This window comes from Schistocerca americana, chromosome 8 (assembly GCF_021461395.2).
Source record: "Schistocerca americana isolate TAMUIC-IGC-003095 chromosome 8, iqSchAmer2.1, whole genome shotgun sequence".
Taxonomy (NCBI): Eukaryota; Metazoa; Arthropoda; class Insecta; order Orthoptera; family Acrididae; genus Schistocerca; species Schistocerca americana.
This window is the reverse complement of record NC_060126.1, coordinates 259,515,138-259,653,767: the sequence shown is the minus strand read 5'-3', so window position 1 is coordinate 259,653,767 and position 138,630 is coordinate 259,515,138. Positions and strand designations below refer to the sequence as shown.

Here is a 138,630-nt window from a genome sequence, read left to right as displayed (position 1 = left end):
GACACTACCACCACCACCACCACCACCACCACCACCACCTGAGGGATCTGGTGCAACTGGTGGACACCAACTGGAGGTAGAGGATCAGGAACCACTGGACATCAGAGTCCTTTATGAGGGGTACCAACACAGACAGTGATGGCAACGGACTGAAGAGGAAGGGCACTGGCGATGGAGACTCTGCTTCTGACCCCGCTGTTCAGTGCAATGGGAGGCATCAACACCTGCACCAAGAGGCAAATCTGTCGTCCGTGCTGACTTAGTTCCAACCGCCAGGGTAGGTCAGCACAACTAGGCCTGCTCAAGCCCCAGGGTAGCCAGGGCCAACAAAGAATGTAACTGGTTCCAGTGGCGTGCCACGAGTCAATCTTCGGTGCAAACCATGAAGACGTGACAATTGTGCTGGCTGTAGACAATGGCTGAGTCTGACAAAGGTACTGTCTAAAATGTGCTGACCAAGACTGATACGCCAGGCATGAATGTGTCTATGACTACCTGTGCATTAATAGTGACCTTGAAGTCACCATAGAGTCAAAGTTAACTGAATGACTCCAGGCACACTGTGATTGTTTCATATTTAGTCAGATTAAGAGGTCATATCTGTCACATGTAAAATGCAAAACCACTCATTAAATGAGAGGAAAGCATAAATTTTTACAGATAAAATAAGAGATTAGAAAATCTGAGTTGTGATTACTCGTCAGTAAGTCTGCCATTCCTTGGCAAGAGGATTCTGAACAGATTCAAGTTTTTATTGGTTGTTTGTTTCGCTTTTGTTTCAATATCATTAACAATTAGTTCATACCAATTACATTTGAGAAATGGATCATCCTTTGTTTTTTAAATAGTATCTCAAATTCTACCACAAAAATCTTGCAAGACAGTGCCACATTGCTAGTGTTGGATGTTATTCTTTGAAGTAATCCTAGTACGCGTGATATATATATATTAGAAATCGATAAGTCAGGACTTGAAGTATGTTGTTTGAGAGTATGATCTGGAGTAGCAGCTGCTACAAGCAGGGAGCATGCAAATGAGATTTCTTACAAAGTTTTTGCAGCTACCAGGAATAAGATGAAGATTATATCTGCTTTGGTGTCAAACACATCACTACGAGTCATATTTTTCACAATAACTCTCACTTTCTTGAAAATTAAACTCACTGAATCTAGAACAATTGTTTTACATGTTTTGACAACAGGCGAGCACTTTAGGGAGAAATATATTATAAATAATTGCCTTTGACTGTGAGTTTGATTATGTTGCCTTAACCTTTCCCATTAATGTCCATCGATGTTACTGTCTCTCTCTCTCTCCTCTCCTCTTCAGTGACACCTAAGTAACATTTTTTCCCCTGCAGTTAAGAGATTGTTTCAAGCTTCTGCTATTGGAACCTTTACTTTCAGTAATTATTATGCTTTCCTTGAGATGACTGCTATTTCCTTACATAAAGAAAGGGGGGGGGGGTCCCAATTAGAAGGCTGTCTTTTTTCATTTGCTTGCCACATTCTCTTTTACTTTCTCCCTCCCTCAACTACTCCAACTGGTGTTTACAACAGAAGTGGTACCAATACCATTGTCACTTTCCAATAATATTTATTATACAGACAAATCATATGATAATGCTTGAAGTGCCTATATTGGTATTACTGCATGAAGCTCCTTTTATCAGAAAGCTTGCATTCACATTGGTCCCTCCTAAGACTATCTTTGAACTTAAGCTTTTTCATGACACTGGCTCTTGCAAAGCACCTGTCTTCATACAATATGACATAGACAGAGGTCATTTGAGAATTTAAGCACAATTTTGTTGAAAATATTTGTATTATGTCTTCCACTGCTGTAGAGAATGTTTCAAAATTCCTCTGCTGTATAGAATGTTTCAAGTACCAGTATTGACTAATGAATCTTGATATGTTCTATTCCCCTATATATCACTCCTGTAGGTACTGCAAAGACAAGATTAGACTAATCACAACAGCACATGCTGAGGTGTTTAAGAGAGGCATTCATTCCACTCTACATATGCAATTGTAATGGGAAAAATGCAAACATGTGATACAATGCTAATGACCTTCTGCTACATTGCTTTGCAAAGTACATATGTAGATATATAATCTATCTCCTGATTCACTTGTTTGTTTCCTGCTTATTTGCAACATGCATCTCAGTTCTTCGCCAAGAAACTTATTTTTTTCTATGGATTTTTGCTTTAATAATTAAAGTCTCACTGCCAAAAGTTAAAACTGGCAATAAGTATTCTTTGTGTTTTGAGTTTAAGGATCTGAAAATGCCTTCTATGATGATGAGAAAGGTAGTGATGACATCAAATCATCTTGACAGACTCTTCCTTCAATTTAATAATTTAATTTTGGATTTTTCATCATTCTGATGACATGTAATGGAAGCTTTAACATTTCCTTACACATTACTAAGTTACTGGCATGTTTTGTGGTCAATCATTCAACAATTTTTATGGCTGAATAACTCACTCCTTTCTGTGCCATATCAGGGCTGAGTGATGGATAGTGTAATCCTTTTCTCCTAATATCAAATCCTAGAAAAGCTAGGATAAGATAAAAATATTAATTAGGGCAGATTCCTGCTCACCACTTAGAGGTGGTGTGAGCTGCAGGCAGGCACACTTAAAAGAAGACTTAATTTCTAAATGTTTCTGCCTACCACTCAGTTTCTCCTAGTATTGTATTTATAAACATATAATAGTAAGAATCAGTTTCTTGTTTATCAACGATTATCAACACAGATTTGATTGGGACAGAATCAAGAGCTTTCTCAAAAGCTTTGAATCTCATAAAATGTGATAAATAATATTGTTCACAGCTTGCTAATGTTCCATTGTGCTCTATGCACTTGTAATAGTAATTTTACTGATTTGTGAATCACTTTCATGAGGGTACTGGATACATTGTCGTGTTACAGTACAAGGCAAAAAAAATTTATAAATACATACATTTAGAAGCTTGTAAGTCTAGTTAGACAATGTTAGGCTATGACTGTGGCTTTGTAATAGCAACATTCTGACTCCTGAATTCAGCTTGTTTCTTTGCCTGATAAAACTCCAAAGTTCTTTTATGCAGTTGGTGCTAATTTTATTTAATATATAGTTGAACATTATGGAAAGGAGAATTATATAGATACAGTTTTTTATCGTGCCAGTTTCCATTTTTGCAAAGCAGAATAACTGCAGTACAATTTAAATTTTTTATAACTGTCTTCCTCCATAGACATCCTGTAAGTGATTTTGGAAGTTTGTTTTTAAACAATAAATAAAATAACTTCCAATATCACTAGTAGTAGTAGTAGTAGTAGTAGTGGTAGTAGTTGGTGGTGGTGTTTTTGTTTTGCCTGTGTATCATGTTTAGAGGGATATTGGAAATGTTATGTTATTACAGATAAACAACAAAAATCAAAGTACACTGATTGTAGATTTTAAGTCCTCCATAGTATACAACACTGAGCACAGGTGGTGCCGCAAGAAGCAGGCTGAGATCTATCCATCCCCACTTTTTTAAAAAAGAAAGAAAGGAAGAAAATTACTCCACGCTGAGACTTTCACCTTTGGATATAACTTTTTCTCCTTATGAAATCAATACAGATTTGGAGAAATGATTTCCATGGTGTCCATCCTTCTTCCATGATACCATTTCTGGGTTCTAACATGACATATTTGCAGTCTTGTTTGCTGTGGTTCAGCTGCGAGCACCTCAGTTATCGTAAGTAACGTGAACATGCTTGCTGGTAGCGAATCACAAAATGAAATTAGGTGTTGTAGCTACAAAAGAAGAGACAAAAGGGAAAACTTCTCAATGAATATCAGGGGGAGTGTTTCCAGTGAGACAATGTAGCTCCTCCAGATGGTATGGTTCTTGAGCAGCCTGTAATAATGTAGCATGCCTCACTGAAAGATATATCCACTGCTTTTGCATGACAGGATCTGCACCACTCAGGGGGTACACATATTCAGCTGTGAGGTAGCAGAGAACAAGTTCAGAATTCCCCAGTTTCTGCTTCTTCTCCCCAGGTTGATCCTGATAATTTGTGCATATTTTTTCTGGCAGATACACTCAGCTTTATGTTCAGACAGTGTTGCGTAAAACACAAGGTGCAGTCCCACATAGCCTCTACGTAATGCTCAGTGATTTGATGTTTTCCTATCTCAGGAGATGACTTAAGGAAATACAAAAAGATTTTAACATAGTGTCCATTGGTGTATTAACAGCCTTCTTCAAATTACGATAAATGTAAGATATGCCCTTAACAATGTGATAGTATCTGATTACAAGACTAATGGTGAACTTCATGAGCACATCAGCTCATATAAGTTTTTAGCTGTAATACTAAGAAATAATCTGGAGTAGAATAACAATGCAAAATCTGTGTAAGGGAAGGTGAATGGAAGACTTAAATCTGTTGAAAGGGTTCTGGGAAATCTACGTCTATATCCACATCTACACTCTGCAAACCACCATGAGGTGCATGGCAAAGGATACGTTCCATTGTACCAGTTATTAAGATTGCTTCCTGTTCCACTCATGTATGGAGCACAGGAAGAATGATTGTTTGAATGTCTCTGCATGTGCAGTAATTAGTCTAATCTTACTCTCACAATCCCTAGGCGAGTGATATGTAGGGGGTTGTAGTATATTTCTAGAGTAACCACTTGAAGCTGGTTCTTGAAACTTTATTAGTAGACTTTCTCAGGACAGCTTACGTCTATCTTCAAGAGCCTTCCAGTTTAGTTCCTTCAGTATCTCTGTGACACACTCTCATGGATCAAACATACCTGTGACCACTCGTGCTGCCCTTCTCCATATACTTTAAATATCCCCTGCTTGTCCTATTTAGTACAGGTCCACACACTTGAGCGGTATTCTAGAACGAGTGGCACAAATGATTTGTAAGCAATCTCCCAGTATTCTACCAATAACAGAAGTCTATCACCTGCTTTACCCATGACTTAGCCTGTGTGATAATTTCATTCCATATACACCTATAAAGCATTAACACCCAGGTATTTGTATGAGTTGGCCAATTCCAAAACTGACTCATTGATATAGTATTATAGTCATAGAATACTAGATTTTTTTCATTTTGTGAAGTGCACATTGGACATTTCTGAACATTTAAAGCAAGTTGCTAATCTCCTTATCAAGATCTGAATGAATATTTATGCAGCTTCCTTCAGATAGTACTTCATTATAGATAACTGCATCCTCTCCAAAAAGCCTGATTTTACTATTAATATTGTCTGCAAGATCATTAATATGCAATATGAACAGCACCAACCCCAAACACACTGCCCTGGGGCACACCAGAAGTTACTTCTACATCTGATAGTGACTCTCCATCCAAGACAAGATGCTGTGTCCTCCCTGTCAAAAACTCCTCAATCCAGTCACAAATCTCATTTGATAGCCCATATGGTCATACTTATGACAATAAGCATAGGTGCTGTACAGCATCAAATGCTTTTTGGAAATTAAGAAATACTGCATCTACCTGGTTGCCTTGGTCCAAAGATTTCAGTATGTCATGCAAGAAAAGTGGGAGTTGTTTCAAATGAGCGATTTTTTTCGAAATCCATGCTGGTTGGCATTGAGGAGGTCATTCTGTTCAAAATACCTCATTATGTTTGAGCTCAGAATGTGTTCTAAGATTCTGCAACACTTTGATGTCAAGGATATTGAACAGTAGTTTCGTGGATCACTTCTAAAACTCTTCTTGTAGACGTGTGAGACCTGTCTCTTTTTCCAAGAATTGGACATGGCTTTTTGTTTGGGGGATCTACGATAGATTATAGTTAGAAGAGGGGCTACCTCGGCTGTAAATTCAGTATAGAATCTGACAGGGCCTGAAGATTTGTTCGATTTTAACAATTTCAGCTGTTCCTCAATACCAGATAACTATTGAATTCATCTTTTCAGTGGTATGAGGATTAAATTGGGCAATTCTCCTCTGTTTTCCTTTGTAAAGGTACATTTGAAAATGGAGTTATACATTTCAGCTTTTCTTTGATATGCTCAATTCCAGGTCCTGTCTCATTCACTAGGGACTGGATAATGACTTTGGTGCCACTAACAGCCTTTACATATGACCAAAATTTCGAGTTCTGTGAAACGTCTCTTGACAATATTCTCCTTTGGTAGTCATTGAAGGCATCGCACATTGCTCTCTTAACAGCTAAATGTTTCATTCAGTATCTCTCTCCATCTATAGTTCTACACTTTGTTTTACATCTATTATGCAGTAATCTCCTTTTCTTTACACTGACTGTAGACCATGGAGGTTCCCTACCATTATGAACTGTTCTACTGGATACATATCTATCCAGTGCATTGTCAACCATTCTTTTAAATTTGAGCCAGAGCTCCTCTACATGCTTCAGACCTGTGTGGAAAGTTTCAAGTTCCTCAATGAGATATGACAGTACCTGTTTCTTTTCTAGTTTATGGAACATATAATCTTTTTGCTTGTTTTAGTTGTCGTTTTTACTTAGGTAATCATTGTTGCCACAACCACTTCATGGTCACTGATACCAGTTTCGATGTGGACATGCTCAAAGAGGTCAGGTCTATTTGTTGCCATTAGATCCAATATATTTCCATCATGAGTGGGGTTCCTCTCTATCTGTTCTAGGTAGTTTTCAGAGAAGGCATTTAGTGAAGTTTCACAGAATGTCTTATCACGCTCACCACTAACAAAGCTGTAATTTTCCCAATTAATTGTTGGATGATAAAATTCTCCTCAGACGATAACAGTATGATTGGGGAACTTACGTACGAGTGAACTGAGGTTTGCTCTAAAGTTTTTGGTTACATTATGAGATGAATTTGGTGGGTGATAGAAGGATCCAACCAACATTTTAGGTCCACCCCTGATATTGAGTCTTGCCAAAACTATCTCACATGCATCTTCAATTTCTACCTCGGTGGATTTGAGTTCCTTGTCTACTACGACAAATACACCACCACCATTTCCCGTTTGCCTATTGTTTCGATGTATGCTTAAATTTCCCCCAAAAATCTCTCTGCTATCAACCTCAGGTTTCAGCCATCATTCTGCAGGTGTACAGGAAAATACATACAAGGCACTATAGTTAGTGAGAGCATTGTTCAACGTTGGAGTCCCCACGAAGTAGTTTGACAACAGGCATGAAATGAATTCAGAAATATGCTGCTAGGATTGTAACAGATTTGTATAGTCTATACAAAAGTATAACAGATATGCTCAAGGAACTTAAATCAGAATCTCTGGAAGAAATGTGACATGGTTCTTGTCAAACCCTGCTACATAAATCTGGTGAACCTATAACTGCAACCATTCTGCAGCCACCATCATACACTCAAACATGAATCATTACAATATGACACATTAGGATTCAGTATGCGAATGGGACAGCACAGAAAATTAATAGATGGGCACCAGGTACCTTCCTCATGCTCTGTACAGCAGTCTGAAGTATACGTCTAGACTGAGATGCAGAAACACTTTTTTGTCTCTCTGTTCTTCAGAAAAACACATGTTTTTAATGAGGCTGGTTCCTTTCATAGTATACAGAGACTGTGTCTAGGCCAGTCTAAGTTTCTGCTGTCTCCAATTTTTTGCCTTATGCAGTGGTAACTGAATTGTCTGCATAGATGAAACTTTAGGTCCCTTCAGGAAGGGGTGATCATTTATACATAATGTTAAACCTGGTGCTAACACAATTACTCACGGCAAGCCATTTCTCTGTTTCTTCTTTCTGCTTATCTGGCCTTGGAATTCTATGAAAGGACCTTTATCAGAATGTTTGTACAGGTCTTTTTAACAAGGCAGCTGTTTCAGGTGTTAATCTTCATAAGTAGTCTGTTTCGCATCCTCCTGAAGTACTGATCTTAAGCAGTATCTGAGTGTCTATGTTACCTACTTTTGTCAGGGTTTGGAGGAACTGCACTAATCTTTTCATCCTGCATAGAAGAAACTTTTTTTCGAACCAGTCTTTTTTAAGTTGTAGTTCCTTTATAAACAAATAAAATGGGCCTTACATCTGGTACATTATTGAGCCATGTTGACTTTCTAACACAGATGTAAACATAGAGTAAGCACTGCTACACTATGTCTTCACTTGCAACGAGTAAATCAGGGTTATAACCTCATAACTTTTCTACCATCATCTGCTGTTGCACATAAGGGAGATGTTTTGGGTTTCAGCCCAATGACAGAAGAGATTAACTGTTGCCATCCCTAGTACAGCTCCACATGGTTCTGCGGCAGTCAGAATTGGCCCTCACAATCTGTAGGTGGAGTTAAGCTGAATTCTTCATGTGGAGGTTTATACACAGATAAACAGTGCTGATATGATCTCGGTGTCATTTGTTTTGGTGTAATAGATACTTCTATACTGCCCACCAAGCCTTTCAGCTATCAGCACGATTTCTGAATGATTTTGCAGGCCATCTCTGTCTGTTTCTTTAATGCACAAAAGAGCACATTTGTTGTCTAACATATATTATGTGGCAGTTGTTCTTTAGCTGCTGATAAATCTGCATTATTTATTGATGAAGCACATATGATAGGCTTTAAAGAGGACTGTCTGTTTGAATTAATTTTCCATTTGTGCTATTGGAATGGAAATATTGGCCAGTAACTAATTGTTCCCACATTATCGTAATTTTAGTTCTCTTCAGGGAGGCTCCTTTCCTGTTTGCAAGTTTACAAGCACTCTCTGAAGTTCAAGACTTTGATTGTAGTACCAGTTATCTATCACCTAATTTCCACACCTGTTTGTTGCTCACTGGCTATTTGATGTGATGAATTATTGGCTTTCACAATGTCTTTCTGCTTCTATTCAAACCAAGATTTCCCTCTATCCTGTTAAAAAAAGAAGTTTAAAACACATTTACAGCATAAGCATATATGACAGATTCTGTGACTATTCTTAATTTACCACAACTGAAAAATGGGGAATACTGATTCCAACTTTTGAACTAAAAAAATAGCAATAAGACACATTAAACATCAAAAACAATTTTCAAAGAAGAAAAAACAGGATGAACAGAAAGATGTTGCAATAAACAATGTGTACTTTTTTCTATCAAAGATAATTCTGAACACTGTACTCCCAGTTGTAAAAAGACTGTACAAAATAACTGTATATCAAGTGGAGCAGCTGCATGGAATGTACAATTATTTCAGTTTTTCAAAATTTGGGCTGTTGCAGATTCAGATTGGAAAAGTCATTACGAACCCAGGATTAACTATTTACAAGACAAATACAGTTTTTTTCCAATACTGCATAACAAGACCTATAAGCAAAGCATCACATTCTGCACATCGCACATACTGTTATGAACTTCTTGCAGAGACTGAAGTAGAGTTAAGAGCATCGTTATAAAAAAGCACAATTAAACAGTCTGAAAAATATTTTTATTAAAAAACCAATGTACAACAAACCTTCTATTTTCTAAAGAAGGACTAATGTCCTGTTAAAGCTACAAATGGAAGAGAAGCTTTTTGTACTTTATCATTTTAAGGTTTAATATTCTTAAATAAATATTATTATAAAGAAAACAAAGTGCTATTATTATACAAAGACATAATATCAAAATAAGCAACAACATTAAAGGAACATTTCTATTACATACAGTTTTTGGAATTAGCAGCTTCCATCGTAATTTAGCAGACATGAAGATTTAAACAACTGTGTTAAGAGATTGTGGTTCTGTTTGCAAATGAAATGGCAATTTTTTTTATAAAGCAAATTACAAAAAATAACCAAAATTCTTGCTTCTGGCTTTGTCCGAAAGCATGCGTTATAGGCGAGAGCTACTAATTGCATACAGCAGGGATGCAACTCAGGTGGAGGAACAATTCATAAATACAAAATCCAGATGAGGGGGAAAAAGGGAAGATACATAGGCACCCATTAGTAAACCCATGAAGACAGTTATGGATAAAATGTCTCAAACTTTCTCCCACCCACCTTTATATAATACCTCTCCCCTGCCCCCCTCCCCCCCTCAAAAAGAGAGAGAGAGAGAGAGAGAGAGAGAGAGAGAGAGAGATATTTCACTTCTCCCTGTAAACAAAGAAACCTATAATCTACAAATTGAAACTTCCTGGCAGTTTACAATTTCTTTCTGGACTGGGATGCAAAGCCAGAACCTATGTTTCCTCTCATTGTTTCCAAACTTAACAGAATCTCTCCTGCACATCTTACTGGATGATAATGATGATGATGATGATGATGATGATGATTCATTTGTGGGGCGCTCAACTGCGCGGTCATCAGCACCTGTACAAATTCTCAGAATGTACACTGTCCAATCTAGCCACTTTCATGAATGATGATGGAATGGTAAGGACAACACAAACACGCAGTCCCTGAGCAGAGAAAATCCCCAACCCAGCCAGAAATCAAACCCGGAACCCCGACATCTTACTGGACTAGCACTCTTTCCTCCCAGGGGTGCAAGTGCAGAAAGATATGCTGCTGAGTGTTTTAAATGCACAAAAATGTTTCAACATTCGTACAAAAATCCCTTAGCATAACTTGTATGATATAAAACGTGCTTTCATTGTGTACCATTTCACAGGTGAGCACTGCTACCAATAAGGGATACCACAGTTGTTGCAATTTGTGGGTTAAGCAAATATAAACAACCATTTACAATCAGAGTAGTACAAGCAAATGACATATTAAGTAATATTATGTGGATGTGTTGAATATATGGAAGCTTACTAACGGGATGTAACCAGTCAGTGACAATAATGTATTACTTACATACAGGTATGAATTTCAAATAATGGGAACTCCAGGTTGGAATACCAACAATATTAGGAAAAGAACAGATTGTTATTCACCACAATGTGACCTTCTCAGTTTTAGACAGGCACAACAAAGAGACTGTTACTCATTATGGTTTTTGGCCAAAGCCTTCTTCAGCACACAAAACACACACACACACACACACACACACACACACACACACCTCATGAACACTTTACACTTACCACCAGCATCTCCAAATTGGCTTTGACTGAAAGCTGTAATGTGCAATGGTCTTTTTGTTGTGCCCATCTGCAACTTAAGAGGTCATCTTTACACTGAGAAGGAATCCATCCTTTTCCAGATATGAATTTCATATTTTGTACTTTAAGATGGCCAGTACACATTCATAATGGGAGTTTTCTTCCACCGATTTTACTGCTGAATGGAAATTTATTGCTGAATAGAAAGAGTTTTAGAATCCTCCTCCAAATTGGTAGCAGTGGCAGATGAATCAAAGTTTCCACAATATATCTCTGGTTATGGCAGCCTTGCAAACCATATACATGAATGAGACCATCAATAACACAAAATTTATCACTGAACAGTTAATGGGCAAACTCAACAACTGGCATAATTAAACCTGTGAAAATAGTTTGAGAGTCCTACTTGGATCACCCAATTGATAAGGCAGGATTCCATGTCTGAGCTCCTATATAGCTGACCGGTTTAGTCTGCCAGGAAGTTTCGCAATAGCACATATACTGCAGTGATATGAAAGATCCATTTTATAACCTACAGCTTTTTGTCTGTGGCTTAACAATGTAAAAGAACAAACCTACTCATGTTACACAAAAATAAACCATCCCTTAAATATACTCTTTGGTCAACATGTAAGTCTTCTGCACAGTGTGTATTATAAATTTTAAAAATAAGTTGTAGCAACAGCAATACCTGGTTATTCAGTTAAATACTCATCAGATATTATAAAACAATGCAGCTTTGTAGTTGCTGAGAAAGTGACGATTAATGATTAATACTGTACTTCCAGTTCTCATATCAATCAACTCTCTTAACATATTCTTACAAACTCTTTTACTTATTTAATGAACAACTGTAAAACTATTATTGTAAGATTAATGGAATTTTTTACGATTTAGTACATGGCAGGCATAAAATTTTCTGATACCGCATATTTTAATTAAAAAGCTTCCCCAATATAACATGTTGTTATGACAAATAATGCACACACACCATAATTTCAATGGTAACTTATGAAGAACAGGGGCATATACCCTGTAGCATATAACACAGCTTAGCACACAAATAACTTCTTTCTCTTTGGAATGCTGCAAATTTTAAGTCCTGTGCACAACTTTTTACTCCACATGTAGCAGTAACCAAGCACAGTGATCAGGAAATATATAAAATTTAACAAATTTCTCAACAGATAATATGTAGCCAAAATGCTAAACAGGTATGACCACTGTGTCCATACCCTTCTCTGTTTCACAGAGGCAGTCTAAGACTACATAAATTAATGGATACCAGTATTACAAATGTCTAAATCTCATCACAATATTAAAACATATAAATCAGTCCTTACAGTATCATAAGCTCACCTTCAAGTATTTGTGTGCAGTTCTCCTAACTATTTTCCACAAATGCATTTACGTTCTGAAAAATATATTAAGTTGAACAATAGAAGTTTTTGCCTTATGTAGAGCCAGTCACATTATATTCCTCTACTTTATTGATAACACTGGCTGTGATAAATTAAAGAGCAAAATGCTAAACTGCTTTACTGAGTACAGTTTCTCGTTTTGAATGTTACAGGAATATAGAAATTTCAGATAGGCAAGTCTTCATGAACAGATTATTGGGCTTCATGGAATACCTGTTAGGTTCTGTACACATTAAGCAAAACAAATGAGCACTCTTCTAGTAGCAGTCCGTCACAAATATCTGAATTAAAAAGAGCATCCTGCATGATTAGTAGAAGGCATAGTTTAAAGAAGGAAAGAGGGTTTCACAGTTTCACACAGATACATCACCGGCAGCAGTTTGTCGCAGGATTACAAAACATGACATGTCCATCACTCTGTAAGAGAACACCTCCAAGAATCAACATACATCCCACAAGCACTGTCCATGCAAAATCAATCTTATTCTTTTTGGTCTTTAGATCCAATTGGTTTCAGGTGGGGGAGCCTTGCTGATTCCACATTTTTTGTCTTACTGCAACTTCCGACACAGTTCCAGATTGTTATGCTGCATTTAAAATATATGCTTACTGAATATAAGACCACATATCCAATATTCATTATAGCTGTAAATGGAGTGCAGTCAAAATATGTCATCTAGTGCTGTCGTAATTAGATTAGGAAATCAGATATAGTAGTAGATGAGATATGCTGTTCACTTATCAAAGTAACTAATTATGCCAGGAGTAAAGAGAATATAAATTGTAGACAGGCAACGGCAGGAAAAATTTTCCTGGAAGAGAGAATTAATATTGATGGACTAAATTTAATCTTTAGTATTAGAAAGATTTTTATGAAAGTATTTATCGGTTGTGCATTCTTGTATGGAATCAATTCACACATCCTGAGGAATCAAGGCAGCGATCATACAACGAGGCTAGCATCAAGAAATTGTTAAATTGATGATGGATGGAGGTGCAGAAGCAAAAACTGTAGGGGGAGACCAATACTTTAATATAGTAAGCAGGTTCAATGGATGTATGCTGCAACAGTTTCAGAGAGATGAAGAGACTTACACAGGATAGGGAAGTGTGGAAAGCTGTATTAAAGCAACAGTCTTTGGAGTGAAGACAATAACAGCAGCAGCAATAGCAGCAGCAGCAGCAACAATAACAACAACAACAACAACAACCTGCACAGCAGTACAGATGTCTGTGTAAGCTAGAGAAGTTTTCAATCTCTCAGTGTGGCTGTTCATGACTCAAAGCTTCTACTATTCATTGAGATGTTATCTTTACTTCTAGGATGCCAAAACAGACTGATAATGTTGTCCCTCATGAACAAGCTGGCTTTAGAGCTAAAGAGAGTTGCTGTGAAAAAGTCATGCCTTTCAAATCAGACACTGAATCAGGAGTTCAGTAAGACCTAAAAACATCAGTTGCAACGCTGGGGCATGAGTGCTGTTGCAACCATGGACATGAGTGCTGCTGAAGATGCATTGTGGCTAGATAGAATTGTACTGAAGCCAAAGAAAGTGATTCCTTGCTAAAAGCTTAACAGGCTCGTCGAGAACACATAAGAGCCTGGTATGAACCACCATATAACAAATACTAGCTCACCTATTATTTAACCTTTATAATCCTGATATCTCAGTAATGACCTCACTGAAAGCATACTACAATTATGACATGGCAATAGCCAGTCAAGCTCCAACAAAATAGATGCTCATCTATACAAGTCAGCACATATTATAATTAGACTGCTGAAAACCACACCAACACCTTGGCTCCATGCCACAAATGAGATCAGCCAACAACTGAAAAACAAAAAGCTTCATACTGCGAAGAGTACTTCCAATCCACAGCACACTGGATAACTCTCTATGCTCCTGTCTGATGTCCCTCATATTCTGAAGGGAGATAATGTATCATTGCAGTGTAATCCTTTCTGCTGGAGGAAGTACGAAAAGAGAGATGGAAGTCTTTCAATCATACTGATATTAGGTTCCAAGCCATCAAGGAAGATTTGACGTCATCTAAACAAGATACAAAAAAGTCACATCAGAACTTGGGGCCACGCAACATAGATGGGGGAATCGTGAATAGTCCTGAATGTGACTGCAAAGCAGCAGAGCAGACCAAAGAGAACGCTGTCCAATAGTGCTCTATGAGAAGATAATGTGGGAAATGGAGTGATGTTACGCAAACTATGGCTGAAGCTGCAAATAGAACATCAAATACTCAAATAGACCTGTGAATGTGGACTGCTATGTCAAAGCATTATTTTTTGTTATATTTATTAAATTTGTTAATTAATTTGTGATTTTTGTTTGTAAAACTTTATTTTTGTATTTGTAATTTGGTACTTTTAGATTGCACTTAACTATATAACAAACAGAAACTGTCAATCGAGCACTGAGACCCAATCCAAATTTCATTTCTTGGTGGTATCCATCCAGAATTGTTTAAACTGAAAACATCCACATAAATATGGTTGTGGGCTAGTCAGATGGAAAAGAACATTACAGGAAAGACCTTTTGCATCACAAAAGGCTTTAAAGACTCTGTGAGTGAAGAAAGAAAGAAATAAAGAAAGACTGCATATAATGATCACAATTGAATTCAGACTTTTATGGAAGTGCATCAACAGTCACAATTCCTGACCACTGCAAAAGGAATAAATGAAGGAGAAAGCGATACTAGTATCTACATATCCTTCACCCACACAGTACACTGACTCATTCTGAATAGATGTAGATTGGCTACACACACACACACACACACACACACACACACACACACAGAGAGAGAGAGAGAGAGAGAGAGAGAGAGAGAGAGAGAGAGAGAGAGAGAGAGAGAGAGAGAGGGGGGGGGGGGGGCACTATCATGACTACTAACTGTTTTACTTTATTTCATTTCATAATATGTCTCAAAGCCTTGCTGCATCTGTAAGAATCACAAATCACAAAGACATAACCCTTATGGCAGAACACAAAACTCACTGGAACTACAATCATACAGGGCAAACCCTTGAGCTTATTTCTTTCCATTTCAGCAATGGCTGCAGTTATACAACTGTAAGATACACCTAATAAATGCAACTGTTTTACACTGAAATTATTTACATGAGAAACAACATGCACAAAATATATTTATACACAACATTAAATAAATCTATTTCAGACACTTTTTGAGAAATGACTCATCTCACTCCACACCCTGAGGTAAGAGCTCTGTATTGTTATTGTACAGCTAGTACACACAATTTCAACATTACCTATTATAATGCAACATTTGTTAAACTGAATGAATCAGTAAAGTATTCAGTTGTGTGCATGATGTAATACTCTAACACATAATACTGGAAAAATTCATGACTACATGACAAGGAGGACAGCTACCACATGTCACAATGATTAAAATTCAGAGAAATGGAAGTGAGATTACATTTGGGTGCAGCAGTACAGGTTATCTAGTAATACTTTTTGAAACATTTGTTATTAAACTGTTATCTATTACAACAACTTTCTGGCTTCCACAAAATGATTTTGATGTGTTACCGCCAATCTAGTTCTTCATGGATGGGTAAATATGTTTATTACATTCATAGTACTTTCACAGTCTGTTGAAACTGTGGAATAAGGACAGGTCATCCAGTCTTTGGTATGTGTACCTAACAAAATACAAAGTCTATGACTGTTTTAACTTTGTTAGGCATGTTAACAGGCAAGCTGACTTTCGGATTTCACCTTGTGAAAGTCATTTTTTCATCTGAACTCAAAGATGATATGCTTGTTTCTTTGCCGCCACATGCCCTTGACACATCCCATGGATGATTTAAGAAATTTTTTCAAGAAAATTGAAATGTGGTAAACATGAGTTGTTGGCACAGCATAATTATGAATCAATGAAATTGTAAAATAATACTTGGCAATTTTATATGAACTGTCTACATCTCTCATTTTCATCTTCAATGTAGTGTCCCAAAATATCTCTCCTAACACCACCTTAACCAAAACAAGAATAAGGAATCCTGCCAAAACAAGAATAAGGAATCCTACCAAAACTGTTGTGAACCCAAATGAGAAGGAGAGATGATTACAGTATCTTGCCACATCAAGATCTTTACACATAGATTTTAAAAAAGCATCATGTAATTCTGCAGTTTTAATGAGCTTTTCATTAATCGCAGAGTGTCAGGTGCTTCACAAAATTGTTAGCACCACTACGACAGAAGATTTTGCTCCTTTGTCCTATTTTACTGTTGTAAAATATTGTACGCCTGGTAATTTATGCTCTTTTTTGTCACTGACCAAGTCATGAAAAAATAAATGAGATAAACTCATAGTTCAGCACTGTTTCTGATACCAGTTTCTGGTCTATATGCACAAAATCTGAAGATATTAAAAAAAAATAGCTGCAATGAATTCTCATTCCAGTTTTAGCACTTCTGAACTCTAGTCTATAACAGGCACATCAATAAGTAATATATAATAATTTTCTCATGCTTAATCAACTATGCTGTCAAGCTCTTAATAATAAAGAAATGTTAATATCAAGTTTATGATCCACTGCTTCCCATTTTTGGTCTTTCTTGGCCACTACAGCAGCAACACAATAATTACTGTGTCACCCCATATAACATTTCTATGGGGCTCCCAATTCCCGGTATCACATGATCTTTGATGAGACTTGTAATTTCATCTACTTCTATAACTAACAAATTACTCTAAATTACTATGCAGCGTCAACGAGGAGAAGGATTTCGTCTGGATGCAACAGCATCCTTCATCTCCTTTCCTTGAGTTTCAACTGGCAGTAGAAAACAAGCAATGGCTGCCATTATGGCTGCCACTGCATACACTGCTGTAGCAAGTATCAGTGATGCCTGCATCAAGACCTAAAAAAAAAAAAAAAAAAAAATTATTTACAAAAAAAAGTAAATAAATAAAATAAAGACAAAGACACCAATTTATACCATTAAAATTGGCACATATCTAAAGTTAACACACATATCTAAAGTTAATGTTAACGTTAAATTCAGATTAGGAAACCCAAAATAGACACCTGACACAGTGAAATATAACATCAAAGCTTCATTGACTCCTGATACATATATTTAGTATGCACATCCTATATAACAGCACTACAGAAACCAGGACCAATCTGTAAATTCTCCTGAGTACTGCCTGAACCTTCAAACGCCCACTTCTACTGCTGGTAGAAATAGACACAACGCACATTACAGGATGCCCGAAGTAAAATGTTTACAAAAGTTCTTCTGCAATGAAAGTTACTATAGCCAAAGACTGATCCGAAATTACATTGGTTTATTGTTGCTCTTCGTCAGTTCAAAGACTGGATTGATGCAGCTCTCCATGTTAGTCTAACTTGCATAAATCTCATCATCTCTGCATAACTATTCCAACCTACATCCATTTAAACCTGCTTACTGTAGTCAAGACTTGATATCACATCATAATTTTTACCCTCCACACTTCTCTCCAGTACTGAATTACACAATAAATTTCCTTTCTCCCTATTACATTCAGCACTTTTTTATTAGTTACCCATCTACATCTATTCACTGCAAACCACTGAAGTTCATGGCGGAGGGTACATCACTTTGTACGAGTTATTAGAGTTTCCATGTATCTAATCTTCAGCATTCTCTTGTAATACCCATTTTTCAAAAGTTTCTACTCTCTTTTTGTTTATACTATTTATCATACAAAGCTACACACAAGACAAATACTACCAGAAAAAGTTTCCTAAAACTTAAATTCACTACATTATACACCAACATTTTTCTTTTTTTCATAAAAAGATTTTTTTGCCACTGCAAATCTGCAATTTATATTCTTTCCACTTCAGTTACTGTCAGTCATTTTGCTTCCCAAATAGCAAAACTCATTTCCTTCTTTAGTCACTCATTTCCTATGTTCTGATGACAACATCCTGAGTAGCGCCTGCCCAGAGATCTCAATGAAGGGTCTATTTTACCTCTGGAATATTTTATCCTGGGTGTTGTATACAGAACAAATATGATGAATAGAGATGTTATGCATCACCAATGGTGTTACATGTTGAAGAGTGTCAGAATAAATGTTCACAATAAAGGCAGAAGTGACTGTCTGTCTGAAGTCGGCATTTCACTGGAACAGGGAACTGTCTCACAATACTGTAACTGTCAATTCTTACACCATACACTGAAATAGTTCTTTGGGAGAAAGTACACCAGTTACCACATTATTTACATGTTCATTCATGGCTCTAGAGAAAATTGATCTTATATTTTCACACAAACATTCACTCACATGCATCCACTTGCAGCACATTTGGGCACCAGTGTCATCAGGTGTGATCGCTAATGTACTTACACAAAAAAATAACACTACCTCAAAAGCTAGTCCAGTCTCAGGCTCATTACATGTGCCTATGCACCACATATACATGAGTTGTTGCCGTTCTTCACCCCTTCACAATCTACAGCCCCACTTCATTGTCAATCTCATTGTGCATCGCACAAACTCAACAATTACAGGCAATGTAGATACAACTTGGAATTTTTCTTATTCTGAAATTTATATTTGAATCTATAAAACAAGCATGAGTAACAGACTTCAAAAAATCACTCCCATTTAGCCTGACCAGCCGTGGATGTTGTATCTGCAGTGTCGAGAATTCCATTGCCCAGTATGCTGAAGGCCTTCACAGACAGGCATCTGCCGACACCCCCCCCCCCCCCCCCCCAAAAAAAAAAAAACTAGTCAGCAAATACGTTTCCTGCACCACATCCTCATACACACTTAATCCTCCCACCATCCACAAAAACAAAAACCAGCCAAAAAGGACACTGCAGACTGGAAAAACTGAACTACATCCTTCAACACAACTTCAACTATCTGTTACGAATCCTGGAAAATGAGAGACGTTCTACCACCAATCCTTTCTATTACTCCTGAAATGATATCTCACTGCTCACTCAACCTATGCAACATCTAGGTCCTATGCCAGTCCCACTCCCAAACCCCTGCTGCAAAGGCCATATCCCTGAAGAAGACCTAAGTGCAAGACCTGTCCAATTCAATCTCCCCAGAATGTCCTACTCTAGTCCTATCACAGACTTATTTGATCCTGTCAGATGCAGGGCCACCTATGGAAGCACCCTTGTCATATACCGGCTTTGGTGCAATTTCTGCACAGCACTTTATGTAGACATGACCACCAATCAGCTGTCCACAAAACTGTGGCTGATAGTTAAGTTGACCTTCCAGTGGCAGAACATCCTGTTGAGTACAACACACTCAAGTTCCATGGCTACTCCATAACACTTGCTGCCTGGATCCTTCACTTCAGCATCACATTTTCTGAACTACACAGATGGGATCTATCCTTGCAACACATCCTTTATGCTTATAATCTTTCTGGCCTCAATCTCTGCTAACTTACTGCACAGTCCACACCGCCTACCCGACATACTCCCTTTCCTCTGTACTGTCACCCGTTCACAATCTACAGCCTCACTTCATTGTCAATCTCACTGTGCATCACACGAACTCAACAATTACAAACAATGTAAATACAATCATCCCCAAGAAAATATTGTAGGGAAGGTCAACCAAAGACTGTTTTACTGACAGACCAGTTGGAAGATGCAAGACACCTGCTACAGAGGCTGCCTCCACTGTGCTTGTCCACCTCTTCTGGAATATTTTTACATGGTACAGTATTCTTACCAATTAGAAAAGACTTGAGGACACTGAAAAACTTCAAAGGAGGACAACTCATTTCTTACTTTCACAAAATAGAGGAGAGTGTCATGAATATAACACACAAGTCGTGGTGACTATCACTGAAATGAGAGTGTTTTTCCATTGTAGAGAGATCTTTTCATGGAATTACAATCACCAACTTTTCCAACCTCTTCCGGAATATTTTTACATGGTACAGTATTCTTACCAATTAGAAAAGACTTGAGGACACTGAAAAACTTCAAAGAAGGACAACTCATTTCTTACTTTCACAAAATAGAGGAGAGTGTCATGAATATAACACACAAGTCGTGGTGACTATCACTGAAACGAGAGTGTTTTTCCATTGTAGAGAGATCTTTTCATGGAATTACAATCACCAACTTTTTCCTCCAAATGCCAAGCCATTTTTTTTTTTAAGCCCACCTACATAGGGAGAAAAGACAATTGTGATAAATAAGAGAAATCGGAGCTCTCATGGAACGATTTATGTGTTTGTTTTTCTCACAGGCTATTCAAGGATGAAACAAAAGAGAAACAGTCTCAAAGTGATTCTATGAACCTTCTGCCAAGCACTTACACATGAATTGCAGAGTAATCACGTAGATGTAGATTTAATACTGTGTCAGTGCTCTGTGCAGTGTTCTGACATCGTTTGTACAGACTGACCAATGTACCTGCTACCACATTCATAAGGAATTTTATAAATTCCAGAAACATAAAGACCAAGATTGTCTTTTACAGGACAAAGTATCTCTCTAATTTTCTTAGCTGTCAGCAAATCGACTGAATACCATGTCTGCCCAATACTCTGCCTATTTTATTTTTTGTAGGTCCAAAGAAAGAAAGCTATGAAAATAAACAGAAATATTAGTTTGAAATGAAGAAACTTTTCTCACAAATTATGGAAAATGCTGTAGATTGTCATAAACAATATAAAATAATCATTTTGCTAGTGGCAGAAAGTGGATTTGTGTACAATTACTGTATACTAGCTTAGTGCTCGTTGCTTCACTCGCATGGGCAGTATGGTCTGCGAAGTGTGTTTTTCTTTTTCTTTAACTGTATTTTTATGTTGTTCAATAATTGCAACACCACCTAAACTTTTCACACTAATTAAGGCCAAAAAGTGAGTCTGATATCTAAAATCCAAGGTTTTTGCTAATCAAGCTGACACTTCCATAGGTCTTTCACACCACAACACACATTTCTTTATATCTGACTGAGAAGTGAAATCTCAATATTTATAGATTTAGTTTTAAATCTTTTTAATATAATGAAATATTTTCTCATAACTTTTCAACCCCTGATTTGCTGCCTTAGAGGTTGTACTTCCAAAAACAGTGAAAAACATGTTTATTTTATTTCTAACAAAGAAGCCAAATACAAATTTTGATATATTTAGCTTTGAGAACGCTTTCATAATGAAGTAATTTCATAAAACTTTTCATCTCCTATTTCACTCCCTAAGGGGATGGAATTTTCAAAACAACTGAAACTTTTTTAATATTTATAACCGACAAATCAAATACCAATTTTCATAGGTGTAGCTTTAAAAATGCTTCAGTAGTTATTTAATAATGATTTAATTAAAAAAAATCACCCATCATTTTACTTCATTAGTGGTTGAATTTCTAAAATGCTGGGACATGTATTTTTTTATTTCTGGCTGAGAAACCAAACACCAATTTTCACAGTTCTAGCTTCAAAATTCCATTAACAGCATCATATTTTCAAAAAGCTTTTCATCCCATATTTCACATCCTTAGAGTGGAATTTTGAACAATCCCTTTTTAACCTATGTCTACAGTGTAAAATACACACCCAATCCAAATTTCAAGTTTCTATCCTTAACAGTTTGAGCTGAGCAATGATGAGTCAGTTAATCAGTCTGGTCATAATTTACCCCCTTACAGGTTGAATTTCAAAAAACAATGAACTGCAGTTTCTTTTTCATTTCTAACTGAGAGTCAAATCCAAATTTTCATAGATTTAGTGTTAAAAATGTTTTTGTAATGAAATATATTTTTTATTTGTGACCAAGAAGTCAAATATCAATGTTCATAGATGTAGCTTTAAAAATACTTTAGTAGTTCTTTAATAATGATTTACTTTTTTTTAAATAACTTTCACCCACTATTTCACCCCCATAGGGGTTAAATTTCCAAAAATACTAAAACAAGTATTTATTTCTCGAATTAAATTTTCACTCTACAGTGGAGTGTGCGCTGATATGAAACTTCCTGGCAGATTAAAACTGTGTGCTGGACCAAGACTCAAACTTGGGAGTTCTGAGTTCGAGTCTCGGTCCGGCACACAGTTTTAATCTGCCAGGAAGTTTCAAGTATTTATTTATTTCTGACCCACAAACCAAATACCTATTTTCATAGGTCCAGCTTCATAGTTACCTTAATAGTGACATTTTGAAAAAAACCTTCATCCCCTATTTTGTCCCCACAGAAGCAGAATTTCAAAACCCTTTTTAAATGACTCCTACAGTATACGATCTACACCTTTTCCAAATTTCAGGTTCCTATACTTAGCAATTTGGGTTTGGCAATGATGAGTGAGTGAATGAGTGACTCAGTCAGTCAATATACTACCTTCTATATATCCACAGATAAGAAGCACTAATACACAATTAACAATATGAAATGAGGTAGATTGCTACTATTGCAATCTACCCTATTGTTATTACATTCTGAATTTTTCACTGCCTAATACTTGCATAATTTATATATAGCTCTGGGCAAGTTCAGTAGGCAAAACTCTTAGGTGCAGAGAAGTTCTGCAGCAAGCCATTTATTACTGACCAGGGATGGCAAAGACCCTTTAATCATTAGTACTGGCATTATTCCACTTCTACAGTAATTACCATTAATGTAAGGATACAGAGGACTTGATATGGTTGAATCATCAATAGTCACAGTTCTAAACACTTTGAAATAATTACTGGTTCCACAAAAATTTCATTTTTTAAATAGAAAGTAGAAGTTATGCTGTGCTACATTGAACTACTTATTTTTATGAGTGATTCCCTTACACTCAGCAGTAGTAATGACACTGTAGAAGTCGTGTATGTTGATACAACTGCGTTTGCAGTTTTATGTTGATTCATAGTCCGAGTTAAGGGACAATATACCACAATAAAGCTGCATATTCATTCATTCATTCACTCACTCCATTCATTGTGTTAGTTAGATATAACATATTAAGTAAGAGTGGATACTACAAGATCAAAGAGAAAAATCTAACATCCTCATATTTTAAACACATCTGACTGCTGACAGATGAGTACAGGAACAGTTTCCCCAGTATAAGACAGTGCTTGCGCACTCTTCACCTAGCATGAAGTTTCACAATGTACACTCTATTGAGGAAAGAAATGTTAATTTGATAGAGTTACTTGCTTTAACATTGAATTACTGACCTGGGCTACATATGGTGTAACCATTGCCCCTAATCTTGCCATGGCACTGCAGGTACCTACACCAACAGCTCTGAGAGGGGTTGGATACACCTTTGAAAAGATATATATATATTGTTATAATTAACAATAGGAATGTACATAAAACATTTTTAATGACTATAGGAAGTTTACAAAATAAAATATTATTTTCATATGAAGTTAATGTATTTCCCAAGAGGGACAACTGATGCAGCTATCAGACAAACAAATTAAGCACTATTAAATTACCAGTGTCAGGGTGGAGGAGAGTGGGGTGAAAGGGAAGGAGAAAGACTGTTCATTCCCATTTATACTGCATTCTATAAAAACTGGTGAAAATCTAGCAAGCAATCCAATTCAACACAATGAGACCACAATGCAGATGCAGAACAAACAAAGTGCCCCCTACACACACACACACACACACACACACACACACACACACAAACCCGCGCATGCGTGCGAGGGGGTGGCGATGGAGACAGCGGGGCGAGGGAGAGAGAGCAGTTGGGAGAGTGGGAAGGGGAGAGGGTGGGAGTGGGAGGGGGCGGGAGGGGGAGAGGGCGGGAGTGGGAGGGGGCGGGAGGGGTAGGGGTAGGGGCCGGGAGGGGGAGGGGTAGGGGCCAGGAGGGGGAGGGGTACGGGCCGGGAGGGGGAGGGGTATGGGTCGGGAGGGGGAGGGGTAGGGGCTTGAGGGGGAGGGGCCGGGAGGGGGGGCCGGGAGAGGGAGGGGGCGGGAGGGGGAGAGCGGGAGGGGGTAGAGTGGGAGGGGGTAGAGTGGAAGGGGGGAGAGCGGGAGGGGGGAGAGAGGGAGGGGGGGAGAGAGGGAGGGGGGAGAGAGGGAGGGGGGAGAGAGGGAGGGGGGAGAGAGGGAGGGGGGAGAGAGGGAGGGGGGAGAGAGGGAGGGGGGAGAGGGAGGGGGGAGAGTGGGAGAGCGGGAGGGGGAGAGTGAGTTGGGGAGGGGGAAGGGGAGGGCGGAAGGGGAGGGGAGATGGGGTGGCGGATGCAGAGTGGAGCGGGGGAGGCGGGGAGGGGAGGGGGGAGGCGGCGAGGGGTGGGGAGGGGGAGGCGGGGAGGGGAGGGGGAGGCGGGGAGGGGAGGGGGGAGGCGGGGAGGGGAGAGCCGCGAGGGGAGGGGGAGGGGGGAGCCGCGAGGGGAGGGGGAGGGGGGAGCCGCGAGGGGAGGGGGAGGCGGGGAGTGGAGGGGGTAGGCGGGAGGGTGAGACGGGTTGGGGAGGGGGAGGCGGGTTGGGGAGGGGGAGGCGGGTTGGGGAGGGGGAGGCGGTTTGGGGAGGGGGAGGGGGAGGCGGGTTGGGGAGGGGGAGGAGGAGGCGGGTTGGGGAGGGGGAGGCAGGTTGGGGAGGGGGAGGCAGGTTGGGGAGACGGGGAGGGGTGGGGAGACGGGGAGGGGTGGGGAGACGGGGAGGGGTGGGGAGACGGGGAGGGGTTTGGAGACGGGGAGGGGTTTGGAGACGGGGAGGGGTGGGGAGACGGGGAGGGGTGGGGAGACGGGGAGGGGTGGGGAGACGGGGAGGGGTGCGGAGACGGGGTGGGGTGGGGAGACGGGGAGGGGGGGTGATGGGGAGGTGGAGAGGGGGAGATGGAGAGGGGGAGACAGGGAGTGGAGGGGGAGAGGGGAGCAGGAGTGGGGGAGAGAGAGGGAGGGGAGGGAGAGATAGAGGAGGTGAGAGGGGGTGGTGTGAGGGGGGAGATAGGGGGATAGAGGGAGGGGTGAGAAGGGGGGAGATAGGGGGGAGAGGGGGGAGATAGGGGGAGGGGGGAGATAGGGGGAGAGGGGGGAGTTAGGGGGAGGGGGAGAGGGGGGAGATAGGGGGAGAGAGGGGAGGGAAGGGGAGAGGGTGTGATTGAAAGGGGGAAGGAGAGGGGGTAGGATAGGGTATAGGACAGGAGAGGAGGGAGGGAGGGAGAGAGAGGGGGCGATGGAGACAAGAGGGGGTAGGGGAGGGGGATGGGAGGGGGTGGGGAGGGGAGAGGGGTGGGGAGAGAGGAAGAGAGGGGGGCGAGAGAGAGGGGGAGGGAGAGAGAGGGGGGAGCGAGAGAGAGGGGGGAGCGAGAGAGGGGGAAGTGAAAAAGAGAGAGGGTGGTTAGAAAGAGAGAGGGAGGCGAGAAAGAGAGAGGGGGGCGAGAAAGAGAGAGGGGGGCGAGAAAGAGAGAGGGGGGCGAGAAAGAGAGAGGGGGGCGAGAAAGAGAGAGGGGGGCGAGAAAGAGAGAGGGGGCGAGAGAGTGGAGGGGGCGAGAGAGTGGAGGGGAGAGTGGAGGTGAGAGAGGAGAGGGGGGAAGGAGGGAGGGGGGGGAAGCGAGAGAAAGAGAAAGAGAGAGAGAAAGAGAGAGAGAGAGAGAGAGAAATGAACATTATTCATGACATGTAGTAAATGCCTGTCAATATGTACATTTCTTTAATAAAAATCCAAGCACCATGTTGGAAAAATATTTGAAAATGTTATACTTTACAAGCAAAGGAAGGAAGGATATATGGAGTTAAACAACCTTTTACAATGAGGTCATCAGGGAGGAGCACAAGCTGGACACAGAAAGAATATTGGCTTTGTCCTTTGCAAAGGAATCAGCCCATCATTTGTCTTCCAGCTTGGTAAATCACAGAAAACTTAAATCTGGGTAGCTGGATGTGGATCTGAACTGGTGTTACTGTGCAGTCACATACAGTATCTTAGCCAATGTACCATATGGCTTAGTAGTTGCCAGCATGGAAGTAATTGATAGTTACCTGCATTACAGTATATCCTAATAACGTTTCTTCTAAATCATTAGCCACAATAACTGACAGCTCAGATATGCTTATGTCAACAACATAAACCAATTTTGATTATAAAAATTTAACTATTAAGTGCTGCTGCTTTATATAACATTTACATCCATAAACAATCAACAACATGAAATAATCAATATTGAGGTCTCCTCACATGTTTCTTACCTCTGGTGTATACACATATGCAGCTTGGAACACTCCTGCTATGATGCCTCTTGCCAAAAAGAGGACTGATGTCAGGAAACCTCGGCTGTAATTGGGATGTCACAAAATTTTATAGTCTGCAGGAAAATTTAAGAGACTGTGTACACCATTAATAAGGAAAAAAACATCAAATCTATTACAGAAGTCAAGGTTCAAACCAAAGGTTTCCTGATTTTTTTACATTCAGAGAATGAATTATCTGGACTACACTATGCGATCAGCCAGTAATGAATAAAATAGCAAAAGCATAATATTAGTGACGCTAAAAATATTACTCACTTGCTTGTACAAATAAAGAGGAAGCAAATACAGATGGTGAAAATCACGAACTGCACAGCCATTGTGTTCCTTCGACCAAACCTTTCAATAACAAATATAGTGGCAAATATACCTGAGAAGAAGATAAATGCATCTTTAGATAAAATTTCTAGCTCACATGTAAATCTACATAAGTGTGTGTGTGTGTGTGGGGGGGGGGGGGGGGGAAGGAGAGGGGAGGGTGCGCAAGTGTGGAGGAGGAGGGTGTTTGGAGACATGAGTGGATGCACAACAGAACAACTGAACCGCTATATACAATATTTGTCATAACTAAATGCAAAGACACATTTTGGAATAATATCCAAGTAATCCAAACCTTTGCTATTAAGTGAGTTATTCAATTAAAAACAGTTCTGAGTAATTCAAACCCATGCTATTATGAGAGTTATTCGATTAAAAATAGTCCTTATTACAAATATCTTTAAATGAGTCTTTTCTAAACAGAACACAATGTGTGAACATCCTACGTTAAAGAAAATTTTTTAAATAAATATTATCTTTTGGAACTGTAGCATTGTTAATATAGAGCAAGCACTCTGCATAAATAAAATAGCTGAGTAAGGACACACCAGATATAGCATTTTGTCAAAATTGTGCTGGGTACTGCCTGACCTCAGTTCCTGCTAGACAAGAGGATTTTTTCGATCAGTTTAGCACGGAAATAAGAGCTGTACATTTTGGCAAAGTTTTTTTTAATGCTATACCAGAATAGTTTGTGAATGCTTATAAGGCTTTTGTCTGAAAATGAATAAAATTATGTTTGTTAATATTTAATCAGTGTTAGCTGTTTGAAGAAACATTTTCCCCTTACTGAAGTAACAGGCACTGAGACTAAACTGGTAGGAGTCTTATAAGACAGTAAGGACAATCTTAACTGTGCAGAATTCTTGGCCAAACCTGAAATGAGATATCACACATAAATGGCAGTGAAGTTGAAATAATTTATTCTTTACCCTGTGCAGCCAAAATATTTTATGAAATGCAGCTTTTGGTGTGTTTCTCTCAGTATAACATGACCTAATGTTTCATTTAATTAATTTTTGTTTTGATAAATCTGACTAATCACACTATCAAAATAATGCTGATACTTTACACATAAAAATTCACATTCACAGACTGTGCAGCTAAATGCATATTGGCAGACAGCTGATATATCTAAAATATAAAAATTATCAAGGTCAACTTGTGTTTACAAGTCATATGAATGAAGTTTTTAACACTGAAGTGCCAAAGAAACTGGTATAGGCATGCATATTCAAATACAGAGATATGTAAACAGGCAGATTATGGCACTGCAGTCAGCAATGCCTATATAAGACGAACGTGTGGCACAGTCGTTAGATCAATTACTGCTGCTACAATGGCAGGGCATCAAGATTTAAGCGAGTCTGAACATGGTGTTATATTCAGTGCACGAGGGATTGGACACAGCATCTCTGAGATAGCAATAAAGTGGGGATTTCCCACATGAACATTTCACAAGTAAACTGTGAATATCAGGAATCCAGCAAAACATCAAATCTGCACCATTGGTGGAGCCGGAATAAGATCCCACAAGAACAGGACCAACAACAACTGAAGAGAATTGTTCAACGTGACAGAAGTACAATCCTTCCACAAATTGCTGTAGATTTCAATGTTGGACCACCAACAAGTGTCAGCATGCAAACCATTCAATGAAACATCATCGGTACGGACTTGCGGAGCTGAAAGCCCACTCTAGTACCCTTGATGACTGCATGACACAAAGCTTTACTCCTTGCCTGGCCTCATCAACACTGACATTGGAATGCTGACAACTGGAAACATGTTGCTTGGTTGGGCAAGTCTCGTTTCAAATTGCAGCGAGCGGATAGACATGTAGGGGTATAAAGACAACCTCATGAATCCATGGACCCTGGATGTCAGCAGGAGACTGTTCAAGCAGGTGGAGGCTCTGTAATGGCATGTGGCATGTGCAGTTGGAGTGATATTGGACCCCTGTTACTTCTAGATATGACTGACAGGTGACATGTACGTGAGCATCCTGTCTGATCACATGCTTCCATTCATGTCCATTGTGTGTTCCGATGGACTTGGGCAATTCAAGCAGGACAATGAGGCACACCACACATTCAGAATTGCTACAGGGTGGCTCCAGGAACACTCTTCTGAGTTTAAACACTTCTGCTGGCCACCAAAGTCCCCAGACATGAACATTACTGAGCATATATGTAATGCCTTGCAGTGTGCTGTTCAGAAGAGATCTCCAACTCCTCGTACTCTTACAGATTTATGGACAGCCCTGCAGGCCTCATGGTGTCAATTCCCTCCAACACTACTTCAGACATTAGTCAAGTCCATCCCATGTCATGTTGCAGGACTTCTGTGTGCTCGCAGGGTCCCTACACAGTATTAGGCAGGTGTACCAGTTTCTTTGGCTCTTCAGTGTAGTATGAACGATATCCAGAAAGTAAAGTTGTAAGGCCTACAGCTCTACCATGGAATTAAGTTTCCCACAGTTAGTACCATGTTTGTGTATGGTAGCAACACTGAAACAAATACTTATGCTGATGGTGATGCTTATTGTGGTGCCAGTTAAAGATAAGTGCTCTCATTCCGTATCCCACTAAGTGTGAAGTGTGTGCTGTGATACACTAGCTGAATGCCAAGGGTATAAACATGGCTTTGAATTATTGCAAAGTCATATCGTTGTATGAAGAGGTGGTTATGTGACAGCGTCATGTGACAAACGTGTATGGATTTTCACTTTCACAAGAACAGAAATTCATGATGAAGAGAGAAGTGAATGCCTGTATGTGGTGACTGATTAACTGGTGCAAAATCTTGAAGAGCATATTTCTTCTGATTGCCATGTAACCATTGATGACCTATACAAACTGTATCTGAAGTTTCTTGAACCATTGTTCATGAAAATTTGAGCGATCGACTAAGATATTGCAAGTTGTGTACAGTGGGTTCTGAAGATGCTTAATGCAGATCACAAAATCAACAGAGTCAAAGCTACAGGAGTTTCTTAATCATTTTGCGAGTGATGGGGAGATTTTTCTTGATTTCACAATGACAGAGGACGAGACATGAGTTTACCATTCACGCCCCACAAGACAAGTGACAACCAATGCAGTGGCGTCACACTCATTCCCCTTCATCAAAAAAATTCAAATCTCAGTAATCAGATCAAGAAGTTATGGCAACCATTTTCTGGGGCAGTAAAGGGGTTCTGCTTGTCGAATTCTTGCCTAGAGGAGAAACAACTGACTATGTACAATAATGTGAGGAACTCAAGAAACTCCTGTGAGGCCCTCAACATACATCACAGAACCATAAAGAACAAGCACTATGGAACGCTGACGAAGGGAGTCTTCCTCCTTAACGAAAGTGCTAGGCCACATTTCGCTTGAGTAATGCACGACTTGATGACCTCACTTTGTAGGAATCTTTTACAACAACCCCTCTTATCAAAGTACTGACTTTGTGCCTAGTGACCACCATTTATTTCCTAAATTGAAGGAATATGTATACGGAAAGAACATTTCTAATGATGGGGCAGTGAAAATCGAAGTAGAGAAGCAGTTCAAGGAGTTAGCAGGAGACATCTACAATGCAGGTATTAAAAAACTCATCCCATGACTGACAAAATGCACTGAAGTAAATAATGATTATGTGGCACAATGATTTAATATCTATGCCATTGTTCCTGAATGTTTCATTGAAATATTTGTGTTTGTACAGTGTCTGAACATGGCTACTTCATGTACCACATTCATTCCCACCTCTTCTTGCCCCATCTGTGTATACAGCACAGGAGAAATGATGTTGCTCTCACTTGTATCATCTCTACCTCCATTAATTCTAATTGGTAAAGGTCCCAGACTGACAAGTAGCAATCAAGATTGAACTGAATGAACACTAATAAATGAATTTTTTTTTTTTTTTACAATAAATTCAATCTGTGAAAACAACAAATTTAATTTATGGAAGTGTACTTTTAAAATATATGTGCACACAAGTCTAAGGTCAACGTGTTACTTGCTAACAGAGCAACCTATACTTTTGATTTTCCTCCCTATTTTAATGAGTAAACAAACCTGGGAACTCTGCAAGTGTAGTCCAGAGAAGATCCATGTAATCAGTGGCAGCAAGTTCACGACAGTCAGCACTACAAGTGTCAACTGGACGAAGGACAGTTGCTGCAAGTGAACAGGTACCATCTGCAGCTTCAAAAAGTTCTGTTGTCATGAGGACGACGCCATAGTAGCAGAAGGCACATGCAGTCCTGACAAAGAGAATAATATAAATGATCACACAGTGTTTCCCACACAGATTAAAATATGCCATTATTAGGACTCTCTGCAAGAAGCGTGACTTCACAGATGTCAATAACTGTCTGGTAGTCTATCCCCTTATGTCATTTTCAGAAAGTTTTTAAAAAGTCTTAGTTGTTAACAGAAGGGTTTGGAGGGAGCTGAGAAAGCAATCTACTTCCAGCATAATGACTGACAGAGAGAGAAAAGTCTGTGGGCAGAATAAGCTCCCCCTCCCTCATGCAATGGTAGTAATACACATGTGGTTTGCATTTTACACTGAGCATGAGCACTGAAGTAGAAGTGGCACATTGTACAAGCACTATTCTTAAATTAACCACTCACTTCTCTCCCCCCCCCCCCCCCAACCTTCTTTTTTTTTTTTTTTTTTTTTAGAAGAAGAAGAAGAAAATGTATATACAATCTGCACTTACATGTTGACATTACTTCTCCACAGTCACCACCACCTTATCCCAAACATCTGTTGTACTGTGGCACTGACTTAAACATCACTTGTGCTTTGGCCAGTTGCTGACGCTGTTGTTGAACTTATGGCTGGTCATGAGGTGCTGAGCAGACAGCCAGGCCTTTATTTTAGGGAAAAAGATGAAAGTTACTTGGTGCCAAGCCCAGACTATTGGGAAAATGTTTAAAAATCTCCTGGCAAAAAGTAGAGTTTTTCCTTCATTGTCCACCTAAGTAGCATAGCGGTAGCGTTACCGCCTACCACACAGAGGGCCTGGGTTTGATTCCTGGCAAGGGACTCGGTGTTGTGTGACTTTCACCATCATTTTCATCATCATTGACTTGCACGCCGTCAATGTGGCATCACGTAAAAAGGACTGGCAATACAGCGGCCAAACTCCCCCGAATGGGGCCTCCCGGCCAACAATGCCATATGATCATTTCATTTTTCCCTTCGTTCAGTTCACAGTATAGTGCTACACACTGTCATGAAGGAGTGTGTTCCTTTGATAATCATGCCATGTTTCTTTTGGAGTGCCATTTGAGACTGGAAAGAGTCTCACAATAAATGTACAAAGTCGCAGTATTCTCATGAGTTACTCTCATGAAATTGTTGTCAAAATTCCTCTGTGATCTCAAAAAACTGTAATCATCATTTTACAGTCTGACAGATCTGCATGAATTTTTGGGCTTATTGGGAAAATGAGTGTGACTCCACTATTTGGACCATTCCTTAGTTTCAGAATTTACATATTGCACCCATGACTTGTCCCCAGTCATGATACTGTTCAGGAATTCCTCTTCATCTTCAAGGTAGTGCAGAAGGAATGTCAAGAATGAACATATTCTCTCAGTTTTGTTCACATCAATTTGACTTTTTGGTACCAACAGTGCACAACTTACAGTAACCTAATTACTGTGTGACTGTGTTAAGGAGGGTTGACATTGAAATCTGAGGCATATCTTCCAGAAGACTGGAAACTGTAAACCGACATCTTTCACACATAACTTTGTCAATATGTTGAACAAGTCCATCAGTCACACTTTAATGTCTTCCTCAACCACTTTGCACATCTGTGCAACCGGCCTTGAATTTTCTGTAACACCATCACTCACATCACCACTCACATCACCACTCACATCACCATCCCAATACACACAACGGAATAAATGGTGACCCTCGGCAGAAATGACTCATTCTGCTTGCATACATACCTCATTACCGATGGATGATGCAGTCCATTTAAACTGCTTGCTGCTTACACATTAATGAACACAACAGAGCTGACAGATGCATTGTGATCTTCAAAGACTTCTTTTTCAAACAAAAAAGCACCATGACAAAGCATTTGCTTAATTTTAATAGCCAATCAGAGGTTAATTTATGAATAACCATCATAGTAAGCAAATCATCTCTTAGGAGTTGTCAAAGCAGTATTTCTGATTGACCCACAACAGCTTGGCACTAATTTTGAAATAAATTACAGTCATAGCACTGTGTTCATTGCATATGGTTGCTATAATGCTACACACACTATTGTTATGACAGTATCTGTGATACTGACAGTGGCTACAAACAAAATAATAGTGTCCTGAAGTCTTAAAAATTCTACCTGTTTAGAGACAGAGAGCCCAAAGAATTAAAAAAGAAGGCACAGCAAAATCTACTTAAAGTAACCTTGTATCTCTGGAATTACGGGACTTTAAGCCAATTTCAGTTTAAATTTCAGGGAGGCCTCAACTGTGACAGCTATGAGAGGTGGTAATAAAGTTTTAGTTATCATCTCAAAAAGAAAAGAAAGAAAAAAAGTTACATAACCATTCTTAATGTGTTTTCAAGTATACATCTGCGATCATGGTACAAACAGTTCCTTGAACAACAATATCACCATGCTGATACAGGAGCCAAAAGAAAATAGTGCCGCCCATCTCTACGTGATCACTTGGCTGTGTCATTTCCTTTTGCTTCCTATAAGGACACACTACTGTGCCACTGGGATTTCAGTTTGTACCATGACTGCAGACATACACCTGCAAACAAACAAAAATTACTAAGGTAACTTTATCTTTTCAGGATTTTAATTCAAACTTTATGATACATTCAATAAATAATTAATAAAATTTTTGAATGCTGAAATATCACCTGTTGGGATATTCCAGAAATTTTTGAAAAAATAAATTGTTCCATCAATCATAACATTGTATCAGACATGTTATAAATTTGGTAATAGAAAGTCATTGGTGAAATATAAATAATTTAAGAACACACCCTTTTAAGAGAGAGAGAGAGAGAGAGAGAGAGAGAGAGAGAGAGAGAGAGAGAGAGAGAGAGCACAACAAAGGATTTATCTGAATGGGAGGGAAATCTGTAGCTGTGATGTACATGTAAAGGCAAACAAATGATTACAGCTTCAGAACAATTGGATGATTTATTCAAGAGAATGGGTGTCACACATTGAGCAGGTCAATAATGCGTTGATCCTCCCCTGGCCCTTACCCAAGCAGTATTTGGATTGGAATTGATTGACAGAGTTATTTGATGTCCTCCTGTGGGATATCAAGACAAATTCTGTGCACTTGACATGTTAGATCATTAAGATCGCAGCTGGTTGGAGGGTCCTGCTCATAACATTCCAAATGTTCTCAACTGGCCCAAGGTATAATTTGGAAATCATGAAGACAAGCAGTATAAACTCTTGCCGTGTACAGGTGAGCACTACCTTATTGAAATGTAAGCCCAGGACAGCTTGCCATGAAGGGTAACAAAACGGGGCATAGAATGTCATCAACATATCACAGCGCTGCAATGGTGCCGCGGCTGACTACCAACAATGTCCCACTATGAAAGGAATCCAACTGGCTTCTTTGAGCGCGACTCCGCATTCTTTCTCAAATACTGCCATCTGTGTGTAATTGTTCCCATGCCTATCTGCGAGGCATAGTATCTGTCCAACTGAATACAGCTAATGAAATTCACAAGGTCTTCATGCCCTGGTACTGGTGTGTCGTGTCCCATTTACTATCCTTGGCAATCACATGGTGAAATTGCTCTACAGCTTCACACATTCATCCACTGGCAGCCAAAGTTTACAATTTTGCATTTCCTGTCCATGCCCATACCAATATCATATTTGTGAACAATTTGTGTAGCTCCTTTGTGGTGCATGTGCACACAGGATAGAAAGGTGAATTCATTCTGGACACAGAGAGGGAGAGTAGTGTATAGAGCAAAATGATGTGAAGGAGCAGTCAAAATGAACTCACTAGTGCCACAGTCCTCCCTCCCAGCTGTTAGAAACTCATCCCCGACTCTCACTCCTGTTCCTTTCTATTCTTGTCCACTCCACCTGAAACAGACCCCCCCCCCCCCCCCCCAACCCTAGTCTGGCCGCAGATACAAGTTTTGTTGTCAGTTTCAACAATAAATTCATACAGTACTGTTGCAGTCTGTAACTCTGAAAGACAGACTCATCTGAAAGTTAGCAACATTCTCAGTCTTGTTTAAACATCTATTGATAATTCAGTGTCTCAATTACTCCCCGAGTTGTTACCTTTATGATTTATATCAGAGAGTTTGCACTTTTACAGGATACACAGGTTATGTCTTGTTCGGTTCCCATTTAAAATATAGGATATCAGAAAGTTACACTATTCTCTTCAAATACTTCATCTAGAGCTTGCATGGGAATAAATTACAAAGGACTTTTAAGGTTTCATTACGGACTTGTAAACAGTCTTGCTCTGAGTTAATACAGTAGTCCACAATATTTTGCTTGAATCAGGCGGTAGACTCCTCCTCCGTCCCACTGACAGAGGGTGCAGGACAAGTAAGAAAGCACAAAAACAGCACATAAAATAGCAGATTATATTTATGGAAAATTATTTATTAGTTCTGCATAAAATTCAAACTCTAAAATAACACTGGACATTCAGTTTTACTGCAAAAATCACTCCATTTTTGAACAACCCTTGCAATACTAGAAGAGTGGGGAGGTTTATTTTATGCTCACCGTTTGAAAGTATCGTAATCTAGTTAAGTTTCTTTACATTTTACTATTTTGAAAAAAATATATATTTATTATTTTCAATGATTTCTTCTACCAGATTTCATATGTGTTTTAAATTTTTCAGTTGAACTTCACCCAAAAATTTAAGTCTCACTAGTAGATGTAACTTTCTTCACTGTATATATAAAAAACAAAGATGCTGTAACTTACCAAACAAGAGAGCGCTGGTATGTTGATAGACTCAATAAAAAAACACACAAACAAATTTCAAGCTTTCGCAACCCAAGGTTGCTTCATCAGGAAAGAGGGAAGGAGAGGGAAAGGCGAAAGAATGTGGATTTTAAGGGAGAGGGTAAGGAGCCATTCCAATCCCGGGAGCGGAAAGACTTACCTTAGGAGGAAAAAAGGACAGGTATACACTCGCACACACACACACACACACACACACACACACACACACACACACACATATCCATCCTCACACATACAGACACAGGCAGACATATGTAAATGCATAGAGGTTGGGCAGAGATGTCAGTTGAGGTGGAAGTACAGAGGCAAAGATGTTGCTGAATGACAGGTGTTGTACGAGGGGCGGCAACTTGAAATTAGCAGAGGTTGAGGCCTGGTGGGTAACGGGAAGAGAGAATATATTGAAGGGCAAGTTCCCATCTCCGGAGTTCTGATAGGTTGGTGTCATGGGAAGTATCCAGGTAACCCGGACGGTGTAACACTGTGCCAAGATGTGCTGGCCGTGTACCAAGGCATGTTTAGCCACAGGGTGATCCTCATTACCAACAAACACTGTCTGCCTGTGTCCATTCATGCGAATGGACAGTTCATTGCTGGTCATTCCCACATAGAAGGCTTCACAGTGCAGGCATGTCAGTTGGTAAATCACGTGGGTGCTTTCACACGTGGCTCTGCCTTTGATTGTGTACACCTTCCGGGTTACAGGACTGGAGTAGGTGGTGATGGGAGGGTGCATGGGACAGGTTTTACACCGGGGGTGGTTTCGAGGGTAGGAACCAGAGGGTAGGGAAGGTGGTTTGGGGATTTCATAGGGATGAACCAAGAGGTTACGAAGGTCAGATGGACGGTGGAAAGACACTGTTGGTAGAGTGGGGAGGATTTCATGAAGGGTGGATCTCATTTCAGGGCAGGATTTGAAGGAGTAGTATCCCTGCTGGAGAGCCACATTCAGAGTCTGATCCAGTCCCGGAAAGAGGTTGGGCAGAGATGTCAGTCAGGGCAGAAGAACAGAGGCAAAGATGATGTTGAATGGAGCACTTCCTTTCTCGCCGATCACCTGCTACCCTACCTAAAACCTCTTTCCTCATTACCTTCGCCAGCTTCACCCTAGCCCACAACTTCTTCACTTTTGAAGGTCAGACATACAAACAATTAAAGGGAACAGCTATGGGTACCAGGATGGCCCCCCTCGTATGCCAACCTATTTATGGGTTGCTTAGAGGAAGCCTTCTTGGTTACCCAAGCCTGCCAACCCAAAGTTTGGTACAGATTTATTGATGACATCTTCATGATCTGGACTCACAGTAAAGAAGAACTCCAGAATTTCCTCTCCAACCTCAACTCCTTTGGTTCCATCAGATTCACCTGGTCCTACTCCAAATCCCATGCCACTTTCCTCGACGTTGACCTCCATCTGTCCAATGGCCAGCTTCACGCAGCCGTCCACATCAAACCACTAACTACCTACATTATGACAGCTGCCACCCATTCCATATCAAACGGTCCCTTCCCTACAGCTTAGGTCTTCATGGCAAACAAATCTGCTCCAGTCCTGAATCCCTGAACCATTACACCAATAACCTGAATACAGCTTTCGCATCCCGCAACTACCCTCCCGACCTGGTACACTTCCTCATCCCCTCCAACCCAGAACTTCGCACAGAAGAATCCCAAAAGTGTCCCACTTGTGACAGGATACTTTCCGGGACTGGACCAGACTCTGAATATGGCTATTCAGCAGGGATACGACTTCCTCAAATCCTGCCCTGAAATGAGAGTTCACCCTTCATGAAATCCTCCCCACTCCACCAAGAGTTTCTTTCCGCCGTCCACCTAACCTTCGTAACCTCTTGGTTCATCCCTATGAAATCCCCAAACCACCTTCCCTACCCTCTGGCTCCTACTCCTGTAACCGACCCCGGTGCACCCTCCCACCACCACCTACTCCAGTCCTGTAACCCGGAACGTGTACACGATCAAAGGCAGAGCCACGTGTGAAAGCACCCACGTGATTTACCAACTGACATGCCTGCACTGTGAAGCCTTCTATGTGGGAATGACCAGCAACAAACTGTCCATTTGCATGAATGGACACAGGCAGACAGTGTTTGTTGGTAATGTGGATCACCTTGTGGCTAAACATGCCTTGGTGCACGGCCAGAACATCTTGGCACAGTGTTACACCATCCGGGTTATCTGGATACTTCCCACTGACACCAACCTATCAGAACTCCGGAGATGGGAACTTGCCCTTCAATATATTCTCTCTTCCCGTTACCCACCAGGCCTCAACCTCCGCTAATTTTAAGTTGCCGCCCCTCGTACCTCACCTGTCATTCAACAACATCTTTGCCTCTGTACTTCCGCCTCGACTGACATCTCTGCCCAACCTCTATGCATTTACTTGTGTGTGTGTGTGTGTGTGTGTGTGTGTGTGTGTGTGTGTGTGTGCGCGCGCGCGCGCAGCGCACGCGTATATATACCTGTCCTTTTCTCCTCCTAAGGTAAGTCTTTCCGCTCCCGTGATTGGAATGACTCCTTACCCTCTCCCTTAAAACCCACATCCTTTCGTCTTTCCCTCTTTCCTGATGAAGTAACCTTGGGTTGCTAAAGCTTGAAATTTGTTTGTGTGTTTTTATTGTGTCTATCAACATACCAGTGCTCTCTCGTTTGGTAAGTTACACCATTTTTGTTTTTTATATATATTTTTCCCACATGGACTGTTTCCCTCTATTATATTTCTTCACTGTATGTTGCATTCAATATTTCCAGGTCCAGGGATTAAACTTACACATTAATATTTCTTTAAAAAGTATGTTGAGAGTAGAAGTCAACAACAATGAATGAAATTTGCATTTTTAAATTTTTTGTGGTGGTTATAAAGTCAGTAGTCTACATGTACTCAAAGGTATTTTCAGGTTCTGGATGCTACTTACACATCAGTACCTCTTTAAAATGCATGTTAATATAATTCAGTAACAATTTATGAACTCTTCTTTCAGTGGACATGAAGTATAAAATACCCCCCCCCAGTAATGTGCATTAGGAAAAATGTCTAGGTATCGCAAATTTTCATGCAGAACACCAGTAAGAAGTAAGACACATCGCAGGAACTTCTAACTTCTTGGGTGAACATGCTGATAAAGAATTAAACTCATAAAGACACACAGGTTTCACCATAAGAAAAATTGTAAATTTTGGGACCAGTGAAATTAGGAAGTTAGTGGATTTTATACTTTCTCTCACTCATCTCCTACAGCGTATTATTTGAGTCTGGTTGTTCACTTCATCAAAAATATCCACTATGCCAAATAAAGAAATCATTTGCTTGTGATGTTCACACTGTGCTTCTGTGAGGTATGTGTTTAAGCAGTTGGCAAAATCAAATACAGCCTACATTTATTCCCAGACTGTACTCTCATGAATTAACTTTGCATAAAAAGCAGTGACATACACAGCCACAAAACTTTTCAATAACCAGCCTACAGAAATAAATATCCTACTAACAGAGAGCAGTAGAAGCATTTTCTTAAAGGTGGAATAAAGTTGTTTCTCAATTGAAGACAAAGTTTCCAAAAAATCACTCAATCATCTTTAACAGTATTTTATTTGTAATTTCCTGTCTAGATTGCATTATATATGACACAGTGACAATTTGTTTCTTCTCGACAACTCCTACTACTATATTGTACAAGACTTACTTAACAGAAACAGCTAACCAATTTTGAAACCTGCAAACTGCCAGCAAGTAGCCATAAATATAATTTCTAAAAAGTGTGTGTAAATTTTCATCATTTATTGTGAATTTTGTCTATAAAACTAAACACACAGTAATAATATACTCTTTTCTTTGAGGCATCTCTTCCTTAGAGCTAAATCTATTACAGAATACTCACCAGATCAGCCAAAGCAGCAATGATGTCCTCCTGAGCTCTGGCAACAGGAGATCAGTAACACGACCACGCTTGGTAGCCGACGACGCCGATTCCACCACCAGACGTCCTGGCAATTCGGGTCGACCATTTTCGTGTGCAATTTGCTGCAGTGTGGCCAGGGCCACTTCAGGTTTGCCACTTGCAACGTGATACCTGGCACTTTCTGGCAGCCACTTTAACAGAGAAATTTTAATGCTGCAGTGGCTCTGGTCGGGAGATGTGTTCAAAGTTTCAAGGAGAGTAGTTTGTTAGACATGTCAGAGCATTTGTTGGAGGTAATTCAAATCTAAAATTAGCAACAGGTTCCAAGTTTTACAGGTTCTGATAAGTACAGAAGTACAAGTACAGGAGTTGAAATTTTATTTAGCTTGCAAGTTAACATTCATATCAACATTTTTCCAGAATGAAACATGCATGCACATGCTTCTATGTCATTTCTCACCTCACAGGAGGAAACAAATTAATGCTTGACATCGTTCATCAACAGCCAAGATCACTATTTTTTATTTCATTATCAGCAAATCTAAGATGCCATCACCAGATCTGTACAGAATATAGATTGTAAATTACAATCATAATAACATCAGATACAAAACGGCGGGGTAAATATTTTCACACAATGGGTTTATGCAACATATTTTATGCATATGCATCTCAGTACATGTCCATCATAAGTATAATATATCACATCAAGTTGAGACATGTCATTCCAGTAACACGCAGAAAGTGATGCATCTGCAAGTCAATAAAAAAAACCAAGATTTACATAAAATATCATACATATTGCACCAAATACACAAGCCCGTCTTCATAAAAAAAATATTTTCCTAAAAATTTTTTATAAAAATGTTTAAAACTGAATTCCTTATAAGATTATAATAGAATTGATTGTATATCAACTGTACTACCGATTGTCTTTATAGTTAAATAATTATAAGACAAGTACAATGCATAAAGTACATCACAACTGAATAAACTTATAGAAGATCACTCTGAGTCTGTGTGGTACAAGCACAGACAATGCATGAAGTACATGTCCCACTTATTACCTACATTATGACATATTCTTCGTACATTGTGTCTGAACACTATCATCTAGACTTAAAGTGATCTCTAAACTTGTCCAATGGTGATATATTTTCCACACTATACTCGCCTTGTAACTATTTGACTACAAATGCAGTAGTAGTGCAGAAAATTTTAGGAAAAAATATTTAGAAAATAAGGAATTTTGCTACTGCAATAAACTCTGGTTTGGATTTCTTGTGTTATATTATTACATACTAAAAGTTACATACTGCATTTTTTAACTCCTTGAATGTATCTTCTTCCTTAGCTTTACAGTTTATGATCGATTTCTGTATATTTACTACTACAGTGCCACCTGCTGGTAGTTCATAACATTGTTGTTTTTACATAAATCTTGTTTCATTACTGACATGCCAATGCATTAATTCCTGCGTGTTACTGCAAAGACTTGTCACTACTTAACACGACATACTGTACATAAGATAGAGATGTACTGAGGATGTGGTTGCAGAAGGTATGTTCTGTAAAGCTAGTTCGTGAAAATATATACCCCGTCTTACTGTAGCCTATCTGTCCTGATTATAATTTAGTTTGCGATCTTTATGGTTTACAGATCTCATGATGGCAACTTAGATTTGCCAAAACTGCCTACCAATAAAATCATAGTTGGTGTTCTTCGCTATTGAAGTTTTTACTTCTATTTTTCACAAAAAATTAATGTTACTGAAACAGTTTTTCCAACGACATTAATACATCTAGCAGCATGTGATATCAATGTAATAGTCCCACAAGGGTTGAGTTGAATGGTCCATTAGCTGACTACATTTGATGAAGTATAAATATCTGAAAACAAGATAATGACAATGGCAGAAGGTGGTTTGATCAACATAATAGAACAATGGCACAAGTAGACATCTGAACTGAATAATTGTACAAATGACTTGATAAATACTGAAATCAATGGATTTTTCTTCTCTTTCTGTAGTTAAAGTGGAGCCTGGGCTAGCCTCAGTGCTTGGAAAGTGAGACAGATAAATCCACTACCTCCATGATCGTTGTCATGATTCCACAGTGAAGCTCAGATTGTCATTCACAAAAACAATGTTTTGTCTTCTGTTTCTGGCTATTTAGTGCCAGGTGTCCCACATGCCATTCTGTAGCAGACCCTAGCAGAGTCCATTGTTAAATATTCTTCTTGGGTTGCTGAGTGACCTTCCACAAGAACAAAATCAAGCAGATATAGAAAAATCTGCTTTTCAATGGTCACATGTTTCAGTTCTTTTGTATTTCACTGAATTCAGGACTGTAGCATATATAAATACTCTCTCCTAATGAAATGAAAATTTTTCTTGAAACTTTTCGGTAACATTCAAGGACATTAAGTAAGTCATTACCAAGTATTGCATGTCTTACATTTATACAGGATATTGATACAGTATCTATTGTTTGAGTAGCACCCCACACATCTAGACCCAATTTTTATTATTATTAATAATAATAATATTCATATGGTTTACATGGTCATTTTACATTCTTATATAAATGGTAAAATATATGTAAAATTACAAAGCAAGACTAATATAATATAAAAAATTAACACTCTAAAATTTCTAACTGAATAACTAGATTACTTAAATAGTAAACAGATCTTGGTGTCACCAAATGCAGTTCACTGAGCTCACCGGGAAATTTTTGTAATACTCTTCAATTTGATGTCATGTAGTTAGCAAAGTGACCCCACAGTCCCACAATAGGGGCTCCTAGATCCCCTGTATGGAATCAATTTAGAGATGTGTATAGGTTCCTGGGGATCCTGTAGGATCTGTAATAAGGTGAGAATTTGCTGGAGGAAACTTTTGCCAAACCTCTCTCTAGACTTGGCACACATCAAATATAAGAAGGTCATCTTGCATTGGCCAAGGTGATTTTATGGACTGAAGTCTTCTGGCACATATATTCTGTAGCTGGTTCTACAGAAGTGAGTTCTGATAAGTCATACACTTTTGGACCTCTCACTGTTGCTGCTCCTTGTCTCACTCATGGTGGTGCAATATTACATAATGTGGGAAACCACAGAAGCAGTTTCGATTTAGCAGTACCACTAAGTTGCTGTTGACTTTAATTGACATGACGTAGGGGGCAAATCACAGCTGCAAATGTTTGAAAATGTGTTCTGCCAATATTGAAAGAAAGGTCAAGAAAGCATTTGCACATGACATGATATGAATTTTAGGCACACTTTACAATTATTACATTTCATCTCTAAGTAATTTCATGTGCTGCATAAACTGAAACAAAAACAGTGTCAAAATATTTCAAGGCTGAAATGTGCAAAAAATGGAAACGATAATTTTGTCAGACCTATGAAAAATGGGCAGAAGTTGATTGCAGGCCAGAAGCCACAAGTTTTCATCCCAAAATTAAATGCAGTGGTTTGTATACATTTTAGTAAGCACAAACAAATTTACTGAAACAAAATTTGATGTGTAAAAAGCACTTAATAATATTACTTATTATATTCTTGTTCATTTTTTATTCTAATACACATTTAAACAACACAACGTTAGAGTTTGTTCATTCACCCCTCAGTAAATGAGTAGATAACTTCAAATGAAAATACTGTTCCCTCATTGACGAATACAAAAATGAACACAAAGGAGAGAGCGTTTACATCGAACTGGTACAAAAGTTAACTGGCAGCAATATATCAAGTATTCTGAACTAAAAATAACCTAATTACAGGCAGGTGTGCAACACACAAACCAGGATTCTATTACAGATTCTACTGTGTCAGAATAATGTCAAACAAAAAGAGTTATTGAAGTCAAATAATTTTATGAAAGAAGATTACAGTGCCTTGAGCACGAACTTATATAGTACAGTGTTGCATGGGGAACGCGAAACAAAAATGGTAATACCGAAAGTAGATAGAGAAATTAAAGAATTGGAACTAAAATATATAAAAAGAAATCCAGGCTCTCAAAATGTCACTTTGTAAATTTTTCAATTTTGAAACTGTTTTATGCATACACGATTAATAATACCGCTCTCACTGTTGCGTCATTTTCAGTTCGTGCTGAATGTGCTTCACACTCTTCTCCTAACGAATATTGTCATTTGCTTCAGGCCCCTCCTCATCTGATGCACTGACTGCTATATTGTACTGTGCAAGTCAAATACTGTAGCTATAGTACCTTCCATGCAATGTAGTTAGACTCTATATCTTAAAGAACTCAGCATTTGGCATATTAACAAACACTGCCAAAGCAAAAGAAGCGGCAAGAGGAAAAAAAATAACTATATACATGAACTGATGTGTGGTACTGAACCTGTTATCTTCTGGATTGTGATCCAGGACACATCCACTGAGCTACTGTCTGATAACTACAGTGCAACTTACATACGCATACTACTAGCCTTTTTCATCAAGGTGCCTGCAGATAGCATGGCACTTATTTTGTCATTAAAAATTTAATGCGAATTGAGTAGTTACTGCTATTTGAGCCTAGAGATCATTTTTGTAAGAGGTGTTCAAATGTTATTGGCTGCTTTCAAACTTCAAGCACTTGACTTTCCACTGCAAATATTTTGAATTTCCCACATTTAAACTGCCAGTAAGTATCTATATAATATTTTAATCGCATCAATTATGAGCCATCTCTCAGAAATGTTATGAGATCTGTTATCTGCATTCATTACTTGCATAACCATTAATTTCTTAACATAATCTTACATACCTAATGAAATATTTTGAGCTTCAGCAGTGTGAGGGTGGCATATTCAAATATTTACTCAATATTTTTTATGTTAATAAAAACTTCTTTATTGTTTACCTCTTTCTAACTTGTGCAAGGTCAAAACAAAAGCACTGTTTTGCATTGCCACTAGCTTGTGAATTGACAATTGAAGTTGAACCTTACTTGGTCCACGAAATTTCGCAAGTCAAAGCTAATCCTACTTCATGGCGACATAATTTGAGATTTACATTTATGCAATAGTGATTTCATGTTCTGCATGTAATTTTCTGTGTTAATCTAAGTCCAACTGTTGTATGCGGTCAGCCCTCAGATATTTATCTTCCAAGGAAGCTGTATATCTTAGATTTGCTTGTGAATCTCAGCTACCACGATGGGTTCTCTGTGAAAATAGTTTCCAGATAATTAAATTCTGCGATTCTTTTGTAGGATCCTTTCATCCTCTACCAGTGGCTGTACCCCTACCCATGCTTAATCCATGTCAATGATAAAATGCTCTATTTTTGGTTCATTTATAAAAAGATCAATCCTCCTTGCTGTTCTCTCCACAACCTCACTCATTTATTCCAATTCTTCCCCAGATTGGGCAAGAAAGCTGTCTTATTTACATATACTGGCTGAGAGTTTTTCTAATCTCCAACTTTAATTGCTTCATAGATCTCAAACTGGGGTATACCAAATAAAGAAGCAAACTAAATTAATTTTTCTGTCTTTTTCAATAACAAATTTATTACCAAAAATGCCAGTGTTAGGGTAAAAATTTAAAGCACTTTACAATGGCAAAATTGTAGTCCCAACATTTACTATGCAGAAAAGTTATGGATACATTCCTTATCACATTAATTATTTAAACTCTCACAAAGTACGCCAATGTTCTACAAACGGGAGAAGTGCAAGTACGACTTGCACTCTGAAGGTTCCACATAGACCTTAGTATTTCAACTTGATACGTCTACCCACTCCAGAGAAAAAGGGACAATGGACAGCAGCAGCAAAGTGATACTATAAGTGTTCTGTTTTTATCAATTGAGATACGGAGCCCCAAAAAAACAGCACACAAATGGTTTTGGCCAGATAGACACTTCGACAAAATTATTCCTGTAATACTTCCCTGGATCAATATGTTGCATTTATGTGTCTATTAGTTCAGAATGCCCAATTTCATTCTGGTTCACACATTATCTTCCATACGGGCTTCTAATGGCTTTTTTGCACTTCATTATGAACTTGGCTTTTTTGCGCTTCATTAGGAGCTTAAAACAGTTTTAATACCTTTTCTCACAGTAAATTTATGTTACTTTTGTCACGTTACTCCATGTACGTATCTTACCCAGGGCCACTGTCTTATATCTGCCTAGTTCCTTTTGGGAGGCATATTTTTTCTTTGACAACATAGATACCCAAGGCAACAAGTATGTTATAACAACAACAGTCTTCATAAACACACAATAATCTCACCTCTTATTTATTTCTTTATCCAGTCATAGGCAATCAATACTGTATGGATGTTGTCCAAATGCACATATAAATTTTATGTGAAATCATAAGAACCCCACCCTTTGCATGTATCTGTTTTTCCTGCTTCCACTCGTCTTTCAAAAGTGAAATTCTTAAACGACTACAAGCATACAAGTATTAACTTCTTAGGAACAATAAGGCTTTCCGTCACTAGTTCTTTATAGACCTACAGCTACAGTTGTTCAGTTGCCACAACTGTTGAGGGTAAAAAGCAGTCACTACATGAGGAAGACTTCATATTCATTCTTATGGTAAACTAAGTTAACATGGAATGACCTGAAGGGTGACTGACTTCCAGCAGCTGCACTGTCAACTGTTACCATATTTTTGATTCAAAGAGCTATGTCATTTACCATTACAGCTTCTGAATTTTTAATTCTGACAACTTCACAGCGTTTGGTGGATCTCTATTCATTACACATAGGTAATAAATGGGATGGATGAAAAATTATTACTGCTTGTAAAAACCAAGTGTAGAAAATAAAATGTGAGATTAATTTGTACATACTGGAGTCACACAGGCGAACACTATGACGGGAACTGCAGATAGAGCCAGCAGCCAACGCCAACCAAGTGTTGGCATCACCAGCAGGGCCAAGACAACCTCCAGGCAGGCACCTAATGCCCAGAAACACTGAAAGCATGGAATATAAGATATGTAACGGAAGAATGAAAAAGTTCCATAAAATCTCACAAAAGAAAAAGAAAGGCATGTGTTGATAATGAAAGCTTTATACATAAAATAGGGGTGGAAAAATGTCCAGATCAAACAGATTTAAAATCAAATATATTTGTGGCTTGTGGATTTTACAGACACTCACTCACAATTGTACCAGGACTTTCTAGTTGACAAAGTTATTTCTCACTCTTTCATTTTAAAAGTTTAAATTATTCAAATCTATTTTTGATGGTTCCATAAGGAATGCACATTAGGTCATCATTCATTGTGTCACTCGTGTTCCTTGAATCTCTTTATAGAGGAAAATTTTCAGGAATATGAAACAAGGAAATGCAGCTGTTAGTTAATTTAATGCAGTTTCTATCAATGAATGTCTAAGAACTACTTGTGCCTCCTCAAACTAAGAATGAAACATGAATGCTGCTATATTTAAATGGTCAAGTGTTTTAAATGTCTGCTGTGTACATCCTATTGCTAGCTTAATACTTACATGACCACACTGATATTTATCACAGAACAGTAGCTAGCACTGTATCACAAGAACAGGTAACTTAACAATGAACACTGCTACGTTTCATGCAGATAAATTTTCAGTCTTTAAATCTAAAAGTTGGGCTAATTTGCAGGAATGATCAATCAGGTATGTTTCAATTTTGTTTTTGTTTTGAATTTATATGTACTCTTTTTTCTTTGTGATTAATGGGAATGCCATATATTTGTCTGCTGTCTCAGCCACAGCTACCATTTATGTAGCAAGATGGCTTTGCTATTTCCTCCTACAGGTAGAGGAATGTGGCATGTGGCTGGTGCTTCACGATCCAGCCACACAACAGAGTGTTGCAGATTGCCACACTGTCTCACAAATGCAAGTACGTGCAGTCTGTGACAATCACTGCAGTACTGAGAGCGCCACATTCACTGTATGCAGCTAGTACTAGCTTCCATCTGCAAGCCACATGATGCAAGACACTTTCCCGGACAGTCTTTATAGCACACAACCCAGAAGCTTGCCAGCCAGTGCAAGTCGCAGCCTGGATATAGATGTTTGACATCAGAAGTGCCATGAGTATATTTCACTGAATGCAGCATGTGACTTCAGACCCTTGGACATCGTCAGCGCAGCCTAAACTGACTGCATCTACGGCTCAAGAACTGTATTGTATTAGTGATTTTCTCTCAGTAGATCACAATGACCACTATGTTGCCTTCACCAGAAAGCTGTTTCTGTTGCTCATATTATTGTGTACTTCTCCGTAGTAATAAAGTTCGGCTTTTATTGGCTACCTGAGCACCTTTCTCTGCTTAAGCTTGCATCTCCTACAATGAGATACTTTAGAGAGCTTGCTGAAGATCTTAGCAGTAGAATACAGAACCCTGCACCAAACTACACATGGATGCTAAGTATAGATAGAAATTAAATTTCTGTCACATGTTGTTCAATAAAACTGATTTTTACTGTCAGTAACAGGTACATGTTTACTAACAAGTAAGTGTGCTGTTTCCAAAATCTTTGGAAAGGCTTGCAAAGTGTGTAACTATTTACTTCCTACAAATTCATAGGTGCTCATTTTTTAGGAATCGATACTTTCCTGCATTGCCACACTTGTTATATAAGACAACACAGTGAAAGTAAGCAATGTAAGTCAGCACTAAACATTTATTTTCAAGTACAAAATTATGTCGAAATGCGCTTTGATTTTAGTTTATCTGTGTTTTGATTACATGTCTGTTACCAGTTACACCCAAAAATTTTCAAGGTGTATCGTTTAGCATAATGTCTACTTCTACTACCAGTATGTGACTTTTGTGGGTCTGAAATCACACATGAGTCTTTCTGCTGTGAACCAGATGTAGACACGGTCACCTGTCATCAGTTTTATGTTCACGGCAGAGTTTGCATCTTTTATTGTTATACTGTTGTTGGTAAATTAAAATGTGTAATGACAAATATACAGATATAGTGACAAAATACAACCCGGAAAAAAAAGTCATGTATATAATATCATAGATTTCACTATAACAACATAAAATATCATGTCTGGCAGAAGTCAGATGTACTACTTAACATGCAAAACTAAATGACAAACATAAATAGACAAGAACAAAAATGAATTTTCATACCTAATGCACAAATGACCACCATATGTGTATGAAGTGTGCATGCTTATATGAACGTGTGTGTGTGTGTGTGTGTGTGTGTGTGTGTGTGTGTATGTGTTTTCTGAAGAAGTTTTGGGCCAAAAGCTAAATATGTAACAGTCTTTTCGTTGTGCCTTATCTGCAACTCAAGATGTCATCTTTACATTGTTGAACTTCTAATGATTGATGCGTCTATGCTCAAAATGGTTCAGTTCTAAGATACAACTGCAAGTTCAAATATTTTTCATGTATGCTGTGTAGGGATCAGATTGAATTCTTATATTCTAGTGTAAAGGCACATAGGAGATTACCAGAGAAGATCCTATAATTCATCTGAACACTTTGACTCAGAGATTAAAAAGAATAAAATTTTACAAGTGGTACAGCCATTTTCATGAAGGACATGAAAACATTAAAGATAACAAGCTCTGAACACCTCAACACATCATCAATTGACGAAATCATGGAAAAAGTGAATAACAATTGTAGAAGTCACTGATTATGTTCACTTATCAATGGGCTTCAAAATGATATTTTTTCAGATGTTCTGGATATGAAACATGACAATTAAACTTGTTCCAAAATTGTTGAATTTCGAACAAAAACGGCATTGAATGTAAGTTGCTCACAAGTCTCTAGATGAAGTCAACAACAATGCTGAATAAATTAAACATGTTGTAACAGTTGATGAAACAGGAATTTATGGATCTGATGTTGAAATTGAGGCTCAGTCATCACAGTGGAAGCATTCTGGTTCACTAAGAGCAAATAAAGCTCAATAAGGCAGTCTAATGTGAAAGCTATGCGCAATGTGTTCTTAAATGTTACTAGCATAGTATACCATGAGTTCTTGCCACAAGGTTGATCAACCAACACACACACACACACACACACACACACACACACACACACACACACACCTAAAATTGTGGTGAAACAATTCATGGCTTTTGCACCATGATAATGTACCTGTTTGCTATTCACAAAAATAAAGAAAACCTTAACCTTATGTCAGGTGCAGTTGATCAAACATATATGTAAAAATTTTCTGTAATTATTTCTGAACAATAGAGAGCAAACACTTCTTTTCACTCTTAATTTCCCTTCTCTGACCCGTTTTGACTGTTGTGTTCTTCAGTATCAGGGTGAATGACATTTGTCGAGACATGTTGATTGTTCAATTTGTTACAATGTGTCCATTGTCATTTCATTTTAACAGAACATTTATTTGGTTAATGACATGACTTTGAAAGCAATATGAAGCTACTTCAGAATGTAAAATGCATTTTTTTTGGTATCATTTAACTGTTCCTTACAGCTGTCTGAATATCAAGTATCAAATTGATATACTGCATCTGATTGCATTATTTTAGGTGAGTTAACTTGATCATGGCAGGCTACAGTAAGACATATAGTCTCCTCAACACAAAACATGTTGAGCAAATCTGAAAGCTGTTTGAAGAGCATAATAATGAAGTTCACTAGGATTACGAAGACCTGAGTGGAAACAGGTTGTGATGATTAAGTTCAATTGGAAGATTCAGAAACAACTGAAGCCAAGAGTGAAGATGATGAAGTCACTGAGGAAGCCACCATAATTATATAGGAAGGAACGGTGAGACAAAATGAAATGAAGTTCCACTATCACAGAATGTACATTACTGGATCTACAATGTTATCTGAAATGTTCTATATGTACAGTGAAAGCAGCATGAATGCCTTTAAAATACTGGGCTTGCCTCACATATGACAAAATTTTGTCCACTACAATTCTGCTTACAGTACAGTATACTGGAAGCGTCAAAGCTTCAATTCAGTGTGTTAGACACAGAAAACCAGTCTCATGTTTTTAGCTGGTCTTAACAAAAGTAACAGAAACAGCTTGGAGGATCGGTCGGAAACTAATGGGGATGGTATTGAAAAACTTTGTCTCATAAGCAACCTACAACATTTCAAATTCATCATATGGTGAAGTATATTTGACAATTGTGCAATTTGCAATGATATGAGACAGACAAAACAACAGTAATTCATTTTTATATTTGTACAGAACTGTGAGAAACCCTGTACAAGGTTACTACAAATGACTGAAGCCATTTCACATATTTGCTGTTGCTATGTTATTTGATGTACTGACACATGTCTTTGCACACACAAAGAAAAACTGATTTTTTAACATATGTGCCCCTACTGATTCTGCAGATGATATGCTGATAACCAAATTCTCCCAACATATAGCACAGCATGGCCCTGTCAATCTGTTCAAAAGCTCTGCTGATACGAGCTCGCAGTTCTGGCAGTTTTGTTGGTACTGGAAATGAAAACACTATCATTCACATAACTCCAAACAATAACATAGGGTTAGTTTAGGAGGGTGTGGAGACCCTAACATGAGCTGCTGTTCAACAACTCCACCTTGACTGATCCATCAGTTTCTCGATTTCTTGTTTAAGAATTCACAAACATCATGATAGAAGTGGGGTGGAGCACCACCCTGTTGGTAGATGAAGTGTACGCTGTCAGTCTCCAGCTGTGCCACGACTCAATTTTCCACCATGTCCATACAATACACATATCCTGTAACAGTCTTTTCACAGAAGAAAAAGGTACCATAAACTTTAAACCCCACAATTGCACAGAAGACACTATTATTTTCTGCAATGTAGTGTGGAATTCTTTGTCCCTCACATTTACACATTGTGCATGTTCGTTGTGCCTTTCACAAAAAATGTGGCTTCATCACTGAAGATGAGTTTCACACAAAACCCATTCTCTTCCATAAGCTGTTGCAACTGTGCCAAAAATTCAAAGTGTCTGACTGTCTTTGGGAGTCAGGGCTTGCAGCAATTGCAAGTGGTAAGGCTTCAGCTTCAGCCATTTCATTAAGGTCTTTCAAATGGTCAGTTGTGGTATGTTCAGTTCTCTGTTTGCTCTTTTTGTTGATTTTGGTGGGCTACATACGAAACTCTCCTGCACGCAGTCAACAGTTTCTTCACACACTGCGGACATTTCATTCTGAATTGTTGCTGAAATGTTACGGCAGATTCATGTGAATTCATTTGAAGCACAACATACACTTTCTTGGCACCTGTCAACATTTTGCCAAACTGCTCACTATTGCACTCTTGTGGCAGAAATCTTAAGTACAGCTGCAGCAGTATAAAACGTTTTGAGTTTTTCTATATGAGTGTTAATGTGGTTGCAATGAATTTATGAAATCGCTTCAATCATTTATAACAACACTGTACTATTAGAGAAAACATTAGACTAGTTGAATAATGAAGAATTAAGTAGAAGGTGCAACTTTGTCACCAATATATACCTAGCAAATCAAACAAATATGGCATCAGAATACATGCCCTTGTGGGTTCCCAGGTGTTTCACCTACATAATTTGGAAATACACAGTAGATTGCAATCAGAGGGATTACACTACATAAGCAACAATCCTTTGGATGTTGTTCTGTGACTGTCAGACCTAATTATCAGTCAAATTGAAATGTGACAGCAGACAGTTCCTTTAACATTATTGGCATGAGCGAGAAAAAATCATTCTTTTGTTTGGACAAAGAAAAAAAAAAAAAACCATGAGATTTCTCTGGAATTTGCTAAGAGTGAAGGAAGAGTTGTCAACAATTAATTTGTTTGATTCAATAATGGCTAGTTTTCAATGGTCCAGAAAAGGAAGCTAGCCTGACATCAAGCTTGCATGAGAATAATTCAACAGAGGCTAACACAGGAGATAAACAGAAGTAAACTATCACAACATTTTATACAGTATCTAAAGTATAGGCAACATTACAGATAACTTCACTGATTTGTACAATGTTGTAAGAAATGTGTACTGTTGGCCCATGGCAATGATCAACAGGAGTGGAATCAATGCACAAGTAATTTATATTGGCAACAATGAAAAATGTATCAGAAGGAAAGTATTCCTGAAACAACTGTCTCATGTGTTAGTTTTGGCATATTTGGTTTGAAGAAGTCTGAACATCTCAGGGTTTCATACTGATCTCCAGCAAAGGCTCAAACATTACAAGTCTTTCTGTAAATATATCTATTATTTAGAATGTGTTGGATTATTGACATTTATCTTTAAAAAGCAAGTGAATAAGTGATATGATCTATTTGATACTCTGTGCCTGACAGGAGGTTACTGGTCCATTATTTCACAAGCTTAGACAAGATTCATATCACAATGTTGAGGGAGCTAAAAGTTATTCTGAAGACCAGAGTTTCAAAACATTTTGGGAATCGGAAAAAGTGCTGGCATTAAGAATATAATAAATAATGGGGTTATTTTGAACGTGATAACATTGAAGTAAGCAACCAAATAAAATAATTTAAAAAAAATACATTATTTTTTGATATACCTTGTACATACACAAACATGAAATGATATGAAGTAATACATACACAAATATGAAGTGATTCGCATGACTATTAGTGTGGTTAGATTAGCTCTAGTCATAATTTAATGTATAGTTTGACTCATTCTGAGTACTCAAAGGTTCAGGTTCATGATGGGATCTAAGCAGTATGACGTCCAAGTGGATGAGCGATGGCAGCACAGTCCATATCCACTCACATATAGGGGCTCAAAAGAAAGGTAAAACTACAATAAAAAATTACAAAGCAATTTTTGCACATAAGGAAAATATTCACTTATGAGCTGCAGTGCAGAAGGTGTCATCAATGAAACAAGGAAAGTGATATGAACAGAGAAAATACTATTTGCAGTACTGACAGTAATACTGAAATGGCACCACACACAGATCAGCAAGTGTTAAGATACAGAGACAAAATAAAATGCAATCTGAGAACAGTGTAATAGTCTAGCACCAATATTTACAGAACTCAACAAGTTTATGCCTACTGATTGTTTAGCACAGGATGCATTGCATCTGATTATGGTTTACAACATTTAGTACAATGTTTACTGATGTGTGAAAAATTGTAAGCAATAAGAGAAATTAAATATAATGTGAGTGAGAAGTGGTATAAATAAAAATTACCCCTAAGAAAAATACCTGAAAACTTTAAGTATAGCTTTATACATAAAACTATAGGTAGAGCCAAGAGCACATTTTTGATGCATGTACATACAAAACATGCGAATGGTACAGAGGTTAAAGTTAATGATCTGCAAACTTTTTTTGCCAGCAGAGAGAAATATTAGTTTCTGCCAAAACAATCACTGCATTAATAGCCCATCCTTAACAGAGTCATGAATTAAATTGTGGCAAGTAGATTTGCAGAAGTGAGAGAATTCATGTTGTTCCAAAATAATTTTTAAAAATTCTTTAACATACAAAATAAGAGATAATTTTAGTTTTGTGACTGATGAAGGCACATTTGAAAGTGGCTATATAACATTGGCAGAACAAAACTTCTCATATTTAGAATATACAGAATCTCAGATAAAGGCGTAACAGAAATATTCCTGTTTAAACTTCGGAGTATTTTACAGGAGCAAACAAATGCAAAAGTGGAGGATGTGTGCTCATGCCAACACCAAAACAGTAAAGCTTCTACATGTCTTAGATACTGTAGCTCTCAGAATTATTATAATACAGTCCTATAAAATTGTTTGTGGAAGCCAAATATGTTATTTGGAAACTATTAAAATCACACACCGACTTGAGCGTGTGTCTTTCACTGTAATTCAAATAAAGGTTGAATCATACAGTGGAGTAAATGGTCTCACCAAAATTTTCTTCACTAAATTGTGGCGTACAAAGTCAACCACAATGCCTCTAGCTCCAGTCTGCATTAAAAATTCTGTTATATGTAAGAAAGAACAAAATACCGTCAGCCAAGATTTTTTTAACAGTAATCTAGATCGCTTAATACGTTTATTTGAATATAATGACATTTTGGCTACTGCCATCATCAGGTCTGTACTTAAAATTGTTATAAATAAAGAAATATATCGGTGATCTTGATGACTTTACTCACAAAAATCCCCAATGACTGCAGACTCATTTAGGAAATTTATTTCTTTTATTAATAATGCATGCACTGGTTGAGACAGGTAGACACACTACATTTTTAGAAGTAAGAATCATGGCAAGCTTTGTTAATAAGTTACATAATCCATACAAGAAGCTATTATGCTTTACTGAAACTTTGCATTAGTTATTATTTACATTGTGCCCAGTTTCAGAAAGCATCATCATCTATGCAGCCTAGAAACTATGAAAGTTTTACACATAAGAAAATTGGTCATTGTTAAAATCAGAATACCTTCAACCAAGAGTTACTAGTTGACTGTAAGAAATATATTACAATTTGCTGCCAACACCCATTATGTACACAGAAAATGAGCAGAGCATGCTGTTAAGTTCAGCCTCCACCTGATGGCAGCTCCTGCAAGAAAACAGAAATGAATCTTTTTAGAGCCACATGTACTCTCTCATGAATAACAGCTGATAATGCAACAAACTCACGTCCATGATAATGACAATTTTTTTTTTTTTTTTTGGCTAAGCTAAAGAAAGACTGATTGTAGCACATGCAATAAGCACATAAAAACAAATATATAGACACATGCTTTATAACAAGAGTGACATGAAAAGTTCTTGCCCTGGTACAGGGACAACACACACACAAATAAAATTCTTATTGATCTTACAATTAAATTTTTTCTCAAGACATTTAAGTCTCTTCTTTATCTATGATAATGACCAAAGCAGAAGAAATGAATTAAAATTTGTGCTGCGGCCAGGACTCAATCCCGGGTCTTCTTGCTATAGAAATTCTAGGCAGAAATGCTAACCATTACAACACCACAGCACTATGGTCAGCATTGCTGCACGAACTCCTCAAGTTAAGTGCCCTCCCCAGACCCAAGAAGACCCGGGTTCGAATCCCGGCCACAGCACAAATTTCAATTCATTTCTTCTGTGACAATCATTATCGTAAATAAAATTCTGTCTTTTTTTAAAAACTGGTACATGTTAGGCAATAACGTAAGACAAGTGTCTACTTAATATGCAAAATATTTTTGTTTGTATGATTTTTTAAAAGTTATGACATGCGTCTTTTGTACATAAGGATAAACTGGATACTGTTACTATAGAAGTAATGTTTTTCAAGATTTGTACCCAATAAAAACTCACCCAAAGTTGGTGAATGTTTAAAAGAAGTCTACATTTCATTTTTCATAGATAAGAGACAATAGGCGGAATTCAAATACACTGAATTCCCTTGAGCATGTCTCACGTGATGAATGTCCCAAAGCCACAACCACAGATGAAAACATTGAGCCACTGCATGATATTGCATTGTGGATTAAATGTGTATGAAATATATTATGCCAAAGGCATATGAAGCAAAGAGTAGGGCACATTTTAACTGGAGAATTAATTGCAAGAAAACTTTGTACAAGAAAGGTGCTGCATGTTGAATGCTGACTAACAGCAAATGCAAATACAAATACAAATATCTGGACTGTTTTTACACAAATCCAACAGACTTTAAGCTTTTTTTCCCTGTGGATGATTTGTAAGTCTATTACTTCACACCACAAAAATGAAAAGATGAATAAAGCAGTGGGTGGAAGAAAAAAAAAGAAGAAGAAGAAGAAGAAGAAGAAGAAGAAGAAAAGGAAGGTGAAGTTGATTTCATTTGCCTGGAAGGTTGCAAGCAGTGTATTTTAAGATACAAATGGGATTCTTCTTACTGGTGTATCTTGCAAACAGTGAACACTACAAATCTACTGGTCCAACTGGACAACACATATGAGAAGCAGCTTATTTTGAAAAATGGGAAAATATCAAGGAAATGCACCTCCACAAAGCTGTTTTGAAAATCGAAAACTAATTTGGAGCACAAATTGTTGGAATACCCAATCTGTTCACCAAATTTTGCACCTCTAGATTTCCACTTAGTCCTTCACATGACCGTCTCCAGAAAATCATACTCCCAGTTACTCAGAAAGATTTTATAGGATGAAGGAAACTACAAGGAATGAGTGAAAAATAATGATTTTTAGATTTCAGCTCCATACGTTGGGGAGGAGACCATGAAAGTTTCAAGCTGTCTCTTAAATCATGTTACGCACTTATATGAAACCATGCCTTCAGTCATAATCTTATATTTACATACACAATTTAATGATAAATGATTTTTGGGAGTTATGTTTTAATATAATGTTAAATAAAGATGTACTATTATGAATTATTAAATATATTAAGGAACTGAAATGCATAAGGAAGCCATATACCAACCAGTAGACTATTCAACATATGTTTTTGAGCCATGCTTTACAATGGAGAGAGAGAAGCTTATTATACAGTTTGTAAATATTCCATATTCCCTACAATATTCAAGTAATTTATAATCATTACTTGTATTCACATTTTAATTGCAGAAGTGATTAAAGGATTACTGATGATAATCCAGAGAATACCGTAAACAGAATTATCTGGTTTACTTTTAGAGACTCCAGTACTGGCACGATTAGTCAGAAGGCCTTTATTCATCATTCGCATATATGGGAAGTTAGAAGTTTGGATCATCATGCTCTGCTATTTTAGATGGTATGTAAGCATACAGACAACTACTATTCCTATACGACGACTCACTGCTGATTGAAAATCATCTGAAGAATGCGAGAATGGATCTACCTGTACTACAATAAAAGCTGATGCAGTCTGCAAGGCAGACTACTTGAAAGTGACAGTAATGATATTTGTGTGCTTGATCCATCTCTAGAGACATCTGCGGCTGGCAATTGCAAAGCATGATAGCTGCATTTAGGCACCTGTGTGATGAAAGCAATTTACTTGATTACTACAAAAATAACTACAATCCTCTGAATCTTGGACACTGAATAAAGACAAATGCAAATTGGGTGTGAGGAAATATAATTCTTAGAATACTTTTTAGTAGAGGATGGATTCATCCTGATAAAGTAAGTGGCATTAATAAACTTAAAACTACTCAAAATAAAAAGCAGCTCTGATGAGTATTAGGGATTGCGAACTGAAAGACCCGTTGCAGTAGTTGCTAAGGAAAGAACCTTAATGGAAATAGGATTTGGCACAACAGCAAGCACTTCCCAAAATAAAAGAATGTCTCACAACATCTCCAGTGCTTTGTTATTATGATGCAGATGAAAATGTAAAAGTTGACAGTCAATGCCAGCCAATAATCTATAGGCACTGTCTTCTCGCAAGGTGAACAACCAGTTGCATATGCTACAAATTCCTTGTCACCAGCACAACAGTTTTATCCAGAAACAGGAAAGAAAGAGGCAATGGCAATTAAATGTTCAGGGCAAAACGTTCATGAATATATTTATTATTATTATTTTGAGCTCTTCCTCATTACAGAGGCTTATCTCCAAAATAATAATTTACTCGGAAATTACAATACAAAGAATAAATGTTCTTAAACTATATTTTCAAAATATTCCTCCAGGTGTTTCGATCTTGTGTGTCCTCTTCCTCTGCGCCCATTCTCCTCATTGTGTGCTGTACATTTTGGAGCCAGGTGGTCATAGGTCGTCGTCTTCTTCTTCTCCCCTCTAGTTCCCATTCCAGCATCAATTTTGGTATTCTGGTTTTCTCCATTCATCGTACATGCCCATACCACTGTAATTTCTTCCTATCTATTACATCATATATTCTTTCTTTTATTTCCATTCTCCTTGCTATTTTGGTGTTCCTTATCTTTTCTTTCCAGAAGATTCTTGCCGATCTTCTCCAGAAGTCCATCACTAGAGCTTGTAATTTTTTAATGTGCTTCATGTTAATTGTCCAGGTCTCCGTTCCATACAGAACCACACTCACTATTATGGATTTGTATATTAATTTTTTAGTTCTGTTCATTACATTCCTGCTCCATAAGACTGAGTTGAGCATCCCAATGACCTTCCGTCCACTACTAATTCTTTTATTGATTTCTGACTCTGATTTTCCCTCGATTTCTAAAATGGATCACAAATAACCGAAGGTGTTTATCTTTTTGCTTTTCTTTCCTTCAATGTAGAGCTCATCTGAATCATGATTCATGAATATATTTATGACAAAAAATTGATAATTGAAACTGACCACAAACTACTGGAGATAATTTTTTTAAAAAATCATTAGAAGGCCACACCTAGAAGGCAAATGCATATTTTTTTAAAAAAATTGCCATATTCTCGTAAAGTAATTTATACTAAAAGATTAAGTATACCCACAACTGATATTCTAAGTAGAGACAGCAAGAAACAAGAAGATTATGTAGAAATGGAAGAACTATAAGTACTGATTGCTTTACCTGTACATGAAGAATTCCTGACACGACTGAAGGGAGCTACATTTATGGATACAGAATTACAATTATGCAAGGATTTCCAGATCAAGGAAATGTCGCAATAATTGTCACACTTCTAGACCCTTAAAGAAATGCATAGCTACGTTGAAGGAATTTTCTTCGAAGGACAAAAGATAATTATACCAGCACAATTAAAAATCAATCCATGAAGGACACCTTGGCATAGAAAGTTGTTGCAAGAGAACTAGGGAATATGCCATCTGGAAAAATGTTACAAGACACCAAGAATCACATATCAAGATGTAACAAATCTCAACAGTGTTCAAGAAATGAGGTACCATTATAGTGAAATCCATACTAAGTTATCTGGGGCAATAATGTAGCAGATTTCTTTTTTGGGGGATAATAGGCAGTTATACCGGATTTTTTAAAAATGTTATGACATGCCAAACAGCACCACTGAAGAAGTTTTGAGAAAAAAAAAAAAAAAATAGGAACAGGATCAGCTTGTTTGTAATACTGAAGTACTAATAACAGGTAATGGACCACCCTTCAATTCTAAGTACTTTAAAGATCAGCTAATTGTTTATACCATTCAGCATCAGACTTCAAGTCCTGGATTTCCCAAAGGCGATGGCTTTGCTGGTGTTATATTCAAACAGTCAAAAGTTTACTCTCAAAGTGTTCAATGGATAAAACTCCTCAATTATTTAAATACATCGCAAAGTAAAGTGTTGGGTTCAGCTAATCAGTGAACATTTTGAAGGAAAACAAGAACTCTGCTACCCAATGCACTAGAAGATCTCATTCAAAGGCTATAAAACCACAAGTTAGCAAAGAATTTAAAAATTTGAGTTACCAGTAAAAAAGCTATGTAGTTAGACAAATAAAATCTACAATACTCCAGAAACAGGCGAAACAGTTAGAAGACAGTTTGGTTATAGAAACTGCATGGGAAAAGAAGTTTGAAGACTAGCAAATGTTCGGAGATCAGTAGTATTTGAAACATGTACTGGAAGCTGTACAGATAACACTCAGCATGTTCAATAAACAAAGATGTTCATCAAACTGGAATTGGTCATCATCGCTGAAGAGGTCCAATGGAATAAAAGTACCTCACAGTTGAGATGTAAGCCATAAGATTATTGTCTTCAAATATATCTCTGAACAGTTATGCCAAACAAGGGAGGGTAAAGTGATGATAACGAGGAAATGCATGAAAATTCCAGAACTGCTACTCAATCTAGATATGGCAGAGTTATTAAAAAACCAAACAGATAAAATCTTCAACAGTTAAGACAGTTTGACTGCCTCCCCCCCCCCCCTCCCCCCCAATCTTCTATCTCTCTCTCTCTCTCTCTCTCACACACACACACACACACACACACACACACACACACACCATAACAGGTAGCAGCTTTTTTTCTGTTCCCTTCACCCCACAAAAAAAAACGGGGGGGGGGGGGGGGGGGGGGGGAGATTTAATGAGATATACACACTTTGCCCCTGCATTCTATATTCCATGACCAATAAATCAGTCATGTTACAGGTCTTGTCATCCTTGGACAAATTCGTTTATTTTGTTTTATTTGTACTCAATTGTTTCTGCAAAAAAGAAGACACTGAAGATCAGACAACACTCTAGAACAGCCAACGTAGTAACAGGTAACCCAGCCTGCGAAACCACATACTTGTTTAAGCAAGAGATATCATCATTGTTATATGAGATGCTGAAAAATCTTTTCTCAAGGAAAGGTTGATGGCAATCAATACAATGATAATATGTTGTTTTTGTCAGTACAATAGAGTTGGTGTGATAAATAGTAATGTGCTTAAACTTCTGAAATTCATATAGTTTTTACACTCAAAATGCAGTTTTGTGTTTGAAATTTGACTGTAATACTAACAACTAATGAATAATGTGGAGGTAGCAGCAGCAGTAGCAGCAATAAATTAAAAGTAACAAGGGCTACATCAGCTATTTACAAACATTTGCAGTTTATTACAATGTATGACTTCATGATTAACTAATATGAAATTAGCCTGAAATATGTAACTCCTTACAGGTTTTCCCCTCTCATATTCCTACTTTGTGTGTAAGTGTATTTCTAATCTTCAGGTAAAAATATTGAAATGGTACATGAAAATAAAAAAATAATTTTCATTGTATTCCTATACACAAAGTCTTTAAATTCCGTTTAATATTAAACTATGCTGCTCTAACATTGTATTGAACTTCGCAATAACTTTTTTCGTATTTCAGTGAAATCAATCTTACAACTTTGAAAATTTACTTTTAAAGTTAAGAGATCTCCAAGTACTATCAGAACATGAAATAAAAGTAAACTGTATTTTTCCAGAATGAAATTTTCACTCTACAGCAGAGTGTGCACTGATATGAAACTTCCTGGCAGATTAAAACTGTGTGCCGGACCGAGACTCAAACTCGGGACCTTTGCCTTTCGGAGACAAGGTACTGGCGGAATTAAAGCTGTGAGGACGGGGCGTGAGTCATGCTTGGGTAGCTCAGTTGGTAGAGCACTTGCCCGCAAAAGGCAAAGGTCCCGAGTTCGAGTCTCGGTCCGGCACACAGTTTTAATCTGCCAGGATGTTTCATTTTGTATTTTTCCAGTTTGTGTTATTGCTTCCTGCAGACTGTCACACACAAAGAAATTTGTCTACCAAAATCTTTTTAAGTTGTATATGGAAGTTACGGAAGCCATGCACAAGTATTATGCAGATCTTCCACAATTCCACTTTAGGAACTGAATACACTGAACAACAAAAAATTCTGGAGAAAGTGCAGTGACTTAAAAAAAAAATAGTTGCATTTTTTACTTATAAATACAGTATTTCACTGCTAGGCTGATCACTTTTTACCTTGTCCTTGCACATTTTAGGCGAGTCAGTATTTCCATATGTGGCCCCAACTGAATTTACTTACACATATAATCAATGTACAACAAAAACATCTGGTTATTTTGATATCTGAGATGTATCACTTGGCCTTGTATAAACATTATAAACATACTGACTGGGGGAAAATTTTGACATCAGTATACTGTATAACACTAAACTTAGATCCACCATGACACTAAACTTGGGTCCACCAGAGAAGGTTTAGTGTTAAGTTAGCACAAAACATACAATGCAACACCGCTAAAATCTGCTATAACACGATTATCACACTTCGAACAGGGACATTAAGCATACATTACAGATAAGCAGTATTTATTATAGAAGCTGTCATGTTATAAAGATGAAGGAAACTAAACAGAGAAAGAAGAAATCTTCAACATCTCATACAATGAAAACTTGTTACTGGAAACTGTATTGGGCCAAAACAGAATGTGTAAAAACTGACAAAGTTTCTATTGTGAACAAGAAAAAGGCATAATTCTTTTTGTGTAAATACAATGTTAATAAATTCCACACTCGTTGCCTTGTGACTCCTGTTTGCTTCATTTGCAGTTGATACTGGAATTTTTTCATAGTTAGATTTCCATCCCGAATTTATACGTGATGCCTTGTACAGATTGCAATATACTCTAATGAAGCTTAGCATCTGAGGTTGCTTGTACGTTTAATGAAAACCATCCACAACAATTTCTAAATATCTCTGCACTTTTGCAAGTAGGAGATTTCATGGTGATACGGATACAGTCAATAGCGCCTACATCACCAGGTAAATGAGCGACTGATATTTGATAAAAATCACACTGGGTTTTCTCACATGATTTTTTTCCATAGGCGTTTTGGTGAATTCTTTCTTTCATAAGGCAATACAGGCTGATACCTTGTGGACAGCACTGCAAGCCGTTGATACATCTGTTCTAAACAAATCACCATCTTAAAGCTTCCTGCAGCAGAAAATCTTAATGTTAAAAGTGCCATGCACACCGGAGTCATTGGCTTGTTTCTTTCACTTGGTTTCATCAGATACTCTCTTGCGCTGTGTTCTCAACTTTAGTTCTAACTGCTGCATGGTATTTTTGTCCAAGTGAAACCTCAGCTTAAATGATTTTTCATAAAATTCCGAAAATGGGTTCATTGTTTTTGTTCTTAGTGGACACATTGGAATACACAGATATCTGTAAAATAAGCATAACATTTTTACCTTTGCATAAGCCAAAGGAAACAATATAATTCACATCACGTAAGCACAAACAATGCTGCTCACCACAGTGGCCCAGGATGCCCGGAAAACAGAATGTACAATATGGTTTCAAAACACAGTCTTGTTATAATTACTTTCATGGTCAGTATAATAGAGAAAGTAGTGTCAACTGGAAAAAAAATCCCCACAAACTGACCAATGTTCAAATTAAGATCCTCTGCACTGTGTGCCACACTGCAACCTCTCAGCTACAAAGACTATAAAACACACACCTCCTGAAACACATTATTTCACTCACTTATATTTGATCAAATTTCCTCGTAAATGTGCATCCAATTGTCACAGCACTTTATGCTCATGTTCGGTAGTTAAAAAAAGTTAATAAGCATTGTACAGTGCTTGCTACTCGAGCTGAGAGAGCGAAAGCGAATTTATCAGAGATGTTCAATCATTATTGGCTGCTACCAAACCCAGTATAATTATTCATGTCAAATATGTTGAAATTTCCTTTCTTACTATGTCACTGAGTGTCTTATATAATGCTTTTTAACTAATCACAAAATTTACAGGATGTTTCTAAGAATTATTATGAGATCAAATATTATTTGCACTCATTACACACATAGCTGATAATGTCCTTAACCTATCCTTGTTGTTGTTGTTGTGGTCTTCAGTCTGAAGACTGGGGTTTGATGCTGCTCTCCACACTACTCTATCCTGTGTGAGCCTCTTCATCTCCAAATAACTGCTGCAACCTACATCCTTCTGAATTTGCTTAATGTATTCATCTTTTGGTCTCCCTCAATTAGTTTAATTAGTTCCCCCCCCCCCCCCCCCCCCCCCGCCGCCACTTAGCTCCAATACTAAATTGGTGATCCCTTGATGTCTCAGAATGTGTCCTGTCAACTGATTCCTTCTTTTGGTAAAGTTGTGCTACAAGTTTCCTGTCTCCCCAATTCTATTCAATACCTCCTCATTAATTATCTGATTGACCCAACTGTAGCACCAAATTTCAGAAGCTTCTATTCTCTCCTTGTCTAAACTGTTTATCATCCATGTTTCGCTTCCATACATGGCTACCGTATTTACTCGAATCTAAGCCGCACTCGAATCCAAGCCGCACCTGAAAAATGAGACTTGAAATCAAGGAAAAAAAATTGTCCTGAATCTAAGCCGCACCTGAAATTTGAGACTCGAAATTCAAGGGAGAGAAAAGTTTTAGGCCGCACGTGCAAATCAAAACAAAGTTGGTCCATTGTAATATGAGACATAATTTAGGTCGAATGAATGATGATACAGCTACAGTAGTTTGGTTCGAGTCGTAAGCTTAGCAGTTAAGCTTTACCAGGTAGCCATTGCTATGCGTCAGGTGCTCCGTCCGTATTTATATGGGTACCCTTCCATTTTCACGTGCTTCGTCTGGTTTGAATCGATTGCTTATTTTTCTTTGATCTGATAAGTGCTGTTCTCTTTGTTACAGGTGTTTACGTCACTCTACGTTGAAAATGCGTTATTGTACTGTGTCATGCATTGTTTGTCGCATTCTGATAATGTGTGTTTACGACCTGTCGCCGCTCGCGGCATGGCTTGCTTTTGTGCGCGCTACCGCCGCTTACGATAAGAAAAAGAGAAGAATTGTCTCATTAGCGAAACAATGGCAAGAGACTGCTATTTGTTGTTACTTACACTGCTACTTTCTTTGATAATGATCAACAAGAACCAAATAATAGACTGCGTATGATAGAAAATGTTCTAAACGAGAGTTTAGCTAAAATTTTTCGCCATTTGAAAATCTTTGCAGACGCCTCTTTTGTGCATTACATTCTGCACAGAAATTAAGAGTCATCTTAGATTTAAAAATCTAGTCAATTGCCGTGCTTCATTTCTGACTGTATCACTATTAGGCATAAGAATAATACGAATATAAACATGACATGATATGCATATTCTTCCGCATTTGCTGTTGTCTCACACTAGTTTCGTAGTTTATTACGCAGACAGGATTTAAATGAGACAGCAGCAAACATGAAAGAATACAAGGCAAAATGTTTATATTCGTATTATTCTTATGGTGAATGTGATGTACAATTCATAAAAGTTCCTATTAGCAACCATCTCTTTTCACAGGTAGGAAAAAATTCAGAATGTTGAGTTGGTCATATTGACAAACATCCCAAACAGTCTTGCAAGTCGGATTTACATAGTACATTGAAATGCTGCTACATTCGAAGATGAACAATACAGAATTTGTATTTACTTCGTTGGATAATGTATGAAAATGCAGTGGTCAAAACTCGAGGTGGAGAAAAAAGCTCATCTTCCACCTTTTTTAAAATTTATTTACTGACTCAGAGGTTTTGGCGCCAGTATTTATCTTTGTGCCTGCATAGCATGCCTGGGTAGCGCTACATATATTCGACGGCAGAAGTTAGTTGTGGCGGCACCTACCAACATTTTTCAGAACTTCCGCTTACTTTGCACTCGATACCAAGCCGCAGGCAGTTTTTTGGATTACAAAAACTGGAAAAAAAGTGCGACTTAGATTCGAGTAAATACGGTACTCTCTTCACAAATATCTTCAGAAAAGACTTTATATTCAATGGTAGTAATTATCTTTTCTTCAGAAATGCTTTTCTTGCCATTATCAGTCTACGTTTTATATCCCCTCTATTTTGGCCATCATCAGTTATTTTGCTACCAAAATAGTAAAACTCATCTACTACTTTAAGTGTCTTGTCTCCTAATCTGATTCCCTTACAATCACCTGATTTAATTTGACTACAATCCATTATCCTTGTTTTGCTTTTGTGCTTTGCTGTCTCCAACAGAATTACAATGCCATTGGCAAACCATAAAAGTTTTTATTTCTTCTCCCTGAACTTTAATTCCTACTCCAAATTTTTCTTTGGTTTCTTTTACTCCTTGTTCAATGTACAGACTGAACAACATCAGGGCTAGACTACAACCTTATCTCAGTCCCTTTCATGCCCCCTCGACTCTGATTACTGCTGTCTGGTTTCTGTAAAAGTTGTAAATAGCCTTCCACTCCATGTATTTTACTACTGCTACCTTAGGGATTTCAAAGAGAGTATTCCAGTCAAAACAATCAAAAACTTTCTCTGAGTCTAGAAATACTATAAATGTAGGTTTGCCTTTATTTCACCTACCTTCTATGAGAAGTCTTAAGTCAGTATTGCCTCCCATGTTCCTACGTTTCTCCTGAATCTCACATGATCTTCCCCGAGGTTGGCTTCTACCAGCTTTTTCATTCTTCTGTAAGGAATGTGTGTTAGTATTTTGCAACCACGACTTATCAAGCTGACAGTTTGGTAATATTCACACCTGTCAGCAACTGCTTTCTTTGGAATTGGAATTATTATATTCTTCTTGAAGGCTGAGGGTATTTTGCCTGTCACATACATCTTGCTCACCAGATGGAAGAGTTTTGTCATGGTTGGCTCTACCAATGCTATCAGTAGTTTTAATGGGAAGTTGTCTACTCCTGGGGCCTTGTTTCAACTTAGGTCTTTCAGTGCTCTGTCGAATACTTCACACAGTATCACCTCTCCCATCTCACCTTCATCTACGTCCTCTTCCATTTCCATAATATTACCTTCAAGTACATCTCCGTTGTATACAGCCTATATATACTCCTTCCACCTTTCTGCTTTCCCTTCTTTGCTCAGGACTGGCTCTCCATCTGAACTCTCTGTATTCGTACAGGAGGTTCTTTTCTCTCCAAAAGCATCTAATTTCCATGTAGGCAGCATGTATCTTACCCATAGTGATATATCCTTCTACATCCTTACATTTGTCCTCTACCATTCCTGCACTTCCTGCCAATCTCATTTTTTTGACGACTGTATTCCCTTTTGCCTGCTTCATTTATTGCATTTTTATATTTTCTCCTTTCATCGATTAAATTCAATATCTACTAGTCCCCCCCCCCCTTTTTTTCCTACTAGCTCTTTTTTTTTACCTAATTGAACCTCTGCTGCCTTCACTATTTAATCTCTCGAAGCTATCCATTCTTCTTCTAGGGTACTCCTTTCCCCTGTTCTTGTCAATTGCTCCCTAATGGTTCCTCTGAAACTCTCTACAACCTCTGGTTCTTTCAGTTTATCCAGATCCCATCATCTTAAATTCCAGCCTTTTTGCAGCTCCTTCAATTTTCATCTGCAGTTCATAAACAATAAATTGTGGTCACAGTTGACTTCTGCCCCTGGAAATGTCTAACAATTTAAAACTGTGGTTCCACAGTCTCTGTCTTACCATTATGTAATCAATCTGAAACCTTCCAGTGTCTCCACATATACAACCTTCTTTCATGATCCTTGAACCATGTGTTAGCTATATTAAATTATGCTCTGTGAAAAATTGTACCGGGTGGTACCTCTTTCATTCCTTTCCCCCAGTCCATATTCACCTACTATTTTTCCTTCCCTTCCGTTTCCTACTATCGAATTCCATCCCCCATGACTATTGAATTTTTGTCTCCCTTAAGTATATGAGTAATTTCTTTTACCTTCCCATACATTTCCTCAATCTCCTCCTCATCTGCAGATCTAGTTGGCATATAAACTTGTACTACTGTGGTCGATGTGGGCTTTGTATCTATTTTGGCTACAATAATGCATTCACCATGCTGTTTGTAGCAGCTTATCTGCATTTCTATTTTTTTATATATATATATTATCAAACCTACTCCTGCATTACCCCTATTTGATTTTGTATTTATAACCCTGTATTCATGTGACCAGAAATCCTGTTTCTCCTGCCACCAAACTTCACTAATTCCCAGTGTATAGAACATTAACCTAACCATTTCCCTTTTTAAATTTTCTAACCTACCTGCCCGATTAAGGGATCTGACATTCCATGCTCCGATCTTTACAAAGCCAGTTTTGTTTCTTCTGATAATGATGTCCTCCTGATTAGTCCCTGTCCAGAGATCAGAATGGGGGACTATTTTATCTCCAGGATATTTTACCCAACAGGATGCTATCATCATTTAACTATACAGTAAAGCTGCATATCCTCAGGAAAAATCATAGTGCATAGCTAATGAAACAATACCATGTGGACAGATAAGATTTTTATAAAAACAGAGGGGAAAAATACTGCATAATCATAAAGATAGAGAAGCAGTCGGCAAAGCTTTGGAAAATTGATACGCAGAAAGCCCATGATTACATTAGCTTTTATCCTTCTTCCACTCTGCCATAGAGTCTGAAGCTATGCTCCAAAGATAAATGCAAAGCAAGAAAATAAATTTGAATTTCCAAGAAACCATTTTAAATATGAGTTGAGTTCATTGTTTTCTACCATTATGGCAAATTATATCCAGGCTTATGAAAAGGAAAGAAATATAATGAATGTGTGTGTGTGTGTGTGTGTGTGTGTGTGTGTGTGTGTGTGTGTGTGTGCACTGTCCATGCGGGTGGAGAGGCTTGCGTATCCGCATGAAGCTGAGGGCTGTGCCAAAGGTAGATGACCTACTGACGGAAAGGTCTCGGCTGGTGGAGCAGACTAAGAGTGTCTGTCCCACCCGTCCCATCTTCCCTATCCACTCCCAGTCCTTACCCAATTTCCTTTCCCAAATCAATGTGTGATGCGATCTTGTGCTGAGGGGTGCGTGGCACATGGGAAGATGTGTCGCTAACGGAGCCTAAGGGATACCGGGCAACCTGTCAGAGCAAGTAGCCTTACACCGCACGGGGTATTCGTGGTGTGGACTGTGTAGATCCCAAAATATCATGGGGCCAATATGGACACGACTAAAGAAAATAAATTACAACAAACTGAGGGGCAAACTGAGACCTCAGACACCCAAACATCAGGGTCAGGAGTGATGGAAGGCATTCCCACTATGGAATCAGGGTCTAGACCTGAGCCAAAAGTGGGAACTGTAACCGGGAAGTTGGACCAGATCAAGATTAAAGCCTTGTCTGGGGCCAAGAGGAGGAAACTACTCAGGGAAAGAAGTATTCTTAAAGACAAGTGGAGGGAATTAAAGGGGCTAGAACCTAAGACCCCCAAGAAAAAACAGTCTCAGGTTGAAGGGGATACGCAGACCCCCACGATGTCGAAGACAGACAGCAAGAGGATAAGGGAGGAATCTAAAACTCCCTCCTCCCTGGATAAGCGAGCCCAGATAAAACCGAGGCAAGAAATGGGAAACAGACCTATAGTACTGCAGTCTTGGTTTTTAAGATGGCAGTTATCCAGGAAGGCTATCCACTGGTAGCCATCACCTCACAGCAGGAGGAAATTGTACAGATGGCCCTCTTTGATAACGTGGGGGGCGGGAGGGGGGGGGGGGGGGGGGGGAGGACGCTGGTTCAGGACCCAACTTCAGGAGGGTCTACCTAAATCGTGGTGCCTTAATTTTTGTCTGTGAGGGGATGCACACGGTGGAATGGCTTAAGGACAAAGTGCCCATGATATCCCTGTGTGAAGAGGCGAAGCTGCTGGTCAAGACGGCAGCGGAGCTTTTTAAGACCGCAAAGGTATGAATATGGGTACCAAAGAACCTTTAGGATGTCTCCTGTAAGTTTCTGTTCCAGAAAATAGGGGCCCAGAGCCCAAATGTCTCGACAGACGACTGGAAAGTGATCAACCAGAAGGTTTTACCGGTAGGACGAACTCTGGTGGTGGAGGTAAGAGAGAAGTCCCCGAAGGCGATGTGAGAGCAAGACCTGAAATTGTTTTTAGGGTTCTCGCAGGTCACTGTCAGGATTATCAAAGACCTCAAAGGCAATGATGGCAGCAGGACGGAGACTGGAGGAGCTGCAGATTAAACTGCAGCACAGCATAGGGGCCTCTGCTGCCCTGAGCCACTGCCTGTGGAGGCAGGGAGTGGACATGGCCCTGATATAAGAACCCTACTTGTATAAAGAGGGCATAGTGGGCCTTGGTGGCACTGGAGGTAAGCTGATTTATGCTAGAAATCTAAGAAACTCCAAAGGGTGCATCTATGTAAGAAATGGAATTTCTTTCATGCAAATGGTGGATTTCTGCTCCAGGAACCCAGTGACCATTAGAATGCAGCAATGTGAGGAAGGTTATCACGAGGGAAATTGTTTTGGCCTCAGTATACCTTGCTTACGAAGACAGTCCCCCTCCTCCTTTGGAGGTGAGAAGACTGTTAGAAGCCATTGGCAAGGTGACCAACTGTTGGGGGGATGTGACGCCAATGCCCACAACCTAGTGTGAGGCAGCAAGGATACAAACTGTAGAGGTGAGTAACTTCTTGCATTTCTTTTAGCTAACAACTTGGAGGTCCTGAATAGGGGCAATGAACCTAGATTCAAGAATAGCAGAAGGGAAGAAGAAATTGCCATACCTTTGGTTCCATGATGACAGGCAGCTATGTCAAACAATGACATGTGCCATTAGAGCCATCCTCATCAGACCACATGTACATTAAATTCAAGATTGAAATGGGAATCAGACAGACCATGACCTATAGGAATCCCAGGAAAACAGACTGGGAGACATATAGGAGGGATCTTGACTTGGGCTTATCGGAAATTAAAACCTCAATAACGAATCCAGTAGAATTTGAGGAAGTAGCAGAGGCTGTTACCTCTGCCATAGTGACCTCATATCAGGACAACCGCACAATCACCAAGAAGTGCACAAATAGGAGTATGCCTTGGTAGAATAATAACTTGTAAATGCAAAGAAAGCAGGTACAAAGACTGTTTAATTGGGCAAGACATAAAGGACAATGGGAAATATATCGTGAGGCCCTTGTCAACTACAACCTTGCACTCGGACAAGCAAAGGAGCATCCTGCAAGACGTTCTGTGAGGAAGTGGAGAGCATGGCTGCTCAAGCCAGACTTCACAGAATCCTCACTAGTATAACAACAAATCCATGAGGTACACTGAGGAAGAGGATGGGGAATATACAAAGATAGCACATGAGACACTGGAACTGCTCCTCAAAACTCACATTCCTCAATATGCTCTGCCAGACAACACAGACCACAATGTGACCACAGAGAGACAATGGTCGTCAGGCACTCAAAGAGAGGACTGGGAATCAGCCAAGGAGTGTGTGGACTTTAATAAAATCCAATGGGCAGTGGGAAAATTCCAACTGTTCAAGTCAGCTGGCCCAGATGGAATCTTTCCAGCTCTCCTGCAACAGGCAGGACATAATCTCATAAGAGTACTAGGCAGGTTATTCAGGGTTAGCCTAGCAGTAGGAATCATTCCCAATGCTTGGAAGGCAGTGAAGGTTGCCTTCATTCCAAACCCAGGGAGAATTGATCATACCAAGGCCAAAGATATGAGACCAATCAGTCTGTCCTCCTCCATTCTCAAAACACTGGAAAACCTGGTTAACGTATATGTTGGGGAGAGGAGGCTAATTAGGGCCCCTCTACATTCAAAGCAACACACATATCAACCAGCTAAATCATGTGAGACAGCTCTCCATCAGCTCATTGGGAGGGTGGAGAAAGCACTACACTTCCAAGAAATAGCCCTCTGCATCTTCCTGGATTTCGAGGATGGCCTTCAGTAACACGACCGTTGATTCCATGGTAAGGGCAGCAGAGGTGCATGACCTGGGACCACTATATGCAGGTGGACTAGGGCCATGGGAAGGAAGGTAGAGGCTACCATGATGAATGAAAAGATGGTAATTAACACCACTAGAGGCTGCCCACAAGGAGGAGTTCTGTCCCCCTCCAGACAATGCTTCTGCCATGGATATGCAGATGACCTTGTCATATTAATACTTGGCAAATTTACTGACACAGTTAAAAATATGGCACAAGGAGGATTGGACATTGTGCAAGACTGGTGCATTAAACATCTAAAGGTTAATCTCAAGAAGATTGTTGTTGTGCCATTCACGAAGAGGCATATCCAACACTCAAGTTGGAATCTAAAGCTCTTCGATAAAACTCTACTTGTGAAGGGGATAGTTAAATATCTAGGGGTAACCTTAGATGAGAAACTAACGTGGACCCCTCACATTAAGAGCATCTGCTCCAAGGCAAAAAGTACTCTAGTGAATACCAGAAGGGCTTGGGGTAAAAACTGGGGCCTAAGCCCCAGAGGTATGCACTGGATATACGCCACAGTGGTTAGACCTAGGATTTCCTACTGGGCCATAAAGTAGTAGAAGAAGGTAGAACAGTGGGTTGCAGCTAAGGAGCTTGCTAAGTACTGAGGCTGGCCTGCTTAGCCATAACAGGCGGAATTAGCAGCACACCAACTGCTGGGATGGAAACCATGCTGGACATGCCTCCACTACACCTTTAGGTCAAGATGGAGGCAGCAGCTGGGGCATACAGTCTTAAAATGGGTAAAAACTGGATCTCATTCGCATATCCAGAATCATACACTAAGGTAGTGAGTGAGGTAAGTATAGGAATGGCCCGGGAAATGCCGGCCAACTGTATAATTACTCCTAACTGCTTCAACAAGCCTTACTTTTTTTTTTGTTCACCGATGGGTTGAAATCAGACCAAGGTGTTGGGGCAGGTGTGTAAGTGGGGCAGGTGTGTAAGGTGTTCAGCCAAGACTGGAGAGCATCATCTCTCTAGGAAAACTGGCCTCGGTATTCCAAGCTGAAATTACTGCAATCAGTTCATGTGTGAAGGAGAATATGTGTAGGTGCTACAAGGACTGTAGTATCTACATCTAATCAAACAGCCAGGCAGCCCTGAAATCACTGGCAGCTCCTGCAGTGAGATCTAAGATTGTTGCAGAATGCCACGGGGCTCTGGCAGAGCTAGGCGAAGCAACAGGGTACACCTAATGTGGGTCCCTGGCCACTCAGGGATCTGTGGCAATGAACAAGCCAACAGAATGGCCAGGACGGGGGGCAATGACTCAATTTATTGGACCAGAACCTGTCCTGACAATCACCAAGGCTATGATCAATCTAGAACTACGCAACTGTCTCCTAAGACACGTAGACAGCACGTATAATATTGGACCAAGGTCCATAAACAAAAACATGGTAAGGTAAAGATGCCCAAGCCAGGCTTTAAAAGATGCTCCGTAATCCCAGGATCTAACAGGAAAGAGATCAAACTCATGACTGGGCTGATGACCGGCCATGGGAATTTAAAGAACACCTACACACAATGGGTATAACAGAAGAAGACCCTAAATGTAGGATCTGTGATGAGGGTGAAGAAACTGCATTGCACCTAATCTTTAAATGCATGGCATTGGAGAGCAAAAGATACAGAATCTTTGGGACAACTAGACCTGAAGAAATAGTGTCTAACAAAAAACTAGTGAAGGGACTCCTTGCACTATTTAAGAGCATTGGTTGGCTGTACTAGATATACAGGGAGTGATACCGCACAATAAACTCGGTTTTGGTGCGGGCAGTGGCAGGTTAGACCTAAGCTGTTTTAGCTTGCCTGTCAAAATAAAATAAAAATCAAATCAAATAAAATCCCCAACACAGATTCTTAACTTACTCTATAAATGAATATTATCGCTCTATTGTGGGCAGTGAAGGCTTTGAGAAAGAGTTCTCTATTTGATTAATAATAGTAAGACCAAAAAGACTTTTGATTTTAAATATGTGACACTCCTAGAATAAAAAGAAATTCTAACAGTGTTTTTTTATGGTTTATCATAACATGAAACAGATGAAAAATTGCTTGGATAGTACTTACATCCAGAAGAACAACACACTTTGCCCTTTGTTTTGTTGGTAGGAATTCTGCATACAACGTCACACTGAAATTATACAATACAACAAAATTTGTAACTTGTGGCAAAATGTTATTTATTTAAAAATTAATTCACAAATATTAACAGTAATCTGATAAAAGTTCATGTAAAACCAGCAAATAGGTTCGTAACTCTCCTCCTGTTTAACTCTTGATCTATAAAGAAAATTAGCCTTTCACACTCATGCTGTGGATTGTCATTCATTCTGTGAATAGCACACCTCTTCAAAACTGAAGTTGCAATTTGGCAAGGTCGCAGGCAAACAAGGCTGCTGGATGTTTCTGTTTTCTGGCTAATTTGACATTGTGCCCTTTTGTGGGCTACTTTAACTTTAGCAATACCTCTACAGTGCCACAACACAGAAGTGACCGAATATTGGTCACCATATAAGGCTGATATGTGTCAGTGACAGTATCTGACATGTCTCACAGTAGGAATTCCACAACCACTATTAGCAAACATTGAGATACGCCAATTGCTTCTACCCTTTCAGATTAAAATAGCTGCCCTAGTGAATTGTATGTTGATGATGCACCGCATTACATCCCTTCATATATATTTTTCTATGAAAGACAACTATACTGTCTACCTCAGAAGAAGAGCATGGCACATTGATACTTAACTACATGGGTCATGGTACTTTAATGCAGGCTTAAATTTAAAGATGGAGTGTAATATACTGGGTATTGCATATAATGAGTATCCAAGACATCAAATTTTGCAATTAGGCCACACAAGATATTCAGAAATGTGTTCCATCATATCCTGCAAACAGTATTTCATTAACAGTCCAATATACTGAGACACAGTTTCTGATAAGTGATATTACACACAGATACAATGCAAGAGAAGGAAAGTTGCTACTCATCATATACATCTACATCTACATCTATACTCCGCGAGCCACCTTACGGTGTGTGGCGGAGGGTACTTATTGTACCACTATCTGATCCCCCCTTCCCTGTTCCATTCACGAATTGTGCGTGGGAAGAACGACTGCTTGTAAATCTCCGTATTTGCTCTAATTTCTCGGATCTTTTCGTTGTGATCATTACGCGAGATATATGTGGGCGGTAGTAATATGTTGCCCATCTCTTCCCGGAATGTGCTCTCTCGTAATTTCGATAATAAACCTCTCCGTATTGCGTAACGCCTTTCTTGAAGTGTCCGCCACTGGAGCTTGTTCAGCATCTCCGTAACGCTCTCGCGCTGACTAAATGTCCCCATGACGAATCGCGCTGCTTTTCGCTGGATCATGTCTATCTCTTCTATTAATCCAACCTGGTAAGGGTCCCATACTGATGAGCAATACTCAAGAATCGGACGAACAAGCGTTTTGTAAGCTACTTCTTTCGTCGATGAGTCACATTTTCTTAGAATTCTTCCTATGAATCTCAACCTGGCGCCTGCTTTTCCCACTATTTGTTTTATGTGATCATTCCACTTCAGATCGCTCCGGATAGTAACTCCTAAGTATTTTACGGTCGTTACCGCTTCCAATGATTTACCACCTATGGCATAATCGTACTGGAATGGATTTCTGCCCCTATGTATGCGCATTATATTACATTTATCTACGTTTAGGGAAAGCTGCCAGCTGTCGCACCATGCATTAATCCTCTGCAGGTCCTCCTGGAGTACGTACGAGTCTTCTGATGTTGCTACTTTCTTGTAGACAACCGTGTCATCTGCAAATAGCCTCACGGAGCTACCGATGTTGTCAACTAAGTCATTTATGTATATTGTAAACAATAAAGGTCCTATCACGCTTCCCTGCGGTACTCCCGAAATTACCTCTACATCTGCAGATTTTGAACCGTTAAGAATGACATGTTGTGTTCTTTCTTCTAGGAAATCCTGAATCCAATCACAAACCTGGTCCGATATTCCGTAAGCTCGTATTTTTTTCACTAAACGTAAGTGCGGAACCGTATCAAATGCCTTCCTGAAGTCCAGGAATACGGCATCAATCTGCTCGCCAGTGTCTACGGCACTGTGAATTTCTTGGGCAAATAGGGCGAGCTGAGTTTCACATGATCTCTGTTTGCGGAATCCATGTTGGTTATGATGAAGGAGATTTGTATTATCTAAGAACGTCATAATACGAGAACACAAAACATGTTCCATTATTCTACAACAGATTGACGTAAGCGAAATAGGCCTATAATTATTCGCATCTGATTTATGACCCTTCTTGAAAATGGGAACGACCTGCGCTTTCTTCCAGTCGCTAGGTACTTTACGTTCTTCCAGCGATCTACGATAAATTGCTGATAGAAAGGGGGCAAGTTCTTTAGCATAATCACTGTAGAATCTTAAGGGTATCTCGTCTGGTCCGGATGCTTTTCCGCTACTAAGTGATAGCAGTTGTTTTTCAATTCCGATATCGTTTATTTCAATATTTTCCATTTTGGCGTCCGTGCGACGGCTGAAGTCAGGGACCGTGTTACGATTTTCCGCAGTGAAACAGTTTCGGAACACTGAATTCAGTATTTCTGCCTTTCTTCGGTCGTCCTCTGTTTCGGTGCCATCGTGGTCAACGAGTGACTGAATAGGGGATTTAGATCCGCTTACCGATTTTACATATGACCAAAACTTTTTAGGGTTCTTGTTTAGATTGTTTGCCAATGTTTTATGTTCGAATTCGTTGAATGCTTCTCTCATTGCTCTCTTTACGCTCTTTTTCGCTTTGTTCAGCTTTTCCTTATCAGCTATGATTCGACTACTCTTAAACCTATGATGAAGCTTTCTTTGTTTCCGTAGTACCTTTCGTACATGATTGTTATACCACGGTGGATCTTTCCCCTCGCTTTGGACCTTAGTCGGTACGAACTTATCTAAGGCGTACTGGACGATGTTTCTGAATTTTTTCCATTTTTGTTCCACATCCTCTTCCTCAGAAATGAACGTTTGATGGTGGTCACTCAGATATTCTGCGATTTGTGCCCTATCACTCTTGTTAAGCAAATATATTTTCCTTCCTTTCTTGGCATTTCTTATTACACTTGTAGTCATTGATGCAACCACTGACTTATGATCACTGATACCCTCTTCTACATTCACGGAGTCGAAAAGTTCCGGTCTATTTGTTGCTATGAGGTCTAAAACGTTAGCTTCACGAGTTGGTTCTCTAACTATCTGCTCGAAGTAATTCTCGGACAAGGCAGTCAGGATAATGTCACAAGAGTCTCTGTCCCTGGCTCCAGTTCTGATTGTGTGACTATCCCATTCTATACCTGGTAGATTGAAGTCTCCCCCTATTACAATAGTATGATCACGAAACTTCTTCACGACGTTCTGCAGGTTCTCTCTGAGGCGCTCAACTACTACGGTTGCTGATGCAGGTGGTCTATAGAAGCATCCGACTATCATATCTGACCCACCTTTGATACTTAACTTAACCCAGATTATTTCACATTCGCATTCGCTAATAACTTCACTGGATATTATTGAATTCTTTACTGCTATAAATACTCCTCCACCATTGGCGTTTATCCTATCCTTGCGGTATATATTCCATTCTGTGTCTAGGATTTCGTTACTGTTCACTTCCGGTTTTAACCAACTTTCCGTTCCTAATACTATATGCGCACTATTTCCTTCAATAAGAGATACTAATTCAGGAACCTTGCCCTGGATACTCCTGCAGTTTACCAATATTACGTTAACTTTTCCTGTTTTTGGTCTCTGAGGACGGACGTTCTTTATCAACGATGATAATGTCCTCTCTGGTAAGCCGTCAGGTATTTTATCGTTTCGCCCAAGGGGGGGTCCCTCTAACCTAAAAAACCCCCGTGTGCACGCCACACGTACTCTGCTACCCTAGTAGCTGCTTCCGGTGTGTAGTGCACGCCTGACCTGTCTAGGGGGGCCCTACAGTTCTCCACCCAATAACGGAGGTCGATGAATTTGCAACCATTATAGTCGCAGAGTCGTCTGAGCCTCTGGTTGAGACCCTCCACACGGCTCCAAACCAGATGACCGCGATCGACTCTGGGCACTATGCTGCAGATATTAAGCTCAGCTTGCACTCCGCGTGCGATGCTGGTTGTCTTCACCAAATCAGCCAGCCGCCGGAAGGAACCAAGGATAGCCTCAGAACCCAAGCGGCAGGCGTCATTCGTTCCGACATGTGCTACTATCTGCAGCCGGTCACACCCAGTGCGTTCAATAGCTGCCGGAAGGGCCTCCTCCACATTACGGACGAGACCCCCCGGCAAGCACACCGAGTGCACACTGGCATTCTTCCCCGACCTACCCGCTATTTTCCTAAGGGGCTCCATAACCCGCCTAACGTTGGAGCTCCCTATAACTAATAGGCTCGCCCTCTGTGACTGTCGGGACCTTGCCGGAGAATCGGCCACTGGCCCAACAGCCGAGGCATCCTGTGGTGGCTCGGAAACGATGTCATCACCACTAGGAAGCACCCCGTACCTGTTGGAAAGGGGTAAGGCAGCTGCCACGCAGCCAGATCCCACCTTCGCCTTTCGGCCAGGCACGCGCGAGCCCACCACTGTCCGCCATTCACCCTGGAGTGATGGCTGACCGGTAAGATGCTCACTGCCGGAAGACGCAGCGACATCAGGGGTTCCATGTGATTCCAAGGCCACCGAAGTAGGCATAGGTCTCACCACAGTTGCCCCAACGCCACTTCGAGCTGACGCCTGCGCCTCGAGCTCGATGAGCCTAACAGACAAAGCCTCCACCTGCCCCCGAAGAGTGGCCAATTCTCCTTGCGTCCGCTCACAACAACCACAGTCCCTACACATGACTATGTTTACCCTACTCTATACGGTGACAAATTCCCAAGATAATCTTCTGATGAGCTACTCTGATAATCAAGAAACACTCACTGAAATACGAGACGCGAAAACTACGCTAGGTTTTCCCAGAAAAACTATTTAAAAACTAAGCGCAGCAAATAAGTACAAAAACGCTTTATACAAACAGTACTCGCTGCTGCTGGTGCTCTCGCTCTGGCTGTCACAAGACAACTGCTGATTCAAGTGACTAGTGGCTAACGGCCGCGAAACAAACAAAAGACGGTTTTAGGGCGCTTTCTGTTCTAAACGATCAAGAAAACACTAAGAAATCTAACACGAAAACTACGTAAAGTTTTATCAAGAACTGTTAGTTACTATGCAGAGCAGATAAACACAAATAGAATCCCTTCCTTAGTGGAAGGTCGTAAACAAAATGCAAAATAAACGCTTTATACAAACAGTACTCGCTGCTGCTGGTGCTCTCGCTCTGGCTGTCACAAGACAATAGCTGAGAGGCTGAGTCGCGATAGGTACAATAAAAAGATTCACACAATCATAGCTTTCAGCCATTAAGGCCTCTGTCAGCAGTAGACACACACACACACACACACACACACACACACACACACACACACGCTCACTCACTCACACAAGCAAACTTGCACACACATCTGCAGTCTCAGAGACACTGTGCTGCATTCTATGTAGGCATGACAACCAACAAGCTGCCTGTCTGCATGAATGGCCACCAACAAACTGTGGCCAAAAAACAAGTAGACCACCCTGTAGCTGAACACGCTGCCAAACATGATACCCCTCATCTCAATGACTGCTTCACAGCCTGTGCCATATGGATCCTTCCCACCAACACCAGCTTTTCTGAATTGCGCAGGTGGGAACTTTCCCTGAAATACATCCTACATTCCAGTAACCCTCCTGGCCTCAACCTTCGTTAGTCACTGTCCTCACCCATCCAGCCCCTCCCTGTTCCCATTCCAGCACCACACAGCCGTCATTTCACCGCCACACCCAGTCTTTTAATTTCTTTTTATTTCTCTCCTTCCCGCCACTTACCCCCTCCCCCCTCTGCACCTTCTCTCCTGCCCTCAGTCTAAACTGCAACACTTCACTGTCTGCCACTCCACCCCAGCCTCCTCCTTACCTCCACCCAGTCGCCACTCCCATCATGCACTGGTGCTGCCGCTCGCAGTGTAGTTTCGGCTCTCTGACTGCACATGTACGTGCAAGTTGCTTGCATGAGTGTGTGTGTGCGCGTGTGTGTGTATGTGTATCTACTGCTGACAAAGGCCTTAATGGCTGAAAGCTATGATTGTGTGAATCTTTTTATTGTGCCTATCGCAACTCAGCACCTCCGCTATATGGTGAGTAGCTTCTCTCGTATTGTTACATTCCATCCTGGATTTTCCATTGTTTGATTACACACAGATACTTTCATTTTCTTCATTGCCAATGCTTTTAATTTTTCCTATTAATACAGTGAAGCCAAGGTATTTTTTATTAAATGGAATTTGAGAACTCTTGAAAAAAGTAATGGTTGCAGCAGTAGGCTTGTGGAAGAATACAAATGGACTGTGTTAAATATCAAGGTCAATGAAGTCAGCATAGGCATTACAAATGATTTGTCACTTAATATCAGATAAAGTAGAGATTACCCTTTTGCTCTTCACATAACACGCTGAAAATAGCACAAAACAATATACCAGCAATGGGATTCAGAAGCGCATTCTGCAAGCATCATGTATACAGGACATGTTAAATAGGTCCTCTCAGGGGGAAAAGGACATAGTCCTGCTAGAGACAAAAATGGTCATTAGAAGCAAAAGAGTTTACATAAGGTATACTTTTATCTAAATAATTTCTGTGATAGAACACATTACATATACACTAGTTCTTGGTTTTTTCATAACATTTTTATCTTGATCACATCCCCACTTTGCTCCAAAAGTTTTGTTTAGAATATCTTTACATTACAAAACAGTATCACTGAGCTTACAGTTGCTTGTTTATTGCAGTAACTATAAAAGTGCAAGTGATTGCAATTACAACTGTGTGAAGCATAAAATATTTTACTGTCTAAGTGAACATAAAAAATGCTATATGTTTGCACTAACGTAGACTATGCAAATATGATCTGTTTACTGCGTCTGATGATGAGGACATATAGCAATGAAGCTTTCAGACATATCACATCTGGATAATTCAATTTTTTTGACAATTTTTAACAGATTGTGTGAAGAGGTAAGTTATCTTATGCATGTTTCATTCGAATGAACAGTTAAAAAAATGTGCAGGAACAGTGACACACAACATTGTTCACTACTGACCTACAAATGTGTCTGTTCTGCAAATATTTCTCTTATGCCTGCACATATTCATATTTGGGGGCAATGTTGCACGACTTGAATTTTATTACTGGTTAAATACTGGTTGCAGTGTGGTTCCATTAATACTATTTATTGACAATCACACTAGTATGGGATGGTATAAATAACGTGCACAAAAATTACTTGTCATTGTAGTAGAAACATTTTCCAAGTTCATTCCTTTATTACTGTGGTGCAGCATTTTACACAGGGATTGGACAAAAATATGGACACACAAAACACATTACCACCCCTAATATGGTGTAGGAAACCTGTTGGCATTCGAAACAGTTTCCACTCATCTCAGAATGGATAAATACAAGGTCCAGTATGGTTTTCAAGGGTACCTTAACCCATTCTCCCTGCAAAATAGGTAATGACAATGGAGGTGGATAGTGATCACGCACCCTTCTCTCTAAAGTAGACCACAAAGGCCCATTTATAATGAGATGTGGTGACTGTGGTGGCAACAGCAGATGTGACAATTCATCCTTGTGCTCATAGAAACAGTCCTGGACAATGCAAGATGTATGAATGGGGGCTCTATGATCTTTAGCTCATCATTACCATTGGGGAATAAATACTGTACCATGGGATCAGCCAAAATAGTCAAAAAACCCTTGGCAGCAATGGGATCTTACAGAGTAAAAGTGGGGCTCATTGAATAGTACGGTACGGCTGCCCAAATCATCACTGAACCCCCACCATGTTTCACTCTTGGTATATAAGGCCAACAGGAACTTGTAAAAACTGTGAAACACAGAACAAATTACTTTCTTCCATTGCTCTACAGTCTAGGTTTTATTGCATCAGCACAACATTTTCCTGGTAAGGGCATTTGCATCACTGATGAGTGGTTTTGGATATTCAGCCCACCCCACAACTCCCTGCTTATGGAGCTCCCTTCATGTTGTTTTGGTGCTGACAGGGTTCATGAGCACGACATTCAGTTCTACAGTAACTTTTGCACCTACAGTCCTCTTATTTTCCCATCACTTTGCTCTTCAATGACCATCTGTCATGATCACTCAACACACACTTTTGACCATGTTGCGATTTGGTGGATGATAATTTCTGCTCTCTCTGTATGTGGTATAAATCTTTGATACAGTGCCACCTGAAACACCAAACACTTTGGCTACGTTGGTTAAAGAAGCAGCGCCCACAGGAACACCAACAATTTGCCGATGTTCAAATTCACATCTCCGTCATAACTACAGAGAACATAGTCCTGACTACAACCGACACTTGCAACGTACTGAGGATATTCCACAGGTGCAATTCTCATTCAAATACAACAGAACCACATTGTTCCCATGTTTCTGCACAATTCCTTTATGTTTCTAGGTGTCATTATTTTGAAGGCATCTTAACAGGGCACAATTGCTTGCATTTTTGAAAAACACTTTATTGAACAACCAGAGGATGCTACTTCTGGAATACATAACATAATGTAACCCATGCACATTCTACCACACCAGTAAACATGCAGTTCTTCAATGAATCGAATTCCTGTTCATGAAGGAGCTTCAAACATCTGATTACCTTACAAATGAATTAAAGTGTTAAATATTTTCCTTTAAGCATATAAGAGAAAAAAGTTTGGGAGACATTTCAAATTAAGCTTACAGTTTGTTGGAAGTTATTAAGTGTTCTCATTATGAAACTCTGGATGAACATAGTCTGGGAATTTGTGCTCCATTTTAAGCATACACCAGTTTTCCATACATCTACTGAGCTATGTGTTGCACAATGATACAATTTTGCACACACATTCAGTGATATATGTAGATACTGTCTGCAAAGGGGGTTCCAAAGATTTAGTAATAAAGAACTAATAAATTAAGATGTTATCCCAGATGTAGAAGTTTTATTACATACTATTTTAAGAAAAGCTACTTTTTCATGCACTTACATGTCTACGTCATATATCCCAAACTGCAAAATGTACTGTGAATAGAGTTAGTAGTAAAGAAGCAATAAATTAAACATTGTGACTGATGCTGAAGTTTGACTGCAAGAATAGTGAAAAGAAGTTGGAAATCGCTAGGTGTTCTCATTCTCAAATACTGGCTGAATAAAGTCCAGGTATTTCTGCTCCATCAGTTATGTTGCCTCAAGACAAATACACAGCTTCTAACTGTAATACTTGTCTTATTTTGTTAAACTTTTAACATAAGGTTGTACATCTCAATGATTAGATTTTGTCAGCATTGTAAATTTTTGAATATGGTCAACAACTATGCAAAAATTGATAATTGAATTTTTGTTACCTGTACGCTGCAACTGTTACTGTTTCAGTGATACAGATATGTGAAGCAATATCTCAACCACAATTTCTCTGATTGAAGGGTCAGCATAGCGTCATTATCAGGCCACCAACATCTCCATACCCACCCCATTTTTCTTCATGAAGACATGCCTCCCAAGAAGGAAGACGGGTGTATAACATGAACTGCTTTGTCTCATCTTGGATATTCTTGCAAATATTAGGGGAACATAAAGATAAACTAACATAAACAGCACGACATGTTCTGTTGCTATCAATTTACTGTGAACTCAGGAATGTATTACAAACAATTAAATACAAGTCTTTACTTCAGGAACTATCTGAAGCAGAACACACATTTATATAAACCTTTTGCTTCAAATTACAATGCCAGATTTGTCTCATTTTTTGAGCACCTTACTTAATGTAATAAAAGAAAACTGTAAATAAAGTAAAAAGAGAACAAATAAAAATGACAAAATTATGAATTATAAATGGAAAATTATCTTTCATTGTTACTATAATGCATCAATCCAAATAGAGTTTGGGGAAAGTATGTTTCTTTACAATAGTGAACAATCACAGTAATAATACCATAGTATTCAGATTATCACTGAACTAATGTCTAAAAAATTTCAAAAAATTAGTCCAGAAAAAAATTAACAAATCTTTTTCGTAGAACTGAAACTTACGACTGCGGCACACATCCTATGGCAAAACCAACCAGGCCCCTTAGCAGTAACATCCAGAGGAAGTTGGGTGCCTGTGAGGACAGGAGCCCATAACACGACAGCAGCGCTCCACACAGAGTCAGTGCCTACATTGTACAGTATCATATGATTTAGCAAAAACTGAGTAACAATACAAGGAGTTATTCATTAATTAGCATCAATTTTGATTCAATGAACAACAAAGGACACTATTCTTAATGACAATAATATAACTATAGCATTACAAATATTATACTCAATAAGGTGTTTGAAGATCTGCAGAGAGACTTAATGTTTTTGTATCAACTACATTACCCATTTATTTGACTGAACTAGTGTCCTTTATAATGACTTACTTAAAACTAAGAACACACACAATGATGAACAAACAGTCAATGCAGTGAATCTCGGAACTTTTTCAACACTCTCACTGCTTTTTACTGGTTGCATTTGTCCTTTTACAATATTAAGTTTTGCATGCAAATTAATATTCCTCTCTTTGGTTCATGCTTTGGTGAACATCAGCCAGTTGTTCTTTGGCACCTCTCCATTTAAAACTTTTTCACACAAGCTTACAGTGTTATGAACTTTGGTAATTGAACTGGGCTCTGATTGCCATTATTTGATGTGGTAAACCTATCAGACTTGAACTCTAGATAACTAACTAGTTTCCTCAGCCAGACTGCTTCTTTTGTAGCAGGAGAAGTAGCTACATATCTGGATAGAGTTGTACTCAAAGCAACAATTTATTGTGTCTGTGAAACTCAGTTTACCAGTCCACGTGCCAAAAGAAATACAAATCTCGTTGCTGATTTTCATGATATTTGGCCACCTGCACAATCAGCATTAGGAAAACCTACTAGTAGTTGTTTGTTCCTTTTACAGGAATGCTCTATACCATAATCTTCCATTCTAATCAAATACTGGAAAATTCTCCTTACCACTCACCAATGTACATTGTTATGATCATTAAAACACCTGCTCAAACTGTTCACTGTAAACTAAACACCTGGCTGTGAAATGACAGATAAAAACATAAGTGACCCCACTGCTTCGCAATACAATATTTCTAAAATCTCTAATTGTTTTTCAATGGGTAATTAATGTACTTGAAGATTGGCTGGAACACTTAAGCCAAGGGTGCCCAACTTCTCAACTTAACTGGGACATGTTGGAAGAAGGCTACTTGTATTTTCGGGCTGCACATAATATACTTGACACTAACTGCAAAAGAAGAAGAAGAAGAAGAAGAAGAAGCAACGGTAGGGGGTATACAATTAACACGTAACAAGTAATTCAGAATTTATTAATTTATGGTTCTTTATTCCAAAAAAATCAAGATTCTCTGGGTCTTCAAGGTGCTGATCTGAGATTTTGGTTCTATTTTTACTATTTGTGTGCTTCACTCTTGAAAATAACTGTTCAGAAACATATGTGCTGCCAGACAAAGGTAACACACATAACACATGATTGTGCAGCAAGTGATACTTGTTTCTGGGCTGGTGGGATTTGCAGAAGTCCAACAACAATACACGATCAAATTTTTCTATTAGTTGCTTGTCAGACAGCAACTCTATGCTTTCCATCTGAAAATCATTTGGTAGTGTATCTCTAATGTTTTTACAGGGAGTCACATAAATACAAAATTTTTCATTTTTTTCAAAAATCCTAAACTCTATTTTCAAATTCTTGCATCAAATTTAAAAGTATGGCTGGGCATTTCATCCTGTCTTTAGGATTGTGCTTGGCCAATGTGTTGCATTAAAAAAAAAAAAGTTTGCATTTACTTGTGCTTGTCATAATTTCAGTTTCACTTGGACCACATTTATTGTTTGAAACACTGTACTGATAAGCAGGTTTCTACCTTTAAGATGCCTGTTTAAGTCACCTACATGACCAGTTAAATCTACCAAAAATACTAACTCTGCCACCCAGTTCGCAGTGTCAAGTTCTAGCACAGATTTTGCTGATATCATGAGTGATTTGATTTTATTAATTGTGCTATAAACTATTTTTAACATCTGGCCTTAACTGAGCCACCTTATTTCTGTGAAATTTACGATATCCTCATACTCAGCATTCAAATTTCTGCGGAATTTCTGGAACTTATGACGACTCAGTCTCTTAGGAAGCTAATCCATAAGCTGTTAATGAAGAACTGAATTGAATTAAATTGCACCAATCATCTACTATGATACAAATTACACACAGAAGTAAAAAGATTTCATGAAAGCCCAGTATAGAGACGTTCATGATCAAATGTGGTTCTCATTTGTAGCGATGGACATGATATCACACTGCACACTGAACCTGTTATAACAGAGTTATGGGACTACCAGATGGCAAGCATAGGTAGTAATGGATATTCACATGAAGATTTTTAACTTCTACCAACTTTTAGTGATCAGAAATACAGTGAAAAACAAGTGCACAATTTCCTTGTATTTCCATAAATTAACTTCATTAGCAGGCTGGACACCCCTGACAAACTATTTATACCATCCACTCCAAATTTACCAATTATTCTTCTCATGTAAGTGCTCTGATGTGTTAACATTTTTTAACCTGCAAGATTTTGTCCAATTTCGACTCCCACAATAGAATTACCATCTCTGATTGTAATACAAGAGATTCTTATAGTGCTGCGACAACTTTACAAATAACTTTCTTCGACTTTGATGCGATAATTCCATCGTCTACAAACAATTCTAACATAATTGCTTCACCACTGACTGTGCCATGGAATAAACATACATCAGTATCATTTGCTTGAAAATTAAACTGCAAAAGAAACTCCAGAAATTTCGTGTTACAGCAATGAGGAGCCTGCTTCAGCCTATTCAGAGTCTTTTCACGCTTGCAGATTCCACGATTCTTTGTGTCAATCACTAGCCCCTCAGGTATTTCCACAATGATTTCCCCTTCAACATTGCCATGTAAAAATGGAGTCTCATTGTAGTTAACTCCATACTACTGTTTGACGCCACTTGACAAAGCCAAGTTTTGTATTAAGTGATGATATGAAGGCAAGACCTTGAAGGCCCACTTTGAACCAATGTCTTACAAGCTGTTGGTATTAGGTTCAAATGGCTCTGAGCACTATGGGACTTAACTTCTGTGGTCATCAGTCCCCTAGAACTTAGAACTACTTAAACCTAACTAACCTAAGGACATCACACACATCCATGCCCGTGGCAGGATTCGAAACTGCGACCGTAGCAGTCGCGCGGTTCCGGACTGAGCGCCTTAACCGCGAGACCACCGCGGCCGGCTGTTGGTATTAGGAATAATCTTCCACCATTTGTTATTCTCATGAGCTTCCAATTCCTCTGCAATCGCCATTCTCCAGTGTTTCAAGTCAAGACTGGAAATTACGTCCTTGAAACTATAACAAGCATAATACTGGATGCAATCAGCTTCGCACCATGCTTGGGAACAATGAAGCAATCCTGTAGTCTCATAGCTCTTCCATTAGCTGCTGTGATATATGTTGCTTTTCAATTAGCTGTTGTGCTACTCTGGTTCTGTGGAGGCTCTGTCTCTTTCTGTACTTGTAATGATCTGATGTGAGCTTGCTTGTCATGATTGACAAATTCTCATTCTTCATTGTCCTTGACGTTTAGGTTTATGTTGTCAATTTCTTGTGTTGCTGGTGTTGTGCTACTCCTCACCTTATTGGATGTGACACTGTGGGATACAAAAAGTTCTCACATTACAACTCATCCAATTCTCTCAGCCAAACCGCATGAAGCAAGAGCCAACAACCTGATGAGGTATTTTAAGATCTGCAGAGAGGAACAAAGTAACATCCTTTAATATCAAGGATGAACACAGCATACAGTCGTGCATCAATCTGTAAATATATGACAGATCTAGCTAGAAGTCAGCTACAGAACAGCCATCATCAGTGCTAAAAGAGATAAGAAAACTCACACAACTGAAGGATTATATCAAGAATCGTTTAGAAGGTGTAAGTTTGAAGATTGTACAGGAAGACAAATATTCAATCTGGTAGCGAGTCATATGGACCTAGGAAGTTTTTACTCGTGTACGCACATGATGTTAAAATGACCTTAAGCCATCCATAGCTCAATTCACACCAAGGCTGCTGTATACAAGCCTACACATTCAGCCACAGTATGCATCATAGATAGTAAATGGCCCCCGTATACTAGTTACCTTTTACTTAAAAACTGCAATTTATGTCAGTTCCACATAAAATATAAACATAGAAATAAAATATAAAATATTAATCTAAAAGTCATAATATATAATTACAAACTTTGCTTTGCAAAAAATAAGGGAAACACAACCACTCACCCATAGCAGATCGATGTGTGGAGCACAGAAACACAGAATGGAAAACAGGACTCTCACTACTTTTCCAGCATTAGCTCTTTTTCTAGCAAAAGTACACATTCACACACACAGCCACCTACCCAATGCACACTCCCGTGGCCAGGGGACCACAAATCCTGTTCAGGTAGAAAGTCAGGTAAATATAATGGTATTCAGAAAGTTTGTTACTTTGCAAATGTATGCAAATGTGTAACCTGTTTTCTTACACCATTTCAGATATTTCAATTGGCCAGTGGAACAATATTTTTATCATTGCCATAAACTATGATCAAGTTTGGCCTCACAGACAAGTTGGATTTTAGAAACAGAGGGTGTCAGTGCCACAAATGAAAGTTTTTCAAGCTTACAACAGCCATGTGGGAGGTACTGATCATGTTGTTCAAAACATATTCCTTTATTGCACATCTGTAAGAGGCAAAAAATAAGAAGTGAAAAATGATATTTTTTCCATAAATGCTCAGCTAATCATTGTAGCTGTTCAAAAGGCATGGCTTCTGTACAGACACTTCAAGTTTCATCACAGAGTAGCAATAGTTATTCTACCACTTGCAAGGGGAGACCTTCTAAGTCAATAGAATGTATGATGGTCAAGAACACTACACTGCTGATTTGCAGGTGGACAAAAAGCGAAGGAAAAGAGGTATCCAAGTTGCAGAATGTTTAGTAAAAAAGCTACAACAATGTGCATAAAATCTGATTTGCCCTTTCATTTTTCTTCTTTTGTAACCTAGAATTTTTTATCATAATACAATCATAAACCTGACATTCTCCCAGAAGGACAGCCTGTTACATGCAAGCTACAAGGTTAAATGCTAAAAATCCAACAATGTTGTATTAATCAATATCCACTAGGAATAAATGAAGGTGTTTTGATAATAAAAGTAATAAAAAATAATTCAGGCTTGCCTAAGCTAATAAGAAATAATGTGAACTGAGCATCTATTTTTTTTGCTAAATTAGGCTACAATTAAAAGAAAACAGATCTCATTACATACATCTTTTTGTATAAATAATGGAAAACCCAGGATTGAATATAACAATATCACAAGAAGGAAAGTTGCTACTCAGCATATAGCGCAGATGCTGAGTCGCAAATAGGCACAACAAAAAGACTCTCACAGTTAAAGCTTTCGGCCACTAACCATTATGGTTTCAGTTGCCTGAGACTGAAATTGTGTGTGTGTGTGTGTGTGTGTGTGTGTGTGTGTGTGTGTGTGTTGTTGACGAAGGTTGAAGGCTTTAATGGCCGAGAGTGACTCAGCATCTCCATGTTTGCGTGAGTAGAAACTTTCTTTTTCATGATAGTTATATATTTTTGTATATATTAGAAAAATAAATGTTAATAAAATCTGTAATAAAATCATCAAGGCTACTGAGATTATGAGACATATGCTCGAGTTCACCGACAATTTTATTAAATAAGTAATGGCCTAATTTAATGTTATTTACACTGTAGCTGAAGTTATTGCGAAGAGTTAGGGTAAAACATAATAATATCTGTCATCAAATTTTTTCTTGCCTGAGGACCTCTCAAGCATTATTCATATATAGAGGGAAATAATAGGTGGATCCACATTTCTGCCAGGTCATGCTTCATCTGTCAACAACAAGGTGGTTTTTAAATAGCCCCCTAAACTGGTTGCTTCTGACCACTACCTACTCATTTAAGAGATTAGCGCAAAAGGACTTAAGACGATAAAAAACCTCCATCTTCTCCACCAAGTCATTACACCCACCCTTCTCCCTCAATGAAGCATATTCATTTGTGAGGTCATGGCTGGTATGATATCCACATTTTCAATTACATCGACAGCGAAGTAGGGTTTTCGTCCAAGTCTTTCCCGTCCGCAATAACATGTTCACCGAACACAATTTTGAGACACCTTGGTGTCTGCGCCACATAAGAAGAACCGCAATCAGGACGATCTATTGTGTAAACACCTGCTTCAAGGTAAATACTACTTTGGGTGCCGACTATTTATCAAGATACGACCAAGGCTATTAGTAATTGAAAAAGAAACTAAGCTCTTTTAAAAAAAAAAAAAAAAAAAAAAAAAACAGATGCTGCTCTAGTATTGGTTTTGCCATAACATGATAAACAAATACACTGATCAACCAGAACATTATGAGCACCTACCTAATAGCCAGTATGTTCACCTTTGACAAGGATAACTGCGGCAGTGCACTGTGGTATGGAAGCAATGGGGCCTTTGTACATTGCTGGGAGGAGTTAGCACCACATCTGCGCACACACACACACACACACACACACACACACACACACACACACACACACACACACGTCACCTAATTCCCATAAATTCCAGGGATGGGGCAATGAGCTCTGACACCACATTCAATCACATCCAGGTGTGTTCGATCGGGTTCAGATTTGGCAAGTTGGGGAGCCAGCACATCAACTGGAACTTGTCACTGTGTTCCTTGAACCACTCTATCATACTCCTGGCCTCATGACATGGTGCATTGTTTTGATGAGAAATGCCACTGTCATTGGGAAATATGATACTGTGTACATGGTCTGCAAACTGTTATGATACTCCTTGCCTGTCATGGTGCCTTGCACAAGCTCAGTCGTAGTTGCTGATGTCATGTTATTAACATTGGCACACGTGTGTTTCGTTGGCTGCGGAGACCCACCGTTAGAAGTGTTTGGTGCACTGTATGTTCAGACACACTTGTCCTCTGCCCAGCATTAAAGTCTGATGTTAGTTCCACCACAGTTTAATGCCTGTCTTGTTTAACCAGTCTGCCCAGCCTATGATGTCTGACATCTGTAATGAGCGGTTGCCCCCCAACCCTATGACATCTGGACATGGTTTTGCTTTGGTCTCATCACATGTTGACGACACTCACGACAGTACTCCTCAAACACCTGACAAGTTGTGCAGTTTCTGAAATGCTCATGCTGAGTCTCCAGGCCATTACAATCAGCCTTTGGTCAAACTCTGATAGATCGCACTCCTTCCCCATTCTACACGTGGACAGCATGCTCACTGATACCACATGCTCTGTGCTTGTGGGACTAGAAGTCATTCCTTGCCAAGTGATGCTGCTATCGCCTGGACGGATTTATATCTATAGTAGGTCAATGTTCATGATAGTTCTGGCTGATCAGTGTATATTTGCTGCCAAACAGCACACATTCCTGTTCAGTTTTGGTACTATTTTTTAAAATATTATTATTTTATAATACCACAGATAATTATTCATTTTTGCAATATACTTGATGGTATTTAGCTCTGCTTCAACCTCAGCTGGTGACAATGGAACTTTAAAAAATGACTAATTGCAAAAGTAAAAAAGGCTTTTTGTGCTGACCAGAATGGTCTGAACGGTAATCTATAACATCGTCAGTGCAAGTTTTTTCCCTGACAACCTGGAACACATTTCCCATTTTCATCCTAAAATTCAAATCCAAGAAGTTAATAGAGCTATTAGTTTCAAGCTCATAAGAAAATTTGAGTTTTTCATGTAAACTACTAAACTTGCAAACAAATGCAAAAATATTGTCATTGTTGTTCACTGATATTAGTATGTCAGCAATGTACATGAAATAATGGACCATTTTCTCTGCCAATTTAGGATTTTCAGGGAAAAAAACTTGTTTTCAAGGGAATTTATGAAAACACCTGCTAGCTGACTGAGATGGAACTTCCCATACTCAGTCCATCATTTTGATGGTACATTTCACCATCAAATTTAAAATAATTCTAATTCAACATTACTGACAGTAGATCAGTAAAGTCACTAACCTCACTTCCAGACAACCATTCCGTTCGGTTTAAGTTCTCCTAATAATTTTGACAGTGTTTTCTACTGGTGTATAAATTCACTAGTCAAATGCAATAAATTTCAAATCTGCTGCTAGATCACCTCTGCCATTAACAATAGACCTAACTGGCATTTCTTTTTTTATGTATCTTAAGTTGTGACCTAAGTGTAAACATACATGGATTCATAATTCTAAACTGTTGTGTTTCTCTAGGTGAAATGACGGCTACACTGTAGCTAAAATCTAGCTAGATCTGCAATAAAATTGCATACTGATGCACAACTGCTCCCTGTGTTCATTCCTGATTATAATAATTTCATAGTCAATGAGCATGTTTCCTAATGGAATCCAACCTTATGTCCTAAAGTGCTGAAAAAGTTTTGTGTGCATGCATTTAGTTTCAGTGTACTGGAGGATCAAGTTCTTAGATTTCAGAGATGTGCACACATTTACTCTTTGTTCATCATAATTGTGTGTGCTTAGTCTTAAGTCTGTCATCATAACAAACAATAGTTCAGTCAAATAAATCAAGAACTTAACTGATACCGAAACATTAGTTCTCTCTGCAAATCTTCAAACACATCATCAGTACTGGATTACACCGCAACTCTTGGCATGAAGATTTGACTTAAAAAATATTACAGACTGTACATAAAACTCAGTTCTTTTTAATCTTAAGCTTACAGAAATTTAAGAATATATTTCACCAGACACTTTCATTTTTATTTACAAACCATCTTCAGTGGTCATTCTGAAAATATACTACACATAATATGTTCCTACATTTTCCTATTTATAGACTACTGACAGATTTTTTTGTTTAAATTTGGTGTACAATTTACTTACGATGTTTCTGCTCTTTTATTCATGTTCTGAAGTCCACTTCTTTTGCACTTCACTTTTGTAAAACTTCACAAAATTTGTCAAAGAATAATTATATTGGTTTCGCCCATTCCACACTCAGCACCACCACTTTTTTTCTGTTTTGTGTGTGTGTGTGTGTGTGTGTGTGTGTGTGTGTGTGTGTGTGTGTGTTGCAAATGAGAGATTTGTTAGATTTTCAGCATAGATGTCTGGTGTGGGGGTCAGGGGTGAGGTGGAGGGGGAGGAGGGGATGAATATAGGGAAAGAAACAGAGGTGGTGATACCTGAGAACAAGAACTATGACCTAGACAGGGTTGGAGGTCATATGTCTATATTATATTATGTGGTTCATTCATTTAAAAAGTGTTTGGATTGCCAAGTTGGTGTGATTATGAGATGCTTCTTTTCTGTTATGGTCTTAGTAATGTTGTAGTTTTCTTGTAGGATGAGAAGGTGTGTTTGTTGATTATCCCTGTGATTTTCATGTGTGTCTGGCACTAGTATTATGTTTATGCTGGTGTAAGTTTTTGGAAAAAGGTGAATGATTGTCCTGTACTTCCAAGTTCCTATATGCTCTTTGTATCTGGTGTCAAATGTTGTCATGGTTTATCCTATATATTTTCTGTCGTGTGTTACATTCTTGTTGGTAGATTTCTGATTCTGATAAAGGTCTGTTTTTTTCTGTTGCTTTTGGGAAGTATTTTTGAATTTCACTTTGATTAGGTGAGCTATTTTATGCATAGTTTTCTGACAATATTTAAATATTCTGTATGTGTATTTGTGGTTGTATGTCACTGTGTGCCACCTTTTCTTTTGCTTTTCTTTCTCACTCTATGTTGTTCCTATTCTTGTGCTTCGTACATTTACTTGTGTGGCACATTGTCCTTGTGTTGGTGTTAACCAGATGATACTGCTTTCTGTTTCTTGATTTTAGTTTCAGTTTTGTTGCTGGGTTTTACTTTTATGCATTGTTGAGAGCTATTTGTACTATGTTATTCATTTCTGTTTGAAAGTTATCTGTGTCTACTGGCACTGGTTTAATCTGTACAGTAGGAATGTGAGTGCTGCTTTCTTGAGTGGTCCGGATGACTTGGTATCTAATGTATTATTACATCTGTTGTGGGTTTCCAATACATGTTGAATATGTGTTGACTGTCCTCAGTCTCTATGATAATGTCCAAGAAATTTAACTACATTTTTTTTCTTTCTCCACTACAAACCTTATCTCACTACTAACAGAATTGATGTCTGTTGTGCTCGGTTTATCAATCGGGCACAAAATGTCCATCTATTGAATTCAATACAGGATGTTGTACCTATTAAAAAGGACATGTTCTACAGCGTCCATCATGTGTATGCTGTGGCTCCAGAAATTGGGGATCCCACTGGTAATCCTTCACTTTAGAAAATATTGTGGAAATGGAAATAGTTCTGTTCTCTTATCAGCTCTAACAAGTTGAATGTTTCTTAAATGAATTCATGTGGAAGTGTACTGTGTTAAGATTTTCTTCTATGATGTTATTGTCTAATTGTTATTGCTAATTAGAATACAAGATCTCTACATCAAATGAGAGGAGGATGGCTGTGTCTAAAATCAGTTTGTCATAATTACTGAATAAATTGTGTAGTGTTTCTTATATTTCTATCCTCTTGTAATCTGTATAATGGCTACTCAGAAAGTAGGGAACATTTTGGCATTAAAAAAAAAATAAGTACAAGAAATATCTTTTATTACAGACATCTGAAAGAGCGACTGACATACTACTTTTCCCCATAGTCACCAAACACATTGAGGCACTTATCATAGTGGTGGACAAGCTTTGAAAGACCTTTGTTGTAAAATTCTGCCGCCTGAGACTTCAGCCAGTGAGTCACGCCCACCTGGAGTTCTGTGTTGTCATCAAAGTGCTGTGTTGCAAGCCAGTTCTTCATCTTGGGAAACAAGTGGAAGTCGCCTGGTGCAAGATCGGAGCTATAGGGTGGATGAGAGAACATTTCCAGTTTGAATAATCATTCTTTAGTGGGGTTTGCTGTGTGAGGTCAGGCATTGTCGTGCAAAAACAAAATTTTGGACGTCAGCTTTCCTCGGCGTTTGTTTTGAACTGCTTTTCTAAGGCTGTGCAAAGTTTGACAGTACTGGGCACAATTTATGGTTGCTCCACGTTCGAGAAAATCAATAAGAAGCACACCTTGCCTATCCCAAAGCACTGTCGCCATCAACTTCCTTGCTGACAAGATTTGCAAATATTTTCTTGGTTTTTGGAGGGACCTTGTGTGCCCTCACCCTATGGACTGTAATTTTGTCTCGCAATTGACGTGTTTCACCCAAGTCTTGTCACCAGTTACAATTCGGTCCAGTAATGAATCACGTTTGTGGTAAGCCTCCAGAAATGTCAACATTGCCCCCATTCACTGTTCTCTATGGTGCTCTATAAGCATTTTGGGCACCCATCTGCACAAAATTTGTGGTAGCCTAGCCTTTAAGTGACAATTTCAAACAACAAAGTCCATGAAACTTGTGGATAAGAAAGCGAAAGCTCCGTTATTGTGAAGCGACAGTTTTCACAAATCATTTCACCAACTTTAGTGACAAGATCATCAGTCACAATGCTTGAGCGTCCACTGTTCTCTTCATCATAAACGTTGGTTCAGCCATTTTTAAACTGAATGCACCATTTCCGGATGGAACATTCACTCATTAAGTTGTTTCCATACCCTTCGCACAGTTTACGATTAATTTCCATAGGTTTTAGGTTTTTTGCCAACAAAAACCGTATCACAGACCGCACCTCACAACTGGTGGGATTTTCGATTGCAGGGCACATTTCAAATTCGAATATTGAAAAAACCAGACACGTAGAGACATTCCCGCTGTCACGGATGGATGCTGACAGAGCTGCCGAGCACACACATACCAAAATATACACAATCAGCGCATGCCTAGCGGCGTTAGACACAAACATTCCCTACTTTCTGAATAGCTGTCGTAGTTTGTGACATTTGCAACATGTTTCTTGCAAGTGCGTATGTGGAAGTATTCCCATTGTTCACAATCAGTTTGATATGGATGTCTTTCCTGTGCAACTTTGCTCGATAGCAGTGGGAATGTGCACTGGGATTTGCTTGTAACATTTTCCTTTTTTTTTTCTTTGTCTTCTTGTGTCCATTCAGTATCTATCGGCATGTCTCTACTTTGTCTGGTACACATCGGTTGGGTCTGAATTTAGTACTGTAATTTTATTTTTTGTGATGAACTCTTGTGTCTTATAACTGTATTCCAGTTTGTCCATGCATACCATATAAAAAACCAAGAGAACATTTGACACCCAATAAAAAGAGCATAAAAAGCACTTTTTGACGAGCACCTACACCAACTCCTGAGACACAGATTTGGAAATCATAAGAGTAAAACTGAAAGGCACCTTCTGATTCTACAAGAAAACTAGCACATTCATAAAACCTAGTAAGAGAAACAGCTTTTTAAATTAAAAGGCCACATATCATAATATCAAATATAAACCTATCACCCCAACACTACTGAGGTCTCCCACTCACCACAATCCTCCTCTCCCACCCCCCTCCCTTCCAGTTCCCAATTCCCTTTACTACCTTCTCACTTCCTCCCTTATGCTTTCTCTGTAATCACTTCCCACTCCTCCCAAACTATTCTGCCGATCCCCATCCCCACTCCTATCTCATATCTACATCTCTGTTGAACATCTAACACATCCTCTCCGATTTTTTTGGGAAAAATACTTCCATCCACTTACATCCACATGATGTAACTTACCAAACGAAAGCGTTGGTATGTTGATAGACACACAACCAAACACAAACACACACACAAAATTCAAGCTTTCGTAACTCACGGTTGCTTCATCAGGAAAGAAGGAAGGAGAGGGCAAGACGAAAGGATGTGGGTTTTAAGGGAGAGGGTAAAGAGTCATTCCAATCCCGGGAGCAGAAAGACTTACCTTAGGGGGAGAAAAGGACAGGTATACACTCGCGCACATACACACACACACACACACACATATCCATCCGCACATATACAGACACAAGCAGACATTTGTAACGGCCTTTACTTTTTAAATAAAAGTGAAACATGTCTGCTGAAAAACTCTTACATTGCAGTTAACCAGTTAACACAGAAAATAAAGGGCCCTTCAAAAAGCATGCTCGTTTTGAATTGTGTATTTTTTTTCCTTCCTTGTCGGTTGACCACATTTTTGTGCATCATTTCAATTTCCATTAACATTCCAACTGTTGCTTCAGCCTAGATTTTTTGCATTTCTTCTGTGTGTGGTGACCCTGGAAGCAATTTACCATCGTACAGTATGTGCTATTAGTGAAAAAAAAAATCATCAGGATGGAGAAAGTTATGCAGCAACTCTTGAGATGCCTTAGTGTGATTTTAGGGTGCAATGAAGCACAGTTTGCAAACATATTGTGAACTTCAATGAAACGGGCTAACAGTGAACATTAAAGTGTTCTCAGCACCCTCATTCCAGCTGATGTGTGTAAGATATTGCAGCAGTTCTTCGTACTTAGTCCAGTTAAGTTGATTCTTCACCATTCCAAAGAACTGGGCATAGGGTATTCCTCAGTATGCTGAAATCTCCAGTACGATCTCAGTTACCACCCTTACAGAATTCAGTTAATGCAGCAGCTAAAAGAAGCTGACCATGAGAAAAGACAACATTTTGTTGACTGATTTCAGAGAAGACAACGGGAAGATGACAGTTCTGGAAGTATCATCATCATTAGTGATGAGGATCACTTCCACATTAATGGATTTGTGAATAAACCTAAGTGCTGGACCCAGAGACCAGTAATCCTTGCATGGCTCAAGAATAGAAAATGAACCCACAGCAAGTGCCATTTGGGTGTGACTTTTGGGTAGCTCAGCATCATCAGCAGGACGAGCTGTGGCAGTTAATAGAAACCAATAATGTGAAATGATAGGAGGTTGTATACAGCCTCCTAAGTGAATCGGACCTTCGAGAGTGGTTGTTTCAGAAGGCTCTTTCCACCTGTCATACATACCACACAACAACTGTGTTGTTCCACAAGTGGTTACCACTTTGGCTCATCTCATGCAGTAGGTGCCAATGATGGTCATCAAGGTCATATGACCTAACCCCTTTCCAATTTTTTCTTGGGCTCATGTTAAACCATTATTCTATGCCAATAAACCCCAAAACATCTGCAAGTTAACGGAGGAAATTCAACTTGCAAGTGGCGAAATGCAAGTGGGGTCTTATCACGCAGTTACAATAAATTTCACAGACTGACTTCTTGCACACCAGAGCAGTAGCGATGGTCATTCACCAGACATCATTTTCCATACCTGCAACGCATATGTTTATCTATTTTAAAAAGTAAAATTCATAATTCAATACATCAAGACCAATGTGTTTTTTGAAGGACCCTGAATTGATATACAACAGCTGCTACAGAAAATAGCTATGCAAAGAAACATTTTAAATAACAAATTTTGAGGGTATGAAACCTCATAAAAACGTAAGTACTTACTGTTTTGCGTCCATATCTATCACTCAAATTGCCCCAAAAAGTCGAACTTAACATCATCCCCAAGAAAACCACCTGCAAATTTCCACACATATTATGATCGTATATTTGTACATGTCTTTGTATACAAATTCTGCAATATGATTAACAGTAATTTGGTAACACACTGAGAAGTGGGACGCATGTCCTTTCAAGTAGTCAACACTGAATGTGAAATGGGATATTCAGATTTACAGTTCTTAATTGCAGAAATTGAAAATATTTTTATCCAAACTGGTATTAGCTAGAAAACATAAGAAGAGATAATAACACACTACTCCCCCCCCCCCCCCCCCCCCCTCTCTCTCTCTCTCTCTCTCTCTCTCTCTCTCTCTCTTTCTCTTTCTCTCTCTCTCTCTCTCTGTGTGTGTGTGTGTGTGTGTGTGTGTGTGTGTGTGTGTGAGAGAGAGAGAGACAGAGAGAGATTTCAAACACTCCAGAGCAAATCAGTTTGCTTTTTAATTTGGAGCCAATAGGAGCATCCCACCCCCACTAGTTCCAAAGTACACTGAGGTGACAAAAGTCATGGAATACCTCCTAATATTGAGTCGAACCTCCTCTCACTCAGTGTAGTGCAGCAGCTCAATGTGGTATGAACACAGCTAGTTGTTGGATGTCCCCTGCAGAAATACTGAGCCATGCTCCATGTTGCCTCTATAGCTGTCCATAACTGCAAAAGTGGTGCCAGTGCAGAATTTTGTGCACAAATTTACCTTTCATTTAAGTCCCACAAATGTTCAATAGAATTCACATCAGCCGATCTGGATGGCCAAATTATTAGTTTGAATTGTCCAGAAATTGCGAACAATTGTGGTAAAGTAACATGGGAACCTGTCATCCATAAAAATTCCATCATTTTTTAGAAACGAAGCCCATAAACGGCCGCAAATGGTATCCAAGTAGCCAACCATAACTACTGTATTTCCAGTCAATGATCGTCTCAGTTGGGCCAGAGGAACCGTCTACAGTCCAACTGATATGGTCACGAGCCCAGGAGAAGCACTAAAGCAAGATTTCACCAAATTGTTCTAATGGCTACGTTTGTCATATGTCCCAAATTTATTTCCATGGTTATTTCATGCAGTGTAGCTTATCTGTTAGCACTGACAACCCTATGTGAACTATGCTGCTCTCTGCCATTAAGTGAGAGCCATCAGCCACTGAATTTTTCATGGCAAGAGTTAATGCCTGAAATTTGATGTTCTTGGCACACTCCCGACACTGTGAATCTTGGAATACTGAATTCCCTATCTATTTCCAAAACAGAATATCCCAGGCATCTAGCTCCAACTACCATCTGTATAACTGCATATCGCTATCCCATGACTTGTCATCTCAGTGTAAATTCCCAGTCTCAAAATTAATTCAAACAATTATTTTCAGCAACAGTTTTTTTCTCTGTTGTTTCACATGACTGGAATAACCAATGAAGGAAAGAAAGTGCTGGAAAACAAAAAGTATCTCTACTCTATGTACATTATGTGGAATGTGGCTCTTGAGAATGTGCTGTGTGGCAAAGAAAACGTGTGTGTACTCGTGCCTTTCCCCTACAACTGTTAGAAAAGAATCAACACTAACTCTCTCAATTAGTGTTACAACTACATTACTGACAACCACAAATCTTAAAAAATAAACAGGCTAATAACTAACAATACTAACTGTTGTAGTGAGAGCCTGTTGGTAGCGTGAGATGTGCCACTCACAGTGCAGTGCTGGCGAAAGCACACTGAGAATAGTCATCTCCATGCTGTCTGCCATCCAACACAGGCCTGTCAGCAAAGACAGACGAACTTGGAATTTCCCAAAGCCCAGTGCATTCACAGCCTGTGTCACGGTGAAAGTATCTGGACAGAAATTGTAACACATTAATACTGGAAAGAAAGTTGTGAACCCAAAATGATCAGTAGGTTCATAAAAAGCTCATGTATTACAAAAAGATTTTTGTCTCTGTCACCATACATAAAAATTATTAACATTAAAAGTAAATAATCATGCAAAATATTATGACATATCTAATTCCACTCAGTTACTTTTTGAAAGGAGAAATGTTCTTTATAAGGACACAAATTGTCATGGTGGTTGTGGTGGTAACAGTTTTAGATCACTGAACAGCATGTTCTTCAGTGGCCTTGCTGTATATGAACCAAGGCATTTTGTGAATTGAGCTAAGAACTCTTTCATAACAAGATATGTTAATGTAACAGTGTCCCATGAACATATATTAAGAGCTTTCCTGAGAATGTATAAACAAGTGACAATGTCAATGTCATCACCTACGTAGGCATGAGGGGTTGCCCATATGAGCTAAACCCATGGGGAGAGTTCAATTTCTCTCCTTCCACCCCCCCCCCCCAAATTCCCCTCGCCAACATTAACAATTTACACCATTCTTCTCTATCACTAGTAAGCTAACAGTGAAAGAAGTATGATGTATAATTCATGAACAAGAACATGGTGTCATTTCACTTTGTACTGTAAGTTAAGTTGTTAATTGGGTTTGAACAGGTAATTTTATCAGCATTACATAGTCAATAAAATTTACTACTGGCTGTTCCAGTTCACAAACAAAAGTTTCACATTGCAACATGCAATAAGCAGTTTGGACCATATATATTCACAAATTTACATTCTGATCCTTACTTCAATCTTATTTGAAATGTTTTTAACTCCGACTGTATATGTCATGCAAACACAATTAACCCCTGTGATTAAAAAACAAATTTCATAAAATTACTGTGCTACAAAAAGATATATATTTTTGTTTATAGTATATATATTATCATAATTGTTGTGTTGTACTGTTGTGTGAATTTCATTTTTTTGTAAATTATTTTCGATTTAATGTTCTAGGTTTCGATCTTAATATGACTATATCTTTACTGATGTAATGTGGAACGATGTTACTGTGTGCCAGTGGATTGTATGTTATGTGTGTGGTGGGAAGGAAAGAAGGAGAAATGTAAAGTTTTCTGGAGTTGCGTGAAAATGGAATGTATTTCACTGAGTGAATATTGTAAATTTATGGCAGCAAGGCATCTAGAATTATTAAAAATGAAAATCACATACGAATCAGTTTGTCGTCAACGTTATTTGAAGAAACACGTCAACCTATAGGGTTTCCAGACAAGAAATTCAAGCAACGGATTTAAGGAGATCCTCAAGAAACAAGATGAGTATTATTTCTTTAAAACTACCACTAGATCCAACCAACAATATTTTAATTCCATGAACAATTATTACAATTAACAGTCATCCAATGTGTGAAACATAGGAGGTCATTAAAACATTTCCAATATTAGTCATTAAACAAAGGAAATAATAAGTTCAGGTTTAAATTTGTTTATGATAAACACAGGATAAGCTTCATTTTGACTTATTAGTTTGCATTTTATATTTGATACAGAAGTCTAGGAATCCAAGTACTTCATGTTTAATTGAGATCTTCCAGGTATTCAGCCGAGTTGCTGTTTCCATTTCCTACATAACGTTTCAACGACCAACTCAACTGCCTTCTAAGCATTTTGTAAACTGAGGTAAGAACTCTTTTCTAACAAGAAATGTTACTGCCACATGAAGCTATATTAACAGCTTTCTTGAGAATGTATAAATGTGTGACACTGCCATAACCTAGGAAGGCGTGTAGCGCTGCCCATATGGGCTAAACCCATGGGGAGAGTTGAATCTGCCTCCCTCCCCAACATCAAAAGTCTGTCCTAAGTCTCAATTTGGTGGCACTTCACACTGAGTTTGATTCATAACATCCACTGCACCCTCTGATGCTCTTTTGTTTAACAGAGCACACACTAATACTCCGTGAAAAGTAAATTCCCTCTGCGGTTTCCAATGCTGATAGATGTGATGATCTGCGAGGTCTTAATAAACTGAGTGCTGGATCCCAAGCATTATTAAAATTGAAACCTCCATCCCTGTTATTAGGTTTTCTGAGATCAGAGATCATATTACTTAGTGTTTATATGTAGAAATTAAGGCAGGGTTGATTTTAGTTTAGTTTATAAAAGAATATTCAGTGTTCAAAGTCATGACCAGTATGCCTAATTTGTTTATGCATAACCAGAACTAAAAACAACTGTAATGAATCACCAACACATACACACAAAACACATTGGTGTAATTATTTATAACAACACAACCACGGGTAACAAGTAGACATACTGTCACAGCTTATTTGATAAGTTTGGAGTGATGTATGAGGACTGCAAATTGTGGTGTGACTAAGGCCAATGCAATGTTGCAGAAAATGGAATTCATAGTGAGGCTCTCCTATGGATATATAGATTGTATGTAAAAAGACAGATTACACAACATGAGTTGAAGGCAGAGATCGAGGTCACAAAAACTGAATTAGAGCCACTTGCGGGGGGGAGTGGAGGAATGGAATGCACAAACAAGGTCACGAAAGGGGCAAAAAGGAAATAGTTTGGATACTTCAGTTACTGTTGAGCTAAAGAACAGATATAGACTCATATTTGTTAAGGGGAGTAGACACATCCAGCTGTGTAAGACAGTAAGGTGCACACAATTAACAAGAATTTGAGACACAGATTAGAAATGACACTGAATACAAATAACAAGATATTTCCAACTGGTAAATTCTGTAACTTTTAAAAAGCAACTGAATGTGCAGTTCACAGTACTCTCCCAGATAAGCTCAAATATTGTAGTACGGTATCAGACATGTTGCTGGTAACAGATTTTCATCCTACTTACCTAAAAGGATGCACATTGTTTCATTAAGAAACTCGAGGAGTGTACAAAATGAACCTGCATTTTTAGAATCACTATAGGTGTACCCCAGGGATTGCTATTTAGTTTGCTCTTGTTATATATTAATGACCTCACATGAGTGTTTTACATCCAAACTGTGTTACATCCAAGAAGTAGAAATAGTTATCTTTGCCAGCGATTCAGCTGTTGTAGTTAAGCCTAATTGAGTAACTTCAGCACCTGAAAATGTAAATATAGTGGAACTTCGATTTTATATTCTCCAATTTTACGTTTTTTTGTGATTCTACACCATAAATTCGGAGACCCTGTGAAAAACCCATTAACAAGTTATAAGTGACACAAAAGACACAACTTGCACCATGGGTGGTGGTTGAGTTAAGGGAAAATTGTAGGCTGGCATGGAGAGGAGAGATGTAGGAGAGGAAATGCTGACACAATCTGCAATCGGTGTTGCCAACACAACTTGCAACATTTGGCTTCACTGCACAATTATGATACGACTATGGCTAGATTGCAGCGGTAATGGAAAAACAAGACAGTCAATGCAAAGTGTTACAGACCAAGCCAATATGTGATGAAGGGGGCCAGTCACCACGTTTTCTTGTGCCACTTATAAATCAGTCTCATCTTTTTGCATGTATTTCCAATGTATTTGGTTCAGCAACAATATCAATCATCAACCTTTTAAATTCAAACACTGAGAATATGTTCTGTCATAATCGAGGAAATGTTGCCCATTTCTGACCAGCGAACTCTTTTTGGCTGGTGACTTGTAAAGTCAATCAATATCCAGCGCAGTCACCTCACCACACCACACCAACACACGGAAAATGAGCTTGCCTACTGGATGCGTGGAGAGGGTGAGTGGCCCCTCAGTGACAGGAGTGCAGGCTGGGGTGAAAGTATCTTGTGAAGTGCTGAAAACATACTTCTTGTGTAGATGATGTGCTATGACAGAGATGTTACATGTGAATAGAACAAGTTTTTTGTGATAGCACAGGTTAAAGACTTTTGTGTTCAAATCTGACATGATGCAGTTGCAACAACTACATATACTACTCATGTATATACTTTGCACTGCACACACCGCAGATTGTAAAGATTGGCAGCAGTGATAGAGGGCATGAAGTGAAACTGTAGCACCTGAGCTTTCTTTCAAATTTCCATTTTACAGACTGAACAGAAATTCACTGAGCTGACTTCTAATGAGCTTGTAATGTCAACAGGTGGAAATCGCTTTTTTCATGTGTCTGTTTGTATTGTATTGTATTGTATTTATTGGTCCAGTAAATCTTACATGTACAGTACAGCACATCAGATATTGGACAGGTCAAAGTATATCTTACAATTAAAACACTTTAGAAACTAGAAAATTGTGTTCACAAAATTTTACAGCACTTCATATACTGGGCAAGTCAATGTGTAAGTTATAATTAAACCACATTAGAAACTTGAAGTTTACAACTGAATACATGTATAAGCCAATATTAACTATTACAGTATTTTCATGATCCTCACTTAAGCTCTAAGGATTTTTGAGGAACTCTTCTACACTATGAATTGACATTCACACTAGAGAATTACATTCACAGAATTTTACTTCATATACTGGGCAAGTCGGTATACAACTTATACTTGAACCCCATTACAAACTTGAGAATTACATCTGAATGTATTTATAGGCCAGTATTAATGGTTACAGTATTTGCATAATCATCACTTAGACTCTCGATGATTTTGGAGGAACTCTTCCACGCTATAAAAGCAATGTGTCAACAGATATTCTTTTAATGCAGCTTTAAAATTTTTTACATCAGTCTTTACTTTAATTTCTCTTGGCAATTTATTGTAGATAATTTTTCCATGGTGTAATGTTCCTTTTTGGCACAAACTGGTTTTTGTATGGAGTACATGAAAGTCAGTTTTCTGTCTTGTATTATGATGATGAACATTTTCATTTTTGGGGAGGATACTAGGATTTGTTATTGTATATTTCTTTATAAACATTGCACTTTCAAATAGGAAAATACATGGAAGGGGAAGAATTCCCATCCTTTTAAATAATGGTCTACATGGTTTGTTCCTTTTTATTCCAGCCATGATTCTCACTATTCTTTTTTGCATCCTGAAGAGTTTTAGGCAGGGTGGCGAGTTACCCCAGAAAATGATCCCATATTTTAGGACAGAATGTATATTAGAATAGTAAACTGTCATTAGACAGTCCTTATGACAGCAGTTTTCTAGCACTGTCATTAGATACAATTTCACACGTTCCATATCCTTGTGATTGACTCACTAACTGGATCTACGGAATAAGAAATAAATAAATAAATAAATAAATAAATAAAGATAACACATGGTACTTAGCTTCTTTAATATGTGGTCAATGTGAGTTTCCCATCCAAGATTATCCTGTAGCCAGACCCCCAGAAATTTTGTATTAGGCACACTTGCAATATCTGTGTCTGACATCTGAATTCTTATATCCTCTTCAGTGTTTCTCTTGACATTATGAAAATTTAATGCTACTGTTTTATTTATTATTAGTTTGTTTTGGTTGAACCAGTTTACAACATTTTTTAATGCCTCCGACAGTCTTGTCTGTAGTATCTCTGCAGTCTTCCCACTGACTAATATGCTTGTGTCATCTGCAAACTGGATAGTGCTATGGTACTGGTTGGTTGATGTTAGGTCATTTATATATATCAAAAATAGGGTGGGGTCCAGTACCGAGCCCTGCGGTACTCCATAAAATAATTTTTTTTTTTTTACTGCTTTATAATCAGAATAGTGTCTTGTTGATTTATTTTCTTTGTGAAAATGTATTTCTACTACTTGCTTGCTTGCGGTCAGTAAGATATGATCTAAGGCAGTTGTTAGGCATACCTCTGATACCAATTCTTTCAAGCTTCTGCAGCAATAGGGTGTGGTTTATGATGTCAAAAGCCTTAGACAGATCAAGGCATATTCCAATTACTTTTTGTCCACTATCAATTTTTTCGATTACTTCACCCAGAAATTCATATATTGCTGTTTTTGTTGATCGGCCTTTCTGGAAGCCATGTTGGGTTGTGGATAATATTTTGCACTTTTCTAGAAAATCTAGCAACCTCTTATGAAAAATTTTTTCTAGTATTTTCGAAAATGTAGATAGCAAGGCAATAGGTCTATAACTGGCTATGTCTTCTTTCTTACCCTTCTTGAACAGTGGTTTCAGTTTCACTGTCTTTAAGCAGGAAGGAAAGATTCCATTTGTTAATGTACTGTTGAAAATGTGGGCTAATGGTATTGCAATGAGGTCACCCACATTTTTAATGACATAATCTGGAATCTCATCCACACCTGTTGAAAATTTTGTTTTTAACTCTCTAATTGATAGTATAATTTCCGTAGGGTTGGTTGGAGTAAGAAATAGGGAGTTGCAGTTTCTACTTTGATTTGATGGTGTTGTAGCAGGATTTTTATTTGAAGATTTTAGGTCAGAGAGTAATTTTTCACTAATATTTGCAAAGTATGTATTAAAAGCATTGGCTACTTCTGGATTTGTAATTTTTTGCCGTCTTGGATTACCTGGAGATTTACATTTTGGGAGGTCTCATTTCCTACTTGTTCTCTGACTATCTTCCACATGGCTTTCATTTTGTTCCTGGCCATTTTTATATGGTGATCATTTGTTGTTTTTTTAGCTTCTTTTATGACTTTGTGAAGCACTCTCTTATAATTCTTGAAATACAACAGAAATTCTTCTGTAACATTTTGTGTTTTTGAGATTTCATAAAGTCTCCTCTTTTCAGCACACGATATTTTAATGCCTTTTGTCAGCCATGTAACATTTCTTTTTCTAGTTTTTAATGTTTGGTTTTTAACTGGAAAAGAAATATTGAAATAATGGGAGAATATTCCTATGAACATGTCAAACTTTTTACATGTGTCCTCATAGTTGTCTATATCATTCCATGTTTCTTTTTTTTAGTAAGTGCCTGAAGTGTTCTAGGTTGCGCTTGCTAAAATTTCTACCTTTTCTTGTCTTTTGTTGTTCAGTATTTCCTGCAGTCTCTACTGCGAATTCAATAAACTGTGCATAATGATCACTGAAACCTGTATTCATATTTCCAGATTTGTATAAATATTTATCTGTATTTATTAGTATCTGATATATAGCACTGCTTGACACTTTGGTGACTCTGGTGGGGGATTTGACAGTTGTATGTATATTGTAGGTTTTTACTCATCAAGCTTAAAATAACACTTTAATGGTAGTCAGCACATGAAGTGCAGCTCGTAAGAAAAGCATTAAACAATAACAGCAATGGTGATAAAGTATGTCATTAGGCAGATGTTCACATTCATGCTTATGGATTAAGCACTTAGCAGCTGTGATGATTTCGGTTTAATTCCCCATGTTCAATTTTTGGCTTTCTTCTGGGTGAGCACAAAGGATGATCTCTCAGAAACATGCATTTTGAACATATAATTCATGCTCACAGCATGTCGAAAAACAGCTTGATTACCTTGTATGCAGATACCAATTTCAATTTTTTGATGACTTTTTACTTGCTGTTACACATCTGGGATTTTTTAAGAACTGATGAAATTCATTACCACAAATTACTGTATAAACATTGTAGTGTACATTAATTTCTGTCAGTTAGGCAGATTTTATACAAAGTATTGGAGAGGATTGCGATTTTTAATCATACATGCCAATTACATATGTTGCTCATATTTTAGGGAGTCTTGACATTTTCCTCAGCTTTGGAGTTTTTAAGTCTAGGCTACACAAAAACATAAAACAGGGATTTCCCTGTAATATTTTCTTGACCATTAATGACTGGTTTCTTGCAAATGGACTGTCACTGACTTTAAATGAAACATGATACATGAAATTCAATATTGTACAAGACCTGACCACACCATGATAAATAATGCACGAGTTTAGCCAAATAAAACACAAAAATATTCTAAATTCTAAGGTGTTTATATTGATAAGAACTTCAAGTGGATGTCAAATATTACAGATCATTCTATACGTCTAAACTCCGCAACTTTCGGGTTACAAATAGTATCAGATTTTGCAGATAAAGTATTGTTTTTGGCACCTGCACCCAACATGCACACGCGACAGCCAACTCCAGCAGCTTGGGTTATGTTCATTGTTTGATTTTTCCTAGTTTCATTCACTAATGCCCTATGGTATAATATGTTACATAACTCATCACTGAGGAAAACTTGTTTATTGCACAGAAGCATAGCACAATAAGAATAATTTGTGCTATACATTCTAGAACCTCTTATAGACAGTTCCTTAAACAAGTTGGCATCCTGACATCATCATAGTACATTTCGTCCTTTAAGAAGTTTGTTGTCAACAATCAATTACAGATTGAAAACAGCAGTAACATTCATAAATATAATACTGGAAGGAGAGATGATTTACTCATTCCATCAGTCAGCTTTAGTGTGGCAAAGATAAAAGTGAGGTATACATTTTTTTATCCACCTGCAGAGTCATGTAAGGAACCGATGATAAAATTAACTTCAAACACAAACTGAAATCTTCTCTGCCTGAAAACCCCTTTCACTCCATACACGAATTGCACTTCCTCATAGTTGGATAACATTATAATAATCTTAACATAAAATACTACTTCATGAAATTAAGTTTAACTCCATAAGAACACTAATACTTTTTTCTCCATTACATCTCACTGGATGACAACAAGTATAGTAAAAAATTAAAAAAAGAGAAAGTAAAGAAAAAAAAGAATGGAGCCAGACACACAACCATTAAAATTTGTTACAATGAAATGAACACCCTTAGCTGCTTACAGGCGTTGACATACGTCAACGGGGACAGATGAAAATGTGTGCCCCGACCGGGACCCGAACCCGGGATCTCCTGCTTACATGGGAGACACTCTATTCATCTGAGCCACCGAGGACACAGAGGATAGCGCGACTGCAGGGATTTATCTCTGGCACGCCTCCCGCGAAACCCACACTCTCAACGTATTGTCCCGCACTACATAAACACAACTGCCCTCTCATGAGCGACCAACAAAGAAATGGTTATTTCACATTTCCATTACCTGATAAAAGCAGATTGTTAAACGAATCCCGCAACAGATGACCAATTATTTGCATCGTGGCACAAACTTGAAAATAAAGGAATGAGGCAGTCATTAAATAACTAATGGTTCATGGCCAAACAATTCAAAAACAATTCTCTACTCAAGGGAGTGACTCTTACACAAGAACAGTTTACAAGGGCATCACTCTGTTTATTAAGTTCAACAATCAAGGATTCTTGCACATTAACTCAAACATCTTCGACAGTAGGACACTTCTACTGTGGAGGCAAGGGAAATCACATGCGAAAAAAGAGCTTTCCTAAAATACTCCAATGAGGTACAAAGAAAAGAATTACACTGCAAATAATAGACATGTGTGTAATTACCACAACACACACAATATTTGGGTCAATGGAAGCGTCCAATTCCACCAGTCGGCTTTGACACGTTGACGTAAGGCTGTTGTGGTGTGTGACATCACGAAGGTGCGGAATATAGTTTGTGACAGTGGCGTGTTTGTAGGTCCTGTTTTGACGTGATTGGTGGTGCTCTCTGGTGGTGTGCTTATGTGCTGTGTGTTAGGTGATGTTTTTGGTTTAGTTTGCGCGTGTGGCATGTTTACAGGTGGCGTATTGTTGCGGTCGGTGGTTCTCTCTGGTGATGTTTATGGGTAGCGTGTTGTGTGGCGTATGGGGTTCATTTGTGTGGTAGTATTGCACGTGTGTGGTATCGGTAGCTGTGCTTTCAGCGGAATATTTTTCAGTGAGTTAACGATTTTGGTTTTGCTATGTCGATGTTATTGTAGTTTTTCTTCTGTTCATTATGTGTGAATTTTGGTAAATTGCTTTGTTTATGTCTTTGGTAGGTGTGGATATGACTGACAAGGTCAACAGTTTTCAGTTGTTGGCGATGATGGCAGACAGTGCATTGTCTCTAATAAAATTTCTTCAACTATTTGGATTGTTGAATGAAGTTGTGAAGTGTTTAGGGTGTCATGAAGAAATGAGGCTTACTAAAGTTACGGATCTCGGACCTGGGACGGCTATATGTGGAGATGTCATAAGGATAACAGGTGAAGGGTAGTGTTTGATTCCAATTTTGATTTTCTAGGTTTTTTTGTGATAGTATTAAGTGTAGTGGTGGTGAAAGTTTTGAGGTTTATAGTGTGGTCTTGATGATGATGATGATGATTATTATTAGTGTTTTAGGGCGCACAACAACGAGGTTATCAGCGCCCGGTGGTCTTGATAGTTGCTGTTGACCTATACAGGTCAAGGGAAGTGCTTGATTCCAATTTTGTTGTTTTGTTGTGTTTTTTGAGATAGTGATGATTGTGGACGTGGTTGTAGTTTTGTGTTTCATAATTTGGTATCAAGGGAAGTGCTTCTTCCTTACACATTTTACAAGTTTGCATGCAAAATAAGCACAAGGAAGAAGAATTCAATAGAGGTACTGAGAAAGACAGCAGAACACCAAAGAACATAAAATAACCCACTCATACTCAAAGTGTATTGTGGTAACGAACAACAGTTGCAAAGCAAGTTCAGTCTAAATTAGGATTACAATGATATGTAAAAAAGTGGTGTATAGCAAATGTAAGTATAGTACCATCTGGTATTACTGAGACAGAAGTCATTTCAATCTCTTCAGGCGTAATAGGAGGCTCTCCTGACGATGACTTATCCAAGTCTTGATAATTTGACTGTGTTCGACGTACAGCTGATAGTAACTGTGACATTTTGAGTATTCTGAAACACAAGCACATTTAAAAAACAGAATTTATTTAATGAATACCACACCCTAGATGAATAAAATTTAAAAAGACAGTTATATGGGTCTGAAAACTATCTTAGCACTTTGTTACAGGAAGCGCAAAGAGTTGTATGAAACACTGATACATAGTCCTTCACCTTTATTAAGAAGTTGCCTCTTGTTATGCTTAAAGATAGTAAAAATGCTAGTACGATGACGTTGGAAAATACAAAAATCCAGCGAAATAGCGCAATTAAAATGCCTTGTGGGCTAAGAAGTGGCGGTTTCTGTTGTGGGTAGAGATATCTGAATGCCAAATCTAATTGTTTTGGACGTCTATCGTACCAGAGTGATGTGCCGGTACAGAAATTTATAAAAACAAAATTTGCCGCGACTATACGATCTCACATTTTATAAATGAAATCTTGACTAAATAGTTGATAATTGTTGGAGGCCAAACAAATGAATAAATACGGACAACATCTACTTGAAACCAAAGTTATCCACATACATGTCAAGCAAGTACTGAAACTATCTGGATTTGCACAGCGTAAATTTGCCGGTACACACTTCACAGACACTTGTAAGGCACCACTATTAATCAGACAGTCTGACACTTTTCTGTGTCACACAGTGGTATCGTACTATCTTAAATAAGCAGGTTATGACACGTTTCACGAACTCGCTGTAAATAACGGTACTCACAATCAGGCTATTACAACGCAAATTTACGAATTTTCAGGCAAACACAGATTACACTTTGTGTTTTCCTTAAATGCTTGTCACCGATGTACTTCTGCCAATTTCCCTTGTTTATGTACGCGAACAGAGCATCGTACGCATCCTATGGACAGATAAACACAACCAAATTTGACATACGTCAAATTCACATAGCAGAGCCATCTATCGCATACGGATGAAGTTATTCGAATGGCGCTTGTTTTCAAGTAGTTCCTTCAAACGACAAATGCGCCGTAGAGCATCAACTAGTCCACGTTGTGCGTGGATTAATGGTACGAATAGCATGATTACAGTACTCGCACATGGCTGTGATTTTGTCCACTGTAGCAATTCTGCACGCGATGGCAGCACCGATAACCAGTCCATTGTTAAAAGTTTCCGACTCTTCGTTACCACTGGGTCCATCCTTGTAACACATTTCTGGAAACCAATGTTTCCAGATTGAGTTTTGTAAATTTCCCCAGAATGATACCGTTTTGGCAATTTCCCCCCAGATATCGTAAATAATAGTTAAGAGGGATAGGTATGTTTATCATCACTATTGGCAGGACGAAGAAGCGAAATTCTGTGTCCAGAACCTTAAAATTATCGTATAGAGCAAAAAAATATGAATTAAATTTTTTATTCGTAAAAAATGTAAATCATGGTCTATGGGCGACGCATTTGCTTTCTTCACGTTTTTTCATTGTCCTGTTGGTTTACCATTAGATGCTACGGAAGCTTTAGAAATAGATGGAGCTGTTTTGTAGCATAGTGAGTGACAAAACTACAATTACGGTAGCGTAACTTAAAATTTTTTAATCTCTTAATCGTCTATCAATACAAAATATAAATTTTCTCTGCCATAAAAATTATAGTATGTTGGGGTGTTTTATCATAAAGATACCACAAAGCGGGGCTACTTTGTTCCAATATTTAGGAACTTTGTACCGATGTTGGAAAATACTTAAGTTAAAGTTGACAAATAAATCTGATTATTTCCGAGCAGTTAACTGAAGCACAAAGGAATAATTTCCGAGTGAAGAGGTCTTTGGATTTTCATTTTATAATGAGTTACGTAATTTTTAAAAGTGGGGCAAAGTTTCCCACGTGGGTGGGTTACTTTGCTCCATTTTAAAAATCAATGTAATTCTAATGGAAAAATTGTATGGGGCAACGTTAGACACAGAGTAATGTGCAACTGTAACATTTTTTAAACAAAAAATCCGCATATAAAAATACAGTTAGTTTTTCAAAATTGCAAAATTGTTCTTATAGAAAAGTAAATATTAGATTTTCTTGAACATACCATATTCACCACAAATTCAACATTTTTATATAATTTAGATACCATAACCTAATTACGACACAATTCAGCATTGTAACTTTACACGTCACTCAGTTCAGGAATTTGGAAAAAGCCCCTTTTATTCACCATGTTTGGTGGATCTATGCCTCCTACAACATTTTTCCATTTATAAAAGAGTTCATCTGGCTCTGATGGGCATTTCCATGATTTTTTTGACTCAGTCGTAGCACTTACTGTTGCCTCAGTCTCATTAAAGTTTTGAATAGTACATGGATACAAATGATACTTATAATGAAACATCACAGAAGCACCAACTTATCTCGTTACTCGTTTAATTTGTGGTCCTTCAGAGTTCTGTAAGTTTTCCTCTTCTTCTTCATGGTCTACTTCAAGAAGACATCTCTTCTTTGTAAGACTCCCAGGATTCTTCGACAAAAGAATCTTGTGTATAGTGATCTTCACTTCTCTTAGAATGCCAAATTTTCTTTCTTTTATGTTTTCCTGGTTGGCCTCCAGGTGTTTGTGAAGCTGTTTCTGCTGCAGCATACACGTTATCTAACATTCTGCTACTGGTACTAGTTGCGTGAGAGACACTTTTTCCAGGTGAGACTCGAGTCTCTCTTCTTTTTGTGTGACCTTTATCTCAAGGAATGTTGAAAGTTTTCCTTCCTTAAAGAATGAGCAGAATTTAATTATTCAGGACATCTTGTTGCGCCTCTCTGTGTCCGAGGCGCTCAAGCAATGGTTCAAAATTACAGGGAAATATCCCACACTTCCTAAAGCCACTTTCAAAGTTGCTTTTTATATTTGGCTGCATCTCATCAAGAGCCCTTTTCATCAGAACAGTAAACTGTTGTTTAGGAAGAACAGTACACTTCATTCTTTCATGTGTTTGCTTCCACTCACACAGTATCTGCCGTCACGCAACTTTCATGGGATGAGATGAGTCCAGTTTGGTGGAAGACACATGAAATGGATGTCATTTTCTCTACATGTGTGGATAATACGGATGCTCAAATATGTAGAGAGATTTTCAGCAATCACAACCTTTTTCCTTCCAGTTTCTTCAGCCTGGGGAGCAGTATGGTCTCAAACGAGTCACTGGAGGTCACTGTGTCACACCATCCTGAACTAGAATGATTGTACCTGCATCCCTTTGGACCTCCCTCCGTCCATGTGTTCTACAGCTGCCCAGACTTGCAGACGACATAAAGTGGTAAAAGTTCCCCTGTTGCAGTGCCACACATCATAATCGATCAACTAAATTTAGAAACGTTACAAAACCTTTCTGGGTATTTTGCACCTCAGTTACAGATAACTCGGTTTTACCAGAATCGTCTGTGAGATTTGTCTCATATAGATTCCAGATGTATGATGGTGCTACATCTCTCGTTACATTTGACAGATTTTCAATGTATTTATGCGACATGGTTCCATCAATAGCTGCCCTGCTGCATTTGATGTTGGTGGCAAATCTTTCAGTCAGTTGAGGGTGTCGTTGAAGAAAACCTTTTGTCCAATCTTTCACTGGTACATTGTTGGAAAATGCTTTCACATTGTGCCCTGTTCCATCCAGATATGATTTTACTACATAACGCAGATCAGCAGAATTTGAGGGGAGGCCATAATTACTCATCATTTCTATTTACGGTGCAAATGTGTTCTCCTCATCTCCATTAAAAACGGGCTTCATTCCTGGGGTATTCTGGTGTTTGTTGTTTAAGTTTGTTTGAAATCGTATGTCTTGGGGTTCTGAAGTGATCTGCAGCCTTTCTGTGGGAAAATGAACAACTCCAGATACTTTCCAAGCACTGTTCCAACTGTTGAGGTGGATAATCGATGTATCGACGTGCTCCTGATTTTCTTTTACATTCTCGAACCATATCTATGAGAAATAATACAAAATTATAACTAAAATACATTTCGTAGAAATGCGTGGGGTTACTTTGCTCCAATTTATAAGTGGTGCAAAGTAGCCTCACAACTGTTAAAAAAGTAACGTCACTAATTTATTTTCGAATAAGAGAAAAAAACGCAAACACATTATCAGGCGAAGTACATTTTGACTTAGCATAAAATTCTACAACAAATGGTCGATTACTTCCCCTTCCGGTAATAAAATTCTGTTCTGTAGAGATAACTTTTCAAACGCAGATTTCAGTTTACTAAATAACATTTCAACTCAATGACTTTCACTCAACGACTAAACACAAAATAGCAGACCCAGAATGTACTGGATGGAAGACTGTAATGCCATATATTATTTAAAGCTGAAAGCTTTTGATTTTAGTTGAAGAGTTCCCCTCCAGAGGGCTATGATTTTTTTTTTCATTTCTGGCGCAAAGTAGGCCCCATACAGGGCAATGTAGCCCCAATTTACAGTAACATGTCACATGGTACGAAGAATGAAATTGTGTAACATGTACGCCTACTACACTAAAGCGCCAAAGAAACTGGTAAAGGCATGCATATTCAAACAGAGAGATACGTTAACAGGCGGAATACGACCCTGTGATCGGCAACGCCCATATAAGGCAACAAGCGCCTGGCGCAGTTGTTAGATTGGTTACTGATCTTCCAATGGCAGGTAATCAAGATTTAAGTGAGTCTGAACGTGGTGTTATAGCTGGCCCCAAGCGATAGGACACAGCATCTCCGAGGTAGCGATGAAGTGCGGATTTTCCCATTCGACCGTTTCACGAGTGCACCGTGAATACCAGGAATAAAGTAAAACATCAAATCTCTGAAATCGCTGTGATTGGAAAAAGATCCTGCATGAATGGGACCAAAGGCAGCTGAAGAGATTCCATCAACTTGACAGGAGTGCAACCCTTCCACAAACCTGCGCAGATTTTCATGCTGGGCCATCAACAAGTGTCAGCATGCAAACCATTCAACGAAACATCATTGACATGGGCTTTTGGAGCCAAAGGCCCACTTGTGTACCTTTGATGCCTGCACGACACAAATTTTTACACCTCGCATGGGCCCGTCAACACCAACAGTGGATTGCTGATGACTAGGAACATGTTACCTGGTCGGACGAGTCTTGTTTCAAATTGTAGCGAGTGGATGGACTTGTGCAGGTATGGAGACAACCTCTTGAATCCATGGACCCTGGATCTCAGCAGGGGACTGTTCAAGCTGCTGTGGAGGCTCTGTAATGAGGGGGGACGTGTGCAGTTGGAGTGATATGGGACCTCTGATATGTCTAGATACGACTCTGACAGGTGACAGGTGCGTAAGCATCTTGTCTGATCCCCCACATCCATTCATGTCCATTAAGAATTCCGATGGACTTGAGCAATTCCAGCAGAACAATGTGATACCCCCACACGTCCGGAAGTCGAGAGCCAAATGCAAACAGTCAGGCGGAAGAAGGAGAGAGTTCTGCCTATCATTGCGTACGTTACCCAAAGCATTTCATCTCTCATAAAAGAACGGCATGGAGGCACAAAAGGTAAGTTAACGGCGGTCTACCGAGCCAAAACTACAAAAATACAGGCAGAATCGATCGACGAATATACATTCCGAAAAGAGGAACTGAAGAAGAGGGGTGCAAGGTTCCACACATACTCTGTATAACCCAGGCAGGCTTTGAGAGTAGTTCTGAAACATCTTCCAATTGATGCGGAACCGAAGGGTGCCAAGGAGGAACTCATAGGCGAAGGCATTGTAGTGGCAGAAGTACAACAGTTCTCGAAGCCAGGGGAAGGAACAACAAGCCAGCAAGAAGGAGACAAACTTCTTGGCGCTGCTATATAAAAAAATGGGGATGCAAAAAGTCTTTAGTCTTCGCTATATGCTAAGCCTTAAAATAACAGTAGAAAAATACAACAAGACTGAAGGTCCAGGTCAGCGCCATCGCTGCCAGAGGTTCAACCATACAAGCATAAACTACGAACTATAGGCAAGATGCATGAAATGCACAGATCTGCACATAACGAGTCTTTGCAGCCCAGTGTGTGCAAATTGTAATGGCCCACACCTGGCAAATTACCGCGGTTGCGAATTTTATCAAAAATTAATTCAAAACCAGAGGAAAAGCATGATTACCACTGCAGCCCCAGCTGTCTCTGACAACCAACCTCAGCAACAAGAAAAGTTCAGGTACCAGCCACGGCAATTCCCGGTACTGAAGCCAGTACAAAATGCATGGTCTGTCCCCGCCACTACCAACGCCGAAGTACCTCCCTCCACAACGCCAGCGGTGCCACAAGCGAGCGCGCCCCCACCACTGCGAAGGCCTCCAATGGTCACAGAGGCGAGCACGCCACCACTGCTGCATCCCGCATCCACCAGCAGCCCAACCGGCTGCAGTTAGCAAAGTAACTGCACCACCAGATCCTCCGGCAATGCAGCGAGCTGCACCAGGCAGAGAAGATATCAGAGCTTGTTGTTGTTGTTGTGGTCTTCAGTCCTGAGACTGGTTTGATGCAGCTGTCCATGCTACTCTATCCTGTGCAGGCTTCTTCATCTCCCAGTACCTACTGCAGCCTACATCCTTCTGAATCTGCTTAGTGTATTCATCTCTTGCTCTCCCCCTACGATTTTTACCCTCCACGCTGCCCTCCAATGCTAAATTTGTGATCCCGTGATGCCTCTGAACATGTCCTACCAACCGGTCCCTTCTACTAGTCAAGTTGTACCACAGGCTCCTCTTCTCCCCAATTCTATTCAATACCTCCTCATTAGTTATGTGATCTACCCATCTAATCTTCAGCATTCTTCTGTAGCACCACATTTCGATAGCTTCTATTTTCTTCTTGTACAAACTATTTATCGTCCATGTTTCACTTCCATACATGGCTACACTCCATAAAAATACTTTCAGAAACGATCTCCTGTCATTTAAATCTATACTCGATGTTAACAAATTTTTCTTCTTCAGAAACGCTTTCTTTGCCATTGCCAGTCTACATTTTATATCCTCTCTACTTCGACCATCATCAGTTATTTTGATCCCCAAATAGCAAAACTCCTTTACTACTTTAAGTGTCTCATTTCCTAATCTAATTCCCTCAGCATCACCCGGATTAATTCGACTACATTCCATCATCCTCGTTTTGCTTTCGGTGATCATCGTGTATCCTCCTTTCAAGACACTGTCCATTCCGTTCAACTGCTCTTCCAAATCCTTTGCTGTCTCTGACAGAATTACAATGTCATCGGCGAACGTCGAAGTTTAATACCTACTCCGAATTTTTCTTTTGTTTCCTTTACTGCTTGCTCAAAATACAGATTGAATAACATCGGGGAGAGGCTACAACCCTGTCTCACTCCCTTCCCAACCACTGCTTCCCTTTCATGCCCCTCGACTCTTGTAACTGCCAATTGGTTTCTGTACAAATTGTAAATGGCCTTTCTCTACTTAGCCATTTTGCACTTCCTGCCGATCTCATTTTTGAGACGTTTGTATTCCTTTTTGCCTACTTCATTTACTGAATTTTTATATTTTCTCCTTTCATCAATTAAATTCAATATTTCTTCTGTTACCCAAGGAGTTCTACTAGCCCTCGTCTTTTTACCTACTTGATCCTCAGCTGACTTAACTACTTCATCCCTCAGAGCTACCCGTTCTTCTTCTACTGTATTTCTTTCCCTCATTCCTGTCAATTGTTCCCTTATTTTCTCCCTGAAACTCTGTACAACTTCTGGTCTAGTCAGTTTACCTCGGTCCCATCTCCTTAAATTCCCACCTTCTTTGCAGTTTATTTAGTTTTAATCTACAGTTCATAACCAGTAGATTGTGGCCTGAGTCCACATCTGCCCCTGGAAATGTCTTACAATTTAAAACCTCATTCCTAAATCTCTGTCTTACCATTATATAATCTATCTGATACCTTCTAGTATCTCCAGGATTCTTCCATGTATACAACCTTCTTTTGTGAGTCTTGAACCAAGTGTTAGGTATGATTAAGTTATGCTCTGTGCAAAATTCTGCCAGACGGCTTCCTCTTTCCTTTCTTACCCCCAATCCATATTCACCTACTATGTCTCCTTCTCTCCCTTTTCCTACTCTCGAATTCTAGTCACCCATGACTATTAAATTTCTTTTATCTCATCATACATTTCTTCAATTTCTTCGTCATCTGCAGAGCTAATCGGCATATAAACTTGTACTACTGTAGTAGGCGTGGGCTTCACGTCTATCTTGGCCACAATAATGTGTTCACTATGCTGTCTGTAGTAGCTTACCCGCACTCCTATTTTTTTATTCATTATTAAACCTACTCCTGCATTACCCCTATTTGATTTTGTATTTATAACCCTGTATTCACCTGACGAAAAGTCTTGTTCCTCCTGCCACCAAACTTCACTAATTCCCACTATATCTAACTTTAACCTATCCATATCCCTTTTTAAATTTTCTAACCTACCTGCCCAATTAAGGGATCTGACATTCCACGCTCCGATCTGTAGAACACCAGTTTTCTTTCTACTGATAACGACGTCCTCTTGAGTAGTCCCCGCCCAGAGATCCGAATGGGGGCTATTTTACCTCCGGAATATTTTACCCAAGAGGACGCCATCATCATTTAATCATACAGTAGTTACGGCTGTAGTTTCCCCTTGCTTTCAGCCGTTTGCAGTACCACAACAGCAAGACCTTTTTGGTTAGTGTTACAAGGCCAGATCAGTCAATCATCCAGACTGTTGCCCCTGTAACTACTGAAAAGGCTGCTGCCCCTCTTCAGGAACCACACGTTTGTCTGTCCTCTCAACAGATACCCCTTCGTTGTGGTTGCACCTACAGTATGGCTATCTGTGTCGTTGAGGCACGCAAGCCTCCCCACCAACGGCAAGGTCCATGTTTCATGGAGGGGCGGGGGGGGGGGGGGGGGGAGGGGGAAATCGATTTAAGGTGTGCAATTACTCGGTCCACAGGGTCGATCGACAAAACCACCCAGGCACAGGAGTCGCGGACCTTGTGTGGCAGAGGATTTGCCACTGAACAATCGATATACCAAACTTGGTCACGTTCGAGGCTGGCGGGATAGAATTAAACATAGGCAAGCAAGTATTAAAAATAATATCGGCCTATAAGCCCCAACGACCAAACGTAAACGTCAGGGGCCTTTAGGCCTTGTTCGACAACGACGAGCGAGTCACAGTAGTGGGGACATGAACGCCAAGCACGGGGACTGTTTCCGCGCTGCCGAAAACGGCAATCGGCGGAGACAGACGATTTATCGAGAGCGATCCCTCTCTGGGGGTGATCGCTCTCTACGAGCCGACTCATATCTCATTCCAAATCCAGCAGAGGCCAGATATCCGGGATATTTTCCTGTGTAAGGGCCTGCCATGGAGGGCTGCAGCAACAGTTCACTACAAGTTGGACTCAGCGTAGTTGTCCCGGCATGTGCCAATGACAAAGACCAAATGCGGAGGATGGCAAAAACAAACATAGTTACTAACTGGGAACAATATAACGTCCTGGTAGAACGTCATCTGGAGGACACACAGCAAATGCGGAATGAAGCAGAGGTGGATACACCGATACAGTATTCTACGAACATCCTCCAGACTTGTGCTCGAGAGACGAGCACCAGGCAAACCACGGAACCCGGTGCCAGGGACTTGCCCCCTGATATCTGGGACCTGGTAGTCGAAAACGGGGCGTGAGGAGGGATTGGCAGAGTTTTCGCTATCCCACCGATCGTCGCTTGCTTAAACGACTAGAAACTCAGGTAATGCAAAGGTTACAGGAGCACAGAGCCTTCAGCTGGGAAGAACGGCTGAGAGAGGTGGAACAGGATGAAAGAGAAGTGTGGAAGATCATGAAAGCGCTGAAGGCTACACCCAGGTTAGAAAGACCACTCCGAGGAGAAAACGGATTAGTTTATGTCAACGAGGAGAAGGCAGAAGTGTTAGCAATATCGCTGGAGTCACAATTCCGAACTCACGTCATCGACGATGACGTGATTGATAGGCAGGCAGAAATAATAATCGGACGAGTGGCTCAGCGGACGCAAGAGAGGATAGAAACAGAATTTACGTCGGTTCCTAATCGCCTTATATGTGCCTAAATCAGACAACTGAGGAACAAAAATCCCCCAGTCTGACAAAGTTTGTTTCCTCTATCGAAAACCCCTTCCTCCTTCCGCAGTCACTCACCTCACCGCCATATATGACCAGGGCCTTTCCCTAACCTACTTCCCAACCGTGTGGAAAACAGCTCAGACTGTAATCCTACCCAAGCCCAACAAAAAGCCCATCCTGACCGAGAGCTAAAGACCCATTTCACTCCTGTGCTTTCTAAGGAAAGTATTGGAGTGCCTTATCCACAGAGCCCTTACCCGATCCCTGAGAGACAAAAACGTAATCACCCCTGAGCAGCTTGGCTTCCGTCCTGAACATAGCACTGTCCATCAATCCCTGCTCCTGGTGGAACACATGTGCAAGGAGAGATAAAACAAAGCACAGTAGCAGTATTTCTCGACATCAAGAAAGCGTTCGACAAAGTCTGGCATAATTGCTTAATATACAAGTTACTCCACTGTTGGGAACATTCATATTTTACTCTTTGATGTGTTATATGTATGGTAGTTTATGTTTTCTCCTTGATCTTCGTTATGTACATCGCTGAATAAATGGTCTCTAAAAATGTGTGTTCCTGGCAATATGGTGTTTTGCGTATTTGACTAAAAGATCAACTTTATAATCTCACAAAAGACTAATTAGAGTCAATATCTAATAGATTGTCTGAATGCCTCTGTGCATGCTGTAATTATTCTAATTTTATTCTCACGAACCCAGTGTGTTCGATACCATTGGAGCTGTAATATATCCCTAGATTAATCATTTAAAGCTGGTTCTTGAAACTTTGCTAGTAGACTTTTTCTTGATAGTTTAATTTGCCTTCAAGAGTCTGCCATTTCAGTTTCGTCAGTATCTCCGTGACACTCGCCCATGGATTAAACAAATCTGTGAGCATTTGTGCTGCCCTTCTCTGTATATGTTAAATATCCCCTGTTAGGCCTATCTGGTACAGATCCAATACACTTCAGCAGTGTTCTAGAACCAGTCGCTCAGGAGATTTGTAAGCAATCTTCTCTGGAAATTAATTGCACTTCTCCTTTATTGCACCAATAAACCAAAGCCTACCATCTGCTTTATCCATGACTGAACCAACGTGATCATTCCATTGCATATGCCTACAAAGTGTTGCACGGCGGTATTTGTATGAGCTGGCCGATTCCAACATTAATATTACAGCCCCACCCCCCCTCCATGAACCATGTACCTTGACGTTTGAGGGAAGACTTGCGTGCCTCAGCGATACAGATAGCCGTACTGTAGGACAACCCTAATGGAGGAGTATCTGTTGAGAAGCCAGGCAAACGTGTGGTTCCTGAAGAGGAGCAGCAGCCTCATCAGTAGTTGCAGGCGCAACAGTCTGGATGATTGACTGATCTGGCCTTGGAACACTAACCAAAACGGCCTTGCTGTGCTGGTACTGAGAATGGCTGAAAGGAAGGGGAAACTACAGCTGTAGTTTTTCCCGAGGGCATGCAGATGTACTGTATGGTTAAATGAAGAAGGCGTCCTCTTGGGTAAAATATTCCGGAGGTAAAATAGTCCCCCATTCGGATCTCCGGGCGGGGACTACTCAAGAGGACATCGTTATCAGGAGAAAGAAAACTGGCGTTCTATGGATCAGAACGTGGAATGTCAGATCCCTTATTTGGACAGGTAGGTTAGGAAATATAAAAGGGGAAATGGATAGGTTAAAGTTAGATATAGTGGGAATTAGTGAAGTTCGATGGCAGGAGGAACAAGACGTTTCGTCAGGTGAATACAGGGTTATAAATACAAAATCAAATAGGGGTAATGCAGGAGTAGGTTTAACAATGAATAAAAAATAGGAGTGTGGGTAAACTACTACAAACTGCATAGTGAACACATTATTGTGGCCAAGATAGACATGAAGCCCATGCCTACTACAGTAGTACACGTTTATATGCCAACTAGCTCTGTAGATGATGAAGAAATTGAAGAAATGTATGATGAGATAAAAGAAATTATTCAGACAGTGAAGGGAGACGAAAATTTAATAGTTATGGGTGACTGGAATTCGAGAGTAGCAAAAGGAAGAGAAGGAAACGTAGTAGGTGAATATGGATTTGGGGCAAGAAATGAAAGAGGAAGCCGCCTGGTAGAATTTTCCATAGAGCGTAACTTAATCATAGCTAACACTTGGTTCAAGAATCATAAAAGAAGGTTGTATACATGGAAGAAGCCTGGAGATATTGACAGGTTTCAGATAGATTACATAATGGTAAGACAGAGATTTAGGAACCAGGTTTTAAATTGTAAGACATTTCCAGGGGCAGATGTGGACTCTGACCACAATCTGTTGGTTATTAACTGTTGATTAAAACTGAAGAAAGTGCAAAAAGGTGGGAATTTATGGAATGGAACCTGGATAAACTGACTAAACCAGAGGTTGTACAGAGTTTCAAGGAGAGCATAAGGGAACAACTGACAGGAATGGAGGAAAGAAATACAGTAGAAGAAGAATGCGTAGCTTTGAAGGATGAAGTAGTGAAGGCAGCTGAGGATCAAGTAGGTAAAAAGACGAGGGCTAGTAGAAATCCTTGGGTAACAGAAGAAATATTGAATTTAACTGATGAAAGGAGAAAATATAAAAACGCAGTAAATGAAGCAGGCAAAAAGGAATACAAACTCCTCAAAAATGAGATCGAATGGAAGTTCAAAATGGCTACGCAGGGATGGCTAGAGGACAAATGTAGGGATGTAGAGGCTTATCTCACTAGGGGTAAAATAGATACTGCCTACAGGAAAATTAAAGAGACCTTTGGAGAAAAGAGAACCACTTGTATGAATATCAAGAGCTCAGATGGAAACCGCTAAGCAAATCCAGTAATAAGCAAAGAAGGGAAAGCAGAAAGGTGGAAGGAGTATATAGAGGGTCTATACAAGGGCGATGTACTTGAGGACAATATTATTGAAATGGAAGAGGATGTAGATAAAGATGGAATGGGAGATATGATACTGCGTGAAGAGTTTGACAGAGCACTAAAAGACCTGAGTCAAAACAAGGCTCCAGAAGTAGACAACATTCCATTGGAACTACTGACGGCCTTGGGAGAGCCAGTCCTGACAAAACTCTACCATCTGGTGAGCAAGACGTATGAGACAGGCGAAATAACCTCAGACTTCAAGAAGAATATAATAATTCCAATCCCAAAGAAAGCAGGTGTTGGCAGATGTAAAAATTACTGAACTATTTAGTTTAATAAGTCAGAGCTCCAATATACTAACGCGAATTCTTTACAGATGAATGGAAAAACTGGTAGAAGCCGACCTCGGGGAAAATCAGTTTGGATTCTGTAGAAATGTTGGAACACGTGAGGCAATACTGACCTTACAACTTATCATAGAAGAAAGAGTAAGGAAAGGCAAGCCTACGTTTCTAGCATTTGTAGACTTAGAGAAAGCTTTTGACAATGTTTCAAATTCTAAAGGTGGCAGGGGTAAAATACAGGGAGCGAAAGGCTATTTACAATTTGTACAAAAACCAAATGGCAGTTATAAGAGTCGAGGGGCATGTAAGGGAAGCAGTGGTTGGGAAGGGAGTAAGACAGGGTTGTAGCCTCTCCCCGAAGTTATTCAATCTGTATATTGAACAAGCAGTAACGGAAACAAAAGAAAAATTCAAAGTAGGTATTAAAATCCATGGAGAAGAAATAAAAACTTTGAGGTTTGCCAATGACATTGTAATTCTGTCAGATCCAGCAAAGGATTTGGAAGAGCAGTTGAACGGAATGGACAGTGTCTTAAAAGGGGGATATAAGATGAACATCACCAAAAGCAAAACGAGGATAATGGAATGTAGTCGAATTAAGTCCGGTGATGCTGACGATGGTCGAAGTAGAGAGGATATAAAATGTAGACTGGCAATGGCAAAGAAAGCGTTTCTGAAGAAGAGAAATTTGTTAATATCGAGTATAGATTTAAGTGTCAGGAAGTCGTTTCTGAAAGTATTTGTATGGAGTGTAGCCATGTATGGAAGTGAAACATGGACGATAAATAATTTGGACAAGAAGAGAATAGAAGCTTTCAAAATGTGGTGCTACAGAAGAATGCTGAGGATTAGATGGGTAGATCACATAACTAATGAGGAGGTATTGAATAGAACTGGGGAGAAGAGGAGTTTGTGGCACATCTTGACTGGAAGAAGGGATCGGTTGGTAGGACATGTTCTGAGGCATCAAGAGATCACCAATTTAGTATTGGAGGGCAGCGTGGAGGGTAAAAATCGTAGAGGGAGACCAAGAGATGAATACACTAAGCTGATTCAGAAGGATGCAGGCTGCAGTACGTACTGGGAGACAAAGCAGCTTGCGTAGGATATAGTAGCGTGGAGGGCTGCATCAAACCAGTCTCAGGACTGAAGACCACAACAGCAACAATAAATACAATCTGGTTTTATTGCCTATGGATCTTCTTGAATTATTAAAATCGCTGTTACAGTTTTGATCAATGCCACGTTGTAAGAGAACGTCGATTGTTGATTCGTTGACACACCATTCTGCAGGATCATCACTAACAAGATTATTTCTTTTTGTAATGTCTGATTCGACACTTAATTTTTCGTGAAACTCGAAATCAGGAACAATTTACATCTCTTCATTTTTAACTTTCGTTTCGTCTGTATTTACTTCTTTTACAACAGCTGCCATGCCAGAAATATCATCCGTACTACTTGAACTCGAAGTCGAACCAGCAACATATTTGCGAAAAATTTAACTACTCTGCCAAGTTTTTAGAACATTGGCTTCTTGTTCTCGTCTTTCTTTCGATAATTTCCGACGTGCCGCCCCACTTAATTGTGCGTGTTTGCTTTTTTCGTTGTTATTCATGTTACGGCATGTACAAAATTGTCAACCGACAGTCAAAACAAAAGAAAAATATTGTAGGAGGAAAGAAAGAAAGATTGTATCCCGTTCCAATCGTACTACACCGCACATGAGCACAAACCTTTTTCCTTTAAACATGGCACACGAGCACAAAGGTTTTTTTTTTTAATGGGACAACCAATGTACGGGGACAGTCTGCATCGTTGCCAAATTTATTCAAGCTGCTTGTAGGCTTGGCAACAGTGCATGACATCATACAAGATGACGGATTTTGGCGGGTAAATAGGTCAATTGGGTTATGTCCACTAACCTAACCCTCCAGAAAAATTGGCCACACCCACCTGGACTTCGAATCAAACAGTTAAAGTCTCTATCGTGGACCTCAACCGAGCGCCACATCCCCTTACCAACCCATGTTCATGCACTCAGCTGTATTAACGTTTAGTAATGTACATTAACTTATATGTCGTTTTCGCTACAGAAATAAGTGAACTTTAAATTTTGGCGGTCGCTTTGTGTTTCGCTACCAACATAAGAAATTTGTGCCAAACAACTCACCTCCAGTAACCTGTCACTCGACCGCCACCTCCTCCTAGGGACTTCCAGAGAAGAAGGACTTTATTTTATTTGCCAGTAATTTATGTACCGATTAATTATATTTTTCACAGAATACACGCTCTGACATGTCCCACAGCATACAGACCTGCAAACTACTCCTACATAACTCATGTATAAGGCTCTACACACACGCTTGCTAATTGTAAACCGTCAAAAAGTCACTGCACAGCCTACAGACATGTGAAGCACACCTAAATAATTCAAAACATTTACGCCCATAGAACCAAACAACTCTTAATTTGTCTAAATAATAATGCATCTAAAATATCCTTTTCGCTAATTGTCAACTTTTCAAAATCGTATGCCAGTCTTTATTGAAACAATTAGAGAGAGACAGCACCACCACCCTCTATATTCACCACTCATTCCACGATCCAATTGACTTAGTACACAGAACCATCGAAACAGGACACCCCCCTGACATCAGATCATTACCCAAGCACAGTTATACATGATGTCGGCAAACAATGTGTTCTCCACTAGGTCTAGCACTCAGTCCCACCACCAAACCACTCTTTCATCCTCTGGTGACCAACAGAAGGCTCCCAGGACCCAGTCCCACCCAATAGTGGACCAAACTTCGAACATAGAATACATGTTTGGACGGAACGTGTGGTTGTTCCACCTGGGAACCCTATCGCGGATTTGGTGTGTGGTCGATCCGCCCCCAAACACAGCTCTGAATATGTAGTACGATCCCGATCCACACTCGAACGCTGACTTGGGTATGGTATATTGTGGATCTTCATTCGAACACAGCTTCCTACATTGCATACGGCGGATCCACATTCAAACCCTACACCGTGCACGGCATATTGCGGATGTATATCTGAACACCGTTCGGAATATTACGAGCGGCGGATCGGCATTCGAACGCTAACCCCGCTCTGCTGCTGGCCTTGGGAGCCTTCTGCGTGGGGTGCATATACACGGACATACAGAAAACAGAGCAAACGCTACTCGAATGAGGGGGTCACTGAATAGGGCCCAGTACAGTGCTATATTGCATCCCCCGCTCAGCGCATTTGAGTTAAGTGTCGGCAGCTGTGCTATATTTACAAATAATTTTAGATCATAGAACGAAAGGTTATGTCGTGATTGCATGGGTAGCTGTTACATAAAATGCAAAGAATTGTGAACGATGATTATAAATTATAAATTGACAGACCAATTTTTTTCTGAGTGTTCTATGCGGGTGCATGAGTCAAGAGACATAGCCTGCGTTATACTCGTATACAGCTACGTGTTCTGTATATGCTTTAAAGCAGTCTCTACTTGCGATCGTTAATGGAAAACCTGTTGGTCGCCAGAGGACTATGATCTCATATTTCATGAAACTTTAACACATCGCTTTTAAACGAACTTTGATTTATCCGATCGGCACCCTGATGCATCTTGCATGTAGAATGGGGGCTTGAGAGTCATAGCTAAGTTAGCGGTAGGTGCTGGTGAGGTGCTGCAATCCGTATGTATACATTTATCCGACAGATGTGTTGTTTGCCGAGTTAGTGACTTAAAATTTTAACATGTCAGACGCTACTGCTGTGCTGCGTTTATCTGTCTCCTTGTACGATCTATCCAGTCCTATGAACTGTCATTTTATATCTACCTGATGCATGTATTGTATAATTTCTGAATGGCGATTCGATGTGATCAGTGGACGCTATATGTCTCAGCAAAGCTATATATTATGCTCGTATCATGAAAAGCAGATGTTTTACGATTCGGTAAGACAGTTGAGTGTAGGGGAACCGGAAACTTATGTGATCTAACACTATAGCCCGTTTTTAATTGCAGAACGTTGTAGTTTTAGGAGTGTGTGCTTTTATGTTCTCTCTCTAACGAATACCTTCCAGGTGCAGATCCTAGACTCTAGAACTATACTTTAGAAATGATAGCTTGAATGATTTATGTGAGAATGTGTTGAACTCAATTCGTCTGGAACTCCATTGCATATAAAAAATGAGTCGTTTCTTGTTCTTCTGAACTGTATGCTATAACATAAGGGCAGTTTGAAATCTGTTACGATACATCGACTTGGTTATATCTAGATAAATCTCATTCACTTGGATGGGTTAGGACTGGTGGGGTTCTATTCAGTCAGGAGACGTGGAGTGTAGCGGTCTTCTCCTGCTCGGTTACAGATTCATTCGGAAGCGGTGCTGCGGGGCACATCGGTCAATGACATATCTTTACAAATTCATTGTGAGAATTCGGTTCTTCTTCTTCTTTTTCTTCTGCTCTTCACCTGAATCTTCGCATGACCATTCACCGACAACTAAGTCCTTGTGGCGAGGGTGCTTCGCCCAGCCTACCGTGATAGTAAATGAGCAATGTACAGACAAGTAGTAGACCCACATATATATATATATATATATATATATATATATATATATATATATATACAGCTGGGAAAATAATAATGATAATATTTGTGTGTAGGGAGTCTAGTTAGATCACTTAACCGATTGAGCTATACTGACTACAGAAAGAAAACAAGAATGAAAAGTAAGATGATCATAATTTGAGTAACATTTAAGAAAATTATTGGAATAATTTGATTATAATGGGAATGTGATATGAAACAAAACACAAAACACAAGTTGAGTTTAGACATAAATTATTTATTTAAAAATCGTACATTGGATGTAGTATTTCTGGGCTATCATCATAATTTGCACGTTTCTTCTTAGAACCTGTGCAATATCTACCAAATAATTCTTTTTGGTTGGCAATAAATTCTGCACTTATCTCATGCAGTCCAATAGGTGACTCAGAGTACTCTGGTTTTTGACACACGCGTTTCAAGTGGAAGTCCGTAGCTTTAATGGTGATATGCAAACGAAGGTGCTGCTCAGAACCGTCCATATGTATACTGCTCAGACGTAGAGAGTTTACAACATCACTCTATGCTGCCTCTGTGCTAGGCACCCAAGGACTCAGTCTTTCGAGCGAAAGGCGTATGGCAGAGTCTAGATTGAATAATTTCGTAACTGACAGATGTCTTAGATACACGCAGTTGACACTTGATTTAATGCATAAGGAGCAGTCATCATATACAGTAGTAATAGAAACTCTAGAATGAGTAAGACGACTACCTGGTGGGGAATGAGATGGATTATATTCGGTGGTCATTTGCTGGTTGATGTAGCACTCTGCACTGCACATTTCATCCCAGTCGAACTCAGAAATTCGCACTTTAACGCAATTGGAGACATTTTCAATTTCCATTATAGATTAGATCCCCCAGACATGATGCACTTCTATAGAAATGTTCACATGTTTAGAGCCACTGGGGTTTAAATTGTATGTCTTGGTGAAAAGCGTAGCTGCACTCGATGTATTCTTTTTATCTGCAGTATCTAAACTCTGAACCATCAAGGGGATGTTCAATTGGGATGAGTCATATGTTGGCATCCAGTACTGACCTTCATTTAGTTGAACACCGCCCGTGGTTGCATTTGTTGTGTCATGTGCATGTCATATATTCTCATCACACAAGTTGCTAAGTGGGATGGAGAGCAGCAAGCCCTTGTCCTGCTACAACATGTGGGCTAGGTGGGCTACAGGATCCGACGTGGTCGCTACTGGATCAGGTGAGACGGGTGTCGTTGCTGTAGATCTCGATGAGTTGGCTGATGAGGCTGATGATGCAGGTCTGGACGCGTCTGTGGAGCTCAGCGGATACATGAAAACTTTAGGGAATAATATGAGTAACACACGAGATATAATAATGTGAATTATGATATTTGCTTTTCCGTTTGATCCTATTCTGAGTGACTGCACTGGAGGTCGACTGCTGCTGCTGCTGTTGGTGTCTCATGGTGTTCTTCTTATTCTCCCACTGACAGACTGATCAAGGTTGAGGCCCGGGAGCTGCTGAGCTTAACCTATGTCTCCTACAATGACATGAAAGGATACTTGAATCGCATTGCCAGAAGTTGAACACGTGACTTGATTAAGGGTTCGTACTGGTTCCCACCATTTCCCCCACTGCACAAAGTAATCAGCTGACGTCATGACAGAGCTCTCTGGTAGCGACTATAGGAACTAGACATGCATGACATGGTAGATACACTGGGTGCAGCTATCTTGAATAACCGTACTTGAGTAATCAACTGACGTGATGACAGAGCCCTCTGGTAACTGTGATAAGAACTAAATACATTTGAATTTCCTGCCATTTTTTGTTAGGTGACCCAATTGCAAAATCTTCTTCCAAAATTCAAACTTCCGGCCAAAATCTGCCATTTGAATGACGCCCTCTGCTGGTGGCGATGTGTACTAAGCCAGTTCGACTCCGGACCTCATGGTGGACACACGTGTATGATATAAATAATAATAAATAACTGGAGCAGCTGTCCGAATGCAGAGACCTGTTGGAGTGTAGTGATGTGTAAGAGTTAACTTTGCATTCCTCTAGACGACAGAATAACGAAGTAATAGTTAGTATGTGTTGGGCTGCTTTAGTGATCAAATCAGAATTTGAGAAGATGATCGATTTGGGTTGGAATGTTACTCAATGGAATGTAGATTGTTCGGTTGACTCCTTCTACACATTTTCTGCCTTTATTTAGTTGAGTGAAGGCCGATTGTGATGTGTTGGATACACACTTGTCTGTTCTCTAGACCTGAGAAGGACCTTAGATGACCTGTAAATTATAGCGAAGATCTGGAATATGTCACATGACTGACAAAGTTATTCGAAAATGCAAATATCATTATTCGTATGTTTGTTTATAGTTGGTGAGTGATTTACAGCATGCTACACAAGGATAAAGTTTGGGGTTTGTAGAGAATTAATTTGAAGTATTTATCTTGGGAATTTTGATGAACAAGTGATCGGTAGGGTGTAGCCTAGTGGCTGATATTTAGAAGTACAGCAAAAATGGTGTAATATTATGGAGAAAGTATGTGTGTTCTTGTAGTCTTGAGTCTGGGAATGTTGTAGAAAAGCGAACACACAAGCAAGGAGAGACAGTAACGCGTTTGTGCTGAGGGGAAAGGGATCCCCAATTTTGTGGAACAGTTCTGAGAGTGTGTTCGGTCCGCTGATGTTAAAGGGGATATTAGCGCTGAGTGTCGAGTCTTTAGAGAGAAAGAGCAGGTTGACGGTGCTTCCCTAGGAATGGAGAGCATTGGGGCATATAAACGGTGTAAGAATAGGGTAATTTTTTTCGGGTGCTGTAGAGATATTCATGATAAGTGCAATTTTTTCTGTCAAATGTTTATATATTTTATCGTAAAGTTAATGTGGGTTACAATGTGTTGCCTTTGTATATATTGCCTTGTAAAGTTAATGTTGCTTATGTTATGAGATGAGTAGAGATGATGACTGTGTGTGTCGCATCGTGAGGGAGGTATAGATTGAGGGGACTGTGGGTACAATTTAGCGATCTCTGTAAAATAAGAACAGAAAGCGCCAGAAAGAAAAGAAAAAGCTGGAAAGTACTTTGATATGGGAGTGATCACTAATTCAGTAGTTAAATTAGATAAGAGAAAATAGAATACTTGATCGACTGTGTAGTGGGATATAGGAGGGGTCATCTGCATATGTTGAGAGCACGAAGACTGAAACCTTAGGAGGGGGTGGCGGGGGGGGGGGGTTTGGACGAGGCATTATGTTGGTAAAGAGGTTATGTTATGGGGTGAATTTCCATGCACGCAGAAGATGAGACATGTAGAAAGGGAGCACACAATTTCCAAGAGGTTGACTTGCCTGTTTTTTTAGTGAGCAGGCGAGTAGTAACTGTTTTTGAGGCGCCGTTAATCGTGTGTGTCAACAAACTATGGGTTATTCTGAAAATAGACATGAAGGCAGATCCAGACCTGAGACGCCTGCGGTATACATGAGAAGAACAATGCAGCTTTCACATGTATCAGAGGAGAGTGCCCTTTCTGGTCGGCTGTCACGAGCGCGTGGGAGCTGAACCTGGCTGAAGGCTCTGGACTCCCATCCCGCCGACTGCACGTGCGCGCGGCCTGATTTGTAGCGTAATCTTCAGCGCATAGGTGATATGAATTTCTCCGGTGTTATGCGTGAATGCGATTGTGACGAGGTCATGTTTGGGGCAGGCCGCGCAGAGACTTTTGGTCGGTTTGGCAGCAGGGGGCAGGGTATTGGGTCAGTGTGTTTGGGCGCGTCTGTTGCACTATTTTGCGAGCGGGTCTGTGGACTGTGCTGTGCGTTATTTGGGGAGTTTAAGAGTACACAGAGATCGTCTGCGGATATTGTGTACTGCATTATTTAAGAGCAGTTTGCTATTGTGTGGTGCAATTAGGAGTTGTTTACGTGTTTGTGGGCTGTGTCCCATGACCACAGGCAGATAAGAGCAGGTGTTTTGTGACTGTGTGACAAATATACTCCATGCCTAAATAAAACGGCTCAAAATAAATAGAGTGCAGTCCTTCCTTACTTCCCCGAGCAGCACAGCGCAGTCTGAGTGGTTTTTGCGCTATTTTAAAGCAGACGATCTTGGTTTACGTCAAGAAAAGGATGAAAGAGTAGTCTGGTGGTGGGACTGAGTGCTAGACCTAGTGGAGAACACATTGTTTGCCGACATCATGTATAACTGTACTTGGGTAATGATCTGATGACAGGGGGGGTGTCGTGTTTCGATGGTTCTGTGTACTAAGTCATTTGGACCGTCGACTGAGTGGTGAATATAGAGGGTGGTGGTGCTGTCTCTCTCTTATTGTTTCTATAAAGACTGGCAAATGATTTTGAAAAGTTGACGATTAGCGAGCAGGATATTGTAGATGCATTATTATTTATACAAATTACGAGTTGTTTGGTTCTATGGGTGTAAATGGTTTGAATTATTTAGGTGTGCTTCACATGTCTGTAGGCTGCGCAGTGACTTTTTGACGGTTTACAATTAGCAAGCGGGGATGTGGCGTTCGGTTGAGGATTGTGGTAGAGACTTTAACTATTTGATTCGAAGTCCTGGTAGGTGTGGAACTCATGTAAATTCATTCCAAGTCCAGGTGGAAGTCCAGGTGGATGCGGCACATTCCATAGCAGCAAGGTTAATTAATTGATCAATTTAATTAAGTAGTGATGTGAACTTTGTGTTAGGTTAAATTGCAGAGGTATGTAGGTTGGGGTGAGCGATAGTTCACACATACACGCGTGTGTTTTCGGGATGAATTTGGATTAGGTAATAGCACTATGTCGATTGAATAGTGTTACTCACATGATCTGTTAACTTAGAGATGGACTTCGTGGCGAACACACGTGCTGGACCGCCTGTTGTGACGTAGGTATCTGCTATTTCCAGCATGTCCAGTGAAAAATATAAAAACAGTTGTCGAGACATTATCGTGTTGGAATTTGAATTTGGCGCAATTTTTTAGTGGAGGTAGGCCAGTAATAATAATAAATAATAATAATAAATTATAATAATTGATAATAAGTGATAATAAATGATAATGAATAATAATGAATAATAATCAAGACAAGTACAGAGTTAGGAGCCATTATCATGTTGGAATTTTAATTTGGCGCCTATTTTCCCGCCAAAATTCAAATTTCGCGCCAGTTTTCTGGAGGTTAGGTTAGTGGAGGTAGCCCAATTGGCTTTCTTCCCATCAAAATCTGCCATATTGAATGATGTCACAGCAGCACACTCTGGTGGCAGGGGTATGAACTAACACAGTTGTACTCCGGACATCGTAGTGAGCACACGTGAATTGTATAAATAATAATAATAATAAATAATAATAATAAATTATAATCAACGATAATAAATCATAGTGAATAATAATATAGACAAGTACGGCTATGCAGGCATTATCGTGTTGGAATTTTAATTTCGTGCCAGTTTCTCCTGGAGGGTTAGATTAGTGGGCATAGCCCAATTGATCTATTTTCCCACCAAAATTCAAATTTCCCGCCAATTTTTCTGGATGTTTTGGTTAGTGGACATAAACCAATTGACCTATTTTTCCGCCAAAATCCGCCATTTTGAATGTCGTCATGCGCTATTGCCAAGTCTACATGCCGCCATCTTGGATGACGTCATCGCCGTCATCTTGAATAAATTTAGCAACAACGCTAAATGTGTCCCCGTATGTAGATTGTCCCACTACTGGCAGGAATACTGACAGATGCAAAAGCGATAACGATGTTTTGGTTGAGGCGTTCATGAGAACGAGGAAGGAGAAGAAAATGAGGCAAATCCGATTCCGAATTTATATTCAGATTTCGCTTATCAGAGCAAGCTGTACTTCGTGTTTTCACTCTCGTACATGAGAAAATGGACGATGTGAAGGACAGGTGAGGCTATTTCTCTGTTTTCTTCAATAATACCGCTTATTTATTGTAATATGCATTTGATTTCAGTACTGCATTAATTCTGTCATGTGATTTACGTAAATCATACACTTTAAAATGACTATTCGTGCAAATATATTTTTGTTTATTGGTGTGTTTTACAATAGCTGCAGTAATGGAAGGGGTTTCGTTTTATTTAGCAGATAGTGCCATAATAGACTTAAACAAATCAAGAAACCACCCCAGTTGTATGTACTATCTGTTATAACAGCTTTTTCTGTTTTAGACAAAACATCAATTTTGGTGTTGCAAAACGGTTTGATGAAACAATAGTTCCCTGTTTTAGTCAGCCGCATTACACCAATAGCAGAAAATATTGTTCCACTCAGTTTTCTATTGGAAATGATCCTTTTTGTAAACACCACAGCAGAGTCAGAGCAACTTTCCGCCTTTAATGAAAATATTGGGATCTCAGGCCCATTAATCCTTCATTGTCTTCCACTCACCATTATTCACTGAAGCTTATGAACTATTTGGGCATACTCATGCTAAGTTTGACATAGTAAGATTAGGAGGAAAATTAGCTTCTTTTTTTTTTTTTTAAAAAAAAAAAAAGTGATGCTTCTGCACAATAGAACACAGCTGCTGTGTTTTTCAGTTATTAGTATTATCCACAGTCGCCCACCCACAAAACAGCAGCTATATATGTGTGTTATAAGAGCAGAAGAGGAATCTAGTTATTGAATCTGCATAGTTGTAGCATGTCGAAGTGCATGGAATGCTATGTTTGTAACTTTCCTTAAATATCCACCTATTTTCAGTGTCCTCCTTTATGTCAAATTGTAGCTAGTTGAAGGTAACTTAAAATACCTTATATTGTACTTGTGTGAAATAGCATTTTTCTGAACTTCATGGTTTATTATGATTGTTTAATGTAATAAAAAGTTTGTACTACTTTTCCATCTTTTAATGAATGCTTCAGAGCAACAAAATTGTCCAGCATCTGGCTTTATTCCCATAAAAACGTAAATTATTTGCGCTTACTCTTGCTAAGTTTAGCACAGTAAAATTAATAGGAAAGTCAGTTTTTTAGCTGTTATACTTCTAAGTTATTAGTGTTACCCATATAACTATATACATTTTTATCATAAAGTAATTGTTACCTTCGTGTTTTTGACTCTGTATAAGCAGAACAGTGGAAAGTTTTTCTCGCAAGGTATGTTTTTAAATTTCTCTTGAACTGTCTCATGGCATTCTTTTCTTTCTTTCAGAACTGACTCTGTTCCACCAATGAACGAACTACTACTGACACTCAAATATTAGTCCTATGATAATTTCCTTCTGTCCGCTGGAGACTTCTTTGGTATTGGTAAGGGAGCAGCCAACAGCATTATTAAGAGGATGCATATGACACTGTACAACATGCATGAGAGACAGTTTTTTTAAAATTATTTCACTACTCTAATGTAATTAAATGAACATAAAATAAACCAATGCATATGGATTCATATATTTTTGTTGTGAAATCATTTGTATCAATTTTTATTTTCTGATCCCAATTTTTGAGCTTTTTAACCAATACAGTTCTTCCTCTATTATCTGGTTCTTGTTACACTGGTTTCGAACCACAACCATCAGCAACTCTGCTAATCCTTCCACATTTGAGAATAGGTATTTTTATTCTGAAAACAAAACTGACAGTTCTAAAAATGAAAGTAGAGATGAATGTAGAAAAGAGGGAAGAACACAGTGAAGGTGTCAAATCTCCAGTTACTTTCCCTCCCAGATTACTATAACTGCTAGAGATGACAGCACAAGCCAAAATTATGTATGAAATTGTTACTATTCCTCAAACATTCAGGGTAAGATACAATAACAACTGCCTCCAGTCTGATGTGTTAGATTAGATTACATGTGCCTTAGGTACATTTCTACTCCAGGTTAAAAGAAATGTAATGGTTGCTTATTGTAAATGCTGGCATCTTGTTCTTCATAAAAACTCTCAAATAAATATCACATCATAGAAACAGGATGTATACATGTCAAAGAACTGTGAAGTGGATGCACAAATAGTGTTAAGTAATTCAGCAAGGGTATTTTCTGTAGAGCACACATTGCTGCTGTAATGAATTAATCATCTGAGATGTGAATACATCACGAAGTTAGCCAGCAACATTTCTCAGAATTTTCAGTTAAATCAGTTTCCATGAAGTCACTGTTTATTGGACAGACTGAAAACACCAAGTACTTCACAAAGCATACCACATTTCACATTTGCTTCTTCATAATGTGCCTACTTACAATTCACCATCTACTACACAGCTACATCTGATGGAATACTATTGTGTGTAGAAATGTTGCACCTGAAACAAAATCACTGTGGTGTCCTCCTCTTGACAACTTATCAAATCGTGTATTCCATTGTACACAATTTGGAATTTACATTTCAATCATGGGGCACCATAAATCTGTAGCTTCTGCTACCTTTTCTGGATATAATATTTATGTGTTTCTTCCTTACAAAGGAAAAAAAAGTATCTTGCGTATATTATAGCTGCCGTGTCGATCTGTATGAAGTTGTTTCTGAGTGGGAACTGCTGCATACTTTTTCCAGTCCTTTAATCGGAAATCTAGACATATTTCTTAATGGTCTAACAGCAAATACCTGATACTTTAACTAATTTTCAAACAGATCTTTAGTATAAATATCCTACCGACTTAGTTGCAAGTTTTGCACTAATATGAGACTGCAGCAGTTTTCGTGATTTCTGCTACACTCTTGAACTCATTTACAGTGTCTACCAGCCTCAAAGTATAGTCAAGTTATTAGTTTTGCGATCTGGAACGCTTGTCACCAACATCCGAATAAGTAAATTTGAAATGATGTAGGCGAAAATACCCAGAGTGCTCTTCAGTCGTTGCCAACATGAACATGAACGCTATTTCGGGTATAACTAACCAGGGACTAAAATGGCGTCGTGCAACGCGCAATACAAGTTAACTCCCGGTTCCCGGTTAGTTATCCCTTAATTTGTCCAGAGATTTTACAACCGGCCAATAATCATTAAAATATACGGTTGTACTTACATGCTATCTGCTTTCACAGTAATGCAAGGCATATTCAAAATAACTTATTGCCTGAACCGCCCATTTGTGAGTCAAACATATCCTTTTAGAAAGCAGGGAGTTACCCCAAATATAATTCCATACCAGATAAGTGAATGAAAATACGAAAAGTAGAATTATTTTTGTGTCGAACGATCACCATTTCGGATACCATTCAAATAGTAAAAATGCCACTATTAAGTCTTTGAGCAAGATCATGAACCTGGGCTTTCCACGACAGTTTACTATCCACGTGAACACCTAGAAATT

The 138,630-nt window shown here is 39.1% G+C and overlaps 1 protein-coding gene and 1 non-coding gene across 2 annotated transcripts; one reads left to right on the top strand and one right to left on the bottom strand.

Moving 5' to 3' along the window:
- Positions 1 to 17,046: 17,046 nt before the first annotated feature.
- On the bottom strand, positions 17,047 to 112,099 carry LOC124545090 (synaptic vesicle 2-related protein). The gene is made up of 13 exons (XM_047123902.1): positions 111,605 to 112,099; positions 111,303 to 111,442; positions 100,537 to 100,721; positions 98,842 to 98,913; positions 84,273 to 84,397; positions 74,107 to 74,170; positions 46,755 to 46,880; positions 39,906 to 40,117; positions 31,070 to 31,257; positions 26,943 to 27,054; positions 26,625 to 26,709; positions 23,655 to 23,744; positions 17,047 to 17,370 (listed from the first exon to the last, which is right to left on the bottom strand). The coding sequence occupies exons 2-13, from the start codon at positions 111,430 to 111,432 to the stop codon at positions 17,218 to 17,220; spliced, it is 1,542 nt and encodes a 513-aa protein (XP_046979858.1). The 5' UTR covers positions 111,433 to 111,442; positions 111,605 to 112,099; the 3' UTR covers positions 17,047 to 17,217.
- On the top strand, positions 61,847 to 61,921 carry Trnal-caa. The gene has a single exon. It is a non-coding gene; the product is annotated as a tRNA-Leu (tRNA).
- Positions 112,100 to 138,630: the final 26,531 nt, after the last annotated feature.

Bases quoted from the DNA above. Each gene is read 5' to 3' on its own strand.
- LOC124545090 (XM_047123902.1), bottom strand. From the start codon at position 111,432: ATGTCACAGTTACTATCAGCTGTACGTCGAACACAGTCAAATTATCAA. The intron at 31,258-39,905 runs GTGAGTATTCTG...TCTCTTTGTCAG, and splicing joins TTGCTGCTTTGGCTGATCTG to GACTGCATGTGCCTTCTGCT. The intron at 27,055-31,069 runs GTTTGTTTACTC...TCTTCTTCTCAG, and splicing joins TACACTTGCAGAGTTCCCAG to GTATATTTGCCACTATATTT.